We start from the raw sequence: 143,488 nt of genomic DNA, 5'->3' as shown, positions 1-143,488 counted from the left end.
GACTCACCCTGCCGGCCTGCCATCACACCGGCCACTAGGGGTGCCACCGGTCATTCAGGGCGGGAGAACGGGCAGGGCCTTCTGAGCCCCCGGTGACATTCGAAGGCCCCCTGCGCCAAAATGCTTGCGCCCACGCTCCCGCTTGCCAGCGTGCTCACGTCAGCCCGCCCCTCGATCGCTGCACAGCCGGCAGATAGGGCCTGCCAGCCAACTGGGGGCTAACCCTATCCAAAGGTCAGCCCCCGAGGGGCCCATCCCAAGGGTCCTATCGCCGCAACGCTGGGGATTGGGGAACCCCGAGCCCCAGTGCCAGGCTCACCCTTCCACCCCGCCCCCACCGGGCTGCTAGTGGTGCCGCCGATCATTCAGGGCGGGAGAATGGGCAGGGCCCTCCGAGCCCCCGACGACATTCGAAGGCCCCCCGTGCCAAAACGCTTGGGCCCACGCTCCCACTCTCCAGCACCCTCACCTTGGCCCGCCCCACCGCTCACCGCACAGCCGACGAATCGGGCCTGCCGGCCTCCTAGGGTCTAAACCTAACCCTAGGTCGGCCCACGAGGGGCTCCACCCAAGGTGCCTGGCGCAGCCACGCCGGGGATTGGGGTCCCCCGAGCACCATCGCCGGACTCACCCTGCTGCCCCTCCATGACCCGGCCCACTAGGGGCGCCATCCTCATTCAGAGCGGAAGAACGGGAAGGGCCATCCAAGGCCCGGTGACCTTTGAAGGACCCCCGGTCCAAAACGCTTGGGCCTACGCTCCCGCTCGCCAACGCATTCACGTCAGCCCGCCCCTACGCTTGCTGCACAGCCAGCAGATCGGGCCTGCCAGCATCCTTTGGGCTAACCCTAAACCTAGGTCGGCCCCAGACGAGTCCCTCCCAAGGGGCCTGGCGTCGCCACGCCAGGGATTGGGGATGCCCGAGCCCCAGTGCCGGACTCACTCTGCCACCACGCCACCACCCAGGCCGCTAGGGGCGCCTCAGGTCATTCAGGATTGGAGAACGGGAAGGGCCCTCCGAGCCCCTGGCAACCTTTGAAGGCCCCCTGTGCCAAAATGCTAGGGCCCACGCTCCCGCTTGCCATTACCCTCACCTTGGCCCTCCCCTCCGCTTGCCACTCAGCTGGCAGATCGGTCCTGCCGGCCTCCTGGGGGCTAACCCTAACCCTACATCGGGCCCGAGGGGCCCCTATGAAGGGGACTGGCGCCACCACGCCGGCGATTGGAAACCCTCAAGCCCCAGCGCAGGACTTACCCTGCCGCCCCGCTGCCACCCAGGCCTCTAGGGGCGCCACCAGTCATTCAGGATGGGAGAACGGGCAGGGCCCTCCGAGCTCCTGGCGACATTTGAAATCCCCCTGTGCCAAAACGCTTGGGCCCACACTCCTGCTGCCCAGCGCCCTCACCTCGGCCCGCCCTTCTGCTCACCTCACAGCCGGCGGATTGGGCCTGCAGGCCTCCTGGGGGCTAACCCTAACCCTAGGTCGGCCCCTGAGGGGCCCCTCCATAGCGGCCTGGCGCCGCAACACCGGGGATTGAGGACCCCTGAGCCCCAGCGCCAGACTCACCCAGCTGCCCCGCCGCCTTGCGGGCCGCCTGGGGCGCCGCAGATCATTCAGGGCGGGAGAAAGGGCAGGGCTCTATGAGCTCCTGGTGATCTTTAAAGGCCCCCCGCGCCAAACGCTTGGGCCCACGCTCCCGCTCACCAGCGCCTTCACTTCGGCCCACCCCTCCGCTCGCCGCACCACTGGCGGATCGGGCCTGTCGGCCTCCTAGGAGCTAACACTAACCCTAGGTCGGCCCCAGAGGGGCCCGTCCGAGGGGCCTGGCGCTGCCACACCAAGGATTGGGGACTCCTGAGCCACAATGCCAGATGCAGCCTGCTGCCCTGCCACCACCCGGGCCACTAGGGGCGCTGCTGGTCATTCTGGGCTGGAGAACGTACAGGGCCTTCTGAACCACCCTCGATCTTCGAAGGCCCCCACGCCAAAACGCCTGGGCCCACGCTCCCGCTTGCCAGCACTCTCACCTCGGCCTGCCCCTCTGCACGCCGCAAAGCTGGCAGATCAGGCCTGCCGAAATCCTGGGGGCTAACACAAACCCTGTGTCAGCCCCCGAGGGGCCCCTCACAAGGGTCCTGGAGCCGCCACTCCTGTGCTTGGGCACGCTCAGCAGCAGCGCCAGACTCACCCTGCCACCATGCCACCACCCGGGCTGCTAGGGGCGGCGCCGGCCATTCAGGGCGGGAGAACGGGCTGGGATCTCCGAGCCCCTGATGACATTGGAAGGCCCCCCGTGCAAAAACCCTTCAGCCAACGATCCCGCTCCCCAGAGCCCTCACCTTGGCCCGCCACTCCGCTCTCCACACAGCCGGCGTATCGGGCCTGCTGGCCTCCTTTGAGCTAACACTAACCCTAGGTCAGCCCCCGAGGGACCCTTCCCAAGTGCCTGGCGCCATCACGCCAGTGATTGAGACCCCCAAGCCCCAGCTGTGGACTCACCCTGCCACTGCGCCTCACCTTGGCCCGCCACTCCGCTCTCCACACAGCTGGTGGATCGGGCCTGTCGGCCTCCTGGGAACTAACTCCAAACCCTACGTCGGCCCCCAAGGGGCCCCTCCCAAGGGGCCTGATGTCGCCACGCCAGGGATTGGGGATGCCCTAGCCCTAGCGCCAGACTCACCCTGCAGCCCCGCCTCCACCCTGGCCTCTAGGGGTGCCGCCGGTCATTCAGTGCGGGAGAACGTGCAGTGCCCTCCGAGCCCCCAGCAAACTTCGAAAGCCCCCTTGCCAAAACTCTTGGGCCCACGCTCCCACTCGCCAGTGCCCTCACCTCGGCCCACCCCTCCGCTCGCCGCACAGCTGGCAGATCTGGCCTGCCGGCCCCCTTGGGGCTAACTCTACACCTAGGTCAGCCCCGGTGGGCCCCCTCCCAAGGTGCCTGGTGCCGCCTCGCTGGGGACTGGGGTCCCCGGAGCCCCTTCGCCACACTCACACTGCCGCCCCACCGCCAACCGGGACACTAGGGGTGCCGCCGGTTATTCAGGTTGGGAGAACGGGTAGGGCCCTCCGAAACATCGGCGACATTCGAAGGCCCCCCGCACCAAAAGGCTTAGGCCCATGCTCTTGCTCCCCAGCGCCCTCACCTCGGCCCACCCCACTGCTCGCTGCACAGCTGGCGGATTGGGCCTGCCGGCCTCCTGAGGGCTAACCCTAACCCTAGGTCAGCCCCTGAGGGGCCCCTCCCAAGGGGCCTGGCGTCACCACGCCACGGATTGGGGACCCCCGAGCCCCAGGTCTGGACTAACCCTGCCGCCCTGCGTCCATCTGGGCTGCTATCGGCACCACTGGTCATTCAGCGCGGGAGAATGAGCAGGGCCCTCAGAGACCCCGGCAACATTCGAAGTTACCCTGCGCCAAAACGCTTGGGTGCACGCACCCGCTCCCCAGCACCCTCACCTTGGCCCACCCCTCCACACCCCGCTCAGCCGGGGGATCAGGCCTGCCTGCCTCCTGGGGGCTAAACCTATTCCAGGTCGGCCCCCGAGGGGCCCCTCCCAAGGGGCCTGGCGTCGCCTCACCAGGGATTGGGGACACCCGAGCCCCAGCGCCGGACTCATCCTGCCGCCCCGGCACCATCCGGGCCGCTAGGGGCGCCGCCGGTCATTCACGGAGGGAGAACATGCAGGGCCTTCCAAGCCTCCGTCGACCTTTGAAGGACCCTGCGCCAAAACTCCTGGGCCGACGCTCCCGCTCGCCAGCGCCATCACCTCAGCCTGCACCTCTGCAAACTGCACAGCCGGCGGATTGCGCATGTCGGCCTCCTGGGGGCTCCTCCCAAGGGACCTGGCACCGCCACACTGGTGCTTGGGGACCCCCAGCACCAACGCCAGACAAACCCTGCCGCCTTGCTGCCAACCCGGCCTCTAGGGACGCCGCCACTCATTCAGGTCGGTAGAATGGGCAGGGCCCTCTGAGCCCCCGGCGACCTTCGAAGGCCCACCGTACCAAATCGCTTGGGCCCATGTTCCTGCTCGCCAGCTTGCTCACCTTGGCCCGCCCTCTGCTCAACACACAGCTGTCCGATCAGGCCTACCGGCCTCCTGGGGGCTAACCCTAACCCTAGGTTGGCCCCCGAGGGGAACCTCCCAAGGGGCCTGGCGCAGCAATGCCAGGGACTGGGGACCCCTGAGCTCCAGCGCCGGACGCACCCTGCTGCCCCGACGCCACCCGAGCTGCTAGGGGCGCTGCCGGTCATTCAGTGCGGGAGAACAGGCAGGGCCCTTCGAGCCCCTGGCGACCTTCGAAGGCCAACTTGCAAATACGCTTGGGCCCACACTCCTGCTCACTAGTACCCACATCTCAGCCCGCCCCTCCGCTTGCCACACACCTGGCAGATCAGGCCTGCTGGCATCCTGGGGGCTAACTCTAACACTTGGTCGGCCCACGAGGGGCCCCTCCCAAGGGGCCTTGCACCGCAACACCAGGGATTGGGGACACCCGAGCCCCAGCGCCAGACTCTCCCTGCCGCCCTGCCGCCAACTGGGCCAGTAGGGGCTCCGCCGATCATTCAAAGAGGGAGAAGGGGCAGGGCCCTCTGAGCCCCCAGCGACCTTCGAAGAACTCCTGCGATAAAATGCTTGGGCCCACTTTTCCTCTCCCCAGCGCCCTCACCTCAGCCCGCACCTCCACTCGCCGCACAGTGTGCGGATTGGGCCTGACGGTCTTTTTGGGGCTAACCTTAACGCTAGGTCGTCGCCCCAGGGGCCCCTCCCAAGGGTCCTGGTGCCACTACGCCGGGGATGTGGTACCCCAAGCCCCAGAGCTGGACTCACCCTCCACAACGCAGCCACCCGGGCCGCTAGGGGCACCACCGGTCATTCAGGGTGGGAGAACGGACAGGGCCGTGGAGAAACCGGCGACATTTGAAGCCTCCCACCCCAAAATGCTGGGGCCCACCATCACGCTCCCCAGCACCTCCACCTTGGCCCGCCCACCTCTAGCCGCCTAGCCAGAGGATCACGCCTGCCGGCCTCATGGGGGCTAAATCTAACCCTAGGTCGGCCCACAAGGAGCCCTTCCCAAGGGGCCTGGCACTGCAACGCCGGGGATTGGGGATCACCGAGCCGCAGCGTGGGACTCACCCTGCTGCCCAACCGCGAACGGAGCTGCTAGGGGCATCGCCGGTAATTCAGGGCGGGAGAACGGGCAGGGCCCTCCGAGCCTCTAGCGACGTTCAAAGGCCCCTACTCCAAAACGCTGGATACCATACTCCCGCTCGCCGGGACCCTCACCTAGGCCCACTCCTCTGCTTGCCACACAGACGGCGCATCGGGCCTGCTGGCCTACTGAGGTCTAACCCTAACCCCTAACCTTAAACCCTAAACCTTAACCCCTAACCCTAACCATAACCCCTAACCCTTGCCCTAACCCTAACCCTACCCTAAATCTAACCCTAAACCCTAATCCTTAAACCCTAAACCCTAACATTAACACTAAACCATAAACCTTAACCCTAATCCCGAAGCCCTAAACAATAAACCCTAACCTTAACCACTAACCCCAAACCCCAAACCCTAACCCTCCCCTTAACGCTACCCCTTCAGCTAACCCTACCCCTAAGCCGTAAACTAACCCTAAACCTAAACCTAACCCGTACCCTAACCTGAACCCTAACCTTAACCCTAAACCCTAAACCCTGACCCTAACCCATACCCTAAATCATACCATAACCCGTACCCTAACCCAACCCGTAACCTAACCCTAACCCGTACCCTAACTGTAACCCTAAACCCTAAACCGTAACCCGTACCCTAACCCTAACCAGTATCTTTCCCTTAACGTTAACCCATACCCTAACCCGTACACTAACCCATACCATAACCCGTACCCTATCCCAAACCCGGACCCTAACCCATACCCTAACCCATACCTAACCCTAACCTGTACCCTAACCCGTACCCTAACCCATATCCTAACCCTAAACCATACCCTATACCTATCCCTAACCCGTTCCCTAACCCGTACCCTAACCCCAACCCTAAACCGTAACCCAACCTGTACCATAACCCTAAACTGTACCCTATCCCTAACCCATACCCTAACCCTAACCCGTACCCTAAACCGTACCCAAATCCGTACGCCAACACTTACCCTAAGCCGTACCCTAACACGTACCCTAAACCGTACCCTAATGCGTACCCTAACCCGTACCCTAACCCTAACCCATACCCTAAACATAACCCATACTCCAACCCTAACCCCACCCTAACCCCAAACCCTAAACCCTAACCCGTACCCTAAACCCTTATCTGTACCCTAACACATAACCTCTAACCTGTAACCACTAAATCCAACCCTAACCCGTACCCTCTCCTTCCCCTAACTCTAACCCCTACCCTCACCCATACCCTAACCGTAACCCATACCCTAACCTTAACCCATACCCTAATCCGTACCCTAACCCCCGGGGTTGGGTACACCTGAGCCCTACCATGGGACTCAGCCTGCCACCCCTCAGGAAAACCATGCCCCTTGCGGCGCCACAGAGCATCCCATGCAGGAGAATTGGTAGGGCCCCCCTGAGCACCCAGCGATCCTCGGCGGCCCCCTACACCCCAACCCTGAGGCCCACGCTCATCCTGCCCCACGCCTTCCCTTCAGCTTGCCACCGAGCTCATCGCAGAGCCGGCAGATCAGGCCTGCCGGGTTCCTGGGGCCTAGACCTGACCCTAGGTCGGCTGGGTACGGCCCCTCCCCTGGGGCCCGGTGCCGCAGCCCCAGGGACTGGGGACACCTGAGCCCCACTGCAGGACAAAGCCTGCCAGCCCGCAGGAAACCGTGCCCCTTGGGAGGCTGTAGAGCATTCAGGGCGGGAGAAACAGGAGGGCCCCCAGAGCCCCCGGCGAACTTCAGTGATCCCTAAACCCAACCTTGAAGCCCATGCTCACCCCACCCTGCACCCTCACCTCAGCCCATGGCGGAGCTTGCCACATAGTGGGCAGATCTGGCCTGCGAGGTTCCTGGGCCCCAACCCTAACCCTAGTTCATCTGTGGAGGGGCCCCTCCCCAGGAGTCTGGAGCCACAGCCACGGGGATTCAGGACACCTGAGCCCCACAGCAGGACTCAGTCTGCCACCCCACAGGAAACCGTGCGCCTTGGGAGGCCATAGAGCATTCAGGGCGGGAGAACCAGGAGGGGACTCCTGAGCCACCAGCGACCTTCGGCGGCCTCCCACACCCCAACCCTGAGGCCCATGCTCACCCTCCCCACACCGTCACCTCAGCCCGTGTAGCTCGACATACAGCCAGCAGATCGGGCCTGCGGGGCTCCTGGGGCCTAAACCTAGCCCTAGGTCGGCCGCGGGTGTGGGGGTCTCCCCAGGAGCCTTACACCGCAGCCCCAGGGAATTGGGATACCTATACCCCACCGGGGGCTCAGCTTGCCACCCGACAGGAAACATTGCCCCTTGGGGCTCTACGGAGCCTACAGGGCACAAGAACTTGGGGAGGCCCTCAGAGCCCGTCCCCACCTTTGGCAGCCCCCCGTGCCCCAACCCTGAGGCCCATGCTCACCCACCCCCATGGCCTCCTCTCAGCCCTCCACAAAGCTCACCGCACAGCCTGCAGATTGTCCCTGCCGGGCTCCTGGACCCTAACCCTTACCCTAGGTTGGGCAGAGAGGGGCCCCTCCCCAGGGTCCTGGCACCACACTCCGGGGGATTGGGGACACCCAAGCCCCACCGTAGGACTCACCCTGCAGCCCACAGTAAACTGTACCATTTTGGTGCACAAAGAGCAGTCAGGGCAAGAGAATTGGGGCACACCCTGAGAGCCCTTTCTGGTGAACCCCGACCTTTGTGGGCCCTTCCGGATGAAACCCCAAGGCTCACACTCACCCGCCCTTGTGCCCTCATCTCACTCGGCATGAGAGTTCTCTGAGCACTGGGCAGTTCAGACCTGCTGTCCTTGAGGCCTAACCTAACCCTGGGTCTTCTGCTGAGGGTCCCTCCCCATTTGCATGCCTCCAAGGCACCAGGCATTGGGATCACCTCTGCACGACTAGAGGACTCAGCCTGCCCCACAGCAGGAAACTGTCATTTGGGGCTGCAGCAAGGATTCATAGTAAAATCAGAGGGTCCCCCTTCAGCCCATCCCAGGCAACCCCCACTTTCAGAGATGTCCCTGGATCCAATTAGTAGCTTCACACTGAACTTGGAACTTGCTCTCCACGGAGATCTTTTGAAATTCTCCACACTTCCAACTGATGGCATTATCCAGGTTCAGTGCCTTACCCAGCTTTAGGTCTTGAGATGGATTAAAATGTGAAGTCACTTCACTGATGACGAAGTACTGGTGACCAAAAGATACATGCATAAATGCTTCATATCACTTCGCTTAAGGGAAATGCAAATCTAAACCCCTATACATGCCATATCACACGAGGCCGAATATCTAAAAAAAAAGAAGACATGAAACTATACATGTTGGAGAGGATGTGGAGAAACTGGAACCCTCTTACACCCCTGTACGAATGCAGTCCAGTGAAGCCACTCTTGAAAATGGTACGGAGTTTCCTCAAGAAGTTATAAATAAAGCTACCCTATATCCCAGCAATTGCACTACTGGGTATTTACCCCAAAGAGACAGGTAGTGAAGACGGGACACATGCACCACAGAGTTCATAGCAGCAATATCCATAATAGACAAGCTGTGGAAGGAGTGCAGATGACCATGGACAGATGAATGGATAAAGAAGATGTGGATCATATATATAATGGAATATTACTCAGCCATCAGAAAGGATGAATACTTACCATCACACCGACCTGGGTGGAGCTGGAGGGTATTATGCTGAGTGGAATAAGTCAATGAAAGAAAGACAATGATCATATGCTTTCACTCCTATGTGGAATATCAGAAACAAGGAAGAAGACCATAGGGGAAGGAAGGGAAAATAGAATGGGAAGTCATCAGAGAGGGAGAAAACCCATGATGGACTCTTAACTATCATAAGAAACTGATGATTGTTGGAGGAGAAGTTAGGGGGGGGTAACTGGGTGAGTAGCATTAAGGAGGTCACACGATACAATGAGCACTGGGTGTTACACACGACTGAAAATTTATTGAAGACTACATCTGAAACTAATGGTGTACTGTAAGTTGGCTAATTGAATTTAAATTAAAGAACAAAAGACCTCGAATAAACAATCCTAAACATTTATATGGAACCACTAAAGATTCCAAACAGCCAGTGCAATGTGGAAAAGAAAAACAAAGCTGGAGGACTCACAATTTCAGATTTCAGGTTATACTACAAAGCTGCAGTCATCCTAACAAGACAGTACAGCACAAAAATAGACACAGCGACCAAAGGAACAGGATACAAGTTCAGACAGAAACCCACAATTATATGGTCCATGAATCTTCCACAAAGCAAGCAACGATATCAAAAGGGAAAAGGACGGTCTCTACAACAAATGGTGTTGGGAAAACTACACAGCTACGCACAAAAGAATGAAATTAGACTGCTTTCTTACACAATAAACACAAACACAAAACAGTTTCAAGACCTCAATATGAGACCTGAATCCATAAAAATCCTACAGGAGGGAAGACAGTAACTTCTTGACATGGACCATACCAACGTTTTTCTAGACTGTGTCCTGAGGCAAAGGAAATGAAAGCAAAAATAAACTATTGGGAATACAGCAAAATAAAACGTTTCCCCATGGCAGAAGAACAATGAAAACGTAAAAATAATAAGACAACCTACTCAAAGGGAGAAGATATTTGCAAAGATCATATGCAATGAAGGGATAGTGTCCAAAACATATACAACTGATACTACTCGACCCCCCAAAAAACAAATACTCCAGTTAAAAAATAGGCAGAAGACATGGACAGACATTTCTCCAAAGAAGAAATACAAATGGCCAACAGTCCCGTGAAAAGATGTTCACCATCACCCATCATCAGGAAAATGTAAATCCAAAGGACAATGAGGTAATACCTCAAACCTGTCAGAATGGCTAACATCAAAAGCACAACAAAGAGCAGGTGTTGGGAGGATGTGGATAAAGGGGAATCCTCGCGAACTGTGGGTGGGAATGCAAACTGTGGTGGCCACCGTGGAAAACAGTATGAAGGTTCCTCAAAAAATTAAATATAGAACTACCCTACGATCCAACAATCACACTACTCGTATTTACCCAAAGAATAGGAAAACAGTATCTTAAAAGGATACGTGCACCCCTATGTTTCTTGCACCATTATTTACAATATCACAATATGGAAGCAACCCAAGTGTCTGTAGAAAAATAGACAAATGAGATGATAGATGTGTGTACTCACAACACACACACACACACACACACACACACACACACACACACACACATACAATGGAGTATTACTCGGCTTGAAAAAGAATGAAACCTTGCCATTTGCAGACACATGGATGGAGCTAGAGAGTATTATCCTAACTAAAATCAGTCAGTCAGAGAAAGACAAATCCCATACGATGTCACTCTTATGGGGAATTGAAGAAACAAACAAAAATGAATAACTAAAAGAGAAAAAGGAGACGCACCAAAATACAAACTCTTAACAATAGAGAACAAACGGATGGTTACCAGAGAGGAGGTGGATAGAGGGATGAGTGAAATAGATGAAGGGGATTAAGAGGACGCTTTTCTTGATGACCACTGAGTAATATATAGAATTACTGAATCACTCTATTGTACACCTGAAGCGACTGTAACCCTGTATGTTAGCTCTACTGGAATTAAAATAAAATTTTTAAAAAATATTTCTCTTTCAGGAACCTCTTTGAAAAAACTTTTCCTGTGCAATGTGCATAAGCCCTACTTGGGAGGATTCACTCTACAATAATTATTCACTCCATGCCTCAAATTCATATTTCACTGAGCTCTTACCGTGGATCCCAGCCCACGGGAGCCATGGTCCTTTTCTGTCCAGGCTCACCACCTATGCATTCAAGATTGGAAGTAGAGACACATGTCACTTCACAGTCCAGAAAGCTATTATTGTTTCTGTTTCAGTGTGAGAGAGTCACAGACTTTGGGACAGGTTTCAGAGCAGGTTTATTATGGATTCTGGATCTCTACTTCAATGTTCATTGCCTGGATCCATTTGGCTAATAGGTTCCCTGTGGATGGGCGTGCTGCCAAGCACATACATGGAAGATGCAAAGGTGGGTGGGCTTGGTGCGGGACAGGAAGAAGATCAAAAACAGACAAGGGTCGGAACCCTCCCCTGATCCAGGAACTGCTACGGGAGAGGGTACGGGAGGTAGAATCCATGCGAAACTCCAAGGTCACCAGCTGAACACATGAGGCACAGGTCAAAGGATCTGGAGATGCAGGGGTTGAAGGCTGCTCTGAGCTACCTCTTGGAGGAAGGGAGGGAAGGAATGAGAAGGAGACACTGCCAGCCCCTGGCCCATGCCAGCTGCCCACCGCTCCGACACGCATCAGTCTATGAGCTGACACAGCCTGGGCTCAGGATGGGCTGTCTCGGGTCCCTCAATCCTCAGTGGGACAGCTGTCCCCAGGGCTCAGAGACATGCGGAGGGAGATGAGAGGGAAAGCTGCCCCACCCAGGTTATCCCCTCCTTGAGCAGACAGCCCTTCAGAACTGCTATAAAAAAAAACCACTAACGGGTTTGAAAGACATGCCATAGATGAACTAAGGCATAGAGATATGTAAAATAACATTCATTTTTAAGTTCAGAGCTGTTGTCTCAGGAATTGGGAGAGTTTCCCTGAAGAAGACTGAGGGGAGGGGAGGCCATGCTGAAAAGGGAGACATGGCTCTCCTGATTGGGAAACTGCAGCCCTCTTCCAGGGCAGGGCATCAACCTCGCATCACATGAGATCCATGGAAGTATTCCATCAGGGCCAGATGTTTGTCTCAAGAAGGCTACCCTGGCATCGGACTGCACAGGGCACCAGGGACGAGGGCCAGATGGAGGACGGACAATACCCCGGAGGCCATGGGTAAGAGCAGAGGCACATGACCTTGAAGATGATGATGAAAAGCAGGAGGTGGCAGCATTGAGCCAGCCTGAAGTACCATCGGAGCAGTGCCCACAGCTACACTGACTGGGTGCCTTCTGTGCCAGGTGCGGCTGACTTCAGTCAGTTCCAGACTAGTCCTGACCACAACTCTAGGACGTGTGCACCACCTCCGGCCTCCTCTCCCCTTGCAGCTGCTAGGAATCACGGTCACAGACCCTGGTCAGCTTTCGTGGAAACCAAGCAGTGGCTCCCCCGCACGCTGCACCTCTGGTGGTGGTCCAGTGCGACCCTCGTGCCTGGCCAGACACTGATGCCTACCTGTCTCCATACAAATCCACAGACAGGAGGGTGTCCCTGAATTCCACAGCACCTGATGAGACAGATCCACAGAACCCAACACCCAGTGGGTCACTCGGGACCTCACCTATGGTCATGGAGCTCACCATACCCCATTTCTGTCACTTCCCACAGAAAGCCTGTTTCTGATCCCCCACAATACCATACATCCTGGTTGCTGACCTGGGGTCATTCCATAAACCCACATGGCACCTTTCTTTTAGAGAAGGCTATGCCTACACCTCCTAGAAAATATTTCTAATGAAGTACAAGTCCATCAGGACTATGGTGTGAACAGTAGCACACAGCCTGCATGGTAGTAGTCAGTAATTCTAACAAGGGTTAACCCCAACCCCCGTCTCACAAAACCATCCTCCATCCCCACTGAACTCATGGTCTGCCCTCAGAAAACCCTCCAGGAAACAAACCTTTCATCTGAATGCTCTCTTCACCTTCTGCTTCAAATCTTGTCCAACCACAATGATATGAAACTAGACATCAGTCTCAAGAAAAAAATGGGACAGTCAAAAATAGGTGGAGTTTGGGGGGCCTGGGTGGCTCGGTAGTTAAGGATCTGCTTTCAGCTCAGGTCCTGATTCCAGGATCCTGAGATCTAGCCCCGAATCAGGCTCCTTGCTCAGTGGGAAGCCCGCTTCTCCCTCTCCCAACCCCCTGCTTGCATTCCCTCTCTCGCTGTCTCACTCTCTGTCAGATACTCAAATAATCTTAAAAAAATATGTGGAGACTTAACAACATGCTACTGAACAACCAACAGTCAAAGAAGAAATCAAAAAAAATTTTTAGAAGTACCTTGACACTGATGCAAAAGACAAACTACAAAAACTTATGGGATGCAGCAAAAGTAGCTTTATGGGGGACATTCATAGAAATTCAAGTCTTCATCAATCCATGAGAATGCTCTCCAATAAACAACCTGATTTATATGGTAAAAAAGTAGAAAAAAAACAACAACAAACAAAGCCCCAAATTAGTAGAAATAAGGAAATAAGAAAAAGGAATGCATAAAGAAATCCAATGGAGACTAAAAAGACAAAAAAATAAACAATGAAAATGAAAGCTGCCTTTTTGGAAAGATAAACAAAACTGACAAACTTAGCTAGACTCACCAACAAAGACAGAGGACTCAAATACAATCAGGAAAATAAGATACTGGATTCCTGTCTCATATCAAAATCAAAAGAACTCTTCAACCTTGTACACAACAACTTCTTGCAAGCCACGTCTCTAAAGGCAAAGGAAATAAAAGCAAAAATGAATTATTGGCACTTCATCAGGATAAAAACTTCTGCCCGGCAAAGCAAACGATCAACAAAACAAAAAGGCAACCTATGGAATTGAAGAAGATATCTGCAAATGATATTACAGAGAAAGGGCTGGTATCCAAGATCTATAAAGAACTTCTCTAACTCAACGCCCAAAAAATGGGCAGAAGACAGAAAGAGATACTTCTCCAGAGAAGACATACAAATGGCCAAGAGACACATGAAAAAATGCATCACATCACTTGCCATCAGGCAAATACAAATAAAACGACAATGAGATACCACCTTACACCAGTTAGAATGGTTAAAATTAACAGGGCAGGGGGCACCTGGGTGGCACAGCGGTTAAGTGTCTGCCTTCGGCTAAGGGCGTGATCCTGGCATTATGCGATCGAGCCCCACATCAGGCTCCTCTGTTATGAGCCTGCTTCTTCCTCTCCCACTCCCCATGCTTGTGTTCCCTCTCTCGCTGGCTTTCTCTATCTCTGTGGAATAAATAAATAAAATCTTGAAAAAAAATTAACAAGACAGGAAATAAAAGAAAGTCAGAGGTGATGTGGAGAAAGGGGAACCCTCTTACACTACTCATGAGAATTCAAGCTGGTACAGCCACTTTTGAAAACAATATGGAGGCTCCTCAAGACGTTAAACACAGAGCTATCCTACGACCCACAAATTGCACTACTGGGTATTTACCCCATAGACACACAGTAATGAAAAGAAGGGGCACCAGTATCCCAATGTTCATAGCAGCAATGTCCATAATATCCAAACTGTGGAAGGAGCCAAGATGTCCTTCAGCAGATGAATGGACAAAGATGATGTGGTTCATCTGTCCAATGGAATATTACCCAGTCATCAGAAAGGATGAATACCCACCATTTGCACCAAGGTGGATGGATCAGGAGGGGATTATGCTAAGTGAAATTAAGTCAAGCAGAGAAAGACAATTATCATATGGTTTCACTCCTATGTGGAATGGAAGGAATAGCATGGAGGACATTAGGAGAAGGAGAGGAAAAGTGAAGAGGGGGAATGAGAGGGGGACATGAACCATGAGAGACTACTGACACTGGGAAACAAACTGAAGGTTGCAGAAAGGGAGGGTAGGGGAATGGGCTATCCTGGTGATGGGTATTAAGGAGGGCACGTGTCATAATGAGCACTAGGTGTTATATGCAAACAATGAATCATGGAACACTACATCAAAAACAAATGAAGTACTTTAGGGTGACTAACATCATTTTAAAGAAAGAGAAAGATATGAAATCCATACAGGAAAACTGTCACTATTTGCAAATGACATGAAATCCCGAAAGATTCCACACACACACACACACAAAAAAAAAACTGTTAGAATAAACAAATTCAAGAAAGCTGCAGGATATAATGTCAATACACAGAGACCTATTGTCTTTATTTCTTTTCAGATTTTATTTATTTATTTGACAGGAAGAGAAAAAGCACGAGCAGGGAGAGTGTCAGAAAGAGGGAGAAGCAGACCCTTGCTAAGCGGGGGCCCAACACGGGGCTCAATCCCATAACTCTGAGATCATGACCTGACCTGAAGGCAGACGCTTCATCTATGGGGCCACCGAGATGACCCAACTTCTTGCATTTCTGTATACTGATGACACACTATCGCAAAGAGAAATTTAAAAAGCAACGCCATTTGCAATTGCATCAAAAATAATCTAGGAATAAAAGTAACCAGAAATGAGAAAGACATAGTACACTCAACACATGGCAGAAAAGAAACGAAAAACATGTGTGTCGAGGGGGGCGGAATGTATGGGTCAAATATTTGGAAGGCAACACAAACAAATGGAAGCATACGCCATGCTCCTTAACTGGAAGAGTTAATTATGTGAACATGGCCATCGTACCCAAAGCAATCGACAGATGTGATGAAATCCCTATCTGAATTCCAGTGGCATTATTCGAGGAAATAGAAAATAGTCCTTAAAATTGTATGGAGTCACTAAAGACCCCAAATACCCAATGCAACCTGGAGAAAGAAAGGTGCAGTCAACACACTCCTGGATTTCAAGCTAGATTACAAAGCTGTTGTCATCAAAACAGGATGGTACTGGCATAAACACAGACACCAGGTCAGTGGAACAGAACAGAAAGCTCACAAACTTACCCACACGTAGATGATCCTAACTTACAACACAGCAGCAGAAGATATGCCATGAGGGAAGGACTGTCCCTTCAGTGAGCGGTAACAGGCAAACTGGACACTAAATGCAGAAGAATATAACTGGGTCACTTTCTTACACCACACACAAAATTTTTAATGGATGAATGATTTGAACATAAGAACTGAATCCATAAACCTCCAAGAAGACACAGGTACTAAGTCTCTCGACATTAGTTTTGGCAAAGAGTCTTCAGATCAGACACCAAATGCAAAGGCAACAAAAGCAAAAATAAACAAGTGGAACAACATCAAACTGAAATCTTCCACATGGCAAAAGAAACCAGCAAAAACTTAAAAGGCCACTGACCCAATAAGAAAAAAATATCTGTGAATCATGTGTGAGAAGACGCTAATATCCAAAATACACACAACACTCATACAAATCAAAACAATAAAAAAAAAGGTATAAGAAATGGGGGGAATATGTGAATAGATACTTTCCAAAGATGGCACACAGGTGCCAACAGACAGAAAAAGTTGTTCGACATCACTAATCATCGTCAGGGAAACATCAGTCAAACCCAAAATAAGCTATCCCCTCACAACTGCTGGAACACCAATTGTCCCAGAGACAGACAAAAAGTGGGGTCATGGGTGTGCAGACGAAGAGACACTGTGCACTGTTGGTGGGAATAGAAATTGGTGCAGGCATTGTGACAAACGGTATGGAGGTTCCTGAAAAAATAAATACAACTACCCCATGACCCAGTAATGGCTCTACTGAGTATTCATTTAGAGAACACAAAAATACTGCCTCAAAAAGACAGATGCACTCCCACATTCACTGCAGCATTATTCACAAGAACCAGACATGGAAACAAAGACCTTGGGGGCCTTATGCCAAGTAACTCAGACACAGAAAGACCAATACCGGATGCTCTCATGTACATTCCATATGGAATAAACAAATACTGAACACATGGATACTGAGAGCAGATTTGTAGGTGCCAGATTCGGGGATGGGGTGGTAGAAACGGGTGAAGGCGGTCAAAGTCTCAATGTTTGAGTGAGAAAATCCGACAGTGATGAAATGTTCTGTCCAGCATGGAGACTAAAACTAACCCCGCAGCATGGGGTATAGGTTTCCCTGCTCTTTGAAAGTACAGGGCTTCTGAGAAACCTTGCACAGCAGAAATGGTGTCAAGAAGGAATGGCCATTAATTTACACGGAACAATTAGACAGTGTCCTAAGACTCCAAAATTCCTTCTCTTTGGCTTTTCTTAGGCCTCACGACACAAGTTTCTAACGGAGGACCAGCATAAATGAAGATAAAGCACAGCAGAGGCTCACAGACACAATTCAAAGTGCTGGTGGCTGGATGCGGAGTGCGGTTCCAAGCGGAAGGAGCTGGTTAGGGTGCACGCCTCCTCTGTCCTGCTTCTCCCCCAAACAGATGCTGAACGCGATTCTCACTGTTCACCTTTTTTCATAAGAGGAAAATCCTCTTCAGGTATCTTCCTCTTACTGACGCTGGGTAATAAATATAGTTCTTTCAAGAATGCCCAGTGTCTTACTGTAAACGTTTAAAAAGTGGGGGATACTTGTACTTAAGCATTGCTGAGGGAGGATATGTGAAAGGTTCTCCCAGACAAAAACCTCACCAGATCCACCGGGAAAGGCACCTTCCTCAGCATGCGGAACACGGACTACCTCCTACACCCAGAAACCCTCTCCTTCCCCTACATCAGGACAACCCACAACAGCTGGGAGTTACCCCAATTCCTCCATTCTCCTGCTCCTAATAGCTAACCCATCAGCAAATCCTGTGAGCTGTATCTTCAAAATGGACCCAGAATAGGTCTAACCACTCCATCGAAGGCCTCCTGTCTGGTCCACAGTGCCTGAGTACCTGGAAAAGCTTCGTCATTGACCTGCCTTGCCATCTTCAACCCTCTGTCATCTGTTCTCAACACTGTCGCCAGGATGGCCCAGTGAAACAGGGTCTTATGGGGTTATAGCCCTGGAATGGCTTTCTGTCACCCTCTGTCACCTCTCTGAGCTCATGTCCTAAGCTGTCTCCTGTGGCCACAGGGCCTTCTTGCTGCTCCTGGACATACCTGGAATTCTCCTGCCCCAGAGCCTTTGCACATGCTTTCCCTTCTGTTCAGAATGCTCTTGATGTGTTCTCACTCACCTTCGGAGAAGTCTGAATTGGAGTGACAGAGACAGAAGTTGAGGCTGTGTGTGTTGGGTGAGGCTGGTGGCCCAGAAGAGGGTTCTCTGCCAGCTCTCCGCCTGTGCCTCACTTGTCCTCAGCCAGGAACTTGCACACAGCCCTCACCTGTCACAACTCTCACCCAGGAGACCCACAGCCACCCCTGGAGCCCACCCTGCCCACACCCTACTGCAGAATGCCTTCATCTCTCCTCTGGGACCCCTGTCAGCTTTACCCAGACCTGAAACTCCCCCGTCTCCTGCAAAGCTCCCGAATTACCTCCCTGCTTCCAAAATCACACTGGCGCAAGGCTTTCATGAGAAAGCTATAACGCTAACTAATGAAAGGTTCACACCTCCTTTCCCCTTCTGTTGCCTTTCTCTCCACCTTCTTTCCTACCTGTGCAAACTGTAACATATCAGTGGAACATGAACATGCTCTGAGACCTGAATCTTTCATTGCAGCTTTCTGAGGACTCCTTATGTGATAAGAAACTAGTGTATCCTACAACAGGGTGTTTTACAACTATCATCTAGAGAAGACTACAGCCCAAATCACTACAATTTTACCTCACTCTTCATGAAGCAGAACACTTTTTCCATTCTTCTTTTATTAAATTCCAGTTAGTTCACATGCGATGGAATATTCGCTTCAGGGGTAGGATTTAGGGATTCCTCACCTGCATCGAGTACCCGGTGCTCATCACAAGTGCCCTCCTTAATACCCCTCACCCATTTAACTCTTCCCCCTATGCCCCTGTCCTGCAGCAACACTCAGTTTGTTCTCCAAGGTTGAGTCTATTTCCTTGTTTGCCTCTCTCATCACGCTTCAACTCTGTTCCTCTGTTTTCTTTCTGAAATTCCACAAGCGTGAGAGCATAGGATATTTGTCTTTCCTCAGTGATTTTGCTTAGCTTAATACACTCTAGATCCATCCACATCCTTGCAAATGGTAAGATTTCATTCTTTTTGAAGCTGGGTCATATTCCATTATATATATATATATATATATATATATATATATATATATATATATATGTATCCCACATTTGCTTTATCCATTCATCAGTGCATGGACTTTGGGATTCTCTCCATAGTTTGGCTACTGTGGACATTGCTGCTATAAACATCATGGTGCATGTTCCCCCTTTGAATCTGCAATTTAGTATCCTTTGGGTAAATACCTAGGAGAGCAATTGCTGGATCATGGGGTTGTTCAATGTTTAACTTTTTGAGGAACCCCCAACTGGTTCCCAGACTGGCTGCACCACTTTGCATTCCCACCAACAGGATGGGAGGGTTCCCCTTCAAGCAGAACATTATCTGCCGGCAATTTCATAAGAGGAAACAAAACCTCTGGGAGATGCACCCAGGGTCAGGCAAGCAGTTGCAGACTTCACCCCAAGGCTCCTGACGCCAAGCCCCTTGAAGCCACCAGCATTTAACTATCCCAAAGAATTCCCAGACTCTTCTTCTGACTCCACCACCAAAGAAACTACAGAGAGAATATGGCACCTCAAAATATCGAGATAATACATTTAGTAAAACTAGAAAGACAAGCTCAACTTTTAAACAGGAACAGGCCCACTTGGATAATTTTGAATTTTCCCTCCACCCTAATTTTAACTCTTCTGATGGATAAACTAATCAATGATGAAACATCACCTTTGTCAAATGACATCACCCAAGTCTGTATCAGATGAATAAAGCCACCTAACTCTAGATGCTGGCCACTCAACTATATCGTAGGCCCAATTGAATAAACACTGTTAGATGAAGGAACAAATTAGATGTTACAAACAGGCACAGAGTGAATCTCACCTTCCCTTTCTAATAAAAGAGGGTTCCTAGGAAACAGATGGTCAAAATACATTTGTAAGCAATAAATGGACAGAGAAATTGTGATCCCCTGCAAAGTTCTACCTGCAGGGAAACTAAGTAATTCTTGCACCAAACCCAGAATGCTGACAGCTACTTCAATTTTACTTTGTGGCTCAACTAGAGAAAAGAGAAAAGCCCAGGAGGTTTTGGGATAATGAGAGGTTTTACCTCCAGCCCTGACATAGTTAGGACATTTTGCCAAACATACCTGCGCTTTCTCTGAACACTGGCGTCCTGTGACAAGCTGCCTCACTGACTCAGATGGTGATGTTCAAAACCTCGGGTTTCTTGGAGCCAGAGCAGAGAATTGCTGTCAGGTGGGGAGAAGAAGGCACCTCTGACGTAAAGCCTGCACATCTGCTTCGGTTTCTGGGCGAAGGGGTAACACATATATGTTGTTTAGCAGTAATTATCTTCATTCTCAATAGACCAATGACCTTGCCTTTTCTGGAAAGCAGACTTACTCTTCTAAAGAAACCCTCAATTCATCTATTCCCAATGCAACTAGAGTGGAACATTTATTTCTCACTTAAATAGAAAACACTGTTATTGTCGACATTGCGTGAATGAACTTTTAAAAACATTTTAGAGAGAAAGGAAGAGACCTTTATTCAAACCCAAGTCAGGACAGCTGCCTGGCAGACACAATCTTCACCAAGAAAGGAGTGCTCCGGGGAAGGAACTTTTGGGGCAGGCTTATATATTTTTTTCTGTTTTGTTTTACATACAGAGTTACACACCACAATGAGGATCTTCTTAGATTCCAGAAAGTGACAGACTCTTTCTTATGTTTTCACTATGTACATGTCAGTATGACTTTAATCTTATGGGAGCCAGAGAGGTTCTTTATTTTTTCTTATCTTTATGTTGGCATTTTTGGTTATTGTTTTCTTCTCAAAGCAGATGTACAACGTGCTTGGGGCAGAAACAAGGCCCATGCTTTGAGGTGTTGCCTAGTCATTTTGAGCCAGGTAAAATGTTAAAGGATAGCTTCCCTGGGATCCCAGGATCAGGGCCCACAGATGATATAAGATAAAAATTACTTTCATCATTATAATTACTCCTAAAAAGGAGGAATTTGAGACAAAAGCACCTTTCACAAGAGTACCAAGAAATCAAAATGATGCCCACAGAAGGCTACCTGCTCCATGGTCAGCACAGGTAACAGAAGTGTTCACAGTCTCTGGACTCCTGCCCTTTTCCTGCCCAAATCTCTGAAGCACATAGACCACTTAAAATCGGAATTGTAGAACTGCTAGACACCTTAGAGATGTCTGGCACCATTCCCTTGGACTGCAGAAGAAAACACAGTAGCTCGTTGTCACAAACTAATTTCAACATGATGTGCCCCCTGGATGCACTAAGTTCTTTCTCTGCAAATGTTGACTAATGTAAGTCACAGTCATACCATATAAACACTAGGATGGCTGGGAAGTCATCGTAGGTAAGGGAATATTTTAGCCATGTTTATAAGCATTGGCTCACGTTGTAGAAGAGGCTGAGCTGAGTGTTTTTAAATACTATTTCAGACCTGTTTTACAGCACCCTCTGAACATACCAGAGCTTGAACGGACTAAGAAAGATAGTTGGTTTCAGTAACTTTAATACCAGAAAAATATTATACTGTCTCTATTCCTAAGGATCTTTGAGTATCTTACCCAGAGGTCCTCCACTGAGATAATGATCTTAATGATCACCACGGGCAGAGGTGAAAAGGCCCGCTGAATTCGTTCCAGTTGTCCACATGACAAGAAAATCCTGATACTTGATAGGTTTCCAGATCGAGAAGACCAGAGATAAGAGGGAAATAGTACCCTGTATGGAACAACAAGGGATTTGGAGTCAATTTGGGGATCCCACTTAGGTTTCTGACACTAAAATCCTCTGTGACTCATATCATCCGAGTCCCTGTCTAACCACCTGAAAATGTACCTAAAAATATCTACACCCTAGTTGAGAAGTTTAAGAGGCAGAATGCTACAAAGAGCCAGTATGATGTCTCTCAAGAACAGGTGCTCAGGAAGCCATAATTGCTATTGGGTCTATTTCTTTTCCAGAAGAAAGAACACATGTTGAATCCATATTTCTAATAGATGACTCACCAGATGATTTTCAAACCTGAAGGAAGGCCAAGAAGTCGCTCTTGTGTCATAGTTCACTCAGAAATCATGTTGTTGGACTGGTGAGGACGATACAATAGCAACGTCATCACTAAGAGTGGGGAGCTTCTAATTTCCATACGGCCATGTTGACCCCATTAGCTCAGAGCCACCAGAAAGGGCAGCTGGGGAGGGGGCACTGCCATCACTATGAGTCGGGAGCTTCCCATTTCCATATGGCCATGTTGACCCCCTTAGCTCAGGGCCACCAGAAAGGACAGCTGAGGGGGACCACAGGCCAAGGCTGCCAGGTGTGGCTGGGGCAGGCAGAACTCTGACTTAAGGCTCAACTCCTGTCTAGGTTATTATTATGCTCTTCACAAAGAAAGTGCCATTGTGTGTGAGCCCTCATGTAGAAAAGGTTCAGAATTTCCATTGAGATTCCCTCTCTGACCTTTAGGATATGTAGCAAAGTTCCATTTAATTTTTAAACATTGAAAGACTTCCTGGTTTTCTTTTCGCTAAGACTGTGGCTCAATTCCCCTGTGGTCTAGGAATAGAACCTAGTTAATTTCAGGGTTTAACATTTGTAGACTTGATTCATGGCCCCACCTATCATCTATTTAGGTAAAGAGTCTATGACCACTTGAAAATAATATATTCTGCACTTATTATGGAATGTTCCCTATATGTCAATTAGGTCACATTTGTTACCAATGTTTTGTCTGCTTTTTCTGTCAGATATTGAGAAAGGTATATTAAAATCTTCAACAATGCTGCTCTATTCATCGTGGCATCGGAGAGTCTACCAGTGTTAGAAGGCAAGAGAAACAAAAAGTATAAGAATTGAGGGGATAATTGTGACTATTCACAGATAATACGATTGTATACATAGAAAATCCAAAACAGTCTATATACCCTATTAGAATTAAAAATGCAATTTATAAATTTGAGATGGATTGTGCTTCCCATTGGACAGTTTCTGAAAGAAAATGTAGAACCTGTCAATCTTGGGGTAGGACATAGGGTGCACTAACCATTTAAAAGAATTCAGTGGGACTTCATAAAAATGTGACATTTCTCCTTATCTTATGACCACAAGAAAATGAAAAGGTGAACCGCAGGCTGGGAAGTACAGATTTGCAATACACACACTGACAAAGACTTGTCAATAAAGAATTCCTGCTCATCAACCATAAAAAGTCTATTTATAAACAAATACTTCACAAAAGATTGACTGATGGCCAATATGAACAGGAAAGGGTGCTCTACAGTATTATTTTCAGGAACAGCAAGGCCTTTCCTAAAATGAAAACATACACAGAAACCAGTATTCCCTAGATGGATGACGTCCTTATTTCTGAGGACAGCTTGAAGAACAGACTAGCATCAAAGTAAAGTGATGGAATTCCTGACACTCAGAGGATGGATGGACAATTGACCTCAAACTACAGTACAATTTCTAGGCATCATTCGGTCCTCTGAAGGCAGACAACTACCACACCCCTTCCTCCACCACACAGGTTGCTTCCCAACCCCTATCATAAAAGAAGAAGATGAGAAAGAGATAGGACTAGTAGGAAATAGCAAAAATCACATGTGGGGATTATCCTGAAACACACTGATCACATAACTAGTGTAAGGAAGTGTAAGGAACTGACAAGGACAGAGACTCAAGAGGTACTTCTTTGGGAAATGTTGTCTGAAATTGTCACACGTTGGTACCAGCTTATGAGGGCTCTGAGCATATCCTAGGGTTTGCTCACAAGGGTCTGCAACACCATCGCTGAGGACTGAAACTCTTCAAGACCTCAAAGCTTGCCTGATTGACTATTGGACTAAGAGATTCCCATGTTCTGAAAACAGATACCAACTCATTGAAAGGTTCACCTGGGCTCTCTCAGAGGCCCTACAAGTAGCTGAACCATTCACTGAAAATCAATTACACACACACACACACACACACACACACACACACACACACACACCTGTCATTTCACCAATTACTTAAACATTCAAGGTTCTTCCTACCTTTTCTTTTTCACATTGATATTTATACTCACATGAAATGTCATCATTTCTAATGAACACTGATGTCAAAATAGAGATCCATTGACACAATATTCACAAAATGGAACTTCCCTGCTGTCATTTTCAATATAGCGTTTTTTAAAGTTCATACATATTTTAGGTTTTTGGTAACTTATACAGGAGAAGATCAGCATTGAAAAACTCTAAATACTGACAATGAGGTTTAAGCCTAGAGAACAAGAATTGTCCAATTTCATAGATAATAAGGAACCAAAGGGAAAGCATGGAAGCTGTAGTCGAATAATTTTACACATATGCATCCCCTATTATTCTACTACTGAGGGGCGTGTTTTATTACCACTCTGCATGCATCAATTGTCTTCCACGTGCACCTGCACAGGTATAATGAATTACTACAGTAGAATGAAATGTCTGGGAACTACGTGGTGGCATCTATAATGAACAATTCAATTTCGATCTTATATTTGGTGAACTTCCACTGTTTGTCCCTTTAGACAATGGACCCTAAACAGAAGGGGGAATGAACCACGAGAGACTATGGACTCTGGGAAACAAACTGAGGGCTTCAGAGGGGAGAGGGGTGGGGGCTTGGGATGGGCCAGTGATGGGTATAAAGGAAGGTACATATTGCATGGAGAACTGGGTATTATATGCAAATAATGAATCACGGAACACTACATCAAAAACTAAGGAAATACTGTATAGTGACTAACATAGCATAATAAAAAATTATTAGAAAAATATTAAAGGTAAAAAAAAAATACAGCTGTTCTGTTTCAAGAACAATCACAATTGAGAAAAAACTAACTTCCAATCCCTAAAGCCAAACACAGACCAAGTTCCATTTCACTCCCCTTTATTCACATTCTCTGTGGGTTCTAAGCTATTTCCCAACCTCCTTTCCTGCTGAGCAGGGAGCCCGGGCTCGATCCCAGAACCCTGGGATCATAACCTGAGCCAAAGGCACATGTTTAACTGGTGAAACAGCCAGGAGCCCCAGCCATGTTTTTCTTAAGCAAAAGGACACTTTCTCACAATGCCTTCACATGACTTCACATGGTACCAGAGATCTGAATTTGCCTCTAGGAGGTTGCAGATGAAGGCAATTGCAAACTCTCACAGTGGTTTATCAAATACAATGACCTGCCTGGTGACAGTGAAACTCTTATGAGCCCACGAGAGGGTGCTGTGACACTCAGCTGTGGCTGGGCTGGCACAGAGAACCAAATCCATTTCCCTGCCTGATGTCTGTGAGGAACAGATGCCCCCACTGTGAATGAGACCCTGCCACTGAGCTGTCCAGAGATGGCCATCCTCACGGAGGATGAGGATAAAGGACAATGCCTGAGGAGACCTCATCTGTCTCTTTTATCTTTTCATATTTTTGACAGTGGACAAATCACTGCCTAGGAGTCCCCAACTACCTTAGTCTTATCTGTGAATGGCCAAGAAGTTTTACAAAACACTTAAGATTTTGACCTCACAAATGCCCACAACCACTTACCATAGGGATTCAACATTAAGCAAAGATAATATTCCTTGGAAGAGAGGTCCTGCCCACTGTTGTTTCTCACTTATATGCTCATCTTCCTTACCTCATGGTAACATAACCACCTTGATTCCTGCTTCCGTCTTCAGGAAGGCTGAGGTGACTTGAAGGGCATTACCCTGACATCGTTCTTTCTTAGCAATAAGATGTGGACATTTCCCTAGTCCTACACACCCAAAGTTGAATCGGAATCAGGATTGAGGAGGTGATGAGAGTTGAAGGTGTTTTCCTGTACACGGTGGTTTATTACCAATAAGGATGGGTCAGAGTCCTCGAAATTCCAGAACCTTTTCATTAATGCTTCGTACTCGTGAAAGATGATGTACATTGGTCTTTCCCTGTATAGTGTGGTGACTCAGAGAAAAGTGCTTAACCCTTTCGTCAGACTTCCACGACCACTTTGGGGCTGGCTTCCATATTCACAAAGGATGATGTTAGGGCTATGAGGGTTCCTGTACACTGTTATTTCTTACAGATAAGTGTATGGCATTTTTGTTACATTGCCAGAACCACTTAGCGTTGGGCTTGCCGGCCTCCTGGGAACGAACCCTAACCCTAGTCGGCCCCCGAGGGGCCCCTCCAAGGGGCCTGGTGCCACAACGCCGGGGATTGGGGACCCCCGAGCCCAGCGCCGGAGTCACCCTGCCGCCCCGCAGCAACCCAGGCTGCTAGGGGCGCCGCCAGTCTTTCAGGGCGAGAGAATGGGCAGGGCCCTCCAAGCCCCCGGTGACCTTCGAAGGCCCCCCGCGCCAAAATGCTTGGGCCCACACTCCCTCTCGCCAGTGCCCTCACCTCGGCCTGCCCCTCCGCCTGCCGCAGAGCAGGCAGAAGGGGCCTGCTGGACTCCTGGGTCCTAAAACTTAACCTAGGTCGGCCCCCGAGGGGCCCCTCCCAAGGATCCTGGCAGCGCAATGCCGGGGAATTTTGAACCCCCGTGCCCCAGTGCTGGACTCACTCTGCCACCCCACAAGCACCCAGGGTGCTAGGGGTGTTGCCAGTCATTCAAGAAGGGAGAACAGGCAGGGCCCTCTGATTCCCCTGCTACCTTCAAAGGCCCCCCGCGCAAAAACTCTGGCTCCCACGCTCCTGCTCCCCAGCGCCCTAACCTCGGCCCACCCCTCCTCTCGCTGCAGAGCTGGTGGATCGGGCCTGCTGCCTTCCTGGGGGCTAAAACTATCCCTAGGTCCCCCCTAAGGGGACTCTCCCAAGTGGCCTGGCGCCGCATGCCAGGGATTGGGGACCCCCATGTCCCAGCACTGGAAGCACCCTGCCGCCCGGCCGCCACGTGGGGCGCTAGGGGCGTCACCAGTCCTTCAGGGCGACAGAACTGGCAGGACGCTCCAAGCCACCTGCCACCTTCAAATGCACCCCGAGCCAAAGCCAAAATATTCTGGCCCACGCCCCTGCTTGCCAGCTATCTCACCTCGACCCACACCTCCATTCACCGCACATGGGCGGCACGAGCCTGCCAGCCTACTGGGGGCTAACCCTAACCCTAAGTCAGCCCCCAAGGGGCCCGTCCCAATGGGCCTGAGGCCGCAACACCGGGTATTAGGGAGCCCCGATCCCCAGCGCCGTACTCACCCTGCCGCCCCGCCGCCACCCGGGATGCTAGGGGTGCCACTGGTCATTCAGGGCGGGAGAACGGGCAGGGGCCTCCGAGCCCACGGGACCTTCGAAGGCCCCCCCATCCAAAATGCTTGATCCCATGCTCCCGCTCCTCAGCACCCTCACCTCGGCCCGCCCCTCCACTCGCCGCAGAGCCTGCGGATGAGGCCTGCCCTCCTCCTGGGGGCTACCCAGAACCCTAGGTTGTCCCCTGAGGGGCCCCTCCGAAGGGGCCTGGCACTGCAATGCCTGGGATTGGGGACCCCCGAGCCCCAGCGCCGGACTCACCTTATCGCCCCACCGCCACCCGGGCCGCCAGGAGCACCGTCGGTCATTCAGGGAGGGAGAATGGGCAGATCCCTCCAAGCCCCTGGTGACCATCGAAGGCCCCCCGCGCCAAAACGCTTGGGCCCATGCTCCCGCTCACCTGCGCCCTCATCTCGGTCCGCCCCTCCGCTCACTGTAGAGCCAGTGGATCGGGACTGCAGGCTTCCTGGGTGTTACCCTAACTTTTGGTGGGCCCCCAAGGGGCCCATCCCAGGTTCCTATTGCCGCAACACTGGGGATTGGGGACTCCGGAGCCTCAGCGCCAGACTCATCCTCCCGCCCTACCGCCACCTGGGCCGCTAGGGGCACCGCCGTTCATTCAGGAAGGGAGAACGGGCAGGGCCCTCCCAGCGACCGGCGACTTCGAAGGCCCCCCGCACCAAAATGCTTGGGCCCATGCTCCCGCTGGCCAGCGCCCTTACCTCGGCCCTCCCCCCCGCTTGCCGCACAGCTGACGGATCGGGCCTGGGGGCCTTCTGGGGGCTAACCCTAAAGCTAGGTTGGCCCCCTCGTGGCCCCTCCCAAGGGGCCTGGCGCTGCAACGACGGGGAAAGGGGACTCCTGAGCCCCAACGCTGGACTCACCATGCCCCCCGCCGCCACCCGGGCCACTAGGGGCACTGCCGGTCATTCAGGGCGGGAGAACGCGCAAGACCCTCCCAGCGAACGGCGACCTTCGAAGGCCCCCTGCACCAAAGCACTAGGGCCCATGCTCCCGCTCCCATCGCCCTTACCTCGGCCTGCCCCTCCGCTCGCCACACAGCCGGCGAATCAGGCATCCTAGCCTCCTTGTGGCTAACCCTAACCCTAGGTAGGCCCCCTAGGGGCCCATCCCAAAGGGCCTGGCGCTGCAACACCGGGGATTGGGGACCCCTGAGCCCCAACGCCAGACTCTCCCTGCCGCCCCGCTGCTAAACGGGCCGCGAGGGGCGCTGTCGGTCATTCAGGGCAGGAGAACAGGCAGGGCCCTCCGAGCCCCTGGCAACCTTTGAAGTCCCCTTACGCCAAAATGCTTGGGCCCACCTTCCCGCTCGCCAGCGCCCTCATCTCATCCCACCCGTCCGCTCGTGCACAGCCGGAGGATCGGGCCTGCCGGCCTCCTGGGGGCTAACCCTAACCCTAGGTCAGACCCAAGGGGCCCCTGCCAAGGGGCCTGGCGCCGCAACGCGGGGATTGCGGACACCCAAGCTGCAGCGCTGGACTCACCCTGCCGCCCCGCCGCCATTCGGGCCGCTAGGGGTACAGCCTGTCATTCAGGGCGGGAGAATGGGCAGGGCCCTCCTAGCCCCCGGCGACATTCGAAGTCCCCCTGCACCAAAACATTTGGGCCCAGGCTCCCAGGCCTGCCGGCCTCCTGGGGGCTAACACTAACCCTAGGTCGGCCCCCGTGGGGCCCCTACTAAGGGGCCTGGCCCCACAACACCGGGGATTGGGGACCCCAGAGCCCCAGCCAGGACTCATTTTGTCGTCCCGTCGCCACCCGGGCTGCTAGGGGAGCCGCCGTTCATTCAGTGTGGGAGAACAGGCAGGGCCCTTCGAGCCCAAGGCGACATTCGAAAGTGCCCCGCCCCAAAATGCTCCCATGGTCCCCCTCGCCAGCGCCCTCACCTCAGAACACCGATCCGCTCGCCGCACAACTGACATTTCGGGATTGCCAGCCTCCTGCGGTCTAACCCTAACCCTAGGACAGCCCCCGAGGCGTACATCCCAAGGGGCCTGGCACTGCACGCTGGAGATTGGTGACCCCCGAGCCGCAGCGCCGGACTCACCTTGCCGCCCCACTGTACCCGGGCCGCTAGGGGCGCCGCCAGTCATTCAGTGTGGGAGAATGGGCAGGGCCCTCTGAGCCCCCGGAGACCTTTGAAGGCCCCCAGCGACAAAATGCTTCGGCCCATGCTCCCGCTTGCCAGTGCCCTTACCTCGGCCCGCCCCTCCACTCACCTCACAGCTGGTGGATCAGGCCTGCCAGCCTCCTGGGGGCTAACCCTAACCGTAGGTCGGCCCCCGAGGGGCCCGTCCGATGGGGCCTGGTGCCACAACGCCTGGGATTGCTGACACCCAAGCCCCAGCGCCGGACTCACCCTGCTGCCCCCCCGCCAACCCGGCCGCTGGGGGCGCCGCTGGTCATTCAGGGCGGGAGAATGGGCAGGGCCCTCCGAGCCCATGGCAATCTTCGAAGGCCCCCCATCCTAAACACTTGAGCCCTCGCTCCGGCTCCTCAGCGCCCTCACCTCGGCCCTCCCCTCCGCTCGCCGCAGAGCCGGCGGATGAGGCCTGCCCTCCTAGGGTGTCCCCTGAGGGGCCTAGGTTGTCCCCCGAGGGGCCCCTCCGAAGGGGCCTGGCACCGCAATGCCGGGGATTTGGGACCCCCGAGCCCCAGTGCTGGACTCACTCTGCCACCTCGCAAGCACCCAGGGCGCTAGGGGCGTTGCCAGTCATTCAGGAAGGGAGAACGGGCAGGGCCCTCCGATCCCCCTGCGACCTTCGAAGGCCCCCCGTGCAAAAACTATGGCTCCCATGCTCCTGCTCGCCAGCGCCCTAACCTCGGCCCATGCCTAAGCTTGCTGCAGAGCTGGCGGATCAGGCCTGCTGGCTTGCTGGGGGCTAACCCTATCCCTAGGTCGCCCCCGAGGGGCCCCTCCCAAGTGGCCTGGCGCCGCATGCCATTGATTGGGGACCCCCAAGTCCCAGCGCCAGACGCACCCTGCCACCCCGCCGCCACCTGGGGTGCTAGGGGCGTCGCCAGTCCTTCAGGGCGACAGAATGGGCAGGACCCTCTGAGCCACCTGCAATCTTCGAAGGCACCCCGAGCCAAAGCCAAATGCTATGGCCTACGCTCCCGATCACCAGCTACCTCACCTCGACCCACACCTCCATTCACTGCACATGGGCGGAACGAGCCTGCCAGTCTCCTGGGGGCTAACCCTAACCCTAGGTCAGTCCCCGAGGGGCCCGTCCCAAGGGGCCTGGCGCCGCAGCGCTGGGTATCAGGGACTGCCGAGCCCCAGCGCCGGACTCACCGTGCTGCCCCACCACCACCCGGGCCGCTAGGGTGTCCCTGGTCATTCAGTGCGGGAGAATGGCAGGGCCCTCCGAGCCCACGGCGACCTTCGAAGGCCCCCACATCCAAAACGCTTGAGCCTATGCTCCCCATCCTCAGCACCCTCACCTTGGCCCACTCCTCCACTCCCTGCAGAGCTGGGGGATGAGGACTGCCCTCCTCCTGGGGCTACACATAACCCTAGGTTGGCCCCTGAGGGGCCCCTCCGAAGGGGCCTGGCACCGCAATGCCTGGGATTGGGGACCCTCGAGCCCCAGTGCCGGACTCACTATGTTGCCCCGCCACCACCCGGGCCCCTAGGAGCACCGTCGGTCATTCAGGGAGGGAGAATGGGCAGATCCCTCCGAGCCCCTGGCGACCTTCGAAGGCCCCCCCGTGCCAAAGCGCTTGGGCCCATGCTCCCACTCGCCTGCACCCTCACCTCGGTCTGCCCCTCCGCTCGCTGAACAGCTGGTGGATCTGGACTGCCAGCCTCCTGGGTGTTACCCTAACCGTTGGTGGGCCCCCGAGGGGCCCATCCCAGGTTCCTATTGCCGCAACACCGGGGATTGGGGACTCCCGAGCCCCAGCGCCCAACTCACCCTCCTGCCCTACCGCCACCTGGGCCGCTAGGGGCGCCGCTTTCATTCAGGGAGGGAGAATGGCAAGGGCCCTCCAAGTCACCGGCGACTTTCGAAGGCCCCCCGACCAAAACGCTTGGGCCCACGCTCCCGCTGGCCAGCGCCCTTACCTCGGCCCTCCCCCCCACTCGCCGCACAGCTGGCTGATTGGGCCTGCGGGCCTTCTGGGGGCTAACCCAAACCCTAGGTCGGCCCCCTAGTGGCCCCTCCCAAGGTTCCTGGAGCCTCAATGACGGGGATTGGGGACTCCTGAGCCCCAGCGCCGGACTCACCATGCCCCCCACCGCCACCTGGGCCACAAGGGGCACCCCCGGTCATTCAGGGCGGGAGAACAGGCAGGACCCTCTGAGCCCCTGGTGACCTTTGATGGCCCCTCGCTCCAAAACTTTGGGCCCACTTTCCTGCTCGCCAATACCCTCATCTCAACCCGCCCCTCCGCTCACCGCACAGCCGGGAGATTGGGTCTCCTGGCCTCCTGGGGGTAACCCTAACCCTAGGTCAGCACCTGAGGGGGCCCTCCCAAGGGGCCTCGCGCCACAACGCCGGGGATTGGGGACCCCGAGCGCCAGCACCTGACTCACCTGCCGCCCAGCCGCCACTCGGAGGCTTGGGGTGCTGCCGTTCATTCAGGGCGGGAGAACGGGCAGGGCCCTCGGAGACACGGTGAACTTCGAAGGCCTCCCGCGCCAAAACGCCCAGGCCCACCCTCCCACTCACCAGCACCCTCACGTAGGTCTGCCACTCCTCTCTTCACACAGCTGGTGAATAGGGCCTGCTGGCCTCCTAGGGGCTAAACCTAACCCTAGGTTGGGCCCCGAAGGGCCCCTCCCAAGGGGCCTGGTGCCACAACGCCGGGGATTGGGGACCCCCAAGCCCCAGTGCCAGATGCACCCTGCTGCCCCTCCCCACCCAGGCCGCTAGGGGCGCCGCCATTCATTCAGCATGGGAGGATGGACAGGGCCCTCCGAATCCCCGCCAACTTTCGAAGGCACCCCGAACCAAAATGCTTGGGCCCAGGCTCATATTCACCAGAACCCTCACCTCAGCCCAACTCTCCGCTCAACGCCCAGGTGGTGTATCGGGCCTGCCGGCCTCCTGGGGGCTAACCCAAACCATAGTTCGGCCCCCGAGGGGCACTTCCCAGGGACCTGGCATCACAACGCTGGGGATGGGGACCCCGAGTCCAAGTGCCAGACTCACCCTGCTGCCCTTCAGCCACCTGAGCTGCTAGAGACCACTGGTCAATCAGGGCGGGAGAATGGGCAGGGCCCTCGGAACCCCCGCTGACCTTCGAAGCCCCCCCCGTGCAAAAACATTGGTTCCCATCCTCCTGCTCGCCAGCGCCCTCACCTCAGCCCGCCCCTCCGCTTGCTGCAGAGCCAGTGGATAGTGCCTGCCAGGATCCTGGGGGCTAACTGAAATCCTAGGTCGGCCCCGTGGGGCACAACCCAAGGGGCCTAGCTCTGCAACGCTGGGGATTGGTGACTCAGAGCCCCAGAGCCAGACTCACCCTGCCGCACTGTTCCCACCCAGGCCGCTAGGGGCGCCGCCGCTCATTCAGGGTGGGAGAACGGACAGGGCCCTGGAGAAACCATCGACATTTGAAGCCTCCTGCGCCAAAATGCAGGGGCCCACGCTCCTGCTCCCCAGAGCCTTTACCTCGGCCCGTGCACCTCTCGCCGTCCAGCCAGAGGATTGGGCCTGCCGGCCTCCTGGGTGCTAACTCTAACCCTAGGTCCGCCCATGAGGAGCCCCTCCCAAGGGGCCTGGACCCTCAATGCTGGGGATTGGGGATCCCTGAGCCGCAGTGCGGAACTCACGCTGCCGCCCCACCTCCAACGGAGCCGCAAAGCGCGCCGCTGGTTATTCAGGGCAGGAGAATGGGCAGGGCCCTCTGAGACATGGCAACATTCAAAAGCCCAGGGTGCAAAAACGCTGGGGACCACGCTCCCACTCTGCATCACCCTCACCTTGGCCCGCACCTCCGCTCTTCGCAGAGCCAGCGACTCGGGCCTGCTGGCCTCCTGGGCGCTAACCCTAACCCTAGGACAGCCCTTGAAGGTCCCTTCCTAAGGGGCCTGGCGACGCAACACCAGGGATTGGGGACCCCCAAGCCCCAGTGCCAGATGCATGCTGCCGCCCGCCCCACACATGCTGCTAGGGGCGCCGCCATTCATTCAGGGTGGGAGAACTGGAGGACCCTCCGAACCCCTGCCGACATTCGAAGGCGCACCGAACCAAAAAGCTTGGACCCAGGCTCATGTTCACCACCACCCTCACCTCGCCTCAATTCTCTGCTCGACGCACAGGTGGTGTATCGGGCCTGTGGGGCTCCTTGAGGCTAACCCTAACCATAGGTCGGCCCCCGAGGGGCTCTACCCAAGGGGCCTGGCATCACAACGCTGGGGATGGGGATCCTGAGCCCATGTGCCGGACTCACCCTGCTGCCCTTCAGCCACTGGAGCTGCTAGAGGCCCCGCCGGTCAATCAGGGCAGATCGGGCAGGGCCCTCCGAGCCCACGCTGACCTTTGAAGGCTCCCTGCGCAAAAACGTTGGCTCCCAGGATCCTGCTCGCCAGCGCCCTCACCTAGGCCCACCCCACCGCTTGCTTCAGAGCAGGTGGATAGGGCCTGCCAGGCTCCTGGCAGCTAACCAAAACCCTAGGTCAGCCCTGAGGGGACATCCCAAGCGGCCTGGCTCTGCAATGCTGGGGATTGGTGACTCAGAGCCCCAGAGCTGGACTCACCCTGCCGCACTGTCCCCACCCAGGCCGCTAGGGGCGCCGCAGGTCATAGAGGGCAAGAGAAGGGCAGGGCTTTCTGAGCCACCAGTGACATTCAAAGGCTCCCCGTGCCAAAACACTGGTGCCCACGCTCCCCCTCCCCAGCGCCCTCACCTCGGCCTGCACCTCCGCTCGCCGCACAGTGTGCGGATTGGGCCTGAAGGTCTCCTTGGGGCTAACCCTAACCCTAGGTCGGCGCCCCAGGGGCTCCTCCCAAGGGTCCTGGTGCCACTACACCGGGGATCTGGGACCCCAAGCCCCAGAGCCAGACTCACCCTCCCACAACGCTGCCTCCCGGGCCGCGAGGGGCGCCGCCGGTCATTCAGGGCGGGAGAATGGACAGAGCCCTGGAGAAACCGGGACATTTGAAGCCTCCAGCGCCAAAATGCAGGGGCCCACAATCCCGCTCCCCAGCGCCTTTAGCTCGGCCCACCCACCTCTCGCCGCCCAGCCAGAGGATCAGGCCTGCCATCCTCATGGGGGCTAACTCTAACCCTAAGTCGGCCCAGGAGGAGCCCCTCCCAAGGGGCCTGGCACCGCAACACTGGGGATTGGGGATCCCCGAGCCACAGCGTGGGATTCACCCTGCCACCCCACTGCCAACAGAGCCGCTAGGGGTGTCACTGGTTATTCAGAGCAGGAGAATGGGCAGGGCCCTCCGAGACACGGCACATTCGAAGGCCCAGGGCGCCAAAACGCTGGGGCCCACGCTCCCGCTCTGCATCACCCTCAACTCAGCCCACACCTCCGCTACTCGCACAGTCGGCGACTCGGGCCTGCCGGCCTCCTGGGCGCTAACCCTAACCCTAGGACGGCCCCTGAGGGTCCCTTCCTAAGGAGCCTTGCGGTGCAACGCCAGGGATTGGCGACCCCCAAGCCCCAGCGCCGGGTGCACCCTGCAATCCCGCCCCACACGGGCCGCTAGGGGCGCCGCCATTCATTCTCGGCGGGAGAACTGGCAGGGGCCTCCGAACCCCCACCCACCTTCAATGGCTCCCAGAACCAACATGCTTGTGCCCAGGCTCATGTTCACCAGCACCCTCACCTCGGCCCAACTCTCCGCTCCACGCACAGGCGGTGTATAGGGCCTGCCGGCCTCCTGGGGGCTAACCCTAACTGTAGGTCGGCCCCTGAGGGGCCCTTCTCAAGTGGCCTGGCGCCCCAACGCTGGGGATGGGGCAACCGAGCCCAAGTGCCAGACTCACCCTGCTGCCCTTCAGCCACCTGAGCCACTAGGGACCCCGCTGGTCATTCAGAGCGGGAGAACGGGCAGGTCCCTCCGAGCCCCCACTGACCTTCGAAAGCCCCCCACGCTAAAATGCTTGGGCTCATGCTCAGGCTCGCCAGCGCCCTCACCTCGGCCCACCCTGCTGCGTGCCGCACAGACGCTGATCGGGTCCACCGGCATCCGGGGGGCTAACCGTAACCCTAGATCGACCCCTGAGGGGCCCCTCCCAAGGGGCCTGGCGCTGCAACACAGGGGATTGGGGACCCTGAGCCTCAGCACCTGACTCACCCTGCCACCCAGCCGCCACCCAGGGGCTTGGGGTGCTGCCGTTCATTCAGGGCGGGAGAACGGGCAGGGCCCTCCGATACACGGTGTCCTTCGAATCCCCCCCACGCCAAAATGCCTGGGCCCACGCTCCCAAACACCAGCACCCTCACCTAGGTCCGCCACTCCACTCTCCACACAGCTGGCGAATAGGAACTGCCGAGTTCCTAGGGGCTAAACCTAACCCTAAGTTGTCATCCGAGGGGCCCCTCCCAAGGGGCCTGGTGCCGCATCGCTGGGGATTGGAGATACCTGAGCCTCAGGGCCTGACTCACCCTGCCACCCCTCACCACCCGGGCCGCTAGGGGCACCGCCGTTCATGCAGGGTGGGAGAACAGGCAGGGCCCTCGAGACCCCGGTGACCTTTGAAAGCCCCAAGTCAAAATGCTGGTGCCCAGGCTCCTGCTCGCCAGCACCTTTACTTTGGCCCGCCCCTCCTCTCACAGTCTAGCTGGCATATCGGGCCTGCCGGCCTCCTGGGGGCTAACCCTAACCCTAGGTTGGCCCAGAGGGGCCCCTCCCAAGGGGACTTGTGACCAAAGCTGGGGATTGGGGACAGCCGAGCCGCAGCGCCGGACTCACCCTGCCGTCCTGTCGACATCAGGCTCTCTGGGGCATCACTGGTCCTTCAGGGTGGGAGAATGGGCAGGGCCCTCGAGACTCCGGTGAATTTTGAAGGCCATCCGCGCCAAAATGCTGGGGCCCACGCTGGAGCTCGCCAGCGCCTTCACCTCAGCCTGCCCCTCCGCCCTCTGCACAGCTGGCAGATCAGGCCTGCCGGCCTCCTGGAGGCTAACTCTAATCCTAGGTTGGCCCCAGAGGGGCCCCTCTGAAGGGGCCTGCCGCCACAACACCGGGGATTGGGGACCCTCAAGTCGTAATGCCGGACTCACCCTGCTGCCCCGCTGACACCAGTGGTGCTAGGGCGCCACAGATCGTTTTGGGCGGGAGAACGGGCAGGGCCCTCTGAGCCTCGGTGAACTTTGAAGGCCCCAGCACCAAAACGCTGGGGCCCACGCTCCGCTCGCCAGTGACCTCACCTCGGACCGCGACTCCATTCACCTCAAGATGGTGGATCGAGCCTGACGGCCTCCTGAGGGCTAACTCTAACCCTACCTTGGCCCCAGAGGGGCCCTTCCCAAGGGGCCTCGCACTGCAACGTCGGGTATAGGGAAGCCCGAGCCTCAGCACTGGACTCACCCTGCCGCCCCGCCATCACCCGGGCCGCTAGGGGCGCCGCCGGTCATCCAGGTGAGGGAACGAGCAGGGCCCTCCCAGCCCCCAGTGACTTTCGAAGGCCCCCTGCTCCAAAACGCTTGGGACCACGCTCCCGCTCGCCAGCACACTCACCTCGGCCCGCCCCACTGCTCGCCACTCAGCAGGTGGATCAGGCCTGCCGGGCTACTGGGGGCTAAACCTAACCCTAGGTTGGCCCCCAAGGGGCCCCTCCCAAGGGGCCTGTCGCCGCAACACCGGGGATTGATGACCCCTAAGCCCCAGCGCTGGACTCACCCTGCTGCCCCGCTGGCACCCAGGCCACTAGGGGCGCCACTTGTCATTCAGGGCGGGAGAATGGGCAGGGCCCTCTGAGTCCTGGTGAACTTCTAAGGGCCCATGTTCCAAAATGCTTGGGCCCATGCTCCCGCTAAGCAGCGCCCTCACTTCAACCCGCCCCTCTGCTCGACGCACAGCCAGCTGATCAGGTCTGCCAGCCTCCTGGGGGCTAACCCTAACCTTAGGTTGGCCCCCAAGGGGAACCTCCCAAGGGGCCTGGCACAGCAACGCCAGGGATTGGGGACCCCCGAGCCCCAGCACCATACTCTCCGTGCTGCCCCGCTGACACCGGGCACGCTGGGGCATTACTGTTCATTCAGGGTGGGAGAACAGGCAGGGCCCTCGAGACCCCAGCGACCTTCCAAGGCCCCCCGTGACAAAATGCTTGGGCCCACGCTCCAGTTCGCCGGCGCCCTCACCTCGGCCTGGCCCTCCGCTACCGCACAGCTGGCAGATAATGTCTACTGTAATCCTGGGTGCTAACAGTAACCCTAGGATGGCCCCAGAGGGGCCCCTCCCAAGGGGCCTTGCGCTGCAATGCATGGCATTGGGGACCCCCAAACCGCAAAGCCAGACTCACACTGCCAACATGCCACCACCCAGGCGCTAGGGGCGCCGCCGGTCATTCAGGGCGGGAGAACGGACAGGGCCCTCCGAGCCTCTAGCGACTTTCAAAGGCCCCCTGCGCCAAAACGCTAGATACCATACTCCTGCTCGCCAGCGCACTCACCTCATCCCACTCCTCCACTCCCCGCACAACTGGCACATGGGTCCTGCTGGCCTACTGGGTCTAACCCTAACCCTAAACCCTAACCCCTAACCTTAAACCCTAAACCTTAACCCCTAAACCTAACCCTAACTCTAACTTCTAACCCTTACCCTAACCATAACCCTACTCTAAACCTAACAATAAACCCTAATCCTTAAACCCTAAACCCTAACATTAACACTAAACCCTAAACCCTAACCCCTAACCCTAATCACGAAACCTTAAACTCTAAACCCTAACCTTAACCACTAACTCCAAACCCCAAACCCTAACCCTAAACCCTAACCCTACCCGGCCCTACCATACCCCTAACCCTACCCCTAAACCTACCCCTTCAGCTAACCCTACCCCTAACCCATAACCTAACCCTAAACCTAACCCTAATCCTACCCTAACCTGTACCCTAACCCTAAACGTAACCCTAACACATACTCTAATCTGTACCTTAACCCGTACCCTAACCCTAACCCTAACCCGTACCCTAAGCCGTACCCAAATCCGTACACCAACACTTACCCTAAACCGTACCCTAACCCGTACCCTAAACTGTACCCTAATGTGTACCCTAACCCATACCCTAACCCTAACCCGTATCCTAAACCTAACCCGTACTCCAACCCTAACCCTAACCCTAAACCCTAACCCTTACCCTAAACCCTAATCTGTACCCTAACTCGTAACCTCTAAACTGTAACCCCTAAACCCAACCCTAACCCGTACCCTCTCCTTACCCTAACCCTAACCCTTACCCTCAATCATACCCTAACCGTAACCCATACCCTAACCTTAACCCATACCCTAAACCGTACCCTAACCCCGGGGATTAGTAAACCTGAGCCCCACCATGGGACTCAGCTTGCCACCCCTCAGGAAACCATGCCCCTTGGGGCGCCACAGAGCATCCCGTGCAGGAAAACTGGTAGGGCCCCCCTGAGCCCCCAGCGATCCTCGGCGGCCCCATACACCCCAACCCTGAGGCCCACGCTCATCCCGCCCCACACCTTCCCTTCAGCTTGCCACCGAGCTCGTCGCAGAGCCAGCAGATCAGGCCTGCCGGGTTCCTGGGGCCTAGAACTGACCCTAGGTCAGCTGGGTAGGGCCCCTCCCCTGGGGCCCAGTGCCGCAGCCCCAGGGACTGGGGACACCTGAGCCCCACTGCAGGACAAAGCCTGCCAGCCCGCAGGAAACCATGCCCCTTGGGAGGCTGTAGAGCATTCAGGGCGGGAGAACCAGGAGGGCCCCCAGAGCCCCCAGCGAACATCGGCAATCCCTAAACCCAACCTTGAAGCCCATGCTCACCCCACCCCACACCCTCACCTCAGCCCATGGCGGAGCTCGCCACATAGTGGGCAGATCTGGCCTGTGGGGTTCCTGGGCGCCAACCCTAACCCTCGTTCATCTGTGGAGGGGCCCCTCCCCAGGAGCCTGGAGCCGCAGCTGCGGGCATTTGGGACACCTGAGCCCCACAGCAGCACTCAGTCTGCCACCCCGCAGGAAACCGTGCCCCTTGGGAGGCCATAGAGCATTCAGGGCGGGAGAACCAGGAGGGCCCTCCTGAGCCACCAGCGAACTTCGGCGGCCTCCCGCACCGGAACCCTGAGGCCCATGCTCACCCTCCCCACACCCTCACCTCAGCCCGTGTAGCTCGCCATACAGCCAGCAAATCGGGCCTGCGGGGCTCCTGGGCCTAACCCTAGCCCTAGGTTGGCCGTGGGTATGGGGGCCTCCCCAGGAGCCTTACACCGCAGCCCCGGGGAATTGGGATACCTGTGCCCCACTGCAGGACTCAGCTTGCCACCCGACAGGAAACATTGCCCCTTGGGGCTCTAAGGAGCCTACAGGGCACGAGAACTTGGGGAGGCCCCCGGAGCCCATCCCCATCCTTTGGCAGCCCCCCATGCCCCAACCCTGAGGCCCATGCTCACCCTCCCCCATGGCCTCCTCTCAGCCCTCCACAGAGCTCGCCGCACAGCTTGCAGATTGTCCCTGCTGGGCTCCGGGACCCTAACCCTTACCCTAGGTTGGGCAGAGAGGGGCCCCTCCCCAGGGTCCTGGCAACCAACTCCAGGGGATGGGGACACCAAAGCCCCACCGCAGGACTCAGCCTGCAACCCACAGTAAACTGTACCATTTTGGGACACAACAGAGAATTCAGGGCAAGAGATTTGGGGCACCCCCTGAGAGCCCCTTCTGGTGAACCCCGACCTTTGTGGGCCCTTCCAGATGAAACCCCAAGGCTCACACTCACCCGCCCTTGTGCCCTCATCTCACTCGGCATGAGAGTTCTCTGAGCACTGGGCAGTTCAGATCTGCTGTCTCTTGAGGCCTAACCTAACCCTGGGTCTTCTGCTGAGGGTCCCTCCCCGTTTGCCTGCCTCCAAGGCACCAGGCATTGGGCTCACCTCAGCACGACTAGAGGACTCAGCCTGCCCCACAGCAGGAAACTGTCCATTTTGGGCTGCAGCAAGAATTCATAGGAAAATAGGAGGGCCCCCTTCAGCCCATCCCAGGCAACCCCCACTTTCAGAGATCTCCCCAGATCCAATTAGTAGCTTCACACTGACCTTTAAACTTGCTCTCCACAGAGATCTTTTGAAATTCTCCACACTTCCAACCGATGGCATCATCCAGCTTCAGTGCCTTACCCAGCTTTAGGTCTTGAGATGGATTAAAATGGGAAGTCACTTCACTGATGACGACGTACTGGTGACCAAAAGATACATGCATAAATGCTTCATATCACTTGGCTTTAGGGAAATGCAAATCTAAACCCCTATAGATGCCATATCACACGAGGCTGAATATCTAAAAATAAGAAGACATGAAACTATACATGTTGGAGAGGATGTGGTGAAACAGGAACCCTCTTACACCCCTGTACGAATGCAGTCCGGTACAGCCACTCTTGAAAATGGTACGGAGTTTCCTCAAGAAGTTATAAATAAAGTTACCCTATGTCCCAGCAATTGCACTACTGGCTATTTACCCCCAAAGAGACAGAGGTAGTGAAGACGGGACACATGCACCCCAGTGTTCATAGCAGCAATAACCATAATAGACAAGCTGTGGAAGAAGTGCAGATGACCATGGATAGATGAATGGATAAAGAAGATGTGGATCATATATATAATGGAATATTACTCAGCCATCAGAAAGGATGAGTACTTACCATCACACCGACCTGGGTGGAGCTGGAGGGTATTATGCTGAGTGGAATAAGCCAATGAAAGAAAGACAATGATCATATGCTTTCACTCCTATGTGGAATATCAGAAACAAGGAAGAAGACCATAGGACAAGGAAGGGAAAATAGAAAGGGAAGTCATCAGAGAGGGAGAAAACCCATAATGGATGCTTAACTATCACAAGAAACTGATGATTGTTGGAGGAGAAGTTGGGGGGGGGGTAACTGGGTGAGTAGCATTAAGGAGGTCACATGATACAATGAGCACTGGGTGTTACACATGACTGAAAATTTATTGAAGACTACATCTGAAACGAATGATGTACTCTAAGTTGGCTAATTGAATTTAAATTAAAGAACAAAAGACCTCGAATAAACAATCCTACACATTTGTATGGAACCACTAAAGATTCCGAACAGCCAGTGCAATGTGGAAAAGAAAAACAAAGCTGGAGGACTGACAATTTCAGATTTCAGGTTATACTACAAAGCTGCAGTCATCCTAACAAGACAGTACGGCACAAAAATAGACACAGCGACCAAAGGAACAGGATACAAGTTCAGACAGAAACCCACAATTATGTGGTTCGTGAATCTTCCACAAAGCAAGCAACGATATCAAAAGGGAAATGGACAGTCTCTACAACAAATGGTGTTGGGAAAACTAGACAGCTATGCACAAAAGAATGAAATTAGACTGCTTTCTTACACAATACAGACAAACAGAAAACAGTTTCAAGACCTCAATATGAGACCTGAATCCATAAAAATCCTACAGGAGGGAAGACAGTAACTTCTTGACATGGACCATACCAATGTTTTTCTAGACTGTGTCCTGAGGCAAAGGAAATGAAAGCAAAAATAAACTATTGGGAATACAGCAAAATAAAAAGTTTCCACATGGCAGAAGAACAATGAAAACGTAAAAATAATAAGACAACTTACTCAAAGGGAGAAGATATTTGCAAAGATCATATGCAATAAAGGGATAGTGTCCAAAACATATACAACTGATACTACTCGACCCCCCAAAAAACAAATACTCCAGTTAAAAAATAGGCAGAAGCCATGGACAGACATTTCTCCAAAGAAGAAATACAAATGGCCAACAGTCCCGTGAAAAGATGTTCACCATCACCCATCATCAGGAAAATGTAAATCCAAAGGACAATGAGGTAATACCTCAAACCTGTCAGAATGGCTAACATCAAAAGCACAACAAAGAGCAGGTGTTGGGAGGATGTGGATAAAGGGGAATCCTCGTGAACTGTGGGTGGGAATGCAAACTGTGTTGGCCACCGTGGAAAACAGTATGAAGGTTCCTCAAAAAATTAAATATAGAACTACCCTAGGATCCAACAATCACACTACTCGTATTTACCCAAAGAATAGGAAAACAGTAACGTAAAAGGATACGTGCACCCCTATGTTTCTTGCACCATTATTTACAATATCACCATATGGAAGCAACCCAAGTGTCTGTAGAAAAATTGACAAATGAGATGATAGGTGTGTGTACTCACACACACACACACACACACACACACACACACACACAATGGAGTATTACTCGGCTTGAAAAAGAATGAAACCTTGCTATTTGCAGACACATGGATGGAGCTAGAGAGTATTATCCTAACTAAAATCAGTCAGTCAGAGAAAGACAAATCCCATACGATGTCATTCTAATGGGGAATTTACAAAACAAACAAAATAAGTAACTAAAAGAGAAAAAGGAGACACACCGAAATACAAACTCTTAACAATAGAGAACAAACGGATGGTTACCAGAGAGGAGGTGGATAGAGGGATGAGTGAAATAGATGAAGGGGATTAAGAGGACGCTTTTCTTGATGACCACTGAGTAATATATAGAATTACTAAATCACTCTCTTGTACACCTGAAATGAATGTAACATTGTATGTTAGCACTACTGGGATTAAAATAAATTTTAAAAAAGATTTTTCTTTCAGGAACCTCTTTGAAAAAGCTTTTCCTGTGCACTGTGCATAAGCCCTACTTGGGAGGATTCACTCTACAGTAATTATTCACTCCATGCCTCAAATTCATATTTCACTGAGTTCTTACCGTGGATTCCAGCCCACGGGAGCCATGGTCCTTTTCTGTCAAGGCTCAGCACCTATGCATTCAAGATTGGAAGTAGAGACACATGTCACTTCACATTCCAGAAAGCTATTATTGTTTCTGTTTCAGTGTGAGAGTCACAGACTTTGGGACAGGTTTCAGAGCAGGTTTATTATGGATCCTGGATCTCTACTTCAATGTTCATTGCCTGGATCCATTTGGCTAATAGGTTCCCTGTGGATGGGCTTGCTTCCAAGCACTTACATGGAAGATGCAAAGGTGGGTGGGCTTGGTGCGGGACAGGAAGAAGACCAAAAACAGACAAGGGTCCGACCCCTCCCCTGATCCAGGAACTGCTATGGGAGAGGGTACAGGTGGGAGAATTCTGCGAAACTCCAAGGTCACCAGCTGAACACAAGAGGCACAGGTCAAGGGATCTGGAGATGCAGGGGTTGAAGGCTGCTCTGAGCTACCTCTGGGAGGAAGGGAGGGATGGAATGAGAAGGAGACACTGCCTGCTCCTGGCCCATGCCAGCTGCCCACCGCTCCGACACGCATCAGTCGACACAGCTGACACAGCCTGGGCTCAGGATGGGCTGGCTCGCGTCCCTCAATCCTCAGTGGGACAGCTGTCCCCCAGGGCTCAGAGACATGCTGAGGGAGATGAGAGGGAAAGCTGCCCCACCAAGGTCATCCCCTCCTTGAGCAAACAGCCCTTCAGAACTGGTAAAAAAAACCCACTAACGGGGTTGAAAGACTTGCCATGGATGAACTAAAGCATAGAGATATGTAAAATAACATTCATTTTTAAGTTCAGAGCTGTCATCTCAGGAAGTGGGGAGAGCTTCCCTGAAGAAGACTGAGGGGAGGGCAGGCCATGCTGAAAAGGGAGACATGGCTCTCCTGATTGGGGACCTGCAGCCCCCTTCCAGGGCAGGGCATCATCCTCACATCAAAAGAGATCCATGGAAGTGTTCCATCAGGGCCAGATGTTTGTCTCGAGAAGGCTACCCTGGCATTGGACTGCACAGGGCACCAGGGACGAGGGCCAGATGGAGGACGGACAATACCCCGGAGGCCATGGGTAAGAGCAGAGGCACAGGACCTTGAAGATGATGATGAAAAGCAGGAGGTGGCAGCATGGAGCCGTCCCGAAAGTATCATGGGAGCAGCGCCCACAGCTTCACTGAATGGGTGTCTTCTGTGCCAGGTGTGGCTGACGTCGGTGGGCTCCAGACTAGTCCTGACCACAACTCTAGGAAGTGTGCACCACCCCCGTCCTCCTCTCCCCTTGCAGCTGCTAGGAATCACGTTCACAGACAATGGTCAGCTTTCGTGGAAAGCAAGCAGTGGCTCCCGCACACGCTGCACCTCTGGTGTTGGTCCAGTGCGACCCTTGTGCCTGGCAAGACACTGATGTCTACCTGTCTCCATACAAATCCACAGACAGGAGGGTGTCCCTGAATTCCACAGGACCTGATGAGACAGATCCACAGAAACCAACACCCAGTGGATCACTCGGGACCTCACCTATGGTCATGGAGCTCACCATACCCTATTTCTGTCACTTACTACAGAAAGCCTGGTTATGATCCCCCACAATACCATACATCCTGGTTGCTGACCTGGGGTCATGCCATGAACCCACATAGCACCTTTCTTTAAGTGAAGGCTATGCCTACACCTCCTAGAAAATATTTCTAATGAAGTACAAGTCCATCAGGACTATGGTGTGAACGGTAGCACACAGCTTTTATGGGAGTAGTCAGTAATTCTAACAAGGGTTAACCCCACCCCCCGTCTCACAAAACCTTCCTCCATCCCCACTGAACTCATGGTCTGCCCTCAGAAAACCCTCCAGGAAACAAACCTTTCATCTGAATGCTCTTTTCACCTTCTGCTTCAAATCTTGTCCAACCACAATGATATGAAACTAGAAATCAGTCTAAAGAAAAAAATGGGACAGTCAAAAATAGGTGGAGATTTTTGGGGCCTGGGTGGCTCAGTCGTTAAGGATCTGCTTTCAGCTCTGGTCTTGATCCCAGGATCCTGGGATCTAGCCCCATATCAGGCTCCTTGCTCAGTGGGAAGCCCACTTTTCCCTCTCCCACCCCCTTGCTTGTGTTCACTCTCTCGCTGTCTCACTCTCTGTCAGATACTTAAATAATCTTAAAAAAATATGTGGAGATTTAACAACATGCTACTGAACAACCAACAGTCAAAGAAGAAATCAAAAAAATTTTAGAAGTACCTTGACACTGATGAAAAAGACAACCTACAAAAACTTATGGGATGCAGCAGAAGTAGCTTTATGGGGGACATTCATAGCAATTCAAGTCTTCATCATTTCATGAGAATGGTCTCCAATAAACAACCTGATTTATGTGGTAAAGAAGTAGAAAAAAAAAAACAACAAACAAAGCCCCAAATTAGTAGAAATAAGGAAATAACAAAAAGGAATGCATAAATAAATCCAATGGATACTAAAAAGACAAAAAAAAAAACAATGAAAATGAGATTGGCCTTTTTTGGAAAGATAAACAAAACTGACAAACTTAGCTAGACTCACCAAGAAAGACAGAGGACTCGAATACAATCAGGAAAATAAGATAATGGATTCCTGTCTCATATCAAAATCAAAAGAACTCTTCAACCTTGGACACAACAACTTCTTGCAAGCCACGTCTCTAAAGGCAAAGGAAATAAAAGCAAAAATGAACTATTGGCACTTCATCAGGATAAAAAGCTTCTGCTTGGCAAAGCAAATGATCAAAAAACAAAAAGGCAACCTATGGAATCGAAGAAGATATCTGCAAATGATATTACAGATAAAGGGCTGGTTTCCAAGATCTATAAAGAACCCCTCAAACTCGACACCCAAAAAATGGGCTGAAGGCACAAAGAGATACTTCTCCAGAGAAGACATACAAATGGCCAACAGACACATGAAAAAATGCTCCACATCACTTGCCATCAGGCAAATACAAATCAAAACGACAATGAGATACCACCTTACACCAGATAGAATGGTTAAAATTAACCAGGCAGGGGGCACCTGGGTGGCACAGCGGTTAAGCGTCTGACTTCGGCTCAGGGCATGATCCTGGCATTATGGGATCGAGCCCCACATCAGGCTCCTCCGTTATGATGCTGCTTCTTCCTCTCCCACTCCCCCTGCTTGTGTTCCCTCTCTCGCTGGCTGTCTCTATCTCTGTGGAATAAATAAATAAAATCTTGAAAAAAAAATTAACAAGACAGAAATAAAAAAAATGTCAGAGTGGATGTGGAGAAAGGGGAGCCCTCTTACACTACTCGTGAGAATTCAAGCTGGTACAGCCACTTTTGAAAACAATATGGATGTTCCTCACGACGTTAACCACAGAGATATCCTACGACCCACCAATTGCACTACTGGGTATTTACCCCATAGACACAGAGTAATGAAAAGAAGCAGCACCTGTATCCCAATGTTCATAGCTGCAATGTCCATAATAGCCAAACTGTGGAAGGAGCCAAGATGTCCTTCAGCAGATGAATGGACAAAGAAGATGTGGTTCATCTATACAATGGACTATTACTCAGTCGTCAGAAGGATGAATACCCACCACTTGCACAAACGTGCATGGACCAGGAGGGGATTATGCTAAGTGAAATTAAAGCAAGCAGAGAAAGACAATTATCATATGGTTTCACTCCTATGTGGAATGGAAGGAATAGCATGGAGGACATTAGAAGAAGGAAGGGAAAAGTGAAGTGAGGTAATGAGAGGGGAAATGAAACATGAGAGACTACTGACACTGGGAAACAAACTGAAGGTTGCAGAAAGGGAGGGTAGGGGAATGGGTTATCCTGGTGATGGGTATTAAGGAGGGCACGTGTTGGGGCACCTGGGTGGCACAGCGGTTAAGCATCTGCCTTCGGCTCAGGGCGTGATCCCGGCATTAGGGGATCGAACTCCACAACAGGCTCCTCCGCGGTGAGCCTGCTTCTTCCTCTCCCACTCCCCCTGCTTGAGTTCCCTCTCTAGCTGGCTGTCTCTATCTGTCGAATAAATAAATAAATTCTTTTTAAAAAGAAGGAGGGCACGTGTCATAATGAGCACTAGGTGTTATATGCAAACAATGAATCATGGAACACTTCATCAAAAACAAATGAAGTACTGTAGGGTGATTAACATCATTTTAAAAAAATAGAAGGATATGAAATTCATACAGGAAAACTGTCACTATTTGCAAATGACATGAAATCCCGAAAGATTACACACACACACACACACACACACACACACAAACTGTTAGAATAAACAAATTCTAGAAAGCTGCAGGATATAAAGTCAATATACAGAGACCTGTTCTCTTTTTTTTTCATATTTTATTTATTTATTTGAGAGGAAGAGAAAAAGCAAGGGCAGGGGGAGTGTCCGAAAGAGGGAGAAGCAGACCCTCGCTAAACGGGGAGCCCAACACAGGGCTCAATGTCAGAACTCTGAGTTCATGACCTGAGATGAAGGCAGAAGCTTCACCTATGGGGCCACCCAGGTGACCCAACTTCTTGCATTTCTGCATACTGATGACACACTTTTGCAAAGAGAAATTCAAAAAGCAATGCCATTTATAATTGCATCAAAAAAAAAAAATCTAGGAATAAAAGTAACCAAAAATGAGAAAGACATAGTACACTCAACACATGGCAGAAAAGAAATGAAAAACATGTGTGTCGAGGGGGGCAGGATGTATGGGTCAAAGATTTGGAAGGCAACACAAACAAATGGAAGCATACGCCATGCTCCTTAACTGGAAGATTTAATTATGTGAACATGTCCATCGTACCCAAAGCAATCGACAGATATGATGAAATCCCTATCTGAATTCCAGCGGCATTATTCGAGCAAATAGAAAACAGTCCTCAAACTTGTATGGAATCACAAAAGACCCCAAATACCCAAAGCAACCTGGAGAAAGAAAGGTGCAGTCAACACACTCCTGGATTTCAAGCTAGATTACAAAGCTGTTGTCATCAAAACAGGATGGTACTGGCATAAACACAGACACCAGGTCAGTGGAACAGAACAGAAAGCTCAGAAACTTACCCACACGTAGATGATCCTAACTTACGACACAGCAGCAGAAGATATGCCATGAGGGAAGGACTGTTTCTTCAGTGAGCGGTAACAGGCAAACTGGACACTAAATGCAGAAGAATATAACTGGTCCACTTTCTTACACCACACACAAAATTTTTAATGGATGAATGATTTGAACATAAGACCTGAATCCATAAACCTCCAAGAAGACACAGGTACTAAGTCTCTCGACATTAGTTTTGGCAAAGTGTCTTCAGATCGGACACCAAATGCAAAGGCAACAAAAGCAAAAATAAACAAGTGGAACAACATCAAACTGAAATCTTCCACACGGCAAAAGAAACCAGCAAAAACTTAAAAGGCCACTGACCCAATAAGAAAAAAAATATCTGCGAATCATATGTGTGAGAAGAGGCTAATATCCAAAATACACACAACACTCATACAAATCAAAACAAAAAAATTGTATAAAAAATGTGGGGAATATGTGAATAGATACTTTCTAAAGATGGCACACAGGTGCCAACAGACAGAGAAAGTTGTTAGACATCACTCATCATCATCAGGGAAACATCAGTCAAACCCACAATCGGCTATCCCCTCACAACAGTTGGAACAGCAATTGTCCCAGAGACAGACACCAGGTGGGGTCAAGGGTGTGCAGACGAGGAGACACTGTGCAGTGTTGGTGGGAATGGAAATTGGTGCAGCCACTGTGACAAACGGTATGGAGGTTCCTGAAAAAATAAATGCGACTACCACATGACCCATTAATGGCTCTACTGAGTATTGATTTGGAGAACACAAAAATACTGCCTAAAAAAGACAGATGCACTTCCACGTTCACTGCAGCATTATTCACAAGAACCAGACATGGAAACACAGACCTTGGGGGCCTTATGCCAAGTAACTCAGACACAGAAAGACCAATCTCAGATGCTCTCATGTACATTCCACGTGGAATAAACAATTACTGAATGCATAGATACTGATAGCAGATTGGTAGGTGCCAGATTCAGGGATGGGGTGTTAGAAATGGGTGAAGGTGGTCAAAGTCTCAATGTTTGAGTGAGAAAATCCGACAGTCATGAAATGTTCTGTCCAGTATGGAGACTAAAACTAAACCCGCAGCATGGGGTATAGGTTTCCCTGCTCTTTGAAAGTACAGGGCTTCTGAGAAACCTTGCACAGCAGAAATGGTGTTCAAGAAGGAATGGCCATTAATTTACACGGCACAATTAGATAGTGTCCTCAGACTCCAAAATTCCTTCTCTTTGGCTTTTCTTAGGCCTCAGGACACAAGTTTCTAATGGAGGCCCAGCATAAATGAAGACAAAGCACAGCAGAGGCTCACAGACACCATTCAAAGTGCTGGTGGCTGGATGCGGAGAGCAGTTCCCAGCGGAAGGAGCAGGTTGGGGTGCACGACACCTCTGTCGTGCTTCTCCCCAAAACAGATGCTGAACGCGATTCTCACTGTTCACCTTTTTTCATAAGAGGGAAATCCTCTTCAGGTCTCTTCCTCTTACTGAAGCTGGGTAATAACGTAGTTCTTTCAAGAAAGCCCAGTGTCTTACTGTGAACGTTTAAAAAGTGGGGGATACTTGTACTTGAGCATTGCTGAGGGAGGAGATGTGAAAGGTTCTCCCAGACACAAACCTCAGCAGATCCACTGGGAAAGGCACCTTCCTCAGCATGTGGAACACGGACTACCTCCTACCACCTGAGAAACCCTCTCCTTCCCCTCGATCAGGACAACCCACAACAGCTGGGAGTTACCCCAATTCCTCTGTTCTCCTGCTCCTAATAGCTAACCCATCAGCAAATCCTGTGAGCTCCATCTTCAAAATGGACCCAGAATAGGTCTAACCACTCCATCCAAGGCCACCTGTCTGGACCACAGTGCCTGAGTTCCTGGAAAAGCTTCGTCATTGACCTGCCTTGCCATCTTCAACCCTCTGTCATCTGTTCTCAACACTGTAGCCAGGATGGCCCAGTGAAACAGGGTCTCATGGGGTTATAGCTCTGGAATGGCTTTCTGTCACCTCTCTGAGGTCATGTCCTAAGCTGTCTCCTGTGGCCACAGGGCCATCTTGCTACTCCAGGACATAGCTGGAATTTTCCTGCCCCAGAGCCATTGCACATGCTTTCCCTTCTGTTCAGAATGCTCCTGATGTGTTCTCACTCACCTTCGGAGAAGTCTGAATTGGAGTGACAGGGACAGAAGATGAGGCTGTGTGTGTTGGGTGAGGCTGGTGGCCCAGAAGAAGGTTCTCTGCCAGCTCTCCGCCTGTGCCTCACTTGTCCTCAGCCAGGAACTTGCACACAGCCCTCACCTGTCACAAGTCTCACCCAGGAGACCCACAGCCACCCCTGGAGCCCACCCTGCCCATACCCTGCTGCAGAATGCATTCAGCTCTCCTCTGGAACCCCTGTCAGCTTTACCCAGTCCTGGAACTCCCCCATCTCCTGCAAAGCTCCCGGATTACCTCTCTGCTTCCAAAATCACACTGGCGCAAGGCTTTCATGAGAAAGCTATAACGCTAACTAATGAAAGGTTCACACCTACTTTCCCCTTCTGTTGCCTTTCTCTCCACCTTCTTTCCTACCTGTGCAAACTGTAACATATCAGTGGAACATGAACATGCTCTGAGACCTGAATCTTTCATTGCAGCTTTCTGAGGACTCCTTATGTGATAAGAAACTAGTGTATCCTACAACAGGGTGATTTACAACTCTCATCTATAGAGTAGTACAGCCCAAATCACTACAATTTTACCTCACTCTTCATGAAGCAGAACACTTTTACCTTTCTCCTCTTACTTAAATTCCAGTTAGTTCACATGCCATGGAATATTCGCTTCAGGGGTAGGATTTAGTGATTCCTCACCTGCATACAGAACTCGGTGCTCATCACAAGTGCCCTCCTTAATACCCCTCACCCATTTAACTCTTCCCCCCATGCCCCTGTCCTGCAGCAACACTCAGTTTGTTCTCCAAGGTTGAGTCTATTTCCTTGTTTGCCTCTCTCATCACTCCTCAACTCTGTTCATCTGTTTTCTTTCTGAAGTTCCACAGGCATGAGAGCATAGGATATTTGTCTTTCCTCAATGATTTTGCTTAGCTTAATACACTCTAGATCCATCCACATCCTTGCAAATGGTAAGTTTTCATTCTTTTTGAATCTGGGTCATATTCCAGTGTATATATATGTATCCCACATCTGTTTTACCCATTCATCAGTGCATGGACGTTGGGATTCTCTCTATAGTTTGGCTACTGTGGACATTTCTGCTATAAACATCATGGTGCATGTACCCATTTCGAATCCACATTTTTGTATCCTTTGGGTAAATACCTAGGAGAGCAATTGCTGGATCATGGGGTTGTTCAATTTTTAACTTTTTGAGGAACCCCCACACTGTTTCCCAGACTGGCTGCACCACTTTGCATTCCCACCAACAGGATGGGAGGCTTCCCCTTTAAGCAGAACATTATCTGCCAGCAATTTCATAAGAGGAAACAAAACCTCTAGGAGATGCACCTAGGGTCAGACAAGCAGTTGCAGAGTTCACCCCAAGGCTCCTGACGCCAAGCCCCTTGAAGCCACCAGCATGCCACTATCCAAAAGAATTCCCAGACTCTCCTTCTGACTCCACCACCAAAGAAACTACAGAGAGAATATGGCACCTCAAAATATCGAGATAATACATTTAGTAAAACTAGAAAGTCAAGCTCAACTTTTAAACAGGAACAGGCCGCTTTGGAAAATTTTCAATTTTCCCTCCACCCTAATTTTAACTCTTCTGATGAATAAACTAATCAATGATGAAACATCACCTTTGTCAAATGACATCATCCAAGTCTGTATCAGATGAAAAAAGCCACCTAACTCTAGATGTTGGCCACTCAACCATATCTTAGGCCCAATTGAATAAACACTGTTAGATGAAGGAACAAATTAGATGTTACAAACAGGCACAGAGTGAATCTCACCTTCCCTTTCTAATAAAAGAGGGTTCCTAGGAAACAGATGGTCAAAATACATTTGTAAGCAGTAAATGGACAGAGAAATTGTGATCCCCTGCAACGTTCTACCTCCAGGGAAACTAAGTAATTCCTGCACCAAACCCAGAATGCTGACAGCTACTTCAATTTTACTTTGTGGCTCAACTAGAGAAAAGAGAAAAGCCCAGGAGGTTTTAGGATAATGAGAGGTTTTACCTCCAGCCCTGACATAGATAGGACATTTTGCCAAACATACCTTTGCTTTCTGTGAACACTGGCGTCCTGTGACAAGCTGCCTCGCTGACTCTGATGCTGACGTTCAAAACCTCGGGTTTCTTGGAGCCAGAGCAGAGAATTGCTGTCAGGTGGGGAGAAGAAGGCACCTCTGACCTAAAGCCTGCACACCTGCTTCGGTTTCTGGGAGAAGGGGCAACACATACTTGTTGTTTATCAGTAATTATCTTCATTCTCAACAGACCAATGACCTTGCCTTTTCTGGAAAGCAGACTTACTCTTCTAAAGAAACCCTCAATTCGTCTATTCCCAATGCAACTAGAGTGGGGTCTGGTTTACGCACGCCTCCAGGCCCCCACCTGGAGGATATTCCTGCATGATTCTAATAGCCAATTACCACTACCCAGGGGCACACGGGGCATAATGCTGAAGTTGGGGGATGGCTCTGGGGCTTGCTACTGCCACACCTGTGCCTGGGGGACCAGGACACACCCTGCTGAACTCAGGGTACTGCTCAAGATGCATCACCTGCACTGTGTCAGAGAACTGAAAGTGGGGATTGTGTGAGGTCGTTACCCGCACTCTTCCAGGGGAACAGGGGAAACCCTGAAATTCTGCAACCCATCCCACAAAAGCTCAGGTGAGTGGGTGCCCTGGAGTTCCCGGGTATGGGGAATAAGGTCAGTTGAGGACATGGGGCAGAAGAGACTTTAAAGGGAAAAAGAAAACTCACCTGAGTACCCACAATGAACCCTCTCCACGTGCCCTTCCAAAACCTTGCCTCCCACCTGGGGCACACCCTACCCCCAGACCCCCACCCCAGTGCAAGCTGCTCACTCACCAGCAGGGATCTCCACAGGGCAACTCTCTCTCTCTCAGTGCCCCTTCTTCTGCCCCAATTCTGCAACCCACTGCAAATCTGGGACTGCCCACAGAGACATCTCCACCCCCAAGCAGTGAATGGTTGGGGAGGTTGGTGCCTGAGCCCCTTGGATGCTGGGCAACCCGCCCTCAAGCCCCTGGAACCCTGAAAGTGCAGGGGGCCCAAGAGGTGCCTCCTCTACCCAACACCCGGCACAGGAATGGGTGGGGTCGTGGGCCAGGGCACCCACACACACCTGGCCCCTTCTAGGGACCCCTCTAGCTGCAGACCACCCTCAGAGTCCTGCCCCTTCCCTTTCTGCACCAGCCCTCCCTGCTGGGGTGTGCCTGGTTCTGGGCAAGGTCAGTGGCTCTCAGACCCTCCAAGGCTTTGGCTTTAGGAAATGCAATGGTTTCATGCATTTTCAGTATGTACATGTCAGTATGACTTTAATCTTATGGGAGCCAAAGAGGTTCTTTATTTTTTCTTATCTTCATGTTGGCATTTTTGGTTGTTTTCTTCTCAAAGCAGATGTACAACATGTGCTTGGGGCAGAAATAGGGCTCATGCTTTGAGTTTTTGCCCAATCATTTTGAGCCAGTTAAAATGTTAAAGGATAGCTTCCCTGGGAGCCCAGGATCAGGGTCCACAGATGATATAAGATAAAAATTACTTTCATCATTATAATGACTACTAAATGGAGGAATTTGAGACAAAAGCACCTTTCACAAGAGTACCAAGAAATCAAAATGATGCCCACAGAAGGCTACCTGCTCCATGGTCAGCGCAGGTAACAGAAGTGTTCACAGTCTCTGGACTCCTGCCCTTCTCCTGCCCAAATCTCTGAAGCACACAGACCACTTCAAATCAGAATTGTAGAACTGCTAGACACCTTAGAGATGTCTGGCACCATTCCCTTGGACTGCAGAATAAAACACAGTAGCTCGTTGTCACAAACTAATTTCAACATGAAGTGCCCCCTGGATGCACTAAGTTCTTTCTCTGCAAATGTTGACTAATGTAAGTCACAGTCACACCATTTAAACACTAGGATGGCTGGGAAGTCAACGTAGGTAAGGCAATATTTTAGCCATGTTTATAAGCATTGGCTCACTTTGTAGAAGAGGCTGAGCTGAGTGTTTTTAAATACTATTTCAGGTACAAGAGAGGAGTTAAGATGGTGGAGGAGTAGGGGACTCCTTTTTCCGCAGATCCCCTGAGTCCTGCTGGATAGGTAGCAGGCCAGCCTAAACAACCACGGAATCAGCCTGAGAGGCAGGAAGATATATCTGGATCTCTACAAATGAACATCTCCAGCGCTGCGTATTGAGGTAGGAAGCGGGGAGTCCTGAAACCTGGCACAGATACTGGAAGATAAAAGGAAGGGGGAGGGAGCCACCTCATTTGGGCGCCAGGAAGTAGCAGCCACCTGCACAGGGGAGCTGGCAGATTCACAGAAGGCACCCCTAGAGAGAGGACTGAGACTGGTGAGCCCAGAGAGCACACCACTAGGCATCTCCCAGAACACAGGAATCCCAGTGTGCTCATGGGATCCAGAATGAGAATGAGAGCTCCTGGAGCGCGTGCGGGTCCACTGGAGGCTGGCAGGCCACCTGCACAGGGGAGAGGGCAGATTCATGGTCAGAACCCAGGAAACAGCAGACTGAGACCCTGAACCAGGTGCGCCCACCACCAGGCTTCTCACGGAACTCCGGAATCCCAGTGTGCTCACCGGGAATAGACAGACCCAGAGACCCGGGAGCACGCGGGGCGGCTGGCAGCTGGTGGGCCACCTGCATGGGGCAGCGGGCGAACTCGTGGTTGGCACCCAGGAAACAGCAGACTGAGACCCTGAAGGAGGTGGTATGCCACCAGGCTTCTCAGGAAACTCCGTAATCCTGGTGTGCTCACGGGATCCAGACTGAGACCTGGAGATCTGGGAGCTCCAGGGGGCGGCTGGTGGCTGGTGGCCTTAGAAACACAAAGGACAGAGATGCACCTGCCCTGGAAGTGAGGACAGGGACACCAGGTGTGGGGCACACATCCAGGGACGCTATGGGGTTGAGCAGCACCAACAGTAACGGAGTTAAAGTGGCCAGAACATCCGTGAAGAACATGCCGCAATCCCTCTGTTCTGTGACAATTCAGCCTCTGCTGCTCTGACTCTCAGAAGAGGCACAGCAGACCGCCAGAGAAAGATGCCAGGGAACAAAAGCCTGGAAATACTGGCTCACAGCGTTCCCACACCCATCCCCCCTCACAGGGGACAGGGCAACTCTACCCAAACAGGGTTGCCTGAGTATGGTTGTGGCAAAATACAAACTCTTAACAATAGAGAACAAACGGATGGATACCAGAGAGGAGGTGGATAGAGGGATGAGTCAAATAGATGAAGGGGATTAAGAGGACACTTTTCTTGATGACCACTGAGTAATATATAGAATTACTGAATCACTCTATTGTACACCTGAAACGAATGTAACACTGTAGGTTAGCTCTACTGGAATTAAAATAAATTTTTAAAAAAGATTTTTCTTTCAGAAACCTCTTTGAAAAAGCTTTTCCTGTGCATTGTTCATAAGCCCTACTTGGGAGGATTCACTCTACAATAATTATTCCCTCTATGCCTTGAATTCAGATTTCACTGAGTTCTTACTGTGGATCCCAGCCCACGGGAGCCATGGTCCTTTTCAGTCCAGGCTCAGCACCTATGCATTTAAGATTAGAAGTAGAGACACATGTCACTTCACAGTCCAGAAAGCTATTATTGTTTCTGTTACATTGTGAGAGAGTCACAGACTTTGGGACAATTTTCCGAGCAGGTTTATTATGGATCCTGGATCTCTACTTCAATGTTCTTTGCCTGGATCCATTTGGCTAATAGGTTCCCTGTGGATGGGCTTGCTTCCAAGCACTTACATGGAAGATGCAAAGGTGGGTGGGCTTGGTGAGGGACAGGAAGAAGATCAAAAGCAGACAAGAGTCCCACCACTCCCCTGATCCAGGAACTGCTACAGAAGAGGGTATGGGAGGTAGAATCAATGCAAAACTCCAAGGTCACCAGCTGAACACAGGAGGCACAGGTCAAGGGATCTGGAGATGCAGGGGTTGAAGCCTGCTCTGAGCTACCTCTTGGAGGAAGGGAGGGAAGGAATGAGGAGACACTGCCTGCCCCTGGCCCATGCCGCTGCCCACCACTCTGACACGCATCCGTCTACACAGCTGACAGAGCCTGGGCTCAGGATGAGCTGGCTCGGGGCCCTCAATCCTCAGTGGCACAGTTGGCCCCAGGGCTCAGAGACATGCTGAGGGAGATGAGAGGGAAAGCTGCCCCACCCGGGTCATCCCCTCCTTGAGCAGACAGCCCTTCAGAACTGCTTAAAAAAAAACCCCACTAACGGGGTTGAAAGACATGCCATGGATGAACTAAGGCATAGAGATATGTAAAATAACATTCATTTTTAAGTTCAGAGCTGTCATCTCAGGAAGTGGGGAGAGCTTCCCTGAAGAAGACTGAGGGGAGGGCAGGCCATGCTGAAAAGGGAGACATGGCTCTCCTGATTGGGGACCTGCAGCCCCCTTCCAGGGCAGGGCTTCATCCTTGCATCACACGAGATCCATGGAAGTGTTCCATCAGGGCCAGATGATTGTCTCGAGAAGGCTATCCTGGCATCGGACTGCACAGGGCAACAGGGACGAGGGCCAGATGGAGTACTGACAATACCCCGGAGGCCATGGGGCAAGAGCAGAGGCACATGACTTTGAAGATGATGATGAAAAGCAGGAGGTGGCAGCATGGAGCCGGCCCGAAAGTACCATGGGAGCAGTGCCCACAGCTACACTGACTGGGGGCCTTCTGTGCCCAGTGTGGCTGACTTCAGTGGGTTCCAGACTAGTCCTGACCACAACTCTAGGAAGTGTGCACCACCCCCGGCCTCCTCTCCCCTTGCAGCTGCTAGAAATCCCGGTCAAAGACCCTTGTCAGCTTTCGTGGAAAGCAAGCAGTGGCTCCCGCACACGCTGCACCTCTGGTGGTGGTCCAGTGCGACCCTTGTGCCTGGCCAAACACTGATGTCTACCTGTCTCCACACAAATCCACAGACAGGAGGGTGTCCCTGAATTCCACAGCACCTGATGAGACAGATCCACAGAACCCAACACCCAGTGGGTCACTCGGGACCTCACCTATGGTCATGGAGCTCACCATAAACTATTTCTGTCACTTCCCACAGAAAGCCTGTTTCTCATCCCCCACAATACCATACATCCTGGTTGCTGACCTGGGGTCATGCCATGAACCCACATGGCACCTTTCTTTAAGAGAAGGCTATGCCTAAACCTCCTAGAAAATGTTCCTAATGAAGTACAAGTCCATCAGGACTACGGTGTGAACAGTAGCACACAGCCTGCATGGTAGTAGTCAGTAATTCTAACAAGGGTTAAACCCACCCCCGTCTCACAAAACCTTCCTCCGTCCCCACAGAACTCATGGTCTGCCCTCAGAAAACCCTCCAGGAAACAAACTTTTCATCTGAATGCTCTTCACCTTCTGCTTCAAATCTTGTCCAACCACAAAGATATGAAACTAGAAATCAGTCTCAAGAAAAAAATGGGACAGTCAAAAATAGGTGGAGATTGGGGAGCCTGGGTGGATCAGTTGTTAAGGATCTGCCTTCAGCTCAGGTCCTGATCCCAGGATCCTGGGATTTAGGTTGGAATCAGGCTCCTTGCTCAGTGGGAAGCCCGCTTCTCCCTCTCTCACCCCCCCTGCTTGCGTTCCCTCACTCACTGTCTCACTCTCTGTCAGATACTTAAATAATCTCAAAAAAATATGTGGAGAATTAAAAACATGCTATCGAACAACCAACCGTCAAAGAAGAAATCAAAAAAGATTTTAGAATTACCTTGACACTGATGAAAAAGACAACTTACAAAAACTTATGGGATGCAGCAAAAGTAGCTCTATGGGGGACATTCATAGAAACTCAAGTCTTCATCAATCCATGAGAAGGGTCTCCAATAAACAACCTGATTTATGTGGTAAAGAAGTAAAAAATAAAACAACAAAGACCCAATATAGTAGAAATAAGGAAATAACAAAAAGGAATGCATAAATAAATCCAACAGAGACGAAAAAGACAAAAAAAAATGAAATTGAAAGGTGCCTTTTTTGGAAAGATAAATAAAACTGACAAACTTAGCTAGACTCACCAAGAAAGACAGAGGACTCGAATACAATCAGGAAAGAAAGATAATGGATTCCTGTATCATATCCAAATCAAAAGAACTCTTCAACCTTGGACACAACAACTTCTTGCAAGCCATGTCTCTAAAGGCAAAGGAAATAAAAGCAAAAATGAACTATTGGCACTTCATCAAGATAAAAACCTTCTGCACAGCAAAGCAAACGATCAACAAAACAAAAAGGCAACCTATGGAAAAGAAGAAGATATCTGCAAATGATATTACAGATAAAGGGCTGGTATCCAAGATCTATAAAGAACTCCTCAAACTCGACACCCAAAAAATGGGCAGAAGACACAAAGAGATACTTCTAGAGAAGACATACAAATGGCCAACAGACACATGAAAAAATGCTCCACATCACTTGCCATCAGGCAAATACAAATCAAAACGACAATGAGATACCACCTTACACCAGTTAGAATGGTTAAAATTAACAAGGCAGGGGGCACCTGGGTGCCACAGAGGTTAAGGATCTGCCTTCGGCTAAGGGCGTGATCCTGGCATTATGGGATCGAGCCCCACATCAGGCTCCTCCGCTATGAGCCTGCTTCTTCCTCTCCCACTCCCCCTGCTTGTGTTCCCTCTCTCGCTGGCTGTCTCTATCTCTATCAAATAAATAAATAAAATCTTGAGAAAAAAATTAACAAGACAGGAAATTACAAAAAGTCAGAGAGGATGTGGAGAAAGGGGAGCCCTCTTACACTACTCGTGAGAATTCAACTGGTATAACCACTTTTGAACAATATGGATGTTCCGCAAGACATTAAACACAGAGCTATCCTATGACCCAACAATTGCACTACTGGGTATTTACCCCATAGACACAGAGTAATGAAAAGAAGGGGCACCTGTATCTCAATGTTCATAGCAGCAATGTCCATAATAGCCAAACTGTGGAAGGAGCCAAGATGTCCTTCAGCAGATGAATGGACAAAGAAGATGTGGTTCATCTATACAATGGAATATTACTCAGTCATCAGAAAGGATGAATACCCACCATTTGCACCAATGTGAATTGACCAGGAGGGGATTATGCTAAGTGAAATTAAGGCAAGCACAGAAAGAGAATTATCATAAGGTTTGACTCCTATGTGGAATGGAAGGAATAGCATGGAGGACATTAGAAGAAGGAAGGGAAAAGTGAAGGGGGGGAATGAGAGGGGGAGAGGAACCATGAGAGACTGTTGACACTGGGAAACAAACTGAAGGTTGCAGTAAGGGAGGGGTAGGGGAATGGATTATCCTGGTGATGGGTATTAAGGAGGGCACGTGTCATAATGAGCACTAGGTGTTATATACAAACAATGAATCATGGAACACTTCATCAAAAACAAATGAAGTACTGTAGGGTGACTAACATCATTTTAAAAAAAGAGAAAGATATGAAATCCATACAGGAAAACTGTCACTATTTGCAAATGACATGAAATCCCGAAAGATTACACACACACACACAAAAAAAACAGTTAGTTTAAACAAATGCAAGAAAGCTGCAGGATATAAAGTCAATATACAGAGACCTGTTGTCTTTATTTTTTTCAGATTTTATTTATTTATTTGAGAGGAAGAGAAAAAGCACATGCAGGGGGAGTGTAGGAAAGAGGGAGAAGCAGACCCTCGCTAAGTGGGGAGCCCAACATGGGGCTCGATCCAGGACTCTGGTATCATGACCTGAGCTGAAGGCAGACGCTTCACCTATGGGGCCACCCAGATGACCCAACTTCTTGCATTTCTGTATACTGATGACACACGTTCGCAAAGAGAAATTAAAAAAGCAGTGCCATTTACAATTGCATCAAAAAAAAAATCTAGGAATAAAAGTAACCAAAAATGCGAAAGACATAGTACACTCAACACATGGCAGAAAAGAAATGAAAAACATGTGTGTCGAGGGGGGCAGAATGTATGGGTCAAAGATTTGGAAGGCAACACAAACAAATGGAAGCTTACGCCATGCTCCTTAACTGGAAGATTTAATTATGTGAACATGTCCATCGTACCCAAAGCAATCGACAGATGTGATGAAATGCCTATCTGAATTCCACTGGCATTATTCGAGCAAATAGAAAACAGTCCTCAAACTTGTATGGAATCACAAAAGACCCCAAATACCCAAAGCAACCTGGAGAAAGAAAGGTGCAGTCAACACACTCCTGGATTTCAAGCTAGATTATAGAGCTGTTGTCACCAAAACAGGATGGTACTGGCATAAACACAGACACCAGTTCAGTGGAACAGAACAGAAAGCTCAGAAACTTACCCACACGTAGATGATCCTAACTTACGACACAGCAGCAGAAGATATGCCATGAGGGAAGGACTGTTTCTTCAGTGAGCGGTAACATGCAAACTGGACAGTAAATGCAGAAGAATATAACTGGGCCACTTTCTTACACCACACACAAAATTTTTAATGGATGAATGATTTGAACATAAGACCTGAATCCATAAACCTCCAAGAAGACACAGGTACTAAGTCTCTCGACATTGGTTTTGGCAAAGAGTCTTCAGATCGGACACCAAATGCAAAGGCAACAAAAGCAAAAATAAACAAGTGGAACAATATCAAACTGAAATCTTCCACACGGCAAAAGAAACCAGCAAAAACTTAAAAGGCCACTGACCCAATAAGAAAAAAATATCTGCGAATCATATGTGTGAGAAGAGGCTAATATCAAAAATACACACAACACTCATACAAATCAAAAGAAACAAAAAAAAACTGTATAAAAAAACGTGGGGAATATGTGAATAGATACTTTCCAAAGATGGCACACAGGTGCCAACAGACAGAAAAAGTTGTTCGACATCACTAAAAATCGTCAGGGAAACATCAGTCAAACCCACAATCGGCTATCCCCTCACAATTGTTGGATCACCAATTGTCCAGAGACAGACACCAGTTGGGGTCAAGGGTTTGCAGACGAGGAGACACTGTGCACTGTTGGTGGGAATGGAAATTGGTGCAGCCACTGTGACAAATGGTATGGAGGTTCCTGAAAAAATAAATGCAACTACCACATGGCACAGTAATGGCTCTACTGAGTATTTATTCGGAGAACACAAAAATACTGCCTCAAAAAGACAGATGCACTCCCACGTTCACTGCAGCATTATTCACAAGAATCAGACCTGGAAACACAGACCTTGGGGAACTTATGCCAAGTAACTCAGACACAGAAAGACCAATACCAGATGCTCTCATGTACATTCCACGTGGAATAAACAAATACTGAATGCATAGATACTGATAGCAGATTGGTAGGTGCCAGATTCGGGGATGGGGTGGTAGAATTGGGTGAAGGTGGTCAAAGTCTCGATGTTTGAGTGAGAAAATCTGACAGTCATGAAATGTTCTGTCCAGCATGGAGACTAAAACTAACCCCGCAGCATGGGGTATAGGTTTCCCTGCTCTTTGAAAGTGCAGGGCTTCTGAGAAACCTTGCACAGCAGAAATGGTGTCAAGAAGGAATGGCCATTAATTTACACGGAACAATTAGACAGTGTGCTCAGACCCCAAAATTCCTTCTTTTGGCTTTTCTTAGGCCTCAGGACACAAGTACCTAACGGAGGCCCAGCATAAATGAAGATAAAGCACAATAGAGGCTCACAGACACCATTCAAAGTGCTGGTGGCTGGATGCGGAGAGCGGTTCCCAACGGAAGGAGCTTCTCCCCAAAACAGATGATGAACGCGATTCTCACAGTTCACCTTTTTTCATAAGAGGGAAATCCTCTTCAGGTCTCTTCCTCTTACTGAAGATGGGTAATTACGTAGTTATTTCAAGAAAACCAAGGGTCTTACTGTGAACGTTTAAAAAGTGGGGGATACTTGTACTTGAGCATTGCTGAGGGAGGAGAAGTGAAAGGTTCTCTCAGACACAAACCTCAGCAGATCCACTGGGAAAGGCACCTTCCTTAGCATGCAGAACACGGACTACCTCCTACCACCCGAAAAACCCACTCCTTCCCCTCGATCAGGACAACCCACAACAGCTGGGAGTTACCCCAATTCCTCTGTTCTCCTGCTCCTAATAGCTAACCCATCAGCAAATCCTGTGAGCTCCATCTTCAAAATGGACCCAGAATAGGTCTAACCACTCCATCCAAGGCCACCTGTCTGGACCACAGTGCCTGAGTTCCTGGAAAAGCTTCATCATTGACCTGCCTTGCCATCTTCAACCCTCTGTCATCTGTTCTCAACACTGTAGCCAGGATGGCCCAGTGAAACAGGGTCTCATGGGGTTATAGCCCTGGAATGGCTTTCTGTCACCCTCTGTCACCTCTCTGAGCTCATGTCCTAAGCTGTCTCCTGTGGCCACAGGGCCTTCTTGCTGCTCCTGGACATACCTGAAATTCTCCTGCCCCAGAGCCTTTCCACATGCTTTCCCTTCTGTTTCGAATGCTCTTGATGTGTTCTCACTCACCTTCGGAGAAGTCTGAATTGGAGTGAAAGTGACAGAAGATGAAGCTGTGTGTTGGGTGAGGCTGGTGGCCGAGAAGAAGGTTCTCTGCCAGCTCTCCACCTGTGCCTCACTTGTCCTCAGCCAGGAACTTGCACACAGCCCTCACCTGTTACAACTCTCACCCAGGAGACCCACAGCCACCCCTGGAGCCCACCCTGCCCATACCCTGCTGCAGAATGCATTCAGCTCTCCTCTGGGACCCTTGTCAGCTTTACCCAGATCTGGAACTCCCCTGTCTCCTGCAAAGTTCCCGGATTCCCCTCTGCTTCCATAATCACACTGGCGCAAGGCTTTCATGAGAAAGCTATAATGCTAAGTAATGAAAGGTTCACACCTACTTTCCCCTTCTGTTGCCTTTCTCTCCATCTTCTTTCCTACCTGTGCAAACTGTAACATATCAGTGGAACATGAACATACTCTGACACCTGAATCTTTCATTGCAGCTTTCTGAAGACTCCTTATGTGATAAGCAACTAGTGTATCCTACAACAGGGTGTTTAACAACTCTCATCTATAGAATAGTACAGCCCACATTACTACAAGTTTACCTCACTCTTCATGAAGCAGAACACTTTTTCCTTTCTTCTCTTACTTAAATTCCAGTTAGTCACATGCCATGGAATATTTGCTTCAGGGGTAGGATTTAGCGATTCCTCACCTGCATACAGTACCCGATGCTCATCACAAATGCCCTCCTTAATACCTCTCACCCATTTAACTCTTCCCCCCATGCCCCTGTCCTGCAGTAACACTCAGTTTGTTCTCCAAGGTTGAGTCTATTTCCTTGTTTGCCTCTCTCATCACCCCTCCACTCTGTTCATCTGTTTTCTTTCCGAAGTTCCACAAGCGTAAGAGCATAGGATATTTGTCTTTCCTCAATGATTTTGCTTAGCTTAATACACTCTAGATCCATCCGCATCCTTGCAAATGGTAAGATTTCATTCTTTTTGAAGCTGGGTCATATTCCATTATATATATGTATCCCACATCTGCTTTATCCATTCATCAGTGCATGGATGTTGGGATTCTCTCCATAGTTTGGCTACTGTGGACATTTCTGCTATAAACATCATGGTTCACGTTCCCCCCTTAAATCGGCATTTTTGTATCCTTTGGGTAAATACCTAGGAGAGCAATTGCTGGATCATGGGGTTGTTCAATGTTTAACTTTTTGAGGAACCCCCACACTGTTTCCCAGACTGGCTGCACCACTTTGCATTGCCACCAACAGGATGGGAGGGTTCCCCTTTAAGCAGAACATTATCTGCCAGCAATTTCATAAGAGGAAACAAAACCTCTGGGAGATGCACCCAGGGTCAGGCAAGCAGTTGCAGACTTCACCCAAGGCTCCTGACGCCAAGCCCCTTGAAGCCACCAGCATGCCACTATCCGAAAGAATTCCCAGACTCTCCTTCTGACTCCACTACCAAAGAAACTACAGAGAGAATATGGCACCTCAAAATATCGAGATAATACATTTAGTAAAACTAGAAAGTCAAGCTCAACTTTTAAACAGGAACAGGCCGCTTTGGATAATTTTCAATTTTCCCTCCACCCTAATTTTAACTCTTTTGATGAATAAACTAATCAACGATGAAACATCACCTTTGTCAAATGACATCATCCAAGTCTGTATCAGATGAAAAAAGCCACCTAACTCTAGATGCTGTCCACTCAAACATGTCTTAGGCCCAATTGAATAAACATTGTTAGATGAAGGAACAAATTAGATGTTACAAACAGGCACAGAGTGAATCTCACCTTCCCTTTCTAATAAAAGAGGGTTCCAAGGAAACAGATGGTCAAAATACATTTGTAAGCAATAAATGGACAGAGAAATTGTGATCCCCTGCAATGTTCTACCAGCAGGGAAAATTGTAATTCTTGCACCAAACCCAGAATGCTGACAGTTATTTCAATTTTACTTTGTGGCTCAACTAGAGAAAAGAGAAAAGCCCAGGAGGTTTTGGGATAATGAGAGGTTTTACCTAAAGCCCTGACATAGATAGGACATTTTGCCAAACATACCTGTGCTTTCTCTGAACACTGGCGTTCTGTGACAAGCTGCCTCGCTGACTCTGATACTGACGTTCAAAACCTCGGGTGTCTTGGAGTCAGAGCAGAGAAGTGCTGTCAGCTGTGGAGAAGAAGGCACCTCTGACCTAAAGCCTGCACACCTGCTTCGGTTTCTGGGCAAAGGGGCAACACATACTTCTTGTTTAGCAGTAATTATCTTCATTCTCAATAGACCAATGACCTTGCCTTTTCTGGAAAGCAGACTTACTCTTCTAAGGAAACCCTCAATTTGTCTATTCCCAGTGCAACTAGAGTGGGGTCTGGTTTACACCCGCTTCCAGGCCCCCACCTGGAGAATTTTCCTGCATGATTCCAACAGCCAATGACCACTAACCTGGGGGCACACGGGGCATAATGCTGAAGTTGGGTATGGCTCTGGGGCTTGCTGCTGCCACACCTGTGCCTGGGGGACCAGGGCACACCCTGCTGAACTCGGGGTACTGCTCAAGATGCATCACCTGCACTGTGTCAGAGAACAGGGGGACACATCACTGAAGGTGGGGACTCTGTGAGGTCCTTACCCACACTTTTCCAGGGAACAGGGGAAACCCTGAAATTCTGCAACCCATCCCACAAAAGCTCAGGTGATTGGGCGCCCTGGAGTTCACGGGTATGGGATATAAGGCCAGTTGAGGACATGGGGCAGAAGAGACTTTAAAGGGGAAAAGAAAACTCACCTGAGTCCCCACAATGAACCCTCTCCAAGTGCCCTTCGAGAACCCTGCCTCCCACCTGGGTCGCACCCTACCCCCGAACCCCCCCGCCCCTGGTGCATTCTGCTCACTCAGCAGCTGGGACCTCCACAGGGCAACTCTCTCTCTCCCAGTGCCCCTTCTTCTGCCCCAGGTCTGCACCCCACTGCAACTCTGGAACAGCCCACAGAGATGTAGCTCCACCCCCAAGGGGTGATTGGTCAGGGAGGGTGGTGCCCCAGCCCCTGGGATGCCAGGCAAACCGCCCTCAAGCCCCTGGAACCCTGAAAGTGCAGGGGGTCCAAGAGGCACCTCCTCTACCCAACACCCAGCACAGGCATGGTTGGGGTCCTGGGCCGGGCTCCCCACACACACCTGGCCCCTTCCAGGGACACCTCTAGCTGCAGACCTCCCTCAGAGTCCTGCCCCTTCCCTTTCTGCACCACCCATCCCTGCTGGGGTGTGCCTGGTTCTGGGCAATGTCAGTGGTTCTCAGACCCTCCAAGGCTTGGGCTTTAGGAAATGCAATGATTTCATGCATTTTCAGTATGTACATGTCAGTATGACTTTAATCTTATGGGAGCCAAAGAGGTTCTTTATTTTTTCTTATTTTCATGTTGTCATTTTTTGTTATTGTTTTATTCTCGAAGCAGATGTACAACATGTGCTTGGGGCAGAAATAGGGCTCATGCTTTGAGTTTTTGCCCAATCATTTTGAGCTGGGTAAAATGTTAAAGGATAGCTTCCCTGGGAGCCCAGGATCAGGGCCCACAGATGATATAAGATAAAAATTACTTTCATCATTATAATTACTCCTAAAAAGGAGGAATTTGAGACAAAAGCACCTTTCACAAGAGTACCAAGAAATCAAAATGATGCCCACAGAAGGCTACCTGCTCCATGGTCAGCACAGGTAACAGAAGTGTTCACAGTCTCTGGACTCCTGCCCTTCTCCTGCCCAAATCGCTGAAGCACACAGACCACTTAAAATCAGAATTGTAGAACTGCTAGACACCTTAGAGATGTCTGGCACCATTCCCTTGGACTGCAGAAGAAAACACAGTAGCTCGTTGTCACAAACTAATTTCAACATGAAGTGCCCCCTGGATGCACTAAGTTCTTTCTCTGCAAATGTTGACTAATGTAAGTCACAGTCATACCATATAAACACTATGATGGCTGGGAAGTCATCGTAGGTAAGGCAATATTTTAGCCATGTTTATAAGCATTGGCTCACTTTGTAGAAGAGGCTGAGCTGAGTGTTTTTAAATACTATTTCAGACCTGTTTTACAGCACCCTCTGAACATACCAGAGCCTGAATGGACTAAAAAAGATAGTTGGTTTCAGGAACTTTAATACCAGAAAAATATTATACTGTCTGTATCCCTAAGGATCTTTGAGTATCTTACCCAGAGGTCCTCCACTGAGATAATGATCTTAATGATCACCATGGGCAGAGGTGAAAAGGCCCGTGAATTCATTCCAGTTGTCCACATGACAAGAAAATCCTGATACTTGATAGGTTTCCAGATCGAGAAGACCAGAGATAAGAGGGAAATAGTACCCTGTATGGAACAACAAGGGATTTGGAGTCAATTTGGGGATCCCACTTAGGTTTCTGACACTAAAATCCTCTGTGACTCATATCATCCCAGTCCTTGTCTAACCACCTGAAAATGTGCGTAGAAATATCTACACCCTAGTTGAGAAGTTTAAGAGGCAGAATGCTACAAAGAGCCAGTATGATGTCTCTCAAGAACAGGTGCTCAGGAAGCCATAATTGCTATTGGGTCTATTTCTTTTCCAGAAGAAAGAACACATGTTGAATCCTATTTCTAATAGATGACTCACCAGATGATTTTCAAACCTGAAGAAAGGCCAAGAAGTCACTCTTGTGTCATAGTTCACTCAGAAATCATGTTGTTGGACTGGTGAGGACGATACGATAGCAACGTCATCACTAAGAGTGGGGAGCTTCTAATTTCCATACGGCCATGTTGACCCCCTTAGCTCAGGGCCACCAGAAAGGACAGCTGAGGGGGACCACAGGCCAAGGCTGCCAGGTGTGGCTGGGGCAGGCAGAACTCTGACTTAAGGCTCAACTCCTGTCTAGGTTATTATTAAGTCTCTTCACAAAGAAAGTGCCATTGTGTGTGAGCCCTCATGTAGAAAAGGTTCAGAATTTCCAATGAGATTCCCTCTCTGACCTTTAGGATATGTAGCAAAGTTCCATTTAATTTTTAAACATTGAAGGACTTCCTGGTTTTCTTTTCGCTATGACTGTGACTCAATTCCCCTCTGGTCTAAGAATAGAATCTAGTTAATTTCAGGGTTTAACATTTGTAGCCTTGATTCGTGGCCCCACCTATCATCTATTTGGGTAAAGAGTCTATGATCACTTGAAAATAACGTATTCTGCACTTATTATGGAATGTTCCCTATATGTCAATTTGGTCACATTTGTTACCAATGTTTTGTCTGCTTTTTCTGTCAGATATTGAGAAAGGTATATGAAAATCTTTAAACAATGCTGCTCTATTCAACGTGGCATCGGAGAATCTACCAGTGTTTTAAGGCAAGAGAAACAAAAAGTATAAGAATTGAGGGGATAATAGTGACTATTCACAGATAACACGATTGTGTACATAGAAAATCCAAAACAGTCTATAAATACCCTTTTAGAATTAAAAATGCAATTTAAAATAATAATAATAATAATAATAATAATAATAATAATAATAATAATAACAAAAGAGGTTTCCTAGGAAACAGATGGTCAAAATACATTTGTAAGCAATAAATGGACAGAGAAATTGGATTGTAGCTTCCCATTGGACAGTTTCTGAAAGAAAACGTAGAACCTGTCAATCTTGGGGTAGGACATAGGGTGCACTAACCATTTAAAAGAATTCAGTGGGACTTCATAAAAATGTGAAATTTGTAAGCAATAAATGGACAGAGAAAATGGATTGTAGCTTCCCATTGTACAGTTTCTGAAAGAAAACTTAGAACCTGTCAATCTTGGGGTAAGACATAGGGTGCACAAACCATTTAAAAGAATTCAGTGGGACTTCATAAAAATGTGACATTTCTCCTTATCTTATGACCATAAGAAAATGAAAAAGTGAACCGCAGGCTGGGAAGTAAAGATTTGCAATACACACACTGACAAAGACTTGTCAATAAAGAATTCCTGCTCATCAACCATAGAAAGTCTATTTATAAACGAATACTTCACAAAAGATTGACTGATGGCCAATAAGAACAGGAAATGGTGCTCTACAGTATTATTTTCAGGCACAGCAAGGCCTTTCCTAAAATGAAAACATACACACAAACCAGTATTCCCTAGATGGATGACGTCCTTATTTCTGAGGACAGCTTGAAGAACAGACTAGCATCAAAGTAAAGTGATGGAATTCCTGACACTCAGAGGATGGACAATTGACCTCAAACTACAGTACAATTTCTAGGCATCATTTGGTCCTCTGAAGGCAGACAACTACCACACCCCTTCCTACACCACACAGGTTGCTTCCCAACCCCTATCATAAAAGAAGAAGATGAGAAACAGATAGGACTAGTAGGAAATAGCAAAAATCACATGTGGGGATTATCCTGAAACACACTGATCACATAACTAGTGTAAGGAAGTGTAGGGAACTGACAAGAACAGAGACTCAAGAGGTACTTCTTTGGGAAATGCTGTCTGAAATCGTCACACCTTGGTACCAGCTAATGAGGGCTCTGAGCATACCTAGGGTTTGCTCACAAGGGTCTGCAACACCATCGCTGAGGACTGAAACTCTTCAAGACCTCAAAGCTTGCCTGATTGACTATTGGACTAAGAGATTCCCATGTTCTGAGAACAGATACCAACTCATTGAAAGGTTCACCTGGGCTCTCTCGGAGGCCCTACAAGGACCTAAACCATTCACTGAAAATCAATTACACACACACACACACACACACACACACACACACACACACACACACACCTGTCATTTCACCAATTACTTAAACATTCAAGGTTCTTCCTACCTTTTCTTTTTCACATTGATATTTATACTCACATGAAATGTCATCATTTCTAATGAACACTGATGTCAAAATAGAGATCCATTGACACAATATTCACAAAATGGAACTTCCCTGCTATAATTTTCAACATAGCATTTTTTAAAGTTCATACATATTTTAGGTTTTTAGTAACTTATACAGAAGAAGATCAGCATTGAAAAACTCTGAATACTGACAATGAGTTTTAAGCGTAGAGAACAAAAATTGTCCAATTTCATAGATAACAAGGAACCAAAGGGAAAGCATGGAAGCCGTAGTCGAATAATTTTACACATGTGCATTCTCTATTATTCTACTACTGTGGGGCGTGTTTTATTACCAGTATACATTCATCAGTTATCTTTCACGTGCACCTGCACAGGTATAATCAATTACTAGAGTAGAATGAAATGTCTGGGAACTACTTGGCGGCATCTATAATGAACAATGAAATTTCGATCTTATATTTGGTGAACTTCCACTGTCTGTCCCTTTAGACAATGGACCCTAAACAGAAGGGGGAATGAACCACGAGAGACTATGGACTCTGGGAAACAAACTGAGGGCTTCAGAGGGGAGAGGGATGGGGGATTGGGATGGGCCAGTGATGGGTATTAAGGAAGGTACATATTGCATGGAGCACTGGGTGTTGTATGCAAATAATGAATCACGGAACACTACATCAAAAACTAAGGAAATACTGTATAGTGACTAACATATAATAATAATAAATTGTTACTAGAAAAAAATTAAAGGTAAAAAAAACAATACAGCTGTTCTGTTTCAAGAACAATCACAATTGAGAAAAAACTAACTTCCAATCCCTAAAGCCAAACACAGACCAAGTTCCATTTCACTCCCCTTTATTCACATTCTCTGTGGGTTCTAAGCTATTTCCCTACTCCTTTCCTGCTGAGCAGGGACCTTCGGCTCGATTCCAGAACCCTGGGATCATAACCTGAGCCAAAGGCACATGCTTAACTGGCTGAGCCAGCCAGGAGCCCCAGCCATGTTTTTCTTAAGCAAAAGGACACTTTCTCACAAAGCCTTCACATGACTTCACATGGTACCAGAGATCTGCATTTGCCTCTGGAGGTTGCAGGTGAAGGCAATTGCAAACTCTCACAGTGGTTTATCAAATACAATGACCTGCCTGGTGACAGTGAAACTCTTATGAGCCCACGAGAGGGTGCTGTGACACTCAGCTGTGGCTGGGCTGGCACAGAGAACCAAATCCATTTCCCTGCCTGATGTCTGTGAGGAACAGATGCCCCCAATGTAAATGAGACTCTGACACTGAGCTGTCCAGAGATGGCCATCCTCACGGAGGATGAGGATAAAGGACAATGCCTGAGGAGACCTCATCTGTCTCTTTCATCTTTTCATATTTTTGACAGTGGACAAATCACTGCCTAGGAGTCCCCAACTACCTTAGTCTCATCTGTGAATGGCCAAGAGGTTTTACAAAACACTTCAGATTTTGACCTCACAAATGCCCACAACCACTTACCATAGGGATTCAACATTAAGCAAAGATACTGTTCGTTGGAAGAGAGGTCCTGCCCACTGTTGTTTCTCACTTATATGCTCATCTTCCTTACCTCATGGTAACATAACCAGCTTGATTCCTGCTGCCGTCTTCAGGAAGGCTGAGGTGACTTGAAGGGCATTACCCTGACATCGTTCTTTCTTAGCAATAAGATGTGGACATTTCCCTAGTCCTACACACCCAAAGTTGAATCGGAATCAGGATTGAGCAGGTGATGAGAGTTGAAGGTGTTTTCCTGTACACGGTGGTTTATTACCAATAAGGATGGGTCAGAGTCCTCGAAATTCCAGAACCTTCCATTCATGCTTCCTACTCGTGAATGATGATGTACATTGGTCTTTCCCTGTACAGTGTGGTGACTCAGAGAAAAGTGCTTAGCCCTTTCGTCAGACTTCCAGGACCACTTTGGGGCTGGCTTCCATATTCACAAAGGATGATGTTGGGTTCCTGTACACTGTTATTTCTTTCAGATAAGTGTATGGCATTTTTGTTACATTGTCAGAGCCACTTAGCGCCGGGCTTGCCGGCCTCCTGTGGAAGAACCCTAACCCGAGGTCGGCCCCCGAGGGGCCCCTCCCAAGGAGCCTGGCACCACAATGCTGGGGATTTGGGACCCCCGAGCCCCAGTGCTGGACTCACTCTGCCACCCCGCAAGCACCCAGGGCGCTACGGGCGTTGCCAGTCATTCAAGAAGGGAGAACGGGCAAGGCCCTCCGATCCCCCTGTGACCTTCAAAGGCCCCCCGCGCAAAAACTCTGGCTCCCTCGCTCCTGCTCCCCAGCGCCCTAACCTCGGCCCACCCCTCCTCTCGCTGCAGAGCTGGCGGATCGGGCCTGCTGGCTTCCTGGGGGCTAACCCTATGCCTAGGTCGCCCCCGAGGGGCCCCTCCCAAGTGGCCTGGCACCGCATGCCAGGGATTGGGGACCCCCGAGTCCCACCACCGGATGCACCCTGCCGCCCTGCCGCCACATGGGGCACTAGGGGCATCACCAGTCCTTCAGGGCGACAGAACGGGCAGGACCCTCTAAGCCTCCTGCAACCTTCGAAGGCACCCCAAGCCAAAGCCTAAATGCTCTGGCCCACGCCCCCAGTCGCCAGCTACCTCACCTCAACCACACCTCCATTCACCGCACATGGGCGGAACGAGCCTGCCAGCCTCCTGGGGGCTATCCCTAACCCTAGGTCGGCCCCCGAGGGCCCCGTCCCAAGGGGCCTGAGGCCGCAACGCCGGGTATTAAGGAGCCCCGATCCCCAGCGCCGGAGTCTCCCTGCCACCCCATCACCACCCGAGCCGCTAGGGGTGCCGCTGGTCATTCAGGGCGGGAGAATGGGCAGGGCCCTCCGAGCCCCTGGCGAACGTCGAAGGCCCCCGCATCCAAAACACTTGAGACCACGCTCCTGCTTCTCAGTGCCCTCACCTCGGCCCGCCCCTCCGCTCGCCACAGAGCCAGCAGATGAGGCCTGCACTCCTCCAGAACCCTAGGTTGTCCCCTGAGATGCCCCTCCGAAGGGGCCTGGCACCGCAATGCCTGGGATTGGGAACTCCCGAGCCCCAGTGCCGGACTCACCCTCCTGCCCTACCGCCTCCTGGGCCGCTAGGGGCGCCGCCATTCATTCAGGGAGGGAGAACGGGCAGGGCCCTCCGAGCGACCAGTGACCTTCGAAGGCCCCCCGCACCAAAACGCTTGGCCCCACGCTCCCGCTGGCCAGCGCCCTTACCTCGGCCCTCCCCTCCGCTCGCCTCACAGCTGGCAGATCGGGCCTGTGGGCCTTCTGGGGGCTAACCCTAAACCTAGGTCCGCCCTAGTGGCCCCTCCCAAGGGGCCTGGTGCCGCAACAACGGGGAAAGGGGACTCCCGAGCCCCAGCGCCGGACTCACCATGCCCCCCGCCGCCACCCGGGCCACTAGGGGCACCGCCGGTCATTCAGTGCGGGAGAATGGGCAGGGCCCTCCGAGCCCCCAACGACATTCGAAGGCCCCCTGCACCAAAGCACTAGGGCCCATGGTCCCGCTTGCCATCGCCCTTACCTCAGCCTGCCCCACCAATCGCCGCACAGCCGGCGGATCAGGCATCCTAGCCTCCTGGCGGCTAACCCTACCCTAGGTAGGCCCCCTAGGGGCCCATCCCAAAGGGCCTGGCGCTGCAACACCAGGGATTGGGGACCCCCGAGCCCCAGCACCAGACTCTCCCTGCCGCCCCGCTGCTAAACGGGCCACGAAGGGCGCCGTCAGTCATTCAGGGCAGGAGAACAGGCAGGGCCCTCCGAGCCCCTGGCAACCTTTGAAGGCCCCTCGCGCCAAAATGCTTGGCCCCACCTTCCCGCTCGCCAGTGCCCTCATCTCATCCCACCCCTCTGCTCCTGCACAGCTGGAGGATTGGGCCTGCCGGCCTCCTGGGGGCTAACCCTAACCCTAGGTCAGACCCGAGGGGCCCCTGCCAAGGGGCCTGGCGCTGCAACGCCAAGGATTGGGGACCGAGCTGCAGCGCCGGAGTCACCCTGCCGCCCCGCTGCCATTCGGGCCGCTAGGGGTGCAGCCGGTCATTCAGGGTGGGAGAACAGGCAGGGCCCTCCTAGCCCCCGGCGACATTCAAAGGCCCCCTGCGCCAAAACGTTTGGGCCCACACTCCCGGGCCTGCCGGCCTCCTGGGGGCTGACCCTAACCCTAGGTCAGCCCCCGAGGGGCCCCTTCCAAGGGGCCTGGTGGCACAATGCTGGGGATTGGGAACCCCCGACCCCCAGTGCCGGACTCAACCTGTAGCCCCGCCACCACCAGGGCTGCTGCAGGTGACGCCGGTCATTCAGGGAGGGAGAACAGGCAGGGACCTCCCAGGCCACTGCGGCCTTCGTAGGCCTCCCGTGCCAAAACGCGTGGGCCCACGCTCCCGCTCACCAGCGCCCTCACCTCGGCCCGCCCATCTGCTTTACGCACAGCTGGCGTTTCGGGCCTGCCTGCCTTCTGAGGTCTAACCCTAACCCTAGGTCAGGACCCGAGTCATTCTTGCCAAGGGGCTTGGCGCTGCAACGACGGAAATTGGTGACCCCTGAGCTGCAGCGCCGGACTCACATTGCCACCCCACCGCCACCCGGGCCTCTAGGGCCGCTGCCGGTCAGTCAGGGCGGGAGAACGGGGAGGGCCCTCCGAGCCACGGCGACCATTAGAGGCCCCCTGCGCCAAAATGCTTGGGCCCATGCTCCTGCTCACCGGCGCCCTCGCCAAGTCCCGCCCCTCCGCTCGCTGCACAGCCGGCATAAGGGCCTGCCGGATTCCTAGGAGCTAACCCTAACCCTAGGTCGGCCCCCTAGGGGCCTCTCCCAAGGGGCCTGGCTCCACAAGCCAGGGATTCTGGACCCGCAAGCCTCAGCACCAGACTCACCCTTCCGCTCCGCCACCACCCGTGCCTCTAGGAGCGCTGTACGTCATTCAGGCCTGAACAAAGGACAGGGCCCTCTGAGCCACTGACGACCTTCGAAGGCCCCCTGCGCCACAACGCTTGCGCCCACGCTCCCGCTAGTCAGCGCCCTCACCTCGGCCGGCCCCTCCGCTCCCCACACAGCTGGCAGATCAGGCCTCCCGGCCTCCAGGGGGCTAACCCTAACCCTAGGTCTGCCGCCGAGGGGCCCCTCCCAAGGGGCCTGGGACCGCAACGCCGGGTTGGGGACCCCCGAGCCCCAGCGCCGGACTCACCCTGCTGCCCCTCCACCACCCGGGCCGCTAGGGGTGTCGCTGGTCATTCAGTGTGGGAGAACAGGCAGGGCCCTCCGAGCCCACGGCGACCTTCCAAGGCCCCCCCATCCAAAACGCTTGAGCCCACGCTCCTGCTCCTCAGTGCCCTCACTTCGGTCCGTCCCTCCGCTTGCTGCAGAGCTGGTGGATGAGACCTGCCCGCCTCCTGGGGCTACACATAACCCTAGGTTGGCCCCTGAAGGGCCCCTCCAAAGGGGCCTGGCACCGCAATGCCTGGGATTGGGGAACCCCGAACCCCAGCGCCGGACTCACCGTGTTGCTCCGCCACCACCCAGGCCACTAGGAACACCGTCGGTCATTCAGGGAGGGAGTACGGGCAGATCCCTCCGAGCCCCTGGCGACCTTCAAAGGCCCCCTGCGCCAAAATGCTTTGGCCCATGCTCCCACTCGCCTGCGCCCTCACCTCGTTCCGCCCCTCCGCTCACTGCACAGCCGGTGGATCAGGACTGCCAGCCTCCTGAGTGTTACCCTAACTTTTGGTGGGCCCCCGAGGAGCCCATCCCAGGTTCCTATTGCCTCAACACTGGGGACTGGGGACTCCTGAGCCCCAGCGCCCAGCTGACCCTCCCGCCCTACCGCCACCTGGGCCTCTAGGGGCGCTGCTGTTCATTCAGGGAGGGAGAATGGCCAGGGCCCTCCAAGCCACCGGCGACCTTCGAAGGCCCCCTGCACCAAAACGCTTGGGCCCACGCTCCCGCTCGCCAGCGCCCTTACCTCAGCCCTCCCCTCCGCTCCCCGTACAGATGGTGAATCCGGCCTGTGGGCCTTCTGGAGGCTAACCCAAACCCTAGGTCGGCCCCCTAGTGGCCCCTCCCAAGGGGCCTGGCGCCGCAACGACGGGGATTGGGGACTCCTGAGCCCCAGCGCCAGACTCACCATGCCCCCAACGCCACCCGGGCCACAAGGGGCACCGCAGGTCATTCAGGGCCGGAGAATGGGCAGAGCCCTCCGAGCCCACAGCGACCTTCGAAGGCCCCTGTGTCAAAGCGCTTGGGAGCACGCTCCCGCTCGCCATCGCCCTTACCTCAGCCTGCCCCTCTGCTCGCTGCACAGTGAGCGGGCGGATCGGGCCTCCCCGCCTCCTGGGGGCTAACCCTAACCCTAGGTAGGCCCCCTAGGGGCCTATCCCAAGGGGCCTGGCGCCCTAACGCCTGGGACTGGGGACTCCCAGGCCCAGCGCCGGACTCACCCTGCCGCTCCACCGCCATGCAGGCCCCTAGGGGAGCCGCCGGTCATTCAGGGCGGGAGATCGGGCAGGGCCTTCTGAGCCCCCGGGGACTTTCGAAGGCCCCCCGCTCCAAAACGCTTGGGCCCATGCTCCCGCTCACCAGCCCTCTCACCTCGGCCCGCCCCTCCGCTAGACGCACAGCCGGCGGATCGGCGGATCGGGGCTGCCGGCCTCCTGGGGACTATCCCTATCCATAGTTCGGCCCACTAGGGGCCCTTCCCAAGGGGCCTGGCGCCACAACGCTGGGGATCGGGAACCCCTGATGCCCAGCGCCGGACTCACCTTACTGCCCCGCTGCCACCCGGGCCGGTAGGGGCGCCGCCGGTCATTCATGGCGGCAGAATGGGCAAGGCCTTCCGAGCCCCGGCAACCATCGAAGGCCCCCCACGCCAAAACGCTTGGGCCCACGCTCCTGCTCGCCAGCGCCCTCACCTCGGCCCGCCCCATCGCTCATCGGACAGGGGGCGGATCGGGCCTTCCCAACTCCTGGGGGCTAAGTCAAACCCTAGGTCGGCCCCCGAGGAGCCCCTCCCAAGGGGCCTGGCACCGCAACGCGGGGATTGGGGATCACCGAACCCCAGCACCGGACTAACCTTACCGCTCTGCCGGCGGCCGGGCCACTAGGGTCGCCGCCGGTCATTCAGGGCCGGAGAACGTGTAGGGCCCTCTGAGCCCCCGGCGACCTACGAAGTCCTCCCGCGCCAAAACGGTTGGGCCCACGCTCCTGCTCGCCAGTGCCCTCATCTCTGCCAGCCCCTCCGCTTGTGGCAGAGCCCATGGATCGGGCCTGCCGGCCTCCTGGGGGCAAACACTAACCCTAGATCGACCACCAAGGGGCCCATCCCAAGTGGCCTGGCGCTGCAACGCCAGGGATTGGGGACCCCCGAACACCAGCGCCTGACTCCCCCTGCCGCCCCGCCACCACCCAGGCCGCTAGGGGCGCTGCAGTTCATTCAGGGCTTGAGAAAGGGCAGGGCCCTCCGAGCCCGAGAGACCTTCAAAGGCACCCTGCATAAAAACGCTTGCGCCCACAATGCCGCTAGGCTGCACACTCACCTCAGCCCGCCCCTCTGATCGTCGCACATCCAGCGGATCGGGCCTGCTGGCCTCCTGGTGGATAACCGTAACCCTAGGTCGGCCCCTGAGCGGCCCCTCCCAAGGGTCCTGGCGCCACAACGCCGGGGATTGGGGACACCAGAGCCCCAGCGTCGGACTCAACCTACCGCCCCACCGCCAACCGTGCCGCTAGGTGTGCCCCAGGTCTTTCAGGGCGGGAGAACGGGTAGAGCCCTCCGAGCCCCCGGCGACCTTCGAAGGCCCCCTGCGCCACAACGCTTGCGCCCACGCTCCCGCTAGTCAGCGCCCTCACCTCGGCCGGCCCCTCCGCTCCCCACACAGCTGGCAGATCGGGCCTCCCGGCCTCCAGGGGGCTAACCCTAACCCTAGGTCGGCCGCCGAGGGGCCCCTCCCAAGGGGCCTGGGACCGCAACGCCGGGTTGGGGACCCCCGAGCCCCAGCGCCGGACTCACCCTGCTGCCCCTCCACCACCCGGGCCGCTAGGGGTGTCGCTGGTCATTCAGTGTGGGAGAACAGGCAGGGCCCTCCGAGCCCACGGCGACCTTCCAAGGCCCCCCCATCCAAAACGCTTGAGCCCACGCTCCTGCTCCTCAGTGCCCTCACTTCGGTCCGTCCCTCCGCTTGCTGCAGAGCTGGTGGATGAGACCTGCCCGCCTCCTGGGGCTACCCATAACCCTAGGTTGGCCCCTGAGGGGCCCCTCCAAAGGGGCCTGGCACCGCAATGCCTGGGATTGGGGACCCCCGAACCCCAGCGCCAGACTCACCGTGTTGCTCAGCCACCACCCAGGCCACTAGGAACACCGTCGGTCATTCATGGAGGGAGTACGGGCAGATCCCTCCGAGCCCCTGGCGACCTTCAAAGGCCCCCTGCGCCAAAATGCTTTGGCCCATGCTCCCACTCGCCTGCGCCCTCACCTCGTTCCGCCCCTCCGCTTACTGCACAGCCGGTGGATCAGGACTGCCAGCCTCCTGGGTGTTACCCTAACCTTTGGGGGGCCCCCGAGGGTCCCATCCCAGGTTCCTATTGCCTCAACACTGGGGACTGGGGACTCCTGAGCCCCAGCGCCCAGCTGACCCTCCCGCCCTACTGCCACCTGTGCCGCTAGGGGCGCCGCTGTTCATTCAGGGAGGGAGAATGGCCAGTGCCCTCCAAGCCACCGGCGACCTTCGAAGGCCCCCTGCACCAAAACGCTTGGGCCCACGCTCCCGCTCGCCAGCGCCCTTACCTCGGCCCTCCCCTCCGCTCGCCGCACAGATGGTGAATCCGGCCTGTGGGCCTTCTCCAGGCTAACCCAAACCCTAGGTCGGCCCCCTAGTGGCCCCTCCCAAGGGGCCTGGCGCCGCAACGACGGGGATTGGGGACTCCTGAGCCCCAGCGCCGGACTCACCATGCCCCCAACGCCACCCGGGCCACAAGGGGCACCGCAGGTCATTCAGGGCCGGAGAATGGGCAGGGCCCTCCGAGCCCACAGCGACCTTCGAAGGTCCCTGTGTCAAAGCGCTTGGGAGCACGCTCCCGCTCGCCATCGCCCTTACCTCAGCCTGCCCCTCTGCTCGCTGCACAGTGAGCGGGCGGATCGGGCCTCCCCGCCTCCTGGGGGCTAACCCTAACCCTAGGTAGGCCCCCTAGGGGCCTATCCCAAGGGGCCTGGCGCCCTAACGCCTGGGACTGGGGACTCCCAGGCCCAGCGCCGGACTCACCCTGCCGCTCCACCGCCACGCAGGCCCCTAGGGGAGCCGCCGGTCATTCAGGGCGGGAGATCGGGCAGGGCCTTCTGAGCCCCCGGGGACTTTCGAAGGCCCCCCGCTCCAAAACGCTTGGGCCCATGCTCCCGCTCACCAGCCCTCTCACCTCGGCCCGCCCCTCCGCTAGACGCACAGCCGGCGGATCCGCGGATCGGGGCTGCCGGCCTCCTGGGGACTATCCCTATCCATAGTTCGGCCCACTAGGGGCCCTTCCCAAGGGGCCTGGCGCCACAACGCTGGGGATCTGGAACCCCTGATGCCCAGCGCCAGACTCACCTTACTGACCCGTTGCCACCCGGGCCGGTAGGGGCGCCGCCGGTCATTCATGGCGGCAGAATGGGCAAGGCCCTCCGAGCCCCCGGCAACCATCGAAGGCCCCCCACGCCAAAACGCTTGGGCCCACGCTCCTGCTCGCCAGCGCCCTCACCTCGGCCCGCCCCATCGCTCATCGGACAGGGGGCGGATCGGGCCTTCCCAACTCCTGGGGGCTAAGTCAAACCCTAGGGCGGCCCCCGAGGAGCCCCTCCCAAGGGGCCTGGCACCGCAACGCGGGGATTGGGGATCACCGAACCCCAGCACCGGACTAACCTTACCGCTCTGCCGGCGGCCGGGCCACTAGGGTCGCCGCCGGTCATTCAGGGCTTGAGAACGTGTAGGGCCCTCTGAGCCCCCGGCGACCTACGGAGTCCTCCCGCGCCAAAACGGTTGGGCCCACGCTCCTGCTCGCCAGTGCCCTCATCTCGGCCAGCCCCTCCGCTTGTGGCAGAGCCCATGGATCGGGCCTGCCGGCCTCCTGGGGGCAAACTCTAACCCTAGATCGACCACCAAGGGGCCCATCCCAAGTGGCCTGGCGCTGCAACGCCAGGGATTGGGGACCCCCGAACACCAGCGCCTGACTCCCCCTGCCGCCCCGCCACCACCCAGGCCGCTAGGGGCGCCGCGTTCATTCAGGGCGTGAGAAAGGGCAGGGCCCTCCGAGCCCAAGAGACCTTCAAAGGCACCCTGCATAAAAACGCTTGCGACCACAATGCCGCTAGGCCACACCCTCACATCAGCCCGCCCCTCTGATCTTCGCACATCCAGCGGATCGGGCCTGCTGGCCTCCTAGTGGATAACCGTAACCCTAGGTCGGCCCCTGAGCGGCCCCTCCCAAGGGTCCTGGCGCCACAACGCCGGGGATTGGGGACTCCAGAGCCCCAGCATCGGACTCAACCTACCGCCCCGCCGCCAACCGTGCCACTAGGTGTGCCCCAGGTCTTTCAGGGCGGGAGAACGGGTAGGGCCCTCCGAGCCCCCGGCGACCTTCGAAGGCCCCCTGCGCCACAACGCTTGCGCCCACGCTCCCGCTAGTCAGCGCCCTCACCTCGGCCGGCCCCTCCGCTCCCCACACAGCTGGCAGATCGGGCCTCCCGGCCTCAATGGGGCTAACCCTAACCCTAGGTCGGCCGCCGAGGGGCTCCTCCCAAGGGGCCTGGGACCGCAACGCCGGGTTGGGGACCCCCGAGCCCCAGCGCCGGACTCACCCTGCTGCCCCTCCACCACCCGGGCCGCTAGGGGTGTCGCTGGTCATTCAGTGTGGGAGAACAGGCAGGGCCCTCCGAGCCCACGGCGACCTTCCAAGGCCCCCCCATCCAAAACGCTTGAGCCCACGCTCCTGCTCCTCAGTGCCCTCACCTCGGCCCGTCCCTCCGCTTGCTGCAGAGCTGGTGGATGAGGCCTGCCCGCCTCCTGGGGCTACCCATAACCCTAGGTTGGCCCCTGAAGGGCCCCTCCAAAGGGGCCTGGCACCGCAATGCCTGGGATTGGGGAACCCCGAACCCCAGCGCCGGACTCACCGTGTTGCTCCGCCACCACCCAGGCCACTAGGAACACTGTCGGTCATTCAGGGAGGGAGTACGGGCAGATCCCCCCGAGCCCCTGGCGACCTTCAAAGGCCCCCTGCGCCAAAATGCTTTGGCCCATGCTCCCACTCGCCTGCGCCCTCACCTCGTTCTGCCCCTCCGCTCGCTGCACAGCTGGTGGATCAGGACTGCCAGCCTCCTGGGTGTTACCCTAACCTTTGGGGGGCCCCCGAGGGGCCCATCCCAGGTTCCTATTGCCTCAACACTGGGAACTGGGGACTCCTGAGCCCCAGCGCCCAGCTGACCCTCCCGCCCTACCGCCACCTGGGCCGCTAGGGGCGCCGCTGTTCATTCAGTGAGGGAGAATGGCCAGGGCCCTCCAAGCCACCGGCGACCTTCGAAGGCCCCCTGCACCAAAACGCTTGGGCCCAGGCTCCCGCTCACCAGCGCCCTTACCTCGGCCCTCCCCTCCGCTCGCCGCACAGATGGTGAATCGGGACTGTGGGCCTTCTCCAGGCTAACCCAAACCCTAGGTCGGCCCCCTAGTGGCCCCTCCCAAGGGGCCTGGCGCCGCAACGACGGGGATTGGGGACTCCTGAGCCCCAGCGCCGGACTCACCATGCCCCCAACGCCACCCGGGCCACAAGGGGCACCGCCGGTCATTCAGGGCCGGAGAATGGGCAGGGCCCTCCGAGCCCACAGCGACCTTCGAAGGCCCCTGTGTCAAAGCGCTTGGGAGCACGCTCCCGCTCGCCATCGCCCTTACCTCAGCCTGCCCCTCTGCTCGCTGCACAGTGAGCGGGCGGATCGGGCCTCCCCGCCTCCTGGGGGCTAACCCTAACCCTAGGTAGGCCCCCTAGGGGCCTATCCCAAGGGGCCTGGCGCCCTAACGCCTGGGACTGGGGACTCCCAGGCCCAGCGCCGGACTCACCCTGCCGCTCCACCGCCATGCAGGCCCCTAGGGGAGCCGCCGGTCATTCAGGGTGGGAGATCGGGCAGGGCCTTCTGAGCCCCCGGGGACTTTCGAAGGCCCCCCGCTCCAAAACGCTTGGGCCCATGCTCCCGCTCACCAGCCCTCTCACCTCGGCCCGCCCCTCCGCTAGACGCACAGCCGGCGGATCGGCGGATCGGGGCTGCCGGCCTCCTGGGGACTATCCCTATCCATAGTTCGGCCCACTAGGGACCCTTCCCAAGGGGCCTGGCGCCACAACGCTGGGGATCGGGAACCCCTGATGCCCAGCGCCGGACTCACCTTACTGCCCCGCTGCCACCCGGGCTGGTAGGGGGGCCGCGGGTCATTCATGGCGGCAGAATGGGCAAGGCCCTCCGAGCCCCCGGCAACCATCGAAGGCCCCCCACGCCAAAACTCTTGGGCCCATGCTCCTGCTCGCCAGCGCCCTCACCTCGGCCCGCCCCATCGCTCATCGGATAGGGGGCGGATCGGGCCTGCCCAACTCCTGGGGGCTAAGTCAAACCCTAGGTCGGCCCCCGAGGAGCCCCTCCCAAGGGGCCTGGCACCGCAACGCGGGGATTGGGGACCACCGAACCCCAGCACCGGACTAACCTTACCGCTCTGCCGGCGGCCGGGCCACTAGGGTCGCCGCCGGTCATTCAGGGCCGGAGAACGTGTAGGGCCCTCTGAGCCCCCGGCGACCTACGAAGTCCTCCCGCGCCAAAACGGTTGGGCCCACGCTCCTGCTCGCCAGTGCCCTCATCTCGGCCCGCCCCTCCGCTTGTGGCAGAGCCCATGGATCGGGCCTGCCGGCCTCCTGGGGGCAAACTCTAACCCTAGATCGACCACCAAGGGGCCCATCCCAAGTGGCCTGGCGCTGCAACGCCAGGGATTGGGGACCCCCGAACACCAGCGTCTGACTCCCCCTGCCGCCCCGCCACCACCCAGGCCGCTAGGGGCGCCGCAGTTCATTCAGGGCGGGAGAAAGGGCAGGGCCCTCCGAGCCCGAGAGACCTTCAAAGGCACCCTGCATAAAAACGCTTGTGCCCACAATGCCGCTAGGCCGCACCCTCACATCAGCCTGCCCCTCTGATCGTCGCACATCCAGCGGATCGGGCCTGCTGGCCTCCTGGTGGATAACCGTAACCCTAGGTCGGTCCCTGAGCGGCCCCTCCCAAGGGTCCTGGCGCCACAACGCCGGGGATTGGGGACACCAGAGTCCCAGCGTCGGACTCAACCTACCGCCCCGCCGCCAACCGTGCCGCTAGGTGTGCCCCAGGTCTTTCAGGGCGGGAGAACGGGTAGGGCCCTCCGAGCCCCTGCGACATTCGAAGGCCCCCTGCGCCACAACGCTTGCGCCCACGCTCCCGCTAGTCAGCGCCCTCACCTCGGCCGGCCCCTCCGCTCCCCACACAGCTGGCAGATCAGGCCTCCCGGCCTCCAGGGTGCTAACCCTAACCCTAGGTCAGCCACCGAGGGGCCCCTCCCAAGGGGCCTGGGACCGCAACGCCGGGTTGGGGACCCCCGAGCCCCAGCGCCGGACTCACCCTGCTGCCCCTCCACCACCCGGGCCTCTAGGGGTGTCGCTGGTCATTCAGTGTGGGAGAACAGGCAGGGCCCTCCGAGCCCACGGCGACCTTCCAAGGCCCCCCCATCCAAAACGCTTGAGCCCACGCTCCTGCTCCTCAGTGCCCTCACCTGGGCCCGTCCCTCCACTTGCTGCAGAGCTGGTGGATGAAGCCTGCCCGCCTCCTGGGGCTACCCATAACCGTAGGTTGGCCCCTGAGGGGCCCCTCCAAAGGGGCCTGGCACCGCAATGCCTGGGATTGGGGACCCCCGAACCCCAGCGCCGGACTCACCGTGTTGCTCCGCCACCACCCAGGCGACTAGGAACACCGTCGGTCATTCAGGGAGGGAGTACGGGCAGATCTCTCCGAGCCCCTGGCGACCTTCAAAGGCCCCCTGCGCCAAAATGCTTTGGCCCATGCTCCCACTCGCCTGCGCCCTCACCTCGTTCCGCCCCTCCGCTCGCTGCACAGCCGGTGGATCAGGACTGCCAGCCTCCTGGGTGTTACCCTAACCTTTGGGGGGCCCCCGAGGGTCCCATCCCAGGTTCCTATTGCCTCAACACTGGGGACTGGGGACTCCTGAGCCCCAGCGCCCAGCTGACCCTCCCGCCCTACTGCCACCTGTGCCGCTAGGGGCGCCGCTGTTCATTCAGGGAGGGAGAATGGCCAGTGCCCTCCAAGCCACCGGCGACCTTCGAAGGCCCCCTGCACCAAAACGCTTGGGCCCACGCTCCCGCTCGCCAGCGCCCTTACCTCGGCCCTCCCCTCCGCTCGCCGCACAGATGGTGAATCCGGCCTGTGGGCCTTCTCCAGGCTAACCCAAACCCTAGGTCGGCCCCCTAGTGGCCCCTCCCAAGGGGCCTGGCGCCGCAACGACGGGGATTGGGGACTCCTGAGCCCCAGCGCCGGACTCACCATGCCCCCAACGCCACCCGGGCCACAAGGGGCACCGCAGGTCATTCAGGGCCGGAGAATGGGCAGGGCCCTCCGAGCCCACAGCGACCTTCGAAGGCCCCTGTTTCAAAGCGCTTGGGAGCACGCTCCCGCTCGCCATCGCCCTTACCTCAGCCTGTCCCTCTGCTCGCTGCACAGTGAGCGGGCGGATCGGGCCTCCCCGCCTCCTGGGGGCTAACCCTAACCCTAGGTAGGCCCCCTAGGGGCCTATCCCAAGGGGCCTGGCGCCCTAACGCCTGGGACTGGGGACTCCCAGGCCCAGCGCCAGACTCACCCTGCCGCTCCACCGCCACGCAGGCCCCTAGGGGAGCCGCCGGTCATTCAGGGCGGGAGATCGGGCAGGGCCTTCTGAGCCCCCGGGGACTTTCGAAGGCCCCCCGCTCCAAAACGCTTGGGCCCATGCTCCTGCTCACCAGCCCTCTCACCTGGGCCCGCCCCTCCGCTCCATGCACAGCGGGCGGATCCCGCCTGCCGGCCTCCCGGGTGCTAACCCTAACCCTAGGTCGGCCACCCAGGGGCCCCTCCCAAGGGTCCTGGTGCCGCTACACTGGGGATCAGGGACCCCAAGACCCAGAGCCAGACTCACCCTGCCGCAACGTCGCCACCCGGGCCCCTAGTGGCGCCGCCCGTCATTCAGGGCGGGAGAAGGGACAGGGCCCTGGAGAAACCGGCGATATTTGAAGCCTCCTGCGCCAAAATGCAGGGGCCCACGCTCCCGATCGCCAGCGCCTTTACCTCGGGCCGCCCACCTCTCGCCGCCCAGCCAGAGGATTGGGCCTGCTGGCCTCCTGGGTGCTAACTCTAAACCTAGGTCCGCCCACGAGGAGCCCCTCCCAAGAGGAGTGGCCCCGCAACGCTGGGGATTGGGGATCCCCGAGCCGCAGCATGGACTCACCCTGCCGCTCCACCACCAAGGGAGCTGCTAAGGGCGCCGCTGGTTATTCAGGGCAGGAGAACGGGCAGGCCCTTTGAGCCATGGCAACAGTCGAAGGCCCAGGGCACCAAAACGCTGGGGACCACACTCCCGCTCTGCATCACCCTCAACTCGGCCCGCACCTCCGCTCTTTGCAGAGCCAGCGACTCGGGCCTGCTGGCCTCCTGGGAGCTAACCCTAACCCTAGGACAGCCCCTGAAGGTCCCTTCCTAAGGGGCCTGGCGCCGCAACGCCAGGGATTGGGGGCCCCCAAGCCCCAGCGCCGGATGCACGCTGCCACCCCAACCCACACAGGCCGCTAGGGGCGCCGCCATTCATTCAGGGTGGGAGAACTGGCAGGGCCCTCCGAACCCCTGCCGACCTTCGAAGGCGCACCGAACCAAAACGCTTGGGCCCAGGCTCATGTTCACCAGCACCCTCGCCTCGGCCCAACTCTTCGCTCGACGCACAGGCGGTGTATCGGGCCTGCGGGGCTCCTGGAGGCTAACCCTAACCATAGGTCGGCCACCGGGGGCACTTCCCAAGGGGCCTGGCGTCGCAACGCTGGGGATGGGGACCCCGAGCTCATGTGCCGCACTCACCCTGCTGCCCTTCAGCCACCCGAGCCACTAGAGGCCCCGCCGGTCAATCAGGGCAAGAGATCGGGCAGGGCCCTCCGAGCACACGCTGACCTTTGAAGGCTCCCCGCGCAAAAACGTTGGCTCCCAGGATCCTGCTCGCCAGCGCCCTCACCTAGGCCCACCCCACCGCTTGCTTCAGAGCTGGTGGAGAGGGCCTGCCGGGCTCCTGGCAGCTAACCAAAACCCTAGGTCGGCCCTGAGGGGACATCCCAAGCGGCCTGGCTCTGCAATGCTGGGGATTGGTGACTCAGAGCCCCAGAGCCACACTCACCCTGCCGCACTGTCCCCACCTGGGCCGCTAGGGGCGCCGCGGGTCATAGAGGGCGAGAGAAGGGCAGGGCCTTCTGAGTCCCCGGTGACCTTCAAAGGCTCCCCGTGCCAAAACGCTGGTGCCCACGCTCCCGCTCCCCAGCGCCTTCACCTCGGGCCGCACCTCAGCTCGCCGCACAGTGTGCGGTTGGTCCTGACGGTCTCCTGGGGGCTAACCCTAACCCTAGGTCGGCCCCCCAGGGGCCCCTCCCAAGGGTTTTGGTGCCACTACGCCAGGGATCTGGAACCCCAAGCCCCAAAGCCAGACTCACCCTCCCACAACGCTGCCACCCGGGCCGCGAGGGGCGCCGCCGGTCATTCAGGGCGGGAGAACTGACAGGGCCCTGGAGAAACCGGCGACATTTGAAGCCTCCCACCCCAAAATGCAGGGGCCCACAATCCCGCACCCCAGCGCCTTTACCTCGGCCCGCCCACCTCTCACCGCCCAGCCAGAGGATGTGGCCTGCCGGCCTTATGGGGGCTAACTCTAACCCTGGGTCGGCCCACGAGGAGCCCCTCCCAAGGGGCCTGGCACCACAACGCCGGGGATTGGGGATCCCCGAGCCGCAGCCTGGGATTCACCCTGCTGCCCCACCGCCAACGGAGCCGCTAGGGGCGTTGCTGGTTCTTCAGGGCAGGAGAAAGGGCAGGGCCCTCCGAGCCATGGCAACATTCAAAGGCCCAGGACGCCAAAACCCTGGGGCCCGCGCTCCCGCTCGCCATCGCCCTCAACTCGGCCTGCATATCCACTACTCGCACAGCGGGCGGATCCGGCCTGCCGGCCTCCTGGGCGCTAACCCTAACCCTAGGACGGCCCCGAGGGTCGCTTCCTAAGGGGCCTGGCGCCGCAAAGCCAGGGATTGGGAACCCCCAAGCCCCAGCGCTGGATGCACCCTGCCGCCCCGCCCCACACGTGCCGCTAGGGGCGCCACCATTCATTCAGGGTGGGAGAACTGGCAGGGCCCTCCGAACCCCTGCCGACCTTCGAAGGCGCACCGAACCAAAACGCTTGGGCCCAGGCTCATGTTCACCAGCACCCTCGCCTCGGCCCAACTCTTCGCTCGACGCACAGGCGGTGTATCGGGCCTGCGGGGCTCCTGGAGGCTAACCCTAACCATAGGTCGGCCACCGAGGGGCACTTCCCAAGGGGCCTGGCGTCGCAACGCTGGGGATGGGGACCCCGAGCTCATGTGCCGCACTCACCCTGCTGCCCTTCAGCCACCCGAGCCACTAGAGGCCCCGCCGGTCAATCAGGGCAAGAGATCGGGCAGGGCCCTCCGAGCACACGCTGACCTTTGAAGGCTCCCCGCGCAAAAACGTTGGCTCCCAGGATCCTGCTCGCCAGCGCCCTCACCTAGGCCCACCCCACCGCTTGCTTCAGAGCTGGTGGAGAGGGCCTGCCGGGCTCCTGGCAGCTAACCAAAACCCTAGGTCGGCCCTGAGGGGACATCCCAAGCGGCCTGGCTCTGCAATGCTGGGGATTGGTGACTCAGAGCCCCAGAGCCACACTCACCCTGCCGCACTGTCCCCACCTGGGCCGCTAGGGGCGCCGCGGGTCATAGAGGGCGAGAGAAGGGCAGGGCCTTCTGAGTCCCCGGTGACCTTCAAAGGCTCCCCGTGCCAAAACGCTGGTGCCCACGCTCCCGCTCCCCAGCGCCTTCACCTCGGGCCGCACCTCAGCTCGCCGCACAGTGTGCGGTTGGTCCTGACGGTCTCCTGGGGGCTAACCCTAACCCTAGGTCGGCCCCCCAGGGGCCCCTCCCAAGGGTTTTGGTGCCACTACGCCAGGGATCTGGAACCCCAAGCCCCAAAGCCAGACTCACCCTCCCACAACGCTGCCACCCGGGCCGCGAGGGGCGCCGCCGGTCATTCAGGGCGGGAGAACTGACAGGGCCCTGGAGAAACCGGCGACATTTGAAGCCTCCCACCCCAAAATGCAGGGGCCCACAATCCCGCACCCCAGCGCCTTTACCTCGGCCCGCCCACCTCTCACCGCCCAGCCAGAGGATGTGGCCTGCCGGCCTTATGGGGGCTAACTCTAACCCTGGGTCGGCCCACGAGGAGCCCCTCCCAAGGGGCCTGGCACCACAACGCCGGGGATTGGGGATCCCCGAGCCGCAGCCTGGGATTCACCCTGCTGCCCCACCGCCAACGGAGCCGCTAGGGGCGTTGCTGGTTCTTCAGGGCAGGAGAAAGGGCAGGGCCCTCCGAGCCATGGCAACATTCAAAGGCCCAGGACGCCAAAACCCTGGGGCCCGCGCTCCCGCTCGCCATCGCCCTCAACTCGGCCTGCATATCCACTACTCGCACAGCGGGCGGATCCGGCCTGCCGGCCTCCTGGGCGCTAACCCTAACCCTAGGACGGCCCCGAGGGTCGCTTCCTAAGGGGCCTGGCGCCGCAACGCCAGGGATTGGGAACCCCCAAGCCCCAGCGCTGGATGCACCCTGCCGCCCCGCCCCACACGTGCCGCTAGGGGCGCCGCCATTCATTCAGGGTGGGAGAACGGGCAGGGCCCTTCGAAGCCCCGCCGACCTTCGAAGGCGCCCCGAACCAAAACGCTTGGGCCCAGGCTCATGTTCACCAGCACCCTCACCTCGGCCCAACTCTCCGCTCGACGCACAGGCGGTGTATCGGGTCTGCTGGCCTCTTGGGGGCTAACCCTAACTGTAGGTCGGCCACGGAGGGGCCCTTCCCAAGTGGCCTGGCGCCACAACGCCGGGAATGGGGACCCCAACCCAAGTGCCGGACTCACCCTGCTGCCCTTCAGGCACCGGAGCCTCTAGGGGCCCCGCCGGTCATTCAGAGCGGGAGAACGGGCAGGTCCCTCTGAGCCCCCACCGACCTTCGAAGGCCCCCCGCACTAAAACGCCTGGGCTCATGCTCAGTCTCGCCAGCGCCCTCACCTCGGCCCAACCCTCCGCGTGCCGCACAGCCGCTGATCAGGTCCACCGGCCTCCTGGGGGCTAACCGGAACCCTAGATCGACCCCCGAGGGGCCCCTCCCAAGGGATCTGGCGCCGCAACGCTGGGGATTGGGGAGCCCCGAGCCTCAGCACTGGACTCACCCTGCCACCCAGCCGCCACCCGGGGGCTTGGGGTGGTGCCGTTCATTCAGGGCGGGAGCACGGGCAGGGCCCTCCAAGACACGGTGACCTTCAAAGGCCCCCCGCGCCAAAACACCCGGGCCCACGCTTCCGCTCACCAGTGCCCTCACCTCGGTCCGCCACTCCAGTCTCCACACAGCTGGTGAATAGGGCCTGCCGGCATCCTAGGGGCTAAACCTAACCCTAGGTCAGCCTCCGAGGGGCCCCTCCCAAGGGGCCTGGCGCCGCAACGCGGTGGACTGGGGACCCCCGAGCCCTATGCCCGGACTTCCATGCCGCCCCGCCGCCACCTGGGCTGCTAGGGGCGCCGCCGGTCATTCAGGGAGGAGAATGGGCAGGGCCCGCCGAGTCCCCGGAGACATTCGAAGGCCCCCGGTGCCAAAACGCTTGGGCCCAGGCTCTTGCTCGCCAGCGCCCTCACCTCGGCCCGCCCCTCCGCTCCATGCACAGCGGGCGGATCCCGCCTGCCGGCCTCCCGGGTGCTAACCCTAACCCTAGGTCGGCCACCCAGGGGCCCCTCCCAAGGGTCCTGGTGCCGCTTCGCCGGGGATCGGGAACCTCAAGCCCCAGAGCCACACTCACCCTACCGCAACGCCGCCACCGGGGCCGCTAGGAGCACTGCGGGTCATTCAGGGCGAGAGGAGGGGCAGGGCCTTCCGAGCCCCTGGTGGCCTTCAAAGGCTCCCCGTGCCAAAACGCTGGTGCCCACGCTCCCGCTCCCCAACGCCCTCACCTCGGCCCCGCCCTCCGCTCCCCGGACAGTGGCCGGATCCCACCTGCCGGCCTCCTGGGGGCTAACCCTAACCCTAGGTCAGCCACCCAGGGGCCCCTCCCAAGGGTCCTGGTGCCGCTACACTGGGGATCAGGGACCCCAAGACCCAGAGCCAGACTCACCCTGCCGCAACGTCGCCACCCGGGCCCCTAGTGGCGCCGCCCGTCATTCAGGGCGGGAGAAGGGACAGGGCCCTGGAGAAACCGGCGATATTTGAAGCCTCCTGCGCCAAAATGCAGGGGCCCAGGCTCCCGATCGCCAGCGCCTTTACCTCGGGCCGCCCACCTCTCGCCGCCCAGCCAGAGGATTGGGCCTGCTGGCCTCCTGGGTGCTAACTCTAAACCTAGGTCCGCCCACGAGGAGCCCCTCCCAAGAGGAGTGGCCCCGCAACGCTGGGGATTGGGGATCCCCGAGCCGCAGCATGGACTCACCCTGCCGCTCCACCACCAAGGGAGCTGCTAAGGGCGCCGCTGGTTATTCAGGGCAGGAGAACGGGCAGGCCCTTTGAGCCATGGCAACAGTCGAAGGCCCAGGGCACCAAAACGCTGGGGACCACGCTCCCGCTCTGCATCACCCTCAACTCGGCCCGCACCTCCGCTCTTTGCAGAGCCAGCGACTCGGGCCTGCTGGCCTCCTGGGAGCTAACCCTAACCCTAGGACAGCCCCTGAAGGTCCCTTCCTAAGGGGCCTGGCGCCGCAACGCCAGGGATTGGGGGCCCCCAAGCCCCAGCGCCGGATGCACGCTGCCACCCCAACCCACACAGGCCGCTAGGGGCGCCGCCATTCATTCAGGGTGGGAGAACTGGCAGGGCCCTCCGAACCCCTGCCGACCTTCGAAGGCGCACCGAACCAAAACGCTTGGGCCCAGGCTCATGTTCACCAGCACCCTCGCCTCGGCCCAACTCTTCGCTCGACGCACAGGCGGTGTATCGGGCCTGCGGGGCTCCTGGAGGCTAACCCTAACCATAGGTCGGCCACCGAGGGGCACTTCCCAAGGGGCCTGGCGTCGCAACGCTGGGGATGGGGACCCCGAGCTCATGTGCCGCACTCACCCTGCTGCCCTTCAGCCACCCGAGCCACTAGAGGCCCCGCCGGTCAATCAGGGCAAGAGATCGGGCAGGGCCCTCCGAGCACACGCTGACCTTTGAAGGCTCCCCGCGCAAAAACGTTGGCTCCCAGGATCCTGCTCGCCAGCGCCCTCACCTAGGCCCACCCCACCGCTTGCTTCAGAGCTGGTGGAGAGGGCCTGCCGGGCTCCTGGCAGCTAACCAAAACCCTAGGTCGGCCCTGAGGGGACATCCCAAGCGGCCTGGCTCTGCAATGCTGGGGATTGGTGACTCAGAGCCCCAGAGCCACACTCACCCTGCCGCACTGTCCCCACCTGGGCCGCTAGGGGCGCCGCGGGTCATAGAGGGCGAGAGAAGGGCAGGGCCTTCTGAGTCCCCGGTGACCTTCAAAGGCTCCCCGTGCCAAAACGCTGGTGCCCACGCTCCCGCTCCCCAGCGCCTTCACCTCGGGCCGCACCTCAGCTCGCCGCACAGTGTGCGGTTGGTCCTGACGGTCTCCTGGGGGCTAACCCTAACCCTAGGTCGGCCCCCCAGGGGCCCCTCCCAAGGGTTTTGGTGCCACTACGCCAGGGATCTGGAACCCCAAGCCCCAAAGCCAGACTCACCCTCCCACAACGCTGCCACCCGGGCCGCGAGGGGCGCCGCCGGTCATTCAGGGCGGGAGAACTGACAGGGCCCTGGAGAAACCGGCGACATTTGAAGCCTCCCACCCCAAAATGCAGGGGCCCACAATCCCGCACCCCAGCGCCTTTACCTCGGCCCGCCCACCTCTCACCGCCCAGCCAGAGGATGTGGCCTGCCGGCCTTATGGGGGCTAACTCTAACCCTGGGTCGGCCCACGAGGAGCCCCTCCCAAGGGGCCTGGCACCACAACGCCGGGGATTGGGGATCCCCGAGCCGCAGCCTGGGATTCACCCTGCTGCCCCACCGCCAACGGAGCCGCTAGGGGCGTTGCTGGTTCTTCAGGGCAGGAGAAAGGGCAGGGCCCTCCGAGCCATGGCAACATTCAAAGGCCCAGGACGCCAAAACCCTGGGGCCCGCGCTCCCGCTCGCCATCGCCCTCAACTCGGCCTGCATATCCACTACTCGCACAGCGGGCGGATCCGGCCTGCCGGCCTCCTGGGCGCTAACCCTAACCCTAGGACGGCCCCGAGGGTCGCTTCCTAAGGGGCCTGGCGCCGCAACGCCAGGGATTGGGAACCCCCAAGCCCCAGCGCTGGATGCACCCTGCCGCCCCGCCCCACACGTGCCGCTAGGGGCGCCGCCATTCATTCAGGGTGGGAGAACGGGCAGGGCCCTTCGAAGCCCCGCCGACCTTCGAAGGCGCCCCGAACCAAAACGCTTGGGCCCAGGCTCATGTTCACCAGCACCCTCACCTCGGCCCAACTCTCCGCTCGACGCACAGGCGGTGTATCGGGCCTGCTGGCCTCTTGGGGGCTAACCCTAACTGTAGGTCGGCCACGGAGGGGCCCTTCCCAAGTGGCCTGGCGCCACAACGCCGGGAATGGGGACCCCAACCCAAGTGCCGGACTCACCCTGCTGCCCTTCAGGCACCGGAGCCTCTAGGGGCCCCGCCGGTCATTCAGAGCGGGAGAACGGGCAGGTCCCTCTGAGCCCCCACCGACCTTCGAAGGCCCCCCGCACTAAAACGCCTGGGCTCACGCTCAGTCTCGCCAGCGCCCTCACCTCGGCCCAACCCTCCGCGTGCCGCACAGCCGCTGATCAGGTCCACCGGCCTCCTGGGGGCTAACCGGAACCCTAGATCGACCCCCGAGGGGCCCCTCCCAAGGGATCTGGCGCCGCAACGCTGGGGATTGGGGACCCCCGAGCCTCAGCACTGGACTCACCCTGCCACCCAGCCGCCACCCGGGGGCTTGGGGTGGTGCCGTTCATTCAGGGCGGGAGCACGGGCAGGGCCCTCCAAGACACGGTGACCTTCAAAGGCCCCCCGCGCCAAAACACCCGGGCCCACGCTTCCGCTCACCAGTGCCCTCACCTCGGTCCGCCACTCCAGTCTCCACACAGCTGGTGAATAGGGCCTGCCGGCATCCTAGGGGCTAAACCTAACCCTAGGTCAGCCTCCGAGGGGCCCCTCCCAAGGGGCCTGGCGCCGCAACGCGGTGGACTGGGGACCCCCGAGCCCTATGCCCGGACTTCCATGCCGCCCCGCCGCCACCTGGGCTGCTAGGGGCGCCGCCGGTCATTCAGGGAGGAGAATGGGCAGGGCCCGCCGAGTCCCCGGAGACATTCGAAGGCCCCCGGTGCCAAAACGCTTGGGCCCAGGCTCTTGCTCGCCAGCGCCCTCACCTCGGCCCGCCCCTCCGCTCCATGCACAGCGGGCGGATCCCGCCTGCCGGCCTCCCGGGTGCTAACCCTAACCCTAGGTCGGCCACCCAGGGGCCCCTCCCAAGGGTCCTGGTGCCGCTTCGCCGGGGATCGGGAACCTCAAGCCCCAGAGCCACACTCACCCTACCGCAACGCCGCCACCGGGGCCGCTAGGAGCACTGCGGGTCATTCAGGGCGAGAGAAGGGGCAGGGCCTTCCGAGCCCCTGGTGGCCTTCAAAGGCTCCCCGTGCCAAAACGCTGGTGCCCACGCTCCCGCTCCCCAACGCCCTCACCTCGGCCCCGCCCTCCGCTCCCCGGACAGTGGCCGGATCCCACCTGCCGGCCTCCTGGGGGCTAACCCTAACCCTAGGTCAGCCACCCAGGGGCCCCTCCCAAGGGTCCTGGTGCCGCTACACTGGGGATCAGGGACCCCAAGACCCAGAGCCAGACTCACCCTGCCGCAACGTCGCCACCCGGGCCCCTAGTGGCGCCGCCCGTCATTCAGGGCGGGAGAAGGGACAGGGCCCTGGAGAAACCGGCGATATTTGAAGCCTCCTGCGCCAAAATGCAGGGGCCCAGGCTCCCGATCGCCAGCGCCTTTACCTCGGGCCGCCCACCTCTCGCCGCCCAGCCAGAGGATTGGGCCTGCTGGCCTCCTGGGTGCTAACTCTAAACCTAGGTCCGCCCACGAGGAGCCCCTCCCAAGAGGAGTGGCCCCGCAACGCTGGGGATTGGGGATCCCCGAGCCGCAGCATGGACTCACCCTGCCGCTCCACCACCAAGGGAGCTGCTAAGGGCGCCGCTGGTTATTCAGGGCAGGAGAACGGGCAGGCCCTTTGAGCCATGGCAACAGTCGAAGGCCCAGGGCACCAAAACGCTGGGGACCACGCTCCCGCTCTGCATCACCCTCAACTCGGCCCGCACCTCCGCTCTTTGCAGAGCCAGCGACTCGGGCCTGCTGGCCTCCTGGGAGCTAACCCTAACCCTAGGACAGCCCCTGAAGGTCCCTTCCTAAGGGGCCTGGCGCCGCAACGCCAGGGATTGGGGGCCCCCAAGCCCCAGCGCCGGATGCACGCTGCCACCCCAACCCACACAGGCCGCTAGGGGCGCCGCCATTCATTCAGGGTGGGAGAACTGGCAGGGCCCTCCGAACCCCTGCCGACCTTCGAAGGCGCACCGAACCAAAACGCTTGGGCCCAGGCTCATGTTCACCAGCACCCTCGCCTCGGCCCAACTCTTCGCTCGACGCACAGGCGGTGTATCGGGCCTGCGGGGCTCCTGGAGGCTAACCCTAACCATAGGTCGGCCACCGAGGGGCACTTCCCAAGGGGCCTGGCGTCGCAACGCTGGGGATGGGGACCCCGAGCTCATGTGCCGCACTCACCCTGCTGCCCTTCAGCCACCCGAGCCACTAGAGGCCCCGCCGGTCAATCAGGGCAAGAGATCGGGCAGGGCCCTCCGAGCACACGCTGACCTTTGAAGGCTCCCCGCGCAAAAACGTTGGCTCCCAGGATCCTGCTCGCCAGCGCCCTCACCTAGGCCCACCCCACCGCTTGCTTCAGAGCTGGTGGAGAGGGCCTGCCGGGCTCCTGGCAGCTAACCAAAACCCTAGGTCGGCCCTGAGGGGACATCCCAAGCGGCCTGGCTCTGCAATGCTGGGGATTGGTGACTCAGAGCCCCAGAGCCACACTCACCCTGCCGCACTGTCCCCACCTGGGCCGCTAGGGGCGCCGCGGGTCATAGAGGGCGAGAGAAGGGCAGGGCCTTCTGAGTCCCCGGTGACCTTCAAAGGCTCCCCGTGCCAAAACGCTGGTGCCCACGCTCCCGCTCCCCAGCGCCTTCACCTCGGGCCGCACCTCAGCTCGCCGCACAGTGTGCGGTTGGTCCTGACGGTCTCCTGGGGGCTAACCCTAACCCTAGGTCGGCCCCCCAGGGGCCCCTCCCAAGGGTTTTGGTGCCACTACGCCAGGGATCTGGAACCCCAAGCCCCAAAGCCAGACTCACCCTCCCACAACGCTGCCACCCGGGCCGCGAGGGGCGCCGCCGGTCATTCAGGGCGGGAGAACTGACAGGGCCCTGGAGAAACCGGCGACATTTGAAGCCTCCCACCCCAAAATGCAGGGGCCCACAATCCCGCACCCCAGCGCCTTTACCTCGGCCCGCCCACCTCTCACCGCCCAGCCAGAGGATGTGGCCTGCCGGCCTTATGGGGGCTAACTCTAACCCTGGGTCGGCCCACGAGGAGCCCCTCCCAAGGGGCCTGGCACCACAACGCCGGGGATTGGGGATCCCCGAGCCGCAGCCTGGGATTCACCCTGCTGCCCCACCGCCAACGGAGCCGCTAGGGGCGTTGCTGGTTCTTCAGGGCAGGAGAAAGGGCAGGGCCCTCCGAGCCATGGCAACATTCAAAGGCCCAGGACGCCAAAACCCTGGGGCCCGCGCTCCCGCTCGCCATCGCCCTCAACTCGGCCTGCATATCCACTACTCGCACAGCGGGCGGATCCGGCCTGCCGGCCTCCTGGGCGCTAACCCTAACCCTAGGACGGCCCCGAGGGTCGCTTCCTAAGGGGCCTGGCGCCGCAACGCCAGGGATTGGGAACCCCCAAGCCCCAGCGCTGGATGCACCCTGCCGCCCCGCCCCACACGTGCCGCTAGGGGCGCCGCCATTCATTCAGGGTGGGAGAACGGGCAGGGCCCTTCGAAGCCCCGCCGACCTTCGAAGGCGCCCCGAACCAAAACGCTTGGGCCCAGGCTCATGTTCACCAGCACCCTCACCTCGGCCCAACTCTCCGCTCGACGCACAGGCGGTGTATCGGGCCTGCTGGCCTCTTGGGGGCTAACCCTAACTGTAGGTCGGCCACGGAGGGGCCCTTCCCAAGTGGCCTGGCGCCACAACGCCGGGAATGGGGACCCCAACCCAAGTGCCGGACTCACCCTGCTGCCCTTCAGGCACCGGAGCCTCTAGGGGCCCCGCCGGTCATTCAGAGCGGGAGAACGGGCAGGTCCCTCTGAGCCCCCACCGACCTTCGAAGGCCCCCCGCACTAAAACGCCTGGGCTCACGCTCAGTCTCGCCAGCGCCCTCACCTCGGCCCAACCCTCCGCGTGCCGCACAGCCGCTGATCAGGTCCACCGGCCTCCTGGGGGCTAACCGGAACCCTAGATCGACCCCCGAGGGGCCCCTCCCAAGGGATCTGGCGCCGCAACGCTGGGGATTGGGGACCCCCGAGCCTCAGCACTGGACTCACCCTGCCACCCAGCCGCCACCCGGGGGCTTGGGGTGGTGCCGTTCATTCAGGGCGGGAGCACGGGCAGGGCCCTCCAAGACACGGTGACCTTCAAAGGCCCCCCGCGCCAAAACACCCGGGCCCACGCTTCCGCTCACCAGTGCCCTCACCTCGGTCCGCCACTCCAGTCTCCACACAGCTGGTGAATAGGGCCTGCCGGCATCCTAGGGGCTAAACCTAACCCTAGGTCAGCCTCCGAGGGGCCCCTCCCAAGGGGCCTGGCGCCGCAACGCGGTGGACTGGGGACCCCCGAGCCCTATGCCCGGACTTCCATGCCGCCCCGCCGCCACCTGGGCTGCTAGGGGCGCCGCCGGTCATTCAGGGAGGAGAATGGGCAGGGCCCGCCGAGTCCCCGGAGACATTCGAAGGCCCCCGGTGCCAAAACGCTTGGGCCCAGGCTCTTGCTCGCCAGCGCCCTCACCTCGGCCCGCCCCTCCGCTCCATGCACAGCGGGCGGATCCCGCCTGCCGGCCTCCCGGGTGCTAACCCTAACCCTAGGTCGGCCACCCAGGGGCCCCTCCCAAGGGTCCTGGTGCCGCTTCGCCGGGGATCGGGAACCTCAAGCCCCAGAGCCACACTCACCCTACCGCAACGCCGCCACCGGGGCCGCTAGGAGCACTGCGGGTCATTCAGGGCGAGAGAAGGGGCAGGGCCTTCCGAGCCCCTGGTGGCCTTCAAAGGCTCCCCGTGCCAAAACGCTGGTGCCCACGCTCCCGCTCCCCAACGCCCTCACCTCGGCCCCGCCCTCCGCTCCCCGGACAGTGGCCGGATCCCACCTGCCGGCCTCCTGGGGGCTAACCCTAACCCTAGGTCAGCCACCCAGGGGCCCCTCCCAAGGGTCCTGGTGCCGCTACACTGGGGATCAGGGACCCCAAGACCCAGAGCCAGACTCACCCTGCCGCAACGTCGCCACCCGGGCCCCTAGTGGCGCCGCCCGTCATTCAGGGCGGGAGAAGGGACAGGGCCCTGGAGAAACCGGCGATATTTGAAGCCTCCTGCGCCAAAATGCAGGGGCCCACGCTCCCGATCGCCAGCGCCTTTACCTCGGGCCGCCCACCTCTCGCCGCCCAGCCAGAGGATTGGGCCTGCTGGCCTCCTGGGTGCTAACTCTAAACCTAGGTCCGCCCACGAGGAGCCCCTCCCAAGAGGAGTGGCCCCGCAACGCTGGGGATTGGGGATCCCCGAGCCGCAGCATGGACTCACCCTGCCGCTCCACCACCAAGGGAGCTGCTAAGGGCGCCGCTGGTTATTCAGGGCAGGAGAACGGGCAGGCCCTTTGAGCCATGGCAACAGTCGAAGGCCCAGGGCACCAAAACGCTGGGGACCACGCTCCCGCTCTGCATCACCCTCAACTCGGCCCGCACCTCCGCTCTTTGCAGAGCCAGCGACTCGGGCCTGCTGGCCTCCTGGGAGCTAACCCTAACCCTAGGACAGCCCCTGAAGGTCCCTTCCTAAGGGGCCTGGCGCCGCAACGCCAGGGATTGGGGGCCCCCAAGCCCCAGCGCCGGATGCACGCTGCCACCCCAACCCACACAGGCCGCTAGGGGCGCCGCCATTCATTCAGGGTGGGAGAACTGGCAGGGCCCTCCGAACCCCTGCCGACCTTCGAAGGCGCACCGAACCAAAACGCTTGGGCCCAGGCTCATGTTCACCAGCACCCTCGCCTCGGCCCAACTCTTCGCTCGACGCACAGGCGGTGTATCGGGCCTGCGGGGCTCCTGGAGGCTAACCCTAACCATAGGTCGGCCACCGAGGGGCACTTCCCAAGGGGCCTGGCGTCGCAACGCTGGGGATGGGGACCCCGAGCTCATGTGCCGCACTCACCCTGCTGCCCTTCAGCCACCCGAGCCACTAGAGGCCCCGCCGGTCAATCAGGGCAAGAGATCGGGCAGGGCCCTCCGAGCACACGCTGACCTTTGAAGGCTCCCCGCGCAAAAACGTTGGCTCCCAGGATCCTGCTCGCCAGCGCCCTCACCTAGGCCCACCCCACCGCTTGCTTCAGAGCTGGTGGAGAGGGCCTGCCGGGCTCCTGGCAGCTAACCAAAACCCTAGGTCGGCCCTGAGGGGACATCCCAAGCGGCCTGGCTCTGCAATGCTGGGGATTGGTGACTCAGAGCCCCAGAGCCACACTCACCCTGCCGCACTGTCCCCACCTGGGCCGCTAGGGGCGCCGCGGGTCATAGAGGGCGAGAGAAGGGCAGGGCCTTCTGAGTCCCCGGTGACCTTCAAAGGCTCCCCGTGCCAAAACGCTGGTGCCCACGCTCCCGCTCCCCAGCGCCTTCACCTCGGGCCGCACCTCAGCTCGCCGCACAGTGTGCGGTTGGTCCTGACGGTCTCCTGGGGGCTAACCCTAACCCTAGGTCGGCCCCCCAGGGGCCCCTCCCAAGGGTTTTGGTGCCACTACGCCAGGGATCTGGAACCCCAAGCCCCAAAGCCAGACTCACCCTCCCACAACGCTGCCACCCGGGCCGCGAGGGGCGCCGCCGGTCATTCAGGGCGGGAGAACTGACAGGGCCCTGGAGAAACCGGCGACATTTGAAGCCTCCCACCCCAAAATGCAGGGGCCCACAATCCCGCACCCCAGCGCCTTTACCTCGGCCCGCCCACCTCTCACCGCCCAGCCAGAGGATGTGGCCTGCCGGCCTTATGGGGGCTAACTCTAACCCTGGGTCGGCCCACGAGGAGCCCCTCCCAAGGGGCCTGGCACCACAACGCCGGGGATTGGGGATCCCCGAGCCGCAGCCTGGGATTCACCCTGCTGCCCCACCGCCAACGGAGCCGCTAGGGGCGTTGCTGGTTCTTCAGGGCAGGAGAAAGGGCAGGGCCCTCCGAGCCATGGCAACATTCAAAGGCCCAGGACGCCAAAACCCTGGGGCCCGCGCTCCCGCTCGCCATCGCCCTCAACTCGGCCTGCATATCCACTACTCGCACAGCGGGCGGATCCGGCCTGCCGGCCTCCTGGGCGCTAACCCTAACCCTAGGACGGCCCCGAGGGTCGCTTCCTAAGGGGCCTGGCGCCGCAACGCCAGGGATTGGGAACCCCCAAGCCCCAGCGCTGGATGCACCCTGCCGCCCCGCCCCACACGTGCCGCTAGGGGCGCCGCCATTCATTCAGGGTGGGAGAACGGGCAGGGCCCTTCGAAGCCCCGCCGACCTTCGAAGGCGCCCCGAACCAAAACGCTTGGGCCCAGGCTCATGTTCACCAGCACCCTCACCTCGGCCCAACTCTCCGCTCGACGCACAGGCGGTGTATCGGGCCTGCTGGCCTCTTGGGGGCTAACCCTAACTGTAGGTCGGCCACGGAGGGGCCCTTCCCAAGTGGCCTGGCGCCACAACGCCGGGAATGGGGACCCCAACCCAAGTGCCGGACTCACCCTGCTGCCCTTCAGGCACCGGAGCCTCTAGGGGCCCCGCCGGTCATTCAGAGCGGGAGAACGGGCAGGTCCCTCTGAGCCCCCACCGACCTTCGAAGGCCCCCCGCACTAAAACGCCTGGGCTCACGCTCAGTCTCGCCAGCGCCCTCACCTCGGCCCAACCCTCCGCGTGCCGCACAGCCGCTGATCAGGTCCACCGGCCTCCTGGGGGCTAACCGGAACCCTAGATCGACCCCCGAGGGGCCCCTCCCAAGGGATCTGGCGCCGCAACGCTGGGGATTGGGGACCCCCGAGCCTCAGCACTGGACTCACCCTGCCACCCAGCCGCCACCCGGGGGCTTGGGGTGGTGCCGTTCATTCAGGGCGGGAGCACGGGCAGGGCCCTCCAAGACACGGTGACCTTCAAAGGCCCCCCGCGCCAAAACACCCGGGCCCACGCTTCCGCTCACCAGTGCCCTCACCTCGGTCCGCCACTCCAGTCTCCACACAGCTGGTGAATAGGGCCTGCCGGCATCCTAGGGGCTAAACCTAACCCTAGGTCAGCCTCCGAGGGGCCCCTCCCAAGGGGCCTGGCGCCGCAACGCGGTGGACTGGGGACCCCCGAGCCCTATGCCCGGACTTCCATGCCGCCCCGCCGCCACCTGGGCTGCTAGGGGCGCCGCCGGTCATTCAGGGAGGAGAATGGGCAGGGCCCGCCGAGTCCCCGGAGACATTCGAAGGCCCCCGGTGCCAAAACGCTTGGGCCCAGGCTCTTGCTCGCCAGCGCCCTCACCTCGGCCCGCCCCTCCGCTCCATGCACAGCGGGCGGATCCCGCCTGCCGGCCTCCCGGGTGCTAACCCTAACCCTAGGTCGGCCACCCAGGGGCCCCTCCCAAGGGTCCTGGTGCCGCTTCGCCGGGGATCGGGAACCTCAAGCCCCAGAGCCACACTCACCCTACCGCAACGCCGCCACCGGGGCCGCTAGGAGCACTGCGGGTCATTCAGGGCGAGAGAAGGGGCAGGGCCTTCCGAGCCCCTGGTGGCCTTCAAAGGCTCCCCGTGCCAAAACGCTGGTGCCCACGCTCCCGCTCCCCAACGCCCTCACCTCGGCCCCGCCCTCCGCTCCCCGGACAGTGGCCGGATCCCACCTGCCGGCCTCCTGGGGGCTAACCCTAACCCTAGGTCAGCCACCCAGGGGCCCCTCCCAAGGGTCCTGGTGCCGCTACACTGGGGATCAGGGACCCCAAGACCCAGAGCCAGACTCACCCTGCCGCAACGTCGCCACCCGGGCCCCTAGTGGCGCCGCCCGTCATTCAGGGCGGGAGAAGGGACAGGGCCCTGGAGAAACCGGCGATATTTGAAGCCTCCTGCGCCAAAATGCAGGGGCCCACGCTCCCGATCGCCAGCGCCTTTACCTCGGGCCGCCCACCTCTCGCCGCCCAGCCAGAGGATTGGGCCTGCTGGCCTCCTGGGTGCTAACTCTAAACCTAGGTCCGCCCACGAGGAGCCCCTCCCAAGAGGAGTGGCCCCGCAACGCTGGGGATTGGGGATCCCCGAGCCGCAGCATGGACTCACCCTGCCGCTCCACCACCAAGGGAGCTGCTAAGGGCGCCGCTGGTTATTCAGGGCAGGAGAACGGGCAGGCCCTTTGAGCCATGGCAACAGTCGAAGGCCCAGGGCACCAAAACGCTGGGGACCACGCTCCCGCTCTGCATCACCCTCAACTCGGCCCGCACCTCCGCTCTTTGCAGAGCCAGTGACTCGGGCCTGCTGGCCTCCTGGGAGCTAACCCTAACCCTAGGACAGCCCCTGAAGGTCCCTTCCTAAGGGGCCTGGCGCCGCAACGCCAGGGATTGGGGGCCCCCAAGCCCCAGCGCCGGATGCACGCTGCCACCCCAACCCACACAGGCCGCTAGGGGCGCCGCCATTCATTCAGGGTGGGAGAACTGGCAGGGCCCTCCGAACCCCTGCCGACCTTCGAAGGCGCACCGAACCAAAACGCTTGGGCCCAGGCTCATGTTCACCAGCACCCTCGCCTCGGCCCAACTCTTCGCTCGACGCACAGGCGGTGTATCGGGCCTGCGGGGCTCCTGGAGGCTAACCCTAACCATAGGTCGGCCACCGAGGGGCACTTCCCAAGGGGCCTGGCGTCGCAACGCTGGGGATGGGGACCCCGAGCTCATGTGCCGCACTCACCCTGCTGCCCTTCAGCCACCCGAGCCACTAGAGGCCCCGCCGGTCAATCAGGGCAAGAGATCGGGCAGGGCCCTCCGAGCACACGCTGACCTTTGAAGGCTCCCCGCGCAAAAACGTTGGCTCCCAGGATCCTGCTCGCCAGCGCCCTCACCTAGGCCCACCCCACCGCTTGCTTCAGAGCTGGTGGAGAGGGCCTGCCGGGCTCCTGGCAGCTAACCAAAACCCTAGGTCGGCCCTGAGGGGACATCCCAAGCGGCCTGGCTCTGCAATGCTGGGGATTGGTGACTCAGAGCCCCAGAGCCACACTCACCCTGCCGCACTGTCCCCACCTGGGCCGCTAGGGGCGCCGCGGGTCATAGAGGGCGAGAGAAGGGCAGGGCCTTCTGAGTCCCCGGTGACCTTCAAAGGCTCCCCGTGCCAAAACGCTGGTGCCCACGCTCCCGCTCCCCAGCGCCTTCACCTCGGGCCGCACCTCAGCTCGCCGCACAGTGTGCGGTTGGTCCTGACGGTCTCCTGGGGGCTAACCCTAACCCTAGGTCGGCCCCCCAGGGGCCCCTCCCAAGGGTTTTGGTGCCACTACGCCAGGGATCTGGAACCCCAAGCCCCAAAGCCAGACTCACCCTCCCACAACGCTGCCACCCGGGCCGCGAGGGGCGCCGCCGGTCATTCAGGGCGGGAGAACTGACAGGGCCCTGGAGAAACCGGCGACATTTGAAGCCTCCCACCCCAAAATGCAGGGGCCCACAATCCCGCACCCCAGCGCCTTTACCTCGGCCCGCCCACCTCTCACCGCCCAGCCAGAGGATGTGGCCTGCCGGCCTTATGGGGGCTAACTCTAACCCTGGGTCGGCCCACGAGGAGCCCCTCCCAAGGGGCCTGGCACCACAACGCCGGGGATTGGGGATCCCCGAGCCGCAGCCTGGGATTCACCCTGCTGCCCCACCGCCAACGGAGCCGCTAGGGGCGTTGCTGGTTCTTCAGGGCAGGAGAAAGGGCAGGGCCCTCCGAGCCATGGCAACATTCAAAGGCCCAGGACGCCAAAACCCTGGGGCCCGCGCTCCCGCTCGCCATCGCCCTCAACTCGGCCTGCATATCCACTACTCGCACAGCGGGCGGATCCGGCCTGCCGGCCTCCTGGGCGCTAACCCTAACCCTAGGACGGCCCCGAGGGTCGCTTCCTAAGGGGCCTGGCGCCGCAACGCCAGGGATTGGGAACCCCCAAGCCCCAGCGCTGGATGCACCCTGCCGCCCCGCCCCACACGTGCCGCTAGGGGCGCCGCCATTCATTCAGGGTGGGAGAACGGGCAGGGCCCTTCGAAGCCCCGCCGACCTTCGAAGGCGCCCCGAACCAAAACGCTTGGGCCCAGGCTCATGTTCACCAGCACCCTCACCTCGGCCCAACTCTCCGCTCGACGCACAGGCGGTGTATCGGGCCTGCTGGCCTCTTGGGGGCTAACCCTAACTGTAGGTCGGCCACGGAGGGGCCCTTCCCAAGTGGCCTGGCGCCACAACGCCGGGAATGGGGACCCCAACCCAAGTGCCGGACTCACCCTGCTGCCCTTCAGGCACCGGAGCCTCTAGGGGCCCCGCCGGTCATTCAGAGCGGGAGAACGGGCAGGTCCCTCTGAGCCCCCACCGACCTTCGAAGGCCCCCCGCACTAAAACGCCTGGGCTCACGCTCAGTCTCGCCAGCGCCCTCACCTCGGCCCAACCCTCCGCGTGCCGCACAGCCGCTGATCAGGTCCACCGGCCTCCTGGGGGCTAACCGGAACCCTAGATCGACCCCCGAGGGGCCCCTCCCAAGGGATCTGGCGCCGCAACGCTGGGGATTGGGGACCCCCGAGCCTCAGCACTGGACTCACCCTGCCACCCAGCCGCCACCCGGGGGCTTGGGGTGGTGCCGTTCATTCAGGGCGGGAGCACGGGCAGGGCCCTCCAAGACATGGTGACCTTCAAAGGCCCCCCGCGCCAAAACACCCGGGCCCACGCTTCCGCTCACCAGTGCCCTCACCTCGGTCCGCCACTCCAGTCTCCACACAGCTGGTGAATAGGGCCTGCCGGCATCCTAGGGGCTAAACCTAACCCTAGGTCAGCCTCCGAGGGGCCCCTCCCAAGGGGCCTGGCGCCGCAACGCGGTGGACTGGGGACCCCCGAGCCCTATGCCCGGACTTCCATGCCGCCCCGCCGCCACCTGGGCTGCTAGGGGCGCCGCCGGTCATTCAGGGAGGAGAATGGGCAGGGCCCGCCGAGTCCCCGGAGACATTCGAAGGCCCCCGGTGCCAAAACGCTTGGGCCCAGGCTCTTGCTCGCCAGCGCCCTCACCTCGGCCCGCCCCTCCGCTCCATGCACAGCGGGCGGATCCCGCCTGCCGGCCTCCCGGGTGCTAACCCTAACCCTAGGTCGGCCACCCAGGGGCCCCTCCCAAGGGTCCTGGTGCCGCTTCGCCGGGGATCGGGAACCTCAAGCCCCAGAGCCACACTCACCCTACCGCAACGCCGCCACCGGGGCCGCTAGGAGCACTGCGGGTCATTCAGGGCGAGAGAAGGGGCAGGGCCTTCCGAGCCCCTGGTGGCCTTCAAAGGCTCCCCATGCCAAAACGCTGGTGCCCACGCTCCCGCTCCCCAACGCCCTCACCTCGGCCCCGCCCTCCGCTCCCCGGACAGTGGCCGGATCCCACCTGCCGGCCTCCTGGGGGCTAACCCTAACCCTAGGTCAGCCACCCAGGGGCCCCTCCCAAGGGTCCTGGTGCCGCTACACTGGGGATCAGGGACCCCAAGACCCAGAGCCAGACTCACCCTGCCGCAACGTCGCCACCCGGGCCCCTAGTGGCGCCGCCCGTCATTCAGGGCGGGAGAAGGGACAGGGCCCTGGAGAAACCGGCGATATTTGAAGCCTCCTGCGCCAAAATGCAGGGGCCCACGCTCCCGATCGCCAGCGCCTTTACCTCGGGCCGCCCACCTCTCGCCGCCCAGCCAGAGGATTGGGCCTGCTGGCCTCCTGGGTGCTAACTCTAAACCTAGGTCCGCCCACGAGGAGCCCCTCCCAAGAGGAGTGGCCCCGCAACGCTGGGGATTGGGGATCCCCGAGCCGCAGCATGGACTCACCCTGCCGCTCCACCACCAAGGGAGCTGCTAAGGGCGCCGCTGGTTATTCAGGGCAGGAGAACGGGCAGGCCCTTTGAGCCATGGCAACAGTCGAAGGCCCAGGGCACCAAAACGCTGGGGACCACGCTCCCGCTCTGCATCACCCTCAACTCGGCCCGCACCTCCGCTCTTTGCAGAGCCAGCGACTCGGGCCTGCTGGCCTCCTGGGAGCTAACCCTAACCCTAGGACAGCCCCTGAAGGTCCCTTCCTAAGGGGCCTGGCGCCGCAACGCCAGGGATTGGGGGCCCCCAAGCCCCAGCGCCGGATGCACGCTGCCACCCCAACCCACACAGGCCGCTAGGGGCGCCGCCATTCATTCAGGGTGGGAGAACTGGCAGGGCCCTCCGAACCCCTGCCGACCTTCGAAGGCGCACCGAACCAAAACGCTTGGGCCCAGGCTCATGTTCACCAGCACCCTCGCCTCGGCCCAACTCTTCGCTCGACGCACAGGCGGTGTATCGGGCCTGCGGGGCTCCTGGAGGCTAACCCTAACCATAGGTCGGCCACCGAGGGGCACTTCCCAAGGGGCCTGGCGTCGCAACGCTGGGGATGGGGACCCCGAGCTCATGTGCCGCACTCACCCTGCTGCCCTTCAGCCACCCGAGCCACTAGAGGCCCCGCCGGTCAATCAGGGCAAGAGATCGGGCAGGGCCCTCCGAGCACACGCTGACCTTTGAAGGCTCCCCGCGCAAAAACGTTGGCTCCCAGGATCCTGCTCGCCAGCGCCCTCACCTAGGCCCACCCCACCGCTTGCTTCAGAGCTGGTGGAGAGGGCCTGCCGGGCTCCTGGCAGCTAACCAAAACCCTAGGTCGGCCCTGAGGGGACATCCCAAGCGGCCTGGCTCTGCAATGCTGGGGATTGGTGACTCAGAGCCCCAGAGCCACACTCACCCTGCCGCACTGTCCCCACCTGGGCCGCTAGGGGCGCCGCGGGTCATAGAGGGCGAGAGAAGGGCAGGGCCTTCTGAGTCCCCGGTGACCTTCAAAGGCTCCCCGTGCCAAAACGCTGGTGCCCACGCTCCCGCTCCCCAGCGCCTTCACCTCGGGCCGCACCTCAGCTCGCCGCACAGTGTGCGGTTGGTCCTGACGGTCTCCTGGGGGCTAACCCTAACCCTAGGTCGGCCCCCCAGGGGCCCCTCCCAAGGGTTTTGGTGCCACTACGCCAGGGATCTGGAACCCCAAGCCCCAAAGCCAGACTCACCCTCCCACAACGCTGCCACCCGGGCCGCGAGGGGCGCCGCCGGTCATTCAGGGTGGGAGAACTGACAGGGCCCTGGAGAAACCGGCGACATTTGAAGCCTCCCACCCCAAAATGCAGGGGCCCACAATCCCGCACCCCAGCGCCTTTACCTCGGCCCGCCCACCTCTCACCGCCCAGCCAGAGGATCTGGCCTGCCGGCCTTATGGGGGCTAACTCTAACCCTGGGTCGGCCCACGAGGAGCCCCTCCCAAGGGGCCTGGCACCACAACGCCGGGGATTGGGGATCCCCGAGCCGCAGCCTGGGATTCACCCTGCTGCCCCACCGCCAACGGAGCCGCTAGGGGCGTTGCTGGTTCTTCAGGGCAGGAGAAAGGGCAGGGCCCTCCGAGCCATGGCAACATTCAAAGGCCCAGGACGCCAAAACCCTGGGGCCCGCGCTCCCGCTCGCCATCGCCCTCAACTCGGCCTGCATATCCACTACTCGCACAGCGGGCGGATCCGGCCTGCCGGCCTCCTGGGCGCTAACCCTAACCCTAGGACGGCCCCGAGGGTCGCTTCCTAAGGGGCCTGGCGCCGCAACGCCAGGGATTGGGAACCCCCAAGCCCCAGCGCTGGATGCACCCTGCCGCCCCGCCCCACACGTGCCGCTAGGGGCGCCGCCATTCATTCAGGGTGGGAGAACGGGCAGGGCCCTTCGAAGCCCCGCCGACCTTCGAAGGCGCCCCGAACCAAAACGCTTGGGCCCAGGCTCATGTTCACCAGCACCCTCACCTCGGCCCAACTCTCCGCTCGACGCACAGGCGGTGTATCGGGCCTGCTGGCCTCTTGGGGGCTAACCCTAACTGTAGGTCGGCCACGGAGGGGCCCTTCCCAAGTGGCCTGGCGCCACAACGCCGGGAATGGGGACCCCAACCCAAGTGCCGGACTCACCCTGCTGCCCTTCAGGCACCGGAGCCTCTAGGGGCCCCGCCGGTCATTCAGAGCGGGAGAACGGGCAGGTCCCTCTGAGCCCCCACCGACCTTCGAAGGCCCCCCGCACTAAAACGCCTGGGCTCACGCTCAGTCTCGCCAGCGCCCTCACCTCGGCCCAACCCTCCGCGTGCCGCACAGCCGCTGATCAGGTCCACCGGCCTCCTGGGGGCTAACCGGAACCCTAGATCGACCCCCGAGGGGCCCCTCCCAAGGGATCTGGCGCCGCAACGCTGGGGATTGGGGACCCCCGAGCCTCAGCACTGGACTCACCCTGCCACCCAGCCGCCACCCGGGGGCTTGGGGTGGTGCCGTTCATTCAGGGCGGGAGCACGGGCAGGGCCCTCCAAGACACGGTGACCTTCAAAGGCCCCCCGCGCCAAAACACCCGGGCCCACGCTTCCGCTCACCAGTGCCCTCACCTCGGTCCGCCACTCCAGTCTCCACACAGCTGGTGAATAGGGCCTGCCGGCATCCTAGGGGCTAAACCTAACCCTAGGTCAGCCTCCGAGGGGCCCCTCCCAAGGGGCCTGGCGCCGCAACGCGGTGGACTGGGGACCCCCGAGCCCTATGCCCGGACTTCCATGCCGCCCCGCCGCCACCTGGGCTGCTAGGGGCGCCGCCGGTCATTCAGGGAGGAGAATGGGCAGGGCCCGCCGAGTCCCCGGAGACATTCGAAGGCCCCCGGTGCCAAAACGCTTGGGCCCAGGCTCTTGCTCGCCAGCGCCCTCACCTCGGCCCGCCCCTCCGCTCCATGCACAGCGGGCGGATCCCGCCTGCCGGCCTCCCGGGTGCTAACCCTAACCCTAGGTCGGCCACCCAGGGGCCCCTCCCAAGGGTCCTGGTGCCGCTTCGCCGGGGATCGGGAACCTCAAGCCCCAGAGCCACACTCACCCTACCGCAACGCCGCCACCGGGGCCGCTAGGAGCACTGCGGGTCATTCAGGGCGAGAGAAGGGGCAGGGCCTTCCGAGCCCCTGGTGGCCTTCAAAGGCTCCCCGTGCCAAAACGCTGGTGCCCACGCTCCCGCTCCCCAACGCCCTCACCTCGGCCCCGCCCTCCGCTCCCCGGACAGTGGCCGGATCCCACCTGCCGGCCTCCTGGGGGCTAACCCTAACCCTAGGTCAGCCACCCAGGGGCCCCTCCCAAGGGTCCTGGTGCCGCTACACTGGGGATCAGGGACCCCAAGACCCAGAGCCAGACTCACCCTGCCGCAACGTCGCCACCCGGGCCCCTAGTGGCGCCGCCCGTCATTCAGGGCGGGAGAAGGGACAGGGCCCTGGAGAAACCGGCGATATTTGAAGCCTCCTGCGCCAAAATGCAGGGGCCCACGCTCCCGATCGCCAGCGCCTTTACCTCGGGCCGCCCACCTCTCGCCGCCCAGCCAGAGGATTGGGCCTGCTGGCCTCCTGGGTGCTAACTCTAAACCTAGGTCCGCCCACGAGGAGCCCCTCCCAAGAGGAGTGGCCCCGCAACGCTGGGGATTGGGGATCCCCGAGCCGCAGCATGGACTCACCCTGCCGCTCCACCACCAAGGGAGCTGCTAAGGGCGCCGCTGGTTATTCAGGGCAGGAGAACGGGCAGGCCCTTTGAGCCATGGCAACAGTCGAAGGCCCAGGGCACCAAAACGCTGGGGACCACGCTCCCGCTCTGCATCACCCTCAACTCGGCCCGCACCTCCGCTCTTTGCAGAGCCAGCGACTCGGGCCTGCTGGCCTCCTGGGAGCTAACCCTAACCCTAGGACAGCCCCTGAAGGTCCCTTCCTAAGGGGCCTGGCGCCGCAACGCCAGGGATTGGGGGCCCCCAAGCCCCAGCGCCGGATGCACGCTGCCACCCCAACCCACACAGGCCGCTAGGGGCGCCGCCATTCATTCAGGGTGGGAGAACTGGCAGGGCCCTCCGAACCCCTGCCGACCTTCGAAGGCGCACCGAACCAAAACGCTTGGGCCCAGGCTCATGTTCACCAGCACCCTCGCCTCGGCCCAACTCTTCGCTCGACGCACAGGCGGTGTATCGGGCCTGCGGGGCTCCTGGAGGCTAACCCTAACCATAGGTCGGCCACCGAGGGGCACTTCCCAAGGGGCCTGGCGTCGCAACGCTGGGGATGGGGACCCCGAGCTCATGTGCCGCACTCACCCTGCTGCCCTTCAGCCACCCGAGCCACTAGAGGCCCCGCCGGTCAATCAGGGCAAGAGATCGGGCAGGGCCCTCCGAGCACACGCTGACCTTTGAAGGCTCCCCGCGCAAAAACGTTGGCTCCCAGGATCCTGCTCGCCAGCGCCCTCACCTAGGCCCACCCCACCGCTTGCTTCAGAGCTGGTGGAGAGGGCCTGCCGGGCTCCTGGCAGCTAACCAAAACCCTAGGTCGGCCCTGAGGGGACATCCCAAGCGGCCTGGCTCTGCAATGCTGGGGATTGGTGACTCAGAGCCCCAGAGCCACACTCACCCTGCCGCACTGTCCCCACCTGGGCCGCTAGGGGCGCCGCGGGTCATAGAGGGCGAGAGAAGGGCAGGGCCTTCTGAGTCCCCGGTGACCTTCAAAGGCTCCCCGTGCCAAAACGCTGGTGCCCACGCTCCCGCTCCCCAGCGCCTTCACCTCGGGCCGCACCTCAGCTCGCCGCACAGTGTGCGGTTGGTCCTGACGGTCTCCTGGGGGCTAACCCTAACCCTAGGTCGGCCCCCCAGGGGCCCCTCCCAAGGGTTTTGGTGCCACTACGCCAGGGATCTGGAACCCCAAGCCCCAAAGCCAGACTCACCCTCCCACAACGCTGCCACCCGGGCCGCGAGGGGCGCCGCCGGTCATTCAGGGCGGGAGAACTGACAGGGCCCTGGAGAAACCGGCGACATTTGAAGCCTCCCACCCCAAAATGCAGGGGCCCACAATCCCGCACCCCAGCGCCTTTACCTCGGCCCGCCCACCTCTCACCGCCCAGCCAGAGGATGTGGCCTGCCGGCCTTATGGGGGCTAACTCTAACCCTGGGTCGGCCCACGAGGAGCCCCTCCCAAGGGGCCTGGCACCACAACGCCGGGGATTGGGGATCCCCGAGCCGCAGCCTGGGATTCACCCTGCTGCCCCACCGCCAACGGAGCCGCTAGGGGCGTTGCTGGTTCTTCAGGGCAGGAGAAAGGGCAGGGCCCTCCGAGCCATGGCAACATTCAAAGGCCCAGGACGCCAAAACCCTGGGGCCCGCGCTCCCGCTCGCCATCGCCCTCAACTCGGCCTGCATATCCACTACTCGCACAGCGGGCGGATCCGGCCTGCCGGCCTCCTGGGCGCTAACCCTAACCCTAGGACGGCCCCGAGGGTCGCTTCCTAAGGGGCCTGGCGCCGCAACGCCAGGGATTGGGAACCCCCAAGCCCCAGCGCTGGATGCACCCTGCCGCCCCGCCCCACACGTGCCGCTAGGGGCGCCGCCATTCATTCAGGGTGGGAGAACGGGCAGGGCCCTTCGAAGCCCCGCCGACCTTCGAAGGCGCCCCGAACCAAAACGCTTGGGCCCAGGCTCATGTTCACCAGCACCCTCACCTCGGCCCAACTCTCCGCTCGACGCACAGGCGGTGTATCGGGCCTGCTGGCCTCTTGGGGGCTAACCCTAACTGTAGGTCGGCCACGGAGGGGCCCTTCCCAAGTGGCCTGGCGCCACAACGCCGGGAATGGGGACCCCAACCCAAGTGCCGGACTCACCCTGCTGCCCTTCAGGCACCGGAGCCTCTAGGGGCCCCGCCGGTCATTCAGAGCGGGAGAACGGGCAGGTCCCTCTGAGCCCCCACCGACCTTCGAAGGCCCCCCGCACTAAAACGCCTGGGCTCACGCTCAGTCTCGCCAGCGCCCTCACCTCGGCCCAACCCTCCGCGTGCCGCACAGCCGCTGATCAGGTCCACCGGCCTCCTGGGGGCTAACCGGAACCCTAGATCGACCCCCGAGGGGCCCCTCCCAAGGGATCTGGCGCCGCAACGCTGGGGATTGGGGACCCCCGAGCCTCAGCACTGGACTCACCCTGCCACCCAGCCGCCACCCGGGGGCTTGGGGTGGTGCCGTTCATTCAGGGCGGGAGCACGGGCAGGGCCCTCCAAGACACGGTGACCTTCAAAGGCCCCCCGCGCCAAAACACCCGGGCCCACGCTTCCGCTCACCAGTGCCCTCACCTCGGTCCGCCACTCCAGTCTCCACACAGCTGGTGAATAGGGCCTGCCGGCATCCTAGGGGCTAAACCTAACCCTAGGTCAGCCTCCGAGGGGCCCCTCCCAAGGGGCCTGGCGCCGCAACGCGGTGGACTGGGGACCCCCGAGCCCTATGCCCGGACTTCCATGCCGCCCCGCCGCCACCTGGGCTGCTAGGGGCGCCGCCGGTCATTCAGGGAGGAGAATGGGCAGGGCCCGCCGAGTCCCCGGAGACATTCGAAGGCCCCCGGTGCCAAAACGCTTGGGCCCAGGCTCTTGCTCGCCAGCGCCCTCACCTCGGCCCGCCCCTCCGCTCCATGCACAGCGGGCGGATCCCGCCTGCCGGCCTCCCGGGTGCTAACCCTAACCCTAGGTCGGCCACCCAGGGGCCCCTCCCAAGGGTCCTGGTGCCGCTTCGCCGGGGATCGGGAACCTCAAGCCCCAGAGCCACACTCACCCTACCGCAACGCCGCCACCGGGGCCGCTAGGAGCACTGCGGGTCATTCAGGGCGAGAGAAGGGGCAGGGCCTTCCGAGCCCCTGGTGGCCTTCAAAGGCTCCCCGTGCCAAAACGCTGGTGCCCACGCTCCCGCTCCCCAACGCCCTCACCTCGGCCCCGCCCTCCGCTCCCCGGACAGTGGCCGGATCCCACCTGCCGGCCTCCTGGGGGCTAACCCTAACCCTAGGTCAGCCACCCAGGGGCCCCTCCCAAGGGTCCTGGTGCCGCTACACTGGGGATCAGGGACCCCAAGACCCAGAGCCAGACTCACCCTGCCGCAACGTCGCCACCCGGGCCCCTAGTGGCGCCGCCCGTCATTCAGGGCGGGAGAAGGGACAGGGCCCTGGAGAAACCGGCGATATTTGAAGCCTCCTGCGCCAAAATGCAGGGGCCCAGGCTCCCGATCGCCAGCGCCTTTACCTCGGGCCGCCCACCTCTCGCCGCCCAGCCAGAGGATTGGGCCTGCTGGCCTCCTGGGTGCTAACTCTAAACCTAGGTCCGCCCACGAGGAGCCCCTCCCAAGAGGAGTGGCCCCGCAACGCTGGGGATTGGGGATCCCCGAGCCGCAGCATGGACTCACCCTGCCGCTCCACCACCAAGGGAGCTGCTAAGGGCGCCGCTGGTTATTCAGGGCAGGAGAACGGGCAGGCCCTTTGAGCCATGGCAACAGTCGAAGGCCCAGGGCACCAAAACGCTGGGGACCACGCTCCCGCTCTGCATCACCCTCAACTCGGCCCGCACCTCCGCTCTTTGCAGAGCCAGCGACTCGGGCCTGCTGGCCTCCTGGGAGCTAACCCTAACCCTAGGACAGCCCCTGAAGGTCCCTTCCTAAGGGGCCTGGCGCCGCAACGCCAGGGATTGGGGGCCCCCAAGCCCCAGCGCCGGATGCACGCTGCCACCCCAACCCACACAGGCCGCTAGGGGCGCCGCCATTCATTCAGGGTGGGAGAACTGGCAGGGCCCTCCGAACCCCTGCCGACCTTCGAAGGCGCACCGAACCAAAACGCTTGGGCCCAGGCTCATGTTCACCAGCACCCTCGCCTCGGCCCAACTCTTCGCTCGACGCACAGGCGGTGTATCGGGCCTGCGGGGCTCCTGGAGGCTAACCCTAACCATAGGTCGGCCACCGAGGGGCACTTCCCAAGGGGCCTGGCGTCGCAACGCTGGGGATGGGGACCCCGAGCTCATGTGCCGCACTCACCCTGCTGCCCTTCAGCCACCCGAGCCACTAGAGGCCCCGCCGGTCAATCAGGGCAAGAGATCGGGCAGGGCCCTCCGAGCACACGCTGACCTTTGAAGGCTCCCCGCGCAAAAACGTTGGCTCCCAGGATCCTGCTCGCCAGCGCCCTCACCTAGGCCCACCCCACCGCTTGCTTCAGAGCTGGTGGAGAGGGCCTGCCGGGCTCCTGGCAGCTAACCAAAACCCTAGGTCGGCCCTGAGGGGACATCCCAAGCGGCCTGGCTCTGCAATGCTGGGGATTGGTGACTCAGAGCCCCAGAGCCACACTCACCCTGCCGCACTGTCCCCACCTGGGCCGCTAGGGGCGCCGCGGGTCATAGAGGGCGAGAGAAGGGCAGGGCCTTCTGAGTCCCCGGTGACCTTCAAAGGCTCCCCGTGCCAAAACGCTGGTGCCCACGCTCCCGCTCCCCAGCGCCTTCACCTCGGGCCGCACCTCAGCTCGCCGCACAGTGTGCGGTTGGTCCTGACGGTCTCCTGGGGGCTAACCCTAACCCTAGGTCGGCCCCCCAGGGGCCCCTCCCAAGGGTTTTGGTGCCACTACGCCAGGGATCTGGAACCCCAAGCCCCAAAGCCAGACTCACCCTCCCACAACGCTGCCACCCGGGCCGCGAGGGGCGCCGCCGGTCATTCAGGGCGGGAGAACTGACAGGGCCCTGGAGAAACCGGCGACATTTGAAGCCTCCCACCCCAAAATGCAGGGGCCCACAATCCCGCACCCCAGCGCCTTTACCTCGGCCCGCCCACCTCTCACCGCCCAGCCAGAGGATGTGGCCTGCCGGCCTTATGGGGGCTAACTCTAACCCTGGGTCGGCCCACGAGGAGCCCCTCCCAAGGGGCCTGGCACCACAACGCCGGGGATTGGGGATCCCCGAGCCGCAGCCTGGGATTCACCCTGCTGCCCCACCGCCAACGGAGCCGCTAGGGGCGTTGCTGGTTCTTCAGGGCAGGAGAAAGGGCAGGGCCCTCCGAGCCATGGCAACATTCAAAGGCCCAGGACGCCAAAACCCTGGGGCCCGCGCTCCCGCTCGCCATCGCCCTCAACTCGGCCTGCATATCCACTACTCGCACAGCGGGCGGATCCGGCCTGCCGGCCTCCTGGGCGCTAACCCTAACCCTAGGACGGCCCCGAGGGTCGCTTCCTAAGGGGCCTGGCGCCGCAAAGCCAGGGATTGGGAACCCCCAAGCCCCAGCGCTGGATGCACCCTGCCGCCCCGCCCCACACGTGCCGCTAGGGGCGCCGCCATTCATTCAGGGTGGGAGAACGGGCAGGGCCCTTCGAAGCCCCGCCGACCTTCGAAGGCGCCCCGAACCAAAACGCTTGGGCCCAGGCTCATGTTCACCAGCACCCTCACCTCGGCCCAACTCTCCGCTCGACGCACAGGCGGTGTATCGGGCCTGCTGGCCTCTTGGGGGCTAACCCTAACTGTAGGTCGGCCACGGAGGGGCCCTTCCCAAGTGGCCTGGCGCCACAACGCCGGGAATGGGGACCCCAACCCAAGTGCCGGACTCACCCTGCTGCCCTTCAGGCACCGGAGCCTCTAGGGGCCCCGCCGGTCATTCAGAGCGGGAGAACGGGCAGGTCCCTCTGAGCCCCCACCGACCTTCGAAGGCCCCCCGCACTAAAACGCCTGGGCTCACGCTCAGTCTCGCCAGCGCCCTCACCTCGGCCCAACCCTCCGCGTGCCGCACAGCCGCTGATCAGGTCCACCGGCCTCCTGGGGGCTAACCGGAACCCTAGATCGACCCCCGAGGGGCCCCTCCCAAGGGATCTGGCGCCGCAACGCTGGGGATTGGGGACCCCCGAGCCTCAGCACTGGACTCACCCTGCCACCCAGCCGCCACCCGGGGGCTTGGGGTGGTGCCGTTCATTCAGGGCGGGAGCACGGGCAGGGCCCTCCAAGACACGGTGACCTTCAAAGGCCCCCCGCGCCAAAACACCCGGGCCCACGCTTCCGCTCACCAGTGCCCTCACCTCGGTCCGCCACTCCAGTCTCCACACAGCTGGTGAATAGGGCCTGCCGGCATCCTAGGGGCTAAACCTAACCCTAGGTCAGCCTCCGAGGGGCCCCTCCCAAGGGGCCTGGCGCCGCAACGCGGTGGACTGGGGACCCCCGAGCCCTATGCCCGGACTTCCATGCCGCCCCGCCGCCACCTGGGCTGCTAGGGGCGCCGCCGGTCATTCAGGGAGGAGAATGGGCAGGGCCCGCCGAGTCCCCGGAGACATTCGAAGGCCCCCGGTGCCAAAACGCTTGGGCCCAGGCTCTTGCTCGCCAGCGCCCTCACCTCGGCCCGCCCCTCCGCTCCATGCACAGCGGGCGGATCCCGCCTGCCGGCCTCCCGGGTGCTAACCCTAACCCTAGGTCGGCCACCCAGGGGCCCCTCCCAAGGGTCCTGGTGCCGCTTCGCCGGGGATCGGGAACCTCAAGCCCCAGAGCCACACTCACCCTACCGCAACGCCGCCACCGGGGCCGCTAGGAGCACTGCGGGTCATTCAGGGCGAGAGAAGGGGCAGGGCCTTCCGAGCCCCTGGTGGCCTTCAAAGGCTCCCCGTGCCAAAACGCTGGTGCCCACGCTCCCGCTCCCCAACGCCCTCACCTCGGCCCCGCCCTCCGCTCCCCGGACAGTGGCCGGATCCCACCTGCCGGCCTCCTGGGGGCTAACCCTAACCCTAGGTCAGCCACCCAGGGGCCCCTCCCAAGGGTCCTGGTGCCGCTACACTGGGGATCAGGGACCCCAAGACCCAGAGCCAGACTCACCCTGCCGCAACGTCGCCACCCGGGCCCCTAGTGGCGCCGCCCGTCATTCAGGGCGGGAGAAGGGACAGGGCCCTGGAGAAACCGGCGATATTTGAAGCCTCCTGCGCCAAAATGCAGGGGCCCAGGCTCCCGATCGCCAGCGCCTTTACCTCGGGCCGCCCACCTCTCGCCGCCCAGCCAGAGGATTGGGCCTGCTGGCCTCCTGGGTGCTAACTCTAAACCTAGGTCCGCCCACGAGGAGCCCCTCCCAAGAGGAGTGGCCCCGCAACGCTGGGGATTGGGGATCCCCGAGCCGCAGCATGGACTCACCCTGCCGCTCCACCACCAAGGGAGCTGCTAAGGGCGCCGCTGGTTATTCAGGGCAGGAGAACGGGCAGGCCCTTTGAGCCATGGCAACAGTCGAAGGCCCAGGGCACCAAAACGCTGGGGACCACGCTCCCGCTCTGCATCACCCTCAACTCGGCCCGCACCTCCGCTCTTTGCAGAGCCAGCGACTCGGGCCTGCTGGCCTCCTGGGAGCTAACCCTAACCCTAGGACAGCCCCTGAAGGTCCCTTCCTAAGGGGCCTGGCGCCGCAACGCCAGGGATTGGGGGCCCCCAAGCCCCAGCGCCGGATGCACGCTGCCACCCCAACCCACACAGGCCGCTAGGGGCGCCGCCATTCATTCAGGGTGGGAGAACTGGCAGGGCCCTCCGAACCCCTGCCGACCTTCGAAGGCGCACCGAACCAAAACGCTTGGGCCCAGGCTCATGTTCACCAGCACCCTCGCCTCGGCCCAACTCTTCGCTCGACGCACAGGCGGTGTATCGGGCCTGCGGGGCTCCTGGAGGCTAACCCTAACCATAGGTCGGCCACCGAGGGGCACTTCCCAAGGGGCCTGGCGTCGCAACGCTGGGGATGGGGACCCCGAGCTCATGTGCCGCACTCACCCTGCTGCCCTTCAGCCACCCGAGCCACTAGAGGCCCCGCCGGTCAATCAGGGCAAGAGATCGGGCAGGGCCCTCCGAGCACACGCTGACCTTTGAAGGCTCCCCGCGCAAAAACGTTGGCTCCCAGGATCCTGCTCGCCAGCGCCCTCACCTAGGCCCACCCCACCGCTTGCTTCAGAGCTGGTGGAGAGGGCCTGCCGGGCTCCTGGCAGCTAACCAAAACCCTAGGTCGGCCCTGAGGGGACATCCCAAGCGGCCTGGCTCTGCAATGCTGGGGATTGGTGACTCAGAGCCCCAGAGCCACACTCACCCTGCCGCACTGTCCCCACCTGGGCCGCTAGGGGCGCCGCGGGTCATAGAGGGCGAGAGAAGGGCAGGGCCTTCTGAGTCCCCGGTGACCTTCAAAGGCTCCCCGTGCCAAAACGCTGGTGCCCACGCTCCCGCTCCCCAGCGCCTTCACCTCGGGCCGCACCTCAGCTCGCCGCACAGTGTGCGGTTGGTCCTGACGGTCTCCTGGGGGCTAACCCTAACCCTAGGTCGGCCCCCCAGGGGCCCCTCCCAAGGGTTTTGGTGCCACTACGCCAGGGATCTGGAACCCCAAGCCCCAAAGCCAGACTCACCCTCCCACAACGCTGCCACCCGGGCCGCGAGGGGCGCCGCCGGTCATTCAGGGCGGGAGAACTGACAGGGCCCTGGAGAAACCGGCGACATTTGAAGCCTCCCACCCCAAAATGCAGGGGCCCACAATCCCGCACCCCAGCGCCTTTACCTCGGCCCGCCCACCTCTCACCGCCCAGCCAGAGGATGTGGCCTGCCGGCCTTATGGGGGCTAACTCTAACCCTGGGTCGGCCCACGAGGAGCCCCTCCCAAGGGGCCTGGCACCACAACGCCGGGGATTGGGGATCCCCGAGCCGCAGCCTGGGATTCACCCTGCTGCCCCACCGCCAACGGAGCCGCTAGGGGCGTTGCTGGTTCTTCAGGGCAGGAGAAAGGGCAGGGCCCTCCGAGCCATGGCAACATTCAAAGGCCCAGGACGCCAAAACCCTGGGGCCCGCGCTCCCGCTCGCCATCGCCCTCAACTCGGCCTGCATATCCACTACTCGCACAGCGGGCGGATCCGGCCTGCCGGCCTCCTGGGCGCTAACCCTAACCCTAGGACGGCCCCGAGGGTCGCTTCCTAAGGGGCCTGGCGCCGCAAAGCCAGGGATTGGGAACCCCCAAGCCCCAGCGCTGGATGCACCCTGCCGCCCCGCCCCACACGTGCCGCTAGGGGCGCCGCCATTCATTCAGGGTGGGAGAACGGGCAGGGCCCTTCGAAGCCCCGCCGACCTTCGAAGGCGCCCCGAACCAAAACGCTTGGGCCCAGGCTCATGTTCACCAGCACCCTCACCTCGGCCCAACTCTCCGCTCGACGCACAGGCGGTGTATCGGGCCTGCTGGCCTCTTGGGGGCTAACCCTAACTGTAGGTCGGCCACGGAGGGGCCCTTCCCAAGTGGCCTGGCGCCACAACGCCGGGAATGGGGACCCCAACCCAAGTGCCGGACTCACCCTGCTGCCCTTCAGGCACCGGAGCCTCTAGGGGCCCCGCCGGTCATTCAGAGCGGGAGAACGGGCAGGTCCCTCTGAGCCCCCACCGACCTTCGAAGGCCCCCCGCACTAAAACGCCTGGGCTCACGCTCAGTCTCGCCAGCGCCCTCACCTCGGCCCAACCCTCCGCGTGCCGCACAGCCGCTGATCAGGTCCACCGGCCTCCTGGGGGCTAACCGGAACCCTAGATCGACCCCCGAGGGGCCCCTCCCAAGGGATCTGGCGCCGCAACGCTGGGGATTGGGGACCCCCGAGCCTCAGCACTGGACTCACCCTGCCACCCAGCCGCCACCCGGGGGCTTGGGGTGGTGCCGTTCATTCAGGGCGGGAGCACGGGCAGGGCCCTCCAAGACACGGTGACCTTCAAAGGCCCCCCGCGCCAAAACACCCGGGCCCACGCTTCCGCTCACCAGTGCCCTCACCTCGGTCCGCCACTCCAGTCTCCACACAGCTGGTGAATAGGGCCTGCCGGCATCCTAGGGGCTAAACCTAACCCTAGGTCAGCCTCCGAGGGGCCCCTCCCAAGGGGCCTGGCGCCGCAACGCGGTGGACTGGGGACCCCCGAGCCCTATGCCCGGACTTCCATGCCGCCCCGCCGCCACCTGGGCTGCTAGGGGCGCCGCCGGTCATTCAGGGAGGAGAATGGGCAGGGCCCGCCGAGTCCCCGGAGACATTCGAAGGCCCCCGGTGCCAAAACGCTTGGGCCCAGGCTCTTGCTCGCCAGCGCCCTCACCTCGGCCCGCCCCTCCGCTCCATGCACAGCGGGCGGATCCCGCCTGCCGGCCTCCCGGGTGCTAACCCTAACCCTAGGTCGGCCACCCAGGGGCCCCTCCCAAGGGTCCTGGTGCCGCTTCGCCGGGGATCGGGAACCTCAAGCCCCAGAGCCACACTCACCCTACCGCAACGCCGCCACCGGGGCCGCTAGGAGCACTGCGGGTCATTCAGGGCGAGAGGAGGGGCAGGGCCTTCCGAGCCCCTGGTGGCCTTCAAAGGCTCCCCGTGCCAAAACGCTGGTGCCCACGCTCCCGCTCCCCAACGCCCTCACCTCGGCCCCGCCCTCCGCTCCCCGGACAGTGGCCGGATCCCACCTGCCGGCCTCCTGGGGGCTAACCCTAACCCTAGGTCAGCCACCCAGGGGCCCCTCCCAAGGGTCCTGGTGCCGCTACACTGGGGATCAGGGACCCCAAGACCCAGAGCCAGACTCACCCTGCCGCAACGTCGCCACCCGGGCCCCTAGTGGCGCCGCCCGTCATTCAGGGCGGGAGAAGGGACAGGGCCCTGGAGAAACCGGCGATATTTGAAGCCTCCTGCGCCAAAATGCAGGGGCCCACGCTCCCGATCGCCAGCGCCTTTACCTCGGGCCGCCCACCTCTCGCCGCCCAGCCAGAGGATTGGGCCTGCTGGCCTCCTGGGTGCTAACTCTAAACCTAGGTCCGCCCACGAGGAGCCCCTCCCAAGAGGAGTGGCCCCGCAACGCTGGGGATTGGGGATCCCCGAGCCGCAGCATGGACTCACCCTACCGCTCCACCACCAAGGGAGCTGCTAAGGGCGCCGCTGGTTATTCAGGGCAGGAGAACGGGCAGGCCCTTTGAGCCATGGCAACAGTCGAAGGCCCAGGGCACCAAAACGCTGGGGACCACGCTCCCGCTCTGCATCACCCTCAACTCGGCCCGCACCTCCGCTCTTTGCAGAGCCAGCGACTCGGGCCTGCTGGCCTCCTGGGAGCTAACCCTAACCCTAGGACAGCCCCTGAAGGTCCCTTCCTAAGGGGCCTGGCGCCGCAACGCCAGGGATTGGGGGCCCCCAAGCCCCAGCGCCGGATGCACGCTGCCACCCCAACCCACACAGGCCGCTAGGGGCGCCGCCATTCATTCAGGGTGGGAGAACTGGCAGGGCCCTCCGAACCCCTGCCGACCTTCGAAGGCGCACCGAACCAAAACGCTTGGGCCCAGGCTCATGTTCACCAGCACCCTCGCCTCGGCCCAACTCTTCGCTCGACGCACAGGCGGTGTATCGGGCCTGCGGGGCTCCTGGAGGCTAACCCTAACCATAGGTCGGCCACCGAGGGGCACTTCCCAAGGGGCCTGGCGTCGCAACGCTGGGGATGGGGACCCCGAGCTCATGTGCCGCACTCACCCTGCTGCCCTTCAGCCACCCGAGCCACTAGAGGCCCCGCCGGTCAATCAGGGCAAGAGATCGGGCAGGGCCCTCCGAGCACACGCTGACCTTTGAAGGCTCCCCGCGCAAAAACGTTGGCTCCCAGGATCCTGCTCGCCAGCGCCCTCACCTAGGCCCACCCCACCGCTTGCTTCAGAGCTGGTGGAGAGGGCCTGCCGGGCTCCTGGCAGCTAACCAAAACCCTAGGTCGGCCCTGAGGGGACATCCCAAGCGGCCTGGCTCTGCAATGCTGGGGATTGGTGACTCAGAGCCCCAGAGCCACACTCACCCTGCCGCACTGTCCCCACCTGGGCCGCTAGGGGCGCCGCGGGTCATAGAGGGCGAGAGAAGGGCAGGGCCTTCTGAGTCCCCGGTGACCTTCAAAGGCTCCCCGTGCCAAAACGCTGGTGCCCACGCTCCCGCTCCCCAGCGCCTTCACCTCGGGCCGCACCTCAGCTCGCCGCACAGTGTGCGGTTGGTCCTGACGGTCTCCTGGGGGCTAACCCTAACCCTAGGTCGGCCCCCCAGGGGCCCCTCCCAAGGGTTTTGGTGCCACTACGCCAGGGATCTGGAACCCCAAGCCCCAAAGCCAGACTCACCCTCCCACAACGCTGCCACCCGGGCCGCGAGGGGCGCCGCCGGTCATTCAGGGCGGGAGAACTGACAGGGCCCTGGAGAAACCGGCGACATTTGAAGCCTCCCACCCCAAAATGCAGGGGCCCACAATCCCGCACCCCAGCGCCTTTACCTCGGCCCGCCCACCTCTCACCGCCCAGCCAGAGGATGTGGCCTGCCGGCCTTATGGGGGCTAACTCTAACCCTGGGTCGGCCCACGAGGAGCCCCTCCCAAGGGGCCTGGCACCACAACGCCGGGGATTGGGGATCCCCGAGCCGCAGCCTGGGATTCACCCTGCTGCCCCACCGCCAACGGAGCCGCTAGGGGCGTTGCTGGTTCTTCAGGGCAGGAGAAAGGGCAGGGCCCTCCGAGCCATGGCAACATTCAAAGGCCCAGGACGCCAAAACCCTGGGGCCCGCGCTCCCGCTCGCCATCGCCCTCAACTCGGCCTGCATATCCACTACTCGCACAGCGGGCGGATCCGGCCTGCCGGCCTCCTGGGCGCTAACCCTAACCCTAGGACGGCCCCGAGGGTCGCTTCCTAAGGGGCCTGGCGCCGCAAAGCCAGGGATTGGGAACCCCCAAGCCCCAGCGCTGGATGCACCCTGCCGCCCCGCCCCACACGTGCCGCTAGGGGCGCCGCCATTCATTCAGGGTGGGAGAACGGGCAGGGCCCTTCGAAGCCCCGCCGACCTTCGAAGGCGCCCCGAACCAAAACGCTTGGGCCCAGGCTCATGTTCACCAGCACCCTCACCTCGGCCCAACTCTCCGCTCGACGCACAGGCGGTGTATCGGGCCTGCTGGCCTCTTGGGGGCTAACCCTAACTGTAGGTCGGCCACGGAGGGGCCCTTCCCAAGTGGCCTGGCGCCACAACGCCGGGAATGGGGACCCCAACCCAAGTGCCGGACTCACCCTGCTGCCCTTCAGGCACCGGAGCCTCTAGGGGCCCCGCCGGTCATTCAGAGCGGGAGAACGGGCAGGTCCCTCTGAGCCCCCACCGACCTTCGAAGGCCCCCCGCACTAAAACGCCTGGGCTCACGCTCAGTCTCGCCAGCGCCCTCACCTCGGCCCAACCCTCCGCGTGCCGCACAGCCGCTGATCAGGTCCACCGGCCTCCTGGGGGCTAACCGGAACCCTAGATCGACCCCCGAGGGGCCCCTCCCAAGGGATCTGGCGCCGCAACGCTGGGGATTGGGGACCCCCGAGCCTCAGCACTGGACTCACCCTGCCACCCAGCCGCCACCCGGGGGCTTGGGGTGGTGCCGTTCATTCAGGGCGGGAGCACGGGCAGGGCCCTCCAAGACACGGTGACCTTCAAAGGCCCCCCGCGCCAAAACACCCGGGCCCACGCTTCCGCTCACCAGTGCCCTCACCTCGGTCCGCCACTCCAGTCTCCACACAGCTGGTGAATAGGGCCTGCCGGCATCCTAGGGGCTAAACCTAACCCTAGGTCAGCCTCCGAGGGGCCCCTCCCAAGGGGCCTGGCGCCGCAACGCGGTGGACTGGGGACCCCCGAGCCCTATGCCCGGACTTCCATGCCGCCCCGCCGCCACCTGGGCTGCTAGGGGCGCCGCCGGTCATTCAGGGAGGAGAATGGGCAGGGCCCGCCGAGTCCCCGGAGACATTCGAAGGCCCCCGGTGCCAAAACGCTTGGGCCCAGGCTCTTGCTCGCCAGCGCCCTCACCTCGGCCCGCCCCTCCGCTCCATGCACAGCGGGCGGATCCCGCCTGCCGGCCTCCCGGGTGCTAACCCTAACCCTAGGTCGGCCACCCAGGGGCCCCTCCCAAGGGTCCTGGTGCCGCTTCGCCGGGGATCGGGAACCTCAAGCCCCAGAGCCACACTCACCCTACCGCAACGCCGCCACCGGGGCCGCTAGGAGCACTGCGGGTCATTCAGGGCGAGAGAAGGGGCAGGGCCTTCCGAGCCCCTGGTGGCCTTCAAAGGCTCCCCGTGCCAAAACGCTGGTGCCCACGCTCCCGCTCCCCAACGCCCTCACCTCGGCCCCGCCCTCCGCTCCCCGGACAGTGGCCGGATCCCACCTGCCGGCCTCCTGGGGGCTAACCCTAACCCTAGGTCAGCCACCCAGGGGCCCCTCCCAAGGGTCCTGGTGCCGCTACACTGGGGATCAGGGACCCCAAGACCCAGAGCCAGACTCACCCTGCCGCAACGTCGCCACCCGGGCCCCTAGTGGCGCCGCCCGTCATTCAGGGCGGGAGAAGGGACAGGGCCCTGGAGAAACCGGCGATATTTGAAGCCTCCTGCGCCAAAATGCAGGGGCCCACGCTCCCGATCGCCAGCGCCTTTACCTCGGGCCGCCCACCTCTCGCCGCCCAGCCAGAGGATTGGGCCTGCTGGCCTCCTGGGTGCTAACTCTAAACCTAGGTCCGCCCACGAGGAGCCCCTCCCAAGAGGAGTGGCCCCGCAACGCTGGGGATTGGGGATCCCCGAGCCGCAGCATGGACTCACCCTGCCGCTCCACCACCAAGGGAGCTGCTAAGGGCGCCGCTGGTTATTCAGGGCAGGAGAACGGGCAGGCCCTTTGAGCCATGGCAACAGTCGAAGGCCCAGGGCACCAAAACGCTGGGGACCACGCTCCCGCTCTGCATCACCCTCAACTCGGCCCGCACCTCCGCTCTTTGCAGAGCCAGCGACTCGGGCCTGCTGGCCTCCTGGGAGCTAACCCTAACCCTAGGACAGCCCCTGAAGGTCCCTTCCTAAGGGGCCTGGCGCCGCAACGCCAGGGATTGGGGGCCCCCAAGCCCCAGCGCCGGATGCACGCTGCCACCCCAACCCACACAGGCCGCTAGGGGCGCCGCCATTCATTCAGGGTGGGAGAACTGGCAGGGCCCTCCGAACCCCTGCCGACCTTCGAAGGCGCACCGAACCAAAACGCTTGGGCCCAGGCTCATGTTCACCAGCACCCTCGCCTCGGCCCAACTCTTCGCTCGACGCACAGGCGGTGTATCGGGCCTGCGGGGCTCCTGGAGGCTAACCCTAACCATAGGTCGGCCACCGAGGGGCACTTCCCAAGGGGCCTGGCGTCGCAACGCTGGGGATGGGGACCCCGAGCTCATGTGCCGCACTCACCCTGCTGCCCTTCAGCCACCCGAGCCACTAGAGGCCCCGCCGGTCAATCAGGGCAAGAGATCGGGCAGGGCCCTCCGAGCACACGCTGACCTTTGAAGGCTCCCCGCGCAAAAACGTTGGCTCCCAGGATCCTGCTCGCCAGCGCCCTCACCTAGGCCCACCCCACCGCTTGCTTCAGAGCTGGTGGAGAGGGCCTGCCGGGCTCCTGGCAGCTAACCAAAACCCTAGGTCGGCCCTGAGGGGACATCCCAAGCGGCCTGGCTCTGCAATGCTGGGGATTGGTGACTCAGAGCCCCAGAGCCACACTCACCCTGCCGCACTGTCCCCACCTGGGCCGCTAGGGGCGCCGCGGGTCATAGAGGGCGAGAGAAGGGCAGGGCCTTCTGAGTCCCCGGTGACCTTCAAAGGCTCCCCGTGCCAAAACGCTGGTGCCCACGCTCCCGCTCCCCAGCGCCTTCACCTCGGGCCGCACCTCAGCTCGCCGCACAGTGTGCGGTTGGTCCTGACGGTCTCCTGGGGGCTAACCCTAACCCTAGGTCGGCCCCCCAGGGGCCCCTCCCAAGGGTTTTGGTGCCACTACGCCAGGGATCTGGAACCCCAAGCCCCAAAGCCAGACTCACCCTCCCACAACGCTGCCACCCGGGCCGCGAGGGGCGCCGCCGGTCATTCAGGGCGGGAGAACTGACAGGGCCCTGGAGAAACCGGCGACATTTGAAGCCTCCCACCCCAAAATGCAGGGGCCCACAATCCCGCACCCCAGCGCCTTTACCTCGGCCCGCCCACCTCTCACCGCCCAGCCAGAGGATCTGGCCTGCCGGCCTTATGGGGGCTAACTCTAACCCTGGGTCGGCCCACGAGGAGCCCCTCCCAAGGGGCCTGGCACCACAACGCCGGGGATTGGGGATCCCCGAGCCGCAGCCTGGGATTCACCCTGCTGCCCCACCGCCAACGGAGCCGCTAGGGGCGTTGCTGGTTCTTCAGGGCAGGAGAAAGGGCAGGGCCCTCCGAGCCATGGCAACATTCAAAGGCCCAGGACGCCAAAACCCTGGGGCCCGCGCTCCCGCTCGCCATCGCCCTCAACTCGGCCTGCATATCCACTACTCGCACAGCGGGCGGATCCGGCCTGCCGGCCTCCTGGGCGCTAACCCTAACCCTAGGACGGCCCCGAGGGTCGCTTCCTAAGGGGCCTGGCGCCGCAAAGCCAGGGATTGGGAACCCCCAAGCCCCAGCGCTGGATGCACCCTGCCGCCCCGCCCCACACGTGCCGCTAGGGGCGCCGCCATTCATTCAGGGTGGGAGAACGGGCAGGGCCCTTCGAAGCCCCGCCGACCTTCGAAGGCGCCCCGAACCAAAACGCTTGGGCCCAGGCTCATGTTCACCAGCACCCTCACCTCGGCCCAACTCTCCGCTCGACGCACAGGCGGTGTATCGGGCCTGCTGGCCTCTTGGGGGCTAACCCTAACTGTAGGTCGGCCACGGAGGGGCCCTTCCCAAGTGGCCTGGCGCCACAACGCCGGGAATGGGGACCCCAACCCAAGTGCCGGACTCACCCTGCTGCCCTTCAGGCACCGGAGCCTCTAGGGGCCCCGCCGGTCATTCAGAGCGGGAGAACGGGCAGGTCCCTCTGAGCCCCCACCGACCTTCGAAGGCCCCCCGCACTAAAACGCCTGGGCTCACGCTCAGTCTCGCCAGCGCCCTCACCTCGGCCCAACCCTCCGCGTGCCGCACAGCCGCTGATCAGGTCCACCGGCCTCCTGGGGGCTAACCGGAACCCTAGATCGACCCCCGAGGGGCCCCTCCCAAGGGATCTGGCGCCGCAACGCTGGGGATTGGGGACCCCCGAGCCTCAGCACTGGACTCACCCTGCCACCCAGCCGCCACCCGGGGGCTTGGGGTGGTGCCGTTCATTCAGGGCGGGAGCACGGGCAGGGCCCTCCAAGACACGGTGACCTTCAAAGGCCCCCCGCGCCAAAACACCCGGGCCCACGCTTCCGCTCACCAGTGCCCTCACCTCGGTCCGCCACTCCAGTCTCCACACAGCTGGTGAATAGGGCCTGCCGGCATCCTAGGGGCTAAACCTAACCCTAGGTCAGCCTCCGAGGGGCCCCTCCCAAGGGGCCTGGCGCCGCAACGCGGTGGACTGGGGACCCCCGAGCCCTATGCCCGGACTTCCATGCCGCCCCGCCGCCACCTGGGCTGCTAGGGGCGCCGCCGGTCATTCAGGGAGGAGAATGGGCAGGGCCCGCCGAGTCCCCGGAGACATTCGAAGGCCCCCGGTGCCAAAACGCTTGGGCCCAGGCTCTTGCTCGCCAGCGCCCTCACCTCGGCCCGCCCCTCCGCTCCATGCACAGCGGGCGGATCCCGCCTGCCGGCCTCCCGGGTGCTAACCCTAACCCTAGGTCGGCCACCCAGGGGCCCCTCCCAAGGGTCCTGGTGCCGCTTCGCCGGGGATCGGGAACCTCAAGCCCCAGAGCCACACTCACCCTACCGCAACGCCGCCACCGGGGCCGCTAGGAGCACTGCGGGTCATTCAGGGCGAGAGAAGGGGCAGGGCCTTCCGAGCCCCTGGTGGCCTTCAAAGGCTCCCCGTGCCAAAACGCTGGTGCCCACGCTCCCGCTCCCCAACGCCCTCACCTCGGCCCCGCCCTCCGCTCCCCGGACAGTGGCCGGATCCCACCTGCCGGCCTCCTGGGGGCTAACCCTAACCCTAGGTCAGCCACCCAGGGGCCCCTCCCAAGGGTCCTGGTGCCGCTACACTGGGGATCAGGGACCCCAAGACCCAGAGCCAGACTCACCCTGCCGCAACGTCGCCACCCGGGCCCCTAGTGGCGCCGCCCGTCATTCAGGGCGGGAGAAGGGACAGGGCCCTGGAGAAACCGGCGATATTTGAAGCCTCCTGCGCCAAAATGCAGGGGCCCACGCTCCCGATCGCCAGCGCCTTTACCTCGGGCCGCCCACCTCTCGCCGCCCAGCCAGAGGATTGGGCCTGCTGGCCTCCTGGGTGCTAACTCTAAACCTAGGTCCGCCCACGAGGAGCCCCTCCCAAGAGGAGTGGCCCCGCAACGCTGGGGATTGGGGATCCCCGAGCCGCAGCATGGACTCACCCTGCCGCTCCACCACCAAGGGAGCTGCTAAGGGCGCCGCTGGTTATTCAGGGCAGGAGAACGGGCAGGCCCTTTGAGCCATGGCAACAGTCGAAGGCCCAGGGCACCAAAACGCTGGGGACCACGCTCCCGCTCTGCATCACCCTCAACTCGGCCCGCACCTCCGCTCTTTGCAGAGCCAGCGACTCGGGCCTGCTGGCCTCCTGGGAGCTAACCCTAACCCTAGGACAGCCCCTGAAGGTCCCTTCCTAAGGGGCCTGGCGCCGCAACGCCAGGGATTGGGGGCCCCCAAGCCCCAGCGCCGGATGCACGCTGCCACCCCAACCCACACAGGCCGCTAGGGGCGCCGCCATTCATTCAGGGTGGGAGAACTGGCAGGGCCCTCCGAACCCCTGCCGACCTTCGAAGGCGCACCGAACCAAAACGCTTGGGCCCAGGCTCATGTTCACCAGCACCCTCGCCTCGGCCCAACTCTTCGCTCGACGCACAGGCGGTGTATCGGGCCTGCGGGGCTCCTGGAGGCTAACCCTAACCATAGGTCGGCCACCGAGGGGCACTTCCCAAGGGGCCTGGCGTCGCAACGCTGGGGATGGGGACCCCGAGCTCATGTGCCGCACTCACCCTGCTGCCCTTCAGCCACCCGAGCCACTAGAGGCCCCGCCGGTCAATCAGGGCAAGAGATCGGGCAGGGCCCTCCGAGCACACGCTGACCTTTGAAGGCTCCCCGCGCAAAAACGTTGGCTCCCAGGATCCTGCTCGCCAGCGCCCTCACCTAGGCCCACCCCACCGCTTGCTTCAGAGCTGGTGGAGAGGGCCTGCCGGGCTCCTGGCAGCTAACCAAAACCCTAGGTCGGCCCTGAGGGGACATCCCAAGCGGCCTGGCTCTGCAATGCTGGGGATTGGTGACTCAGAGCCCCAGAGCCACACTCACCCTGCCGCACTGTCCCCACCTGGGCCGCTAGGGGCGCCGCGGGTCATAGAGGGCGAGAGAAGGGCAGGGCCTTCTGAGTCCCCGGTGACCTTCAAAGGCTCCCCGTGCCAAAACGCTGGTGCCCACGCTCCCGCTCCCCAGCGCCTTCACCTCGGGCCGCACCTCAGCTCGCCGCACAGTGTGCGGTTGGTCCTGACGGTCTCCTGGGGGCTAACCCTAACCCTAGGTCGGCCCCCCAGGGGCCCCTCCCAAGGGTTTTGGTGCCACTACGCCAGGGATCTGGAACCCCAAGCCCCAAAGCCAGACTCACCCTCCCACAACGCTGCCACCCGGGCCGCGAGGGGCGCCGCCGGTCATTCAGGGTGGGAGAACTGACAGGGCCCTGGAGAAACCGGCGACATTTGAAGCCTCCCACCCCAAAATGCAGGGGCCCACAATCCCGCACCCCAGCGCCTTTACCTCGGCCCGCCCACCTCTCACCGCCCAGCCAGAGGATCTGGCCTGCCGGCCTTATGGGGGCTAACTCTAACCCTGGGTCGGCCCACGAGGAGCCCCTCCCAAGGGGCCTGGCACCACAACGCCGGGGATTGGGGATCCCCGAGCCGCAGCCTGGGATTCACCCTGCTGCCCCACCGCCAACGGAGCCGCTAGGGGCGTTGCTGGTTCTTCAGGGCAGGAGAAAGGGCAGGGCCCTCCGAGCCATGGCAACATTCAAAGGCCCAGGACGCCAAAACCCTGGGGCCCGCGCTCCCGCTCGCCATCGCCCTCAACTCGGCCTGCATATCCACTACTCGCACAGCGGGCGGATCCGGCCTGCCGGCCTCCTGGGCGCTAACCCTAACCCTAGGACGGCCCCGAGGGTCGCTTCCTAAGGGGCCTGGCGCCGCAACGCCAGGGATTGGGAACCCCCAAGCCCCAGCGCTGGATGCACCCTGCCGCCCCGCCCCACACGTGCCGCTAGGGGCGCCGCCATTCATTCAGGGTGGGAGAACGGGCAGGGCCCTTCGAAGCCCCGCCGACCTTCGAAGGCGCCCCGAACCAAAACGCTTGGGCCCAGGCTCATGTTCACCAGCACCCTCACCTCGGCCCAACTCTCCGCTCGACGCACAGGCGGTGTATCGGGCCTGCTGGCCTCTTGGGGGCTAACCCTAACTGTAGGTCGGCCACGGAGGGGCCCTTCCCAAGTGGCCTGGCGCCACAACGCCGGGAATGGGGACCCCAACCCAAGTGCCGGACTCACCCTGCTGCCCTTCAGGCACCGGAGCCTCTAGGGGCCCCGCCGGTCATTCAGAGCGGGAGAACGGGCAGGTCCCTCTGAGCCCCCACCGACCTTCGAAGGCCCCCCGCACTAAAACGCCTGGGCTCACGCTCAGTCTCGCCAGCGCCCTCACCTCGGCCCAACCCTCCGCGTGCCGCACAGCCGCTGATCAGGTCCACCGGCCTCCTGGGGGCTAACCGGAACCCTAGATCGACCCCCGAGGGGCCCCTCCCAAGGGATCTGGCGCCGCAACGCTGGGGATTGGGGACCCCCGAGCCTCAGCACTGGACTCACCCTGCCACCCAGCCGCCACCCGGGGGCTTGGGGTGGTGCCGTTCATTCAGGGCGGGAGCACGGGCAGGGCCCTCCAAGACATGGTGACCTTCAAAGGCCCCCCGCGCCAAAACACCCGGGCCCACGCTTCCGCTCACCAGTGCCCTCACCTCGGTCCGCCACTCCAGTCTCCACACAGCTGGTGAATAGGGCCTGCCGGCATCCTAGGGGCTAAACCTAACCCTAGGTCAGCCTCCGAGGGGCCCCTCCCAAGGGGCCTGGCGCCGCAACGCGGTGGACTGGGGACCCCCGAGCCCTATGCCCGGACTTCCATGCCGCCCCGCCGCCACCTGGGCTGCTAGGGGCGCCGCCGGTCATTCAGGGAGGAGAATGGGCAGGGCCCGCCGAGTCCCCGGAGACATTCGAAGGCCCCCGGTGCCAAAACGCTTGGGCCCAGGCTCTTGCTCGCCAGCGCCCTCACCTCGGCCCGCCCCTCCGCTCCATGCACAGCGGGCGGATCCCGCCTGCCGGCCTCCCGGGTGCTAACCCTAACCCTAGGTCGGCCACCCAGGGGCCCCTCCCAAGGGTCCTGGTGCCGCTTCGCCGGGGATCGGGAACCTCAAGCCCCAGAGCCACACTCACCCTACCGCAACGCCGCCACCGGGGCCGCTAGGAGCACTGCGGGTCATTCAGGGCGAGAGAAGGGGCAGGGCCTTCCGAGCCCCTGGTGGCCTTCAAAGGCTCCCCATGCCAAAACGCTGGTGCCCACGCTCCCGCTCCCCAACGCCCTCACCTCGGCCCCGCCCTCCGCTCCCCGGACAGTGGCCGGATCCCACCTGCCGGCCTCCTGGGGGCTAACCCTAACCCTAGGTCAGCCACCCAGGGGCCCCTCCCAAGGGTCCTGGTGCCGCTACACTGGGGATCAGGGACCCCAAGACCCAGAGCCAGACTCACCCTGCCGCAACGTCGCCACCCGGGCCCCTAGTGGCGCCGCCCGTCATTCAGGGCGGGAGAAGGGACAGGGCCCTGGAGAAACCGGCGATATTTGAAGCCTCCTGCGCCAAAATGCAGGGGCCCACGCTCCCGATCGCCAGCGCCTTTACCTCGGGCCGCCCACCTCTCGCCGCCCAGCCAGAGGATTGGGCCTGCTGGCCTCCTGGGTGCTAACTCTAAACCTAGGTCCGCCCACGAGGAGCCCCTCCCAAGAGGAGTGGCCCCGCAACGCTGGGGATTGGGGATCCCCGAGCCGCAGCATGGACTCACCCTGCCGCTCCACCACCAAGGGAGCTGCTAAGGGCGCCGCTGGTTATTCAGGGCAGGAGAACGGGCAGGCCCTTTGAGCCATGGCAACAGTCGAAGGCCCAGGGCACCAAAACGCTGGGGACCACGCTCCCGCTCTGCATCACCCTCAACTCGGCCCGCACCTCCGCTCTTTGCAGAGCCAGCGACTCGGGCCTGCTGGCCTCCTGGGAGCTAACCCTAACCCTAGGACAGCCCCTGAAGGTCCCTTCCTAAGGGGCCTGGCGCCGCAACGCCAGGGATTGGGGGCCCCCAAGCCCCAGCGCCGGATGCACGCTGCCACCCCAACCCACACAGGCCGCTAGGGGCGCCGCCATTCATTCAGGGTGGGAGAACTGGCAGGGCCCTCCGAACCCCTGCCGACCTTCGAAGGCGCACCGAACCAAAACGCTTGGGCCCAGGCTCATGTTCACCAGCACCCTCGCCTCGGCCCAACTCTTCGCTCGACGCACAGGCGGTGTATCGGGCCTGCGGGGCTCCTGGAGGCTAACCCTAACCATAGGTCGGCCACCGAGGGGCACTTCCCAAGGGGCCTGGCGTCGCAACGCTGGGGATGGGGACCCCGAGCTCATGTGCCGCACTCACCCTGCTGCCCTTCAGCCACCCGAGCCACTAGAGGCCCCGCCGGTCAATCAGGGCAAGAGATCGGGCAGGGCCCTCCGAGCACACGCTGACCTTTGAAGGCTCCCCGCGCAAAAACGTTGGCTCCCAGGATCCTGCTCGCCAGCGCCCTCACCTAGGCCCACCCCACCGCTTGCTTCAGAGCTGGTGGAGAGGGCCTGCCGGGCTCCTGGCAGCTAACCAAAACCCTAGGTCGGCCCTGAGGGGACATCCCAAGCGGCCTGGCTCTGCAATGCTGGGGATTGGTGACTCAGAGCCCCAGAGCCACACTCACCCTGCCGCACTGTCCCCACCTGGGCCGCTAGGGGCGCCGCGGGTCATAGAGGGCGAGAGAAGGGCAGGGCCTTCTGAGTCCCCGGTGACCTTCAAAGGCTCCCCGTGCCAAAACGCTGGTGCCCACGCTCCCGCTCCCCAGCGCCTTCACCTCGGGCCGCACCTCAGCTCGCCGCACAGTGTGCGGTTGGTCCTGACGGTCTCCTGGGGGCTAACCCTAACCCTAGGTCGGCCCCCCAGGGGCCCCTCCCAAGGGTTTTGGTGCCACTACGCCAGGGATCTGGAACCCCAAGCCCCAAAGCCAGACTCACCCTCCCACAACGCTGCCACCCGGGCCGCGAGGGGCGCCGCCGGTCATTCAGGGTGGGAGAACTGACAGGGCCCTGGAGAAACCGGCGACATTTGAAGCCTCCCACCCCAAAATGCAGGGGCCCACAATCCCGCACCCCAGCGCCTTTACCTCGGCCCGCCCACCTCTCACCGCCCAGCCAGAGGATCTGGCCTGCCGGCCTTATGGGGGCTAACTCTAACCCTGGGTCGGCCCACGAGGAGCCCCTCCCAAGGGGCCTGGCACCACAACGCCGGGGATTGGGGATCCCCGAGCCGCAGCCTGGGATTCACCCTGCTGCCCCACCGCCAACGGAGCCGCTAGGGGCGTTGCTGGTTCTTCAGGGCAGGAGAAAGGGCAGGGCCCTCCGAGCCATGGCAACATTCAAAGGCCCAGGACGCCAAAACCCTGGGGCCCGCGCTCCCGCTCGCCATCGCCCTCAACTCGGCCTGCATATCCACTACTCGCACAGCGGGCGGATCCGGCCTGCCGGCCTCCTGGGCGCTAACCCTAACCCTAGGACGGCCCCGAGGGTCGCTTCCTAAGGGGCCTGGCGCCGCAACGCCAGGGATTGGGAACCCCCAAGCCCCAGCGCTGGATGCACCCTGCCGCCCCGCCCCACACGTGCCGCTAGGGGCGCCGCCATTCATTCAGGGTGGGAGAACGGGCAGGGCCCTTCGAAGCCCCGCCGACCTTCGAAGGCGCCCCGAACCAAAACGCTTGGGCCCAGGCTCATGTTCACCAGCACCCTCACCTCGGCCCAACTCTCCGCTCGACGCACAGGCGGTGTATCGGGCCTGCTGGCCTCTTGGGGGCTAACCCTAACTGTAGGTCGGCCACGGAGGGGCCCTTCCCAAGTGGCCTGGCGCCACAACGCCGGGAATGGGGACCCCAACCCAAGTGCCGGACTCACCCTGCTGCCCTTCAGGCACCGGAGCCTCTAGGGGCCCCGCCGGTCATTCAGAGCGGGAGAACGGGCAGGTCCCTCTGAGCCCCCACCGACCTTCGAAGGCCCCCCGCACTAAAACGCCTGGGCTCACGCTCAGTCTCGCCAGCGCCCTCACCTCGGCCCAACCCTCCGCGTGCCGCACAGCCGCTGATCAGGTCCACCGGCCTCCTGGGGGCTAACCGGAACCCTAGATCGACCCCCGAGGGGCCCCTCCCAAGGGATCTGGCGCCGCAACGCTGGGGATTGGGGACCCCCGAGCCTCAGCACTGGACTCACCCTGCCACCCAGCCGCCACCCGGGGGCTTGGGGTGGTGCCGTTCATTCAGGGCGGGAGCACGGGCAGGGCCCTCCAAGACACGGTGACCTTCAAAGGCCCCCCGCGCCAAAACACCCGGGCCCACGCTTCCGCTCACCAGTGCCCTCACCTCGGTCCGCCACTCCAGTCTCCACACAGCTGGTGAATAGGGCCTGCCGGCATCCTAGGGGCTAAACCTAACCCTAGGTCAGCCTCCGAGGGGCCCCTCCCAAGGGGCCTGGCGCCGCAACGCGGTGGACTGGGGACCCCCGAGCCCTATGCCCGGACTTCCATGCCGCCCCGCCGCCACCTGGGCTGCTAGGGGCGCCGCCGGTCATTCAGGGAGGAGAATGGGCAGGGCCCGCCGAGTCCCCGGAGACATTCGAAGGCCCCCGGTGCCAAAACGCTTGGGCCCAGGCTCTTGCTCGCCAGCGCCCTCACCTCGGCCCGCCCCTCCGCTCCATGCACAGCGGGCGGATCCCGCCTGCCGGCCTCCCGGGTGCTAACCCTAACCCTAGGTCGGCCACCCAGGGGCCCCTCCCAAGGGTCCTGGTGCCGCTTCGCCGGGGATCGGGAACCTCAAGCCCCAGAGCCACACTCACCCTACCGCAACGCCGCCACCGGGGCCGCTAGGAGCACTGCGGGTCATTCAGGGCGAGAGAAGGGGCAGGGCCTTCCGAGCCCCTGGTGGCCTTCAAAGGCTCCCCGTGCCAAAACGCTGGTGCCCACGCTCCCGCTCCCCAACGCCCTCACCTCGGCCCCGCCCTCCGCTCCCCGGACAGTGGCCGGATCCCACCTGCCGGCCTCCTGGGGGCTAACCCTAACCCTAGGTCAGCCACCCAGGGGCCCCTCCCAAGGGTCCTGGTGCCGCTACACTGGGGATCAGGGACCCCAAGACCCAGAGCCAGACTCACCCTGCCGCAACGTCGCCACCCGGGCCCCTAGTGGCGCCGCCCGTCATTCAGGGCGGGAGAAGGGACAGGGCCCTGGAGAAACCGGCGATATTTGAAGCCTCCTGCGCCAAAATGCAGGGGCCCACGCTCCCGATCGCCAGCGCCTTTACCTCGGGCCGCCCACCTCTCGCCGCCCAGCCAGAGGATTGGGCCTGCTGGCCTCCTGGGTGCTAACTCTAAACCTAGGTCCGCCCACGAGGAGCCCCTCCCAAGAGGAGTGGCCCCGCAACGCTGGGGATTGGGGATCCCCGAGCCGCAGCATGGACTCACCCTGCCGCTCCACCACCAAGGGAGCTGCTAAGGGCGCCGCTGGTTATTCAGGGCAGGAGAACGGGCAGGCCCTTTGAGCCATGGCAACAGTCGAAGGCCCAGGGCACCAAAACGCTGGGGACCACGCTCCCGCTCTGCATCACCCTCAACTCGGCCCGCACCTCCGCTCTTTGCAGAGCCAGCGACTCGGGCCTGCTGGCCTCCTGGGAGCTAACCCTAACCCTAGGACAGCCCCTGAAGGTCCCTTCCTAAGGGGCCTGGCGCCGCAACGCCAGGGATTGGGGGCCCCCAAGCCCCAGCGCCGGATGCACGCTGCCACCCCAACCCACACAGGCCGCTAGGGGCGCCGCCATTCATTCAGGGTGGGAGAACTGGCAGGGCCCTCCGAACCCCTGCCGACCTTCGAAGGCGCACCGAACCAAAACGCTTGGGCCCAGGCTCATGTTCACCAGCACCCTCGCCTCGGCCCAACTCTTCGCTCGACGCACAGGCGGTGTATCGGGCCTGCGGGGCTCCTGGAGGCTAACCCTAACCATAGGTCGGCCACCGAGGGGCACTTCCCAAGGGGCCTGGCGTCGCAACGCTGGGGATGGGGACCCCGAGCTCATGTGCCGCACTCACCCTGCTGCCCTTCAGCCACCCGAGCCACTAGAGGCCCCGCCGGTCAATCAGGGCAAGAGATCGGGCAGGGCCCTCCGAGCACACGCTGACCTTTGAAGGCTCCCCGCGCAAAAACGTTGGCTCCCAGGATCCTGCTCGCCAGCGCCCTCACCTAGGCCCACCCCACCGCTTGCTTCAGAGCTGGTGGAGAGGGCCTGCCGGGCTCCTGGCAGCTAACCAAAACCCTAGGTCGGCCCTGAGGGGACATCCCAAGCGGCCTGGCTCTGCAATGCTGGGGATTGGTGACTCAGAGCCCCAGAGCCACACTCACCCTGCCGCACTGTCCCCACCTGGGCCGCTAGGGGCGCCGCGGGTCATAGAGGGCGAGAGAAGGGCAGGGCCTTCTGAGTCCCCGGTGACCTTCAAAGGCTCCCCGTGCCAAAACGCTGGTGCCCACGCTCCCGCTCCCCAGCGCCTTCACCTCGGGCCGCACCTCAGCTCGCCGCACAGTGTGCGGTTGGTCCTGACGGTCTCCTGGGGGCTAACCCTAACCCTAGGTCGGCCCCCCAGGGGCCCCTCCCAAGGGTTTTGGTGCCACTACGCCAGGGATCTGGAACCCCAAGCCCCAAAGCCAGACTCACCCTCCCACAACGCTGCCACCCGGGCCGCGAGGGGCGCCGCCGGTCATTCAGGGCGGGAGAACTGACAGGGCCCTGGAGAAACCGGCGACATTTGAAGCCTCCCACCCCAAAATGCAGGGGCCCACAATCCCGCACCCCAGCGCCTTTACCTCGGCCCGCCCACCTCTCACCGCCCAGCCAGAGGATGTGGCCTGCCGGCCTTATGGGGGCTAACTCTAACCCTGGGTCGGCCCACGAGGAGCCCCTCCCAAGGGGCCTGGCACCACAACGCCGGGGATTGGGGATCCCCGAGCCGCAGCCTGGGATTCACCCTGCTGCCCCACCGCCAACGGAGCCGCTAGGGGCGTTGCTGGTTCTTCAGGGCAGGAGAAAGGGCAGGGCCCTCCGAGCCATGGCAACATTCAAAGGCCCAGGACGCCAAAACCCTGGGGCCCGCGCTCCCGCTCGCCATCGCCCTCAACTCGGCCTGCATATCCACTACTCGCACAGCGGGCGGATCCGGCCTGCCGGCCTCCTGGGCGCTAACCCTAACCCTAGGACGGCCCCGAGGGTCGCTTCCTAAGGGGCCTGGCGCCGCAACGCCAGGGATTGGGAACCCCCAAGCCCCAGCGCTGGATGCACCCTGCCGCCCCGCCCCACACGTGCCGCTAGGGGCGCCGCCATTCATTCAGGGTGGGAGAACGGGCAGGGCCCTTCGAAGCCCCGCCGACCTTCGAAGGCGCCCCGAACCAAAACGCTTGGGCCCAGGCTCATGTTCACCAGCACCCTCACCTCGGCCCAACTCTCCGCTCGACGCACAGGCGGTGTATCGGGCCTGCTGGCCTCTTGGGGGCTAACCCTAACTGTAGGTCGGCCACGGAGGGGCCCTTCCCAAGTGGCCTGGCGCCACAACGCCGGGAATGGGGACCCCAACCCAAGTGCCGGACTCACCCTGCTGCCCTTCAGGCACCGGAGCCTCTAGGGGCCCCGCCGGTCATTCAGAGCGGGAGAACGGGCAGGTCCCTCTGAGCCCCCACCGACCTTCGAAGGCCCCCCGCACTAAAACGCCTGGGCTCACGCTCAGTCTCGCCAGCGCCCTCACCTCGGCCCAACCCTCCGCGTGCCGCACAGCCGCTGATCAGGTCCACCGGCCTCCTGGGGGCTAACCGGAACCCTAGATCGACCCCCGAGGGGCCCCTCCCAAGGGATCTGGCGCCGCAACGCTGGGGATTGGGGACCCCCGAGCCTCAGCACTGGACTCACCCTGCCACCCAGCCGCCACCCGGGGGCTTGGGGTGGTGCCGTTCATTCAGGGCGGGAGCACGGGCAGGGCCCTCCAAGACACGGTGACCTTCAAAGGCCCCCCGCGCCAAAACACCCGGGCCCACGCTTCCGCTCACCAGTGCCCTCACCTCGGTCCGCCACTCCAGTCTCCACACAGCTGGTGAATAGGGCCTGCCGGCATCCTAGGGGCTAAACCTAACCCTAGGTCAGCCTCCGAGGGGCCCCTCCCAAGGGGCCTGGCGCCGCAACGCGGTGGACTGGGGACCCCCGAGCCCTATGCCCGGACTTCCATGCCGCCCCGCCGCCACCTGGGCTGCTAGGGGCGCCGCCGGTCATTCAGGGAGGAGAATGGGCAGGGCCCGCCGAGTCCCCGGAGACATTCGAAGGCCCCCGGTGCCAAAACGCTTGGGCCCAGGCTCTTGCTCGCCAGCGCCCTCACCTCGGCCCGCCCCTCCGCTCCATGCACAGCGGGCGGATCCCGCCTGCCGGCCTCCCGGGTGCTAACCCTAACCCTAGGTCGGCCACCCAGGGGCCCCTCCCAAGGGTCCTGGTGCCGCTTCGCCGGGGATCGGGAACCTCAAGCCCCAGAGCCACACTCACCCTACCGCAACGCCGCCACCGGGGCCGCTAGGAGCACTGCGGGTCATTCAGGGCGAGAGAAGGGGCAGGGCCTTCCGAGCCCCTGGTGGCCTTCAAAGGCTCCCCGTGCCAAAACGCTGGTGCCCACGCTCCCGCTCCCCAACGCCCTCACCTCGGCCCCGCCCTCCGCTCCCCGGACAGTGGCCGGATCCCACCTGCCGGCCTCCTGGGGGCTAACCCTAACCCTAGGTCAGCCACCCAGGGGCCCCTCCCAAGGGTCCTGGTGCCGCTACACTGGGGATCAGGGACCCCAAGACCCAGAGCCAGACTCACCCTGCCGCAACGTCGCCACCCGGGCCCCTAGTGGCGCCGCCCGTCATTCAGGGCGGGAGAAGGGACAGGGCCCTGGAGAAACCGGCGATATTTGAAGCCTCCTGCGCCAAAATGCAGGGGCCCACGCTCCCGATCGCCAGCGCCTTTACCTCGGGCCGCCCACCTCTCGCCGCCCAGCCAGAGGATTGGGCCTGCTGGCCTCCTGGGTGCTAACTCTAAACCTAGGTCCGCCCACGAGGAGCCCCTCCCAAGAGGAGTGGCCCCGCAACGCTGGGGATTGGGGATCCCCGAGCCGCAGCATGGACTCACCCTGCCGCTCCACCACCAAGGGAGCTGCTAAGGGCGCCGCTGGTTATTCAGGGCAGGAGAACGGGCAGGCCCTTTGAGCCATGGCAACAGTCGAAGGCCCAGGGCACCAAAACGCTGGGGACCACGCTCCCGCTCTGCATCACCCTCAACTCGGCCCGCACCTCCGCTCTTTGCAGAGCCAGCGACTCGGGCCTGCTGGCCTCCTGGGAGCTAACCCTAACCCTAGGACAGCCCCTGAAGGTCCCTTCCTAAGGGGCCTGGCGCCGCAACGCCAGGGATTGGGGGCCCCCAAGCCCCAGCGCCGGATGCACGCTGCCACCCCAACCCACACAGGCCGCTAGGGGCGCCGCCATTCATTCAGGGTGGGAGAACTGGCAGGGCCCTCCGAACCCCTGCCGACCTTCGAAGGCGCACCGAACCAAAACGCTTGGGCCCAGGCTCATGTTCACCAGCACCCTCGCCTCGGCCCAACTCTTCGCTCGACGCACAGGCGGTGTATCGGGCCTGCGGGGCTCCTGGAGGCTAACCCTAACCATAGGTCGGCCACCGAGGGGCACTTCCCAAGGGGCCTGGCGTCGCAACGCTGGGGATGGGGACCCCGAGCTCATGTGCCGCACTCACCCTGCTGCCCTTCAGCCACCCGAGCCACTAGAGGCCCCGCCGGTCAATCAGGGCAAGAGATCGGGCAGGGCCCTCCGAGCACACGCTGACCTTTGAAGGCTCCCCGCGCAAAAACGTTGGCTCCCAGGATCCTGCTCGCCAGCGCCCTCACCTAGGCCCACCCCACCGCTTGCTTCAGAGCTGGTGGAGAGGGCCTGCCGGGCTCCTGGCAGCTAACCAAAACCCTAGGTCGGCCCTGAGGGGACATCCCAAGCGGCCTGGCTCTGCAATGCTGGGGATTGGTGACTCAGAGCCCCAGAGCCACACTCACCCTGCCGCACTGTCCCCACCTGGGCCGCTAGGGGCGCCGCGGGTCATAGAGGGCGAGAGAAGGGCAGGGCCTTCTGAGTCCCCGGTGACCTTCAAAGGCTCCCCGTGCCAAAACGCTGGTGCCCACGCTCCCGCTCCCCAGCGCCTTCACCTCGGGCCGCACCTCAGCTCGCCGCACAGTGTGCGGTTGGTCCTGACGGTCTCCTGGGGGCTAACCCTAACCCTAGGTCGGCCCCCCAGGGGCCCCTCCCAAGGGTTTTGGTGCCACTACGCCAGGGATCTGGAACCCCAAGCCCCAAAGCCAGACTCACCCTCCCACAACGCTGCCACCCGGGCCGCGAGGGGCGCCGCCGGTCATTCAGGGCGGGAGAACTGACAGGGCCCTGGAGAAACCGGCGACATTTGAAGCCTCCCACCCCAAAATGCAGGGGCCCACAATCCCGCACCCCAGCGCCTTTACCTCGGCCCGCCCACCTCTCACCGCCCAGCCAGAGGATGTGGCCTGCCGGCCTTATGGGGGCTAACTCTAACCCTGGGTCGGCCCACGAGGAGCCCCTCCCAAGGGGCCTGGCACCACAACGCCGGGGATTGGGGATCCCCGAGCCGCAGCCTGGGATTCACCCTGCTGCCCCACCGCCAACGGAGCCGCTAGGGGCGTTGCTGGTTCTTCAGGGCAGGAGAAAGGGCAGGGCCCTCCGAGCCATGGCAACATTCAAAGGCCCAGGACGCCAAAACCCTGGGGCCCGCGCTCCCGCTCGCCATCGCCCTCAACTCGGCCTGCATATCCACTACTCGCACAGCGGGCGGATCCGGCCTGCCGGCCTCCTGGGCGCTAACCCTAACCCTAGGACGGCCCCGAGGGTCGCTTCCTAAGGGGCCTGGCGCCGCAACGCCAGGGATTGGGAACCCCCAAGCCCCAGCGCTGGATGCACCCTGCCGCCCCGCCCCACACGTGCCGCTAGGGGCGCCGCCATTCATTCAGGGTGGGAGAACGGGCAGGGCCCTTCGAAGCCCCGCCGACCTTCGAAGGCGCCCCGAACCAAAACGCTTGGGCCCAGGCTCATGTTCACCAGCACCCTCACCTCGGCCCAACTCTCCGCTCGACGCACAGGCGGTGTATCGGGCCTGCTGGCCTCTTGGGGGCTAACCCTAACTGTAGGTCGGCCACGGAGGGGCCCTTCCCAAGTGGCCTGGCGCCACAACGCCGGGAATGGGGACCCCAACCCAAGTGCCGGACTCACCCTGCTGCCCTTCAGGCACCGGAGCCTCTAGGGGCCCCGCCGGTCATTCAGAGCGGGAGAACGGGCAGGTCCCTCTGAGCCCCCACCGACCTTCGAAGGCCCCCCGCACTAAAACGCCTGGGCTCACGCTCAGTCTCGCCAGCGCCCTCACCTCGGCCCAACCCTCCGCGTGCCGCACAGCCGCTGATCAGGTCCACCGGCCTCCTGGGGGCTAACCGGAACCCTAGATCGACCCCCGAGGGGCCCCTCCCAAGGGATCTGGCGCCGCAACGCTGGGGATTGGGGACCCCCGAGCCTCAGCACTGGACTCACCCTGCCACCCAGCCGCCACCCGGGGGCTTGGGGTGGTGCCGTTCATTCAGGGCGGGAGCACGGGCAGGGCCCTCCAAGACACGGTGACCTTCAAAGGCCCCCCGCGCCAAAACACCCGGGCCCACGCTTCCGCTCACCAGTGCCCTCACCTCGGTCCGCCACTCCAGTCTCCACACAGCTGGTGAATAGGGCCTGCCGGCATCCTAGGGGCTAAACCTAACCCTAGGTCAGCCTCCGAGGGGCCCCTCCCAAGGGGCCTGGCGCCGCAACGCGGTGGACTGGGGACCCCCGAGCCCTATGCCCGGACTTCCATGCCGCCCCGCCGCCACCTGGGCTGCTAGGGGCGCCGCCGGTCATTCAGGGAGGAGAATGGGCAGGGCCCGCCGAGTCCCCGGAGACATTCGAAGGCCCCCGGTGCCAAAACGCTTGGGCCCAGGCTCTTGCTCGCCAGCGCCCTCACCTCGGCCCGCCCCTCCGCTCCATGCACAGCGGGCGGATCCCGCCTGCCGGCCTCCCGGGTGCTAACCCTAACCCTAGGTCGGCCACCCAGGGGCCCCTCCCAAGGGTCCTGGTGCCGCTTCGCCGGGGATCGGGAACCTCAAGCCCCAGAGCCACACTCACCCTACCGCAACGCCGCCACCGGGGCCGCTAGGAGCACTGCGGGTCATTCAGGGCGAGAGAAGGGGCAGGGCCTTCCGAGCCCCTGGTGGCCTTCAAAGGCTCCCCGTGCCAAAACGCTGGTGCCCACGCTCCCGCTCCCCAACGCCCTCACCTCGGCCCCGCCCTCCGCTCCCCGGACAGTGGCCGGATCCCACCTGCCGGCCTCCTGGGGGCTAACCCTAACCCTAGGTCAGCCACCCAGGGGCCCCTCCCAAGGGTCCTGGTGCCGCTACACTGGGGATCAGGGACCCCAAGACCCAGAGCCAGACTCACCCTGCCGCAACGTCGCCACCCGGGCCCCTAGTGGCGCCGCCCGTCATTCAGGGCGGGAGAAGGGACAGGGCCCTGGAGAAACCGGCGATATTTGAAGCCTCCTGCGCCAAAATGCAGGGGCCCAGGCTCCCGATCGCCAGCGCCTTTACCTCGGGCCGCCCACCTCTCGCCGCCCAGCCAGAGGATTGGGCCTGCTGGCCTCCTGGGTGCTAACTCTAAACCTAGGTCCGCCCACGAGGAGCCCCTCCCAAGAGGAGTGGCCCCGCAACGCTGGGGATTGGGGATCCCCGAGCCGCAGCATGGACTCACCCTGCCGCTCCACCACCAAGGGAGCTGCTAAGGGCGCCGCTGGTTATTCAGGGCAGGAGAACGGGCAGGCCCTTTGAGCCATGGCAACAGTCGAAGGCCCAGGGCACCAAAACGCTGGGGACCACGCTCCCGCTCTGCATCACCCTCAACTCGGCCCGCACCTCCGCTCTTTGCAGAGCCAGCGACTCGGGCCTGCTGGCCTCCTGGGAGCTAACCCTAACCCTAGGACAGCCCCTGAAGGTCCCTTCCTAAGGGGCCTGGCGCCGCAACGCCAGGGATTGGGGGCCCCCAAGCCCCAGCGCCGGATGCACGCTGCCACCCCAACCCACACAGGCCGCTAGGGGCGCCGCCATTCATTCAGGGTGGGAGAACTGGCAGGGCCCTCCGAACCCCTGCCGACCTTCGAAGGCGCACCGAACCAAAACGCTTGGGCCCAGGCTCATGTTCACCAGCACCCTCGCCTCGGCCCAACTCTTCGCTCGACGCACAGGCGGTGTATCGGGCCTGCGGGGCTCCTGGAGGCTAACCCTAACCATAGGTCGGCCACCGAGGGGCACTTCCCAAGGGGCCTGGCGTCGCAACGCTGGGGATGGGGACCCCGAGCTCATGTGCCGCACTCACCCTGCTGCCCTTCAGCC

Source organism: Ursus americanus, chromosome 9, assembly GCF_024610735.1.
Source record: "Ursus americanus isolate L20-20 chromosome 9, mUrsAme1.1.p, whole genome shotgun sequence".
NCBI lineage: Eukaryota > Metazoa > Chordata > Mammalia > Carnivora > Ursidae > Ursus > Ursus americanus.
The sequence above is the reverse complement of the archived record's forward strand: the minus strand, read 5'-3'. Positions refer to the sequence as shown.